Source organism: Giraffa tippelskirchi, chromosome 6, assembly GCF_054371585.1.
Source record: "Giraffa tippelskirchi isolate mGirTip1 chromosome 6, T2T-mGirTip1v1.2.pri, whole genome shotgun sequence".
NCBI lineage: Eukaryota > Metazoa > Chordata > Mammalia > Artiodactyla > Giraffidae > Giraffa > Giraffa tippelskirchi.
In genome coordinates, this window is record NC_137280.1 from 65658070 (window position 1) to 65802248 (window position 144179).

General features: G+C 39.6%; 1 long non-coding RNA gene across 1 annotated transcript; it reads right to left on the reverse strand.

Annotated features, from left to right (window-relative positions):
- Positions 1-11318: 11318 nt before the first annotated feature.
- LOC145511205 (uncharacterized) lies at positions 11319-93982 on the reverse strand. Its single transcript, XR_014057632.1, has 4 exons — positions 93897-93982; positions 90044-90111; positions 14782-14891; positions 11319-11599 (listed from the first exon to the last, which is right to left on the reverse strand). It is a non-coding gene; the product is annotated as an uncharacterized LOC145511205 (long non-coding RNA).
- Positions 93983-144179: the final 50197 nt, after the last annotated feature.

Sequence of the window (144179 nt, forward strand, 5' to 3'; positions counted from 1 at the left end):
ATTAGGGTCTTTTCCAATGAGTCAACTCTTTGCATGAGGTGGCCAAAGTGTTGGAGTTTTAGCTTCAACATCAGTCCTTCCAATGAACACCGAGGATTGATCTCCTTTAGGATGGGTTGATGATTGGATCTCCTTGCAGTCCAAGGGACTCTCAAGAGTCTTCTCCAACACTACAGTTCAAAAGCATCAATTCTTCGGCGCTCAGCTTTCTTCACCGTCCAGCTCTCACATCCATACATGACCACTGGAAAAACCAGAGCCTTGACTAGACGGACTTTTGTTGGCCAAGTAATGTCTTTGCTTTTAAATATGCTATCTAGGTTGGCCATAACCTTCCTTCCAAGGAGTAAGCGTCTTTTAATTTCATGGCTGCAATCACCATCAGCAGTGATTTTGGAGCCCAAAAAAATAAAGTCTGACACTGTTTCCACTGTTTCCCCATCTATTTCCCATGAAGTGATGGGACCAGATGCCGTGATCTTAGTTTCCTGAACGTTGAGCTTTAAGCCAACTTTTTCACTCTCCTCTTTCACTTTCATCAAGAGGATCTTTAGTTCTTCTTCACTTTCTGCCATAAGGGTGGTGTCATCTGCATATCTGAGGTTATTGCTATTTCTGCCGGCAATCTTGATTCCAGCTTGTGTTTCTTCCAGCCCAGCGTTTCTCATGATGTACTCTGCATAGAAGTTAAATAAGCAGGGTGACAATATACAGCCTGGACGTACACCTTTTTCCTATTTGGAACCAGTCTGTTGTTCCATGTCCAGTTCTAACTGTTGCTTCCTGACCTGCATACAGGTTTCTCAAGAGACAGGTCAGATGGTATGGTATTCCCATCTCTTTCAGAATTTTCCACAGTTTGTTGTGATCCACACAGTCAAAGGCTTTGGCATAGTCAATAAAGCAGAAATAGATGTTTTTCTGGAACTCTCTTGCTTTTTCGATGATCCAGCGGATATTGGTAATTTGATCTCTGGTTCTTCTGCCTTTTCTAAAACCAGCTTGAACATCTGGAAGTTCACGGTTCTCGTATTGCTGAAGCCTGGCTTGGAGAATTTTGAGCATTACTTTACTAGCATGTGAGATGAGTGCAATTGTACGGTAGTTTGATCATTCTTTGGCATTGCCTTTCTTTGGGATTGGAATGAAAACTGACCTTTTCCAGTCCTGTGGCCACTGCTGAGTTTTCCAAATTTGCTGGCATATCGAGTGCAGCACTTTCACAGCATCATCTTTCAGTATTTGAAATAGCTCAACTGGAGTTCCATCACCTCCACTAGCTTTGTAGTTCATACTATAAAAAATTATGCAGAGAAAAACTACCAACTGGTATGTGTACTATAGCTTAATATATGCATATCCTATAACCCAGCAATTCTACTCCTAGGTATATCCAAAATAGAAATGTTGCATGTGCAACAAAAGAACAAGAATATTTTTAGAACAGTCCAAAAATGGAAGCCATCCAAATGTCCATCAGTAGATAAATGTTCAAGGTATGACTTAAAACTTAGATCTGACTGTGTTTTTTGTGAAAATTGGAAAACCTCTCCAAAGTGTACTTTTATTAACTATAAAATAGAGGTGATTCTATCCAGAATTGTTGTGAAAATTAACTAAGATCACATATGCAAAAGGATCTAGAATATGGTTAGCACTTGATAAAGTATTAGTATTTTTTGGAACACCAATGACTACCACAGTTACTTAGGATGCACAGGGTCTTTATAACATGTGTGAAATGAATGAATTTATGTAATAATCTGATTTACACATCTGAATGTCTGCCTCTCTACAGCTCATAGAAGTGGATTCTCAGAATTAGAGTTAGAAAGGACATCCCTCTTTGAGGACAATGACTAGCATATCATGAGTATCCAATATTTGTGTATAAGTGGATAGATGTATGCAGAAATCTAACACAACTCACTTATTGAGATTCTGCTGCTGCTGCTGCTAAGTCACTTCAGTCGTGTCTGACTCTGTGCGACCCCATAGACAGCAGCCTACCAGGCTCCCCCGTCCCTGGGATTCTCCAGGCAAGAACACTGGAGTGAAGTGCCATCGCCTTCTCCGTATTGAGATTCTATCCTCTGTTTAAAAATCCCACCCTCTGCCCACAAGAACTCTTCTTAATTATTGAACCTATACTTGGCAAGATAATAATGGAATCTCAGAAAAGTAAAAGAGAGGAAGAATGGTTATGGATCTAATAGCATACAGTGACCCACCTCTGGTCTGGGAACTGCAGCTGGAAGTCTCTTGAGAAAATGACACCCACATGGAATTCTAGTGCTTCAGGTTTCAGCAGGGTTTCAGCAAGGGAGGGAGACCACAAGTATGACCTTCCTGTTGGTATTTGGGAACCTCCACTTCAGGTCCAAACCAGAAACAGGAAGCTCAGTGCTTGCTAAGCAAGAAAAGGGAATCGACTAGAACACATTCCAGCTTGAGGCTGGTGTTGGAATAGTTCTTCCTTTGTCTAGGATATTTCTTTCATTCCTGCTAACGGTCCCAACCTGCTGTAAAGGAAACATTCCTTTCAAAAGTATGTAGCAAAAATGTCTCAAGCACTTCCTAGGTATGTCTGTCTAATGGTAAGATCTAGTCTCATTCTATATAAGCATTGTTTTACATTCGGTCTTAGAGAGATAGGTAAAACACTGAAGATGGAGGGTAAGAAAAACACAAGTTAAAAAGATACAGTTCAAAGTTAAAAGGTTTTGGTGACTTGCAATACAGAAAACGTGGTCTTGGATTTTTTTTTTTTCTTTAGTATCTTTCCCATTTCAGTTAAAGTCACAACAAAACTGTACATGAAAGACAGGGATGAATATTCCAGGCAAAAACGTATGAGCAAAGACATAAGGGGTGAACAAATGAGATATTTTGTAGGAAAGGTAAATTGTACCTTCCTTTGGGGTCCAAGGGCATATTGAAGGGATAGGAACAAGGTTAAACAACAAAAATGTATTAAACACCTACTATGGTCTAAAACATATGCTAAGCTCCTGACTCATGTTACTCACGTTCCGTAGTTAGGGAGTTTAGGCTAATTGCAAAAGATCAAACAGAAGCCATGAAGCTAGAATTCATATTTTTTGTGAGCTTTTTTTTTTTACAAGGGCAGTGTGTTTTGGAGCATGAAAGATAAAGCATTGAGGACACTTCAGGGTAGACAAGGGGATGTTTTAAGTGCAAAGCTAGGCAGCTGATTTAAGTGCTATAGGAAGTTTGAAGCATGATTCCAATATGATGGAGTCTGACCGTGCTGACTATTGTCAGTGGGGTGGGCAGGCTGGGGAGTGAGTTACACACAGGGCCTCAGATCCTGGGAAAGCTGGTTCATTCATTTGCAAAATGCCCAGCCAGTGTATGTGGACTGGCTCTGGTTTTCATTATTAGCAGCAGAAAATTGGAGTGGAGGCCTGGACGGGGTCACCACTGGAATCAGAACCAGAACTGGAATGAACTCTCAGGGCACTTGGATGCTAATTACACGCATGTCACCTCTTGCTACTCCACCTAGGTGCCTAACCTCCTAACCTCAGTATTGCTTTCCTGTGTGAGCTTTGAAATTTTGAAAGCAGATTAATTTATTGTTTTCATCTGGAAGAACTTTCTTATTTAGATACAGATATTTTAAAAATCCTCCTAGCTTTTCTGTTTCATATAATGTGCACACTGTGCATACTTATCTAGAATCTGAAACAAGGCAAATATTTACCATCTTCTCACCACTGGATCTCTATAGCACTTCATCCTACTTTCATGGTCCTTTGGTGCAGACTGATTCTAATGAATACGATACCCTCAAGAGGCAGAAACTGTCCCTTCTACTTCAGAGCCCAGAAAATATCACATCTATCTTAGGTTGCTTCTAACTTCCAGTGTTATGAACATTGAGATCTACATGTTTGTCCCTATATCTGCTTGCATATTTGTGACTTTCTATTTCCATAGAATTTGAAATTCCATTATTGAATATCTTAAATCTTTAAAATATTTATCCAAAGTATTCTCAGTTTCCATTTTTACCCCCATCAACAAATTAACACATTATTGACCAGGGGATTTTTACAGAAACTAACATCTGTGGCTGGCAACTTGTTATGTAAGTGACTATTGAAACACTAGTCAATAAGGTTTGGGTAGAAGCCTGGTGGGCTATAATCCATAGGGTCGTAAATAGTTGGACATGACTTGGTGACTAAACAACAACAACAGACATATCAATACATCTCTGGTCAATAAGTTGTTAAAATACTTTTTTAAGATACTTAAAATATCTTGTTAAAATAACTTTTTAAGATGCTCTTAAAAAGCAAGTTAGAAAGGCATTGCTTTGAAATTTGACTGAGGAAGTTTCAACTGTTCACAAGGTGAATGACTTGCTGTGCCAGAATTTTTCATGTCATCCCCTGACTCCACCCACTGCTCTGGATGGAGCACTAGGGATTACATCTTCCAGGTGTCCTTGTCAACTGGCTTTCAGGTAGATGTGGCTACTGGGTGACACTAGTGGAAAAGTGCAAAGTCAGCAGGGGAGAGAAAGCAGGGGATTTCTCCCCTCTTGCTATATGCTTCTGGCAGTGTTTCTGATGGTAGCTGCATCTCTTCTGAAGTTAGTTCCAAATCCTTTCCAGATAGACCCTCCCTCTTTGGTTCAGGCTCCCACATGGTAGCCCCATCACAGTTTAGCTCATGACAGTTGCATCTTCTGTTCTCTGGTACACTAGCATCTCCCCATGTTCCTTCAATGAACCCTTTGTTGCCAGTGGCCTTCTGCTGTTGTCATTCTTTGGCTGTCTCATCATCTCCAGTTTATCTTAACAACTGCTACCTGTGTATTAAATTGCCTCTGTGAATCTCTATAGTGTGAGCTCTACACTTGTTTGAGCAAGCTCTGGGAGTTGGTGATGGACAGGGAAGCCTGGAGTGCTGCAGTCCATGGGGTCGCAAAGAGTTGGACACAATTGTGCAACTGAACTGAAGGAGAAGCATGATCCTTTACTAGATGTTTTTATAATCTCTAAACACTATAATCTATTCTTGCAGTTGCAGTTCAGTCGCTCAGTCGTGTCCGACTCTTTTGACCCCATGAACCGCAGCACGCCAGGCCTCCCTGTCCATCACTAACTCCCTGAGTCCACCCAAACCCATGTCCATCGAGTCGATGATGCCATCCAGCCATCTCATCCTCCGTCGTCCCCTTCTCCTCCTGCCCTCAATCTCTCCCAGCATCAGGGTCTTTTCCAATGAGTCAACTCTTAGCATGAGGTGGCCAAAGAATCGGAGTTTCAGCTTCAACATCAGTCCTTCCAATGAACACCCAAGACTGATCTCCTTTAGGATGGACTGGTTGGATCTCCTTGCAGTCCAAGGGACTCTCAAGAGTCTTCTCCAACACCACAGTTCAGAAACATCAATTCTTCGGTGCTTAGCTTTCTTTATGGTCCAACTCTCACATCCATACATGACTACTGGAAAAACCATAGCCTTGACTAGACGGCCCTTTGTTGGCAAAGCAATGTCTCTGCTTTTTAATATGCTATCTATGTTGGTCATAACTTTCCTTCCAAAGAGTAAGCATCTTTTAATTTCATGGCTGCATTCACCATCTGCAGTGATTTTGGAGCCCAGAAAAATAAAGTCAGCCACTGTTTCCCCATCTATCTGCCATGAACTGATGGGACGGGGTGCCATGATGTTAGTTTTCTGAATGTTGAGCTTGAAGCCAACTTTTTCACTCTCCTCTTTCACTTTCATCAAGAGGCTCTTTAGTTCTTCTTCACTTTCTGCCATAAGGGTGGTGTCATCTGCATATCTGAGGTTATTGATATTTCTCCTGGCAATCTTGATTCCAGCTTGTGCTTCCTCCAGCCCAGCGTTTCTCATGATGTATTCTGCATAGAAGTTAAATAAGCAGGGTGACAATATACAGCCTGGACGTACACCTTTTTCCTATTTGGAACCAGTCTGTTGTTCCATGTCCAGTTCTAACTGTTGCTTCCAGACCTGCATACAGGTTTCTCAAGAGGCAGGTCAGGTGGTCTGGTATTCCCATCTCTTTCAGGATTTTCCACAGTTTATTGTGAGCCACAGAATCAAAGGCTTTGGCATAGTCAATAAAGCAGAAATAGATGTTTTGTCAATAAAGCAGAAATAGATGTTTTTCTGGAACTCTCTTGCTTTTTTGATGATCCATTGGATGTTGGCAATTTGATCTCTGGTTCCTCTTCCTTTTCTAAAACCACCTTGAACATCTGGAAGTTCACAGTTCACATATTGCTGAAGCCTGGCTTGGAGAATTTTAAGCATTACTTTACTAGCGTGTGAGATGAGTGCAATTGTGTGGTAGTTTGAGCATTCTTTGGCATTGCCTTTCTTTGGGATTGGAATGAAAACTGACCTTTTCCAGTCTTGTGGCCACTGTTGAGTTTTCCACATTTGCTGGCATATTGAGTGCAGCACTTTAACAGCATCATCTTTCAGGATTTGAAATAGCTCAACTGGAATTCCATCACCTCCACTAGCTTTGTTCGTAGTGATGCTTTCTAAGGCCCACTTGACTTCACATTCCAGGATGTCTGGCTCTATGTGAGTGATCACACCATTGTGATTGTCTGGGTTGTGAAGAACTTTTTTGTACAATTCTTCTGTGTATTCTTGCCACCTCTTCATAATATCTTCTGCTTCTGTTAGGTCCCTACCATTCCTGTCCTTTATTGAGCCCATCTTTGCATGAAATGTTCCCTTGGTATCTCTAATTTGCTTGAAAAGATCTCTAGTCTTTCCCATTCTATTGTTTTCCTCTATTTCTTTGGATAAAAGAAATTAAAAATCACACAATATCTACTATGTAAGACTTAGAACTTTCTGAATCGGTGATTAATAATGATTTTATTTAAAAAGCACTACTTGATTGGGTCTGCTAAGGTATTCATTTCACAAAGCCCCGTGATAGCTCAGTTGGTAAGAATCAGCCTGCAATGCAGGAGACCCTGGTTCGATTCCTGGGTCCAGAAGATCCTCTGGAGAAGGGATAGGCTACCCACTCCAGTATTCTTGATCTTCTCTGGTGGCTTAGCTGGTAAAGAATCCACCTGCAATGAGGAAAACCTGGGTTCCATCCCTGGGTTGGGAAGATCCCCTGGAGAAGGGAAAGGCTACCCACTCCAGTATTCTGGCCTGGAGAATTCCATGGACTGTATAGTCCAAGGGGTCTCAAAGAGTCAGACATGACTGAGCAACTTTCACTTCACTTCCCTTTCCTGACTGGAATATTTCTGTTGTCTCATATCAACCTTTCAATTCATTGTCACCAATTTCTATTCCAAGGATCTTGTTAGGCATTCTTTTTTTTTTTTTTTAGCAGTGCCTTCCACTTCATGTAAAATGAACATTCTATAATAGAACTTCAGTGACCTCTACAAGGTTCATGTCTACAAAAAAAAGTATAAATATGGCTTTTTGTGTATCTTCCTCCTTGATCTACATTTAGACTGTAATTTATTGATTCTAGCTTTCAAATGTTTTCATTTGCTCTTTCAGAGCTGTAAAAAGTGAGTACCCTAAAAATCTAATTGACTGAAATGATCAGTTTTACCACAGTTCACTACACTTGCTCAGAAAGCTGCTCTGAGTGGCAATTTGAAAGAGCTGTCCTTTGAAACTGGCATTCTCTAAGTATTCTAAATTACAGTTGGGCCATAAATACAACAGGTTAAAACTAAAGCAGCTGAGAAATTATATAGGTGAAAAATTACAAGGATACAATCTTCCCACTCAGGCATGTAAAGATTTAATCTCCCAGAGTAAAAACCCAGAACACAGTGATGGGGTCAAGATAACAGTGAGAGGATGCTTCAGGACAGAGTTCCCAGGGTGTTTTCAGGGGACCAGGTCTGTGGCTAACAGGGGCAGGTGCTACTCAGGGGAACCCAGCAGCCCTTTCCCCACATTGGGCCAGCTGGGAGCTTATCTGTGGCATCTTGCTTTCAAGGAACGGTTTCCCACTGTCTGCTTAAGAGAACAGAGATGAACCACCAACATGGGAACCTCACTGCATATTGACAGGAGAAAAAAGTCATGAAAGAGAAAGGCTAGGAGGCTTCGTTATATACAAGAGGGATCTATTCTGTTAACATACCTGTAGTAGAAGATACTAAAATATCCATTGTCCAATTAACTGAATAAGCAGTGTTCTTCTTCCTAGTTGGTCTCCGGAATCTCTCTTGATCCTAATTCCCATATGTATGTCCATGACCACTGCCCTTCTTTAAGTCCTATTCAGACAACACTAGAGGCTTGCTTCTCAGCAGATGATGTCTCCAAACCACTGTTGCTTCCTTCTAATGCAGCCTTATTATTGCAATCAGAGTGGTCCCTTTGGAAAAGTAACCTGTCCATTGTCCTCCTACCCATAAAACTCTCCTATGGCCACATACTACCCTCAAGGTCCAGCTTGAGACCCAAAACCTATTATTTAAGTCTTCCATGAAATAGCTTCTGCTGACACCATTACCTAAGCTTTCAACTCTCTGCCGCATATACCTTATACCAGAGTCACAGAATACACATGGACAGCTCTTTCTTAGTCTGTGTCCACATCTGCTTTGGAGAAGTTGAACGAAAGCCTTTAAGAGGAAATAATAGTCATCACATGCATGGCAGTCCCAGGATCTGCAGGCACAGATCCTAAAAGAGATGTGCAGAAGCTATGTTACCTTTTGTGATCCAGGTTGTATATCTCATAGCGTCACTTATGTAGCATTCTATTAGTTGTATTCACAGAGGTCTGTCCAGTTTCAAGGGGAGGGAACACTGATACTACTTCTTGATAAGGGTTAAGGGAGGCGGCATGATTCTGGAAGAGCATCACAGACTAGTAGCATTATTGAAGCCATTTCTGTAAAACCCAATTTGCTACAGAGAAGGAGTACAGATTACTCTTTTAAGAAGCTTGCCTAAGAAAGGGATAGAAAGATAAAAGAACAAAGCAGGATCAAAGTAAATGTTTCTTTGACCTGGACATATAAATGCACCACTGGCAACAGGAGCAGTTTGGAAGCAAACCCAACTGCCTGCTTAAGAGATTGAATTTTTTCCCAAAGTTTGCACTTTTAACCACCTTGCTAAACAGCAAGTGTCCCCAAACTATAACCTGTAGATCAACTACAGACCACTGCCTGTTTTTGTAAGCCTGCAAGCTAAGAACTTTTTTTTTTTTTTAATTTTCACTGGCATGTGTTTGATTTACAATGTAAGTGTCAGGTGTAGAGCAAAGTGAATCATGATACATATATAGTGATATATATATTTGTGTGTGTGTATGTATATATATCAGAGAAGGCAATGGCACCCCACTCCAGTACTCTTGCCTGGAAAATCCCATGAACGGAGGAGCCTGGTAGGCTGCAGTCCATGGGGTTGCTAAGAGTCGGACACGACTGAGCGACTTCACTTTCACTTTTCACTTTCATGCATTGGAGAAGGAAATGGCAACCCACTCCAGTGATCTTGCCTGGAGAATCCCAGGGATGGGGGAGCCTGGTGGGCTGCTGTCTATGGGGTTGCACAGAGTCAGACACAACTGAAGCAACTTAGCAGCAGCATATATATATATATACTTCCTTAGATTCTGTTCCCATGTAGGCTATTACAGAATATGGAGTAGAGTCCGTGCTATATAGTAGGTCCTTGTTGGTTATCTATTCCATGTGTTGAAAAATGTGGTGAGAGTAGACACCCTTGTCTTGTTCCTGATCTTAGAGAGAATGCTTTCAGCTTTTCACTGTTGAGTATGATGTTAGTTATGGGTTTGGCATATATGGCCTTTATTATGTTGAAGTAAATTTCCTCTGTGCCCACTTTCTGAAGAGTTCTATCATGAATCAGTGTTGAATTTTGTCAAAAGCTTTTTCTGTATTTGTTGAGATGATAATATAGTTTTCATTCTTCAGTTTGTTAACGTGGTATATCACACTGATTTGCAGATATTGAAGAATCCTGTATCCCTGGGATAAATCCCACTTAATTATGGTGTGTAATTCATTTAATATATTGTTAGATTTGGTTTGCTAGCACTGTAAGTATTTTTGTCTCTGTTCATCAGTGATATTGGCCTCTAATTTTCATTTTTTATGGTATCCTTGTCTGGCTTTGATATCAAAGTGACAGTGGCCTCATAGAATAAGCATAGAAGTGTTCCTTCCTCTTGGAAGTTTTAGGATAGGTGTTAACTTTTTCTAAGTGTTTGTTAGAATTCAGCAAGTGTTTGTTAGAATTCACCTGTGAAGACATCTGGTCTTGGACTTTTGCTTGGTAGAAGAATTAAATCACTCTAGATTTCAGTACTTGTGATAGGTCTGTTCATATTTTCTATTCTCTATTTCTCTTCAGTCTTGAAGGTTGTTCCTTTCTAAGAATTTATCCATTTCTTCTAGGTTGCCCATTTTGTTGGCATATAATTGTTCATAGTAGTCTCTTATGATCGTTTGTATTTCTGTGTAATTTTTCCTCTTTCATTTTTAATTTTATTGATTTGAGCCCTCTCCCTTTTCATCTTGATTCTAACCAAAGGTTTATCACCTCCTCAAAAGAGCTTTCCACTCTAGTTTCTTCTCCAGAGTATGTGCAAGATAAGCTTGTAAAAGATAAACCCAATCATCCTTCAGTGACTTTATAGTGTTCACCAGAAATCAAAATATCTTAAGTATGGACACACAGACCTTTTAGATATTGCTTGAAAGTCCCCTTTCTAACCTTAAGTCCTTCTCTCCTTCCCCAAGGATAGTCCCAGTAAATGCTCCGTTCCTGACACAAAACAGGGCCCCTTCCTTAGTCTTCTCTTTGTCTAGGATGCTCCATGTTTTTACATGAAACTCCTCCTCCTTTACTTCAAGATTCAGCTCAAATATGAACCTCTGGGAAACCTTCCCCAAGGCTCCCCAGGGAGAGCTTATGGTTCTGTCCACTCTGGTTCCTGTCTCTGTGGCCCTGCTTGGCCATGTGACTCTCCTGGTGTGTGTTCCGTGTCTCTAACTCTCTCTCTTGTTCTCTCTGCCTCTCATGGGAACATAATGCATATATAGTCTTCCTGTGTCCAATTTGCCTTTGCCCTCCTGTTCAATTACACTGGGTCATGTTTCATACCGGCAGCAATTTATTATTCTTTCTGAATCCTCAATCCTGAATATATCTCCTGGAACACAATTTTTGTTGGAAAGAAAAAGGAGAAGGAGAGGAAGGGGGTAAAGAAGAGAATAAATACAGGAAAGCACTGTCTGTAGAAGTGAGTGAAATTGAGTCAGCAATGACCATGGAAATGCTTTTTAATGGCTACAGCACCTGTGCTGAATGGTCAGCACCACTCAGCCAGGGAAATTGATCCGAGAAATGATGATGCCCCAAGAGGCCACCGCAGTGGGTTGAATTGGTGGAGAAGATTTGTCATCTGAAGTCAAATTTCCTGGTTTCCTTCTTAATAGCTGTACAGCTTTGGGAAAATTGGGTATCTGCTGAGTGCTTCCACTTCCTCATCTGCCCTCTGGGATAATACTATATTTACCTTGATTTTTAAATTTTAAAATATCACCTTAAAGATAGATAAATGTGAGAAATATTTGTTTAGATCAGAGCCCAGTACATTGAAAATAATCAAAGCTCAGTTCAGTTCTATGTAAAAACTATAAGCAATGCTAAGATAATCAGACTGAGTCATCTCAAAAGTCTTTTCGCAATTGAGAAAACAGGCCCAGGAAGCGGGAGGAGAATAAGCCCTTCTTAATCAAAATCCAGAAGCAGTGGATTTTGGTGACTTCCCAGAAGTCACTGCAGCTAAAGGAGCAGTGAGGAAGATAGGAAAGGACTAGGGAGAAGAGGACAGGGTTAGTAATTAATAATTGTTACAAAGCAGAAAGCATGTGCCAAGAGCTATTTCATCTGCTCCTCCTAGCATCCACCAGCGAAGGTGACATTATTCCAGCTTTGCAGATGTGGAAATCGAGGAAGTGACCACTTAGTAGAGACAGGAGAACATATTCACTAGTGCTGCCTTAAAGCCTTTTTTAGACAGACTAGCCTGTGAAGACACGAACCCCATACCTGCTATAGAGTGCCAAACACTGGTGGGGAAAAAAATGACCAACAATGCAGTGAGTAATGGGAATACAGCCTCTGAGTTAAGAGAAACATTATTCTAAGTCATTGTTGTAATAATTAAAAGGGAGAGTGGATTGTAAACTACAAGTTGCTTCAAAAAAAAGAACATAAATTGATAGTTGGGCTAGTTGCATAGTCCTGGTTTAGATGTTGAAATGCACTAGCTTTGAATAGCTTCTTTGAAATGCTCAAGGGAGACAACAAAGTGTAAACTGCTTTGAGAAGATTTTCTTTTCTATTTTTTTCTTTTGCATCTCTCAAAACTTTTAAAAAGTAGCTTTAGGGAAACTCAACAGTTGGCTTAGAAACCATTTTTTTAAAGCTCGTTACGCATATACTTTCTGAATATTATTCATAATTATTCTTGTCTCCATCATTTACAAGCCCTTAAAGCATCAGAGTTATCACTCTCCTTCTAAAAGACAGTTACTGGTTTCTCAATCCTCTTAGGAAAGTGTCCTCAAACCTATGCATGTGGAGAATTGCCAGAATACAGCTTTAGGGGGATTTGTAAGTTATACCAGAATAATGTGTATCAGAGGTCCAATACCTGATGCTCTGAGGTGAAGCGGATGTAATAACAATAATAGAAATAAAGTTCACCATCAATGCAATGCACTTGAATCATCCCCAAATTATCTCCTAGCCCCCGGGCTCCATGGAAAAATTATCTTCCACAAAACCGGTCCTGGTGCCAAAAAGGCTGGGGACCACTGATGTATATGGAGTTATCTTTGAGACTAAGATCAAATTATGTTTACTCCATTACTGAATTCCCAAGAGTGTATGTGCAAAGTCATTTCAGCAGTTCTTGGTCCTGACCTCCAGTAATACCTTAAAAGTATAAGTTTTTTTTAAGTTTCTGTTTTTTCTGGAGACTTCAGTTAATGACAGTTTCACATATATCCCTCTATTCCCTGGTGGCTCAGATGGTAAAGAATCTGCCTGCACTTCAGGAGACCCAGGTTCAATCCCTGAGTTGGGAAGATCCCCTGGAGAAGGGAACGGCTACCCACACCAGTATTCTTGCCTGGAGAATTCCATGGACAAAGGAGCCTGGCAGACTACAGTCCACGGGGTCACAAAAAGTTGGACATGACTGAGCGACTAACTCTCTCACACACACACACACACACAAACGTTAAGAGCTAAGGCTACATAGGACAAATTCAGCAGCTGTCTATAAGTAAGGAAGTTACAAGGGATACCAAGATTTGAACCGTTTGAATGGTTTCACACGTAATACTTCTTCAGGTTCTTGTGAGGTCCTGATATGAATCGTGGCAGAGTATCCATATCATACCCTCAGTGGTATTGACAACTCTAGACACAATGGCTCGAAATAAACAAGAAAAACCTTGTTGCACCTAGTGCCTTAGTGCTCACTCCTAGGGCCACTGGTACTAAGGTTAGGGTCTTGAGGGCTAGAACTGGTTGCAAGTTTTTTTTCCTGGAAGGATGAAAATGAGGAGCTTAGAGAAAGTGGACAGTGAATAAAGGGAACCGAACTCAATTGTGTGCAAGGAGGCTGTGGGTTATAATGTTTTGAGAAATCTTTGAGTGGGAAACCGGGGTCTTTGACTGTAGAATATATGGTATGCTCCTGGGTTTCATGGGCTAAACGGCTCAAGTCCAGAATAGGTCTATTTTTTCTCCATTTTTGGTTTCTTCTTTATGTCTTTGAGTCAGTGGAAAACGGCCAAAGTAATCTCTACACTTTTTTTCAAATACTCTTTTTTCTGTTTCACCACTATGATAATCTTCCTATAATATGTAATTATGATAAAGAATTTTCTAGCTAGAAGCTATTGACACAAAGACTTGAGTTTTTCAACCTGTGGGACCACATACCTTAGAGGGCCACTTAGGAACAATAAATACAAGAAGAAAAATATAGCACATGTCAGACAGTGGAATCTAGATATTTGGGAACTAGCCAAATTGTGATAAATATTGTAGCCTATTTTAATCAGTAGTGTAAAAAAAAAAAAAGTTGTTTGAGGAGATATAATAAACCTTCATAAGCTACAAATATATATAGATAACTATGAAATAACAGTTGAATATTTATCCTATCAATCAATATATATTAAAACATCTATTTGCAAATAGAAGCTTTCTACAAAGAGTTAGTAGGATTTATATGAAAAACAATGGTATTTATAATGAAGGTGAAAGTGAAAGAAGCTGAGTTGTGTCCGACTCTTTTCGACCCCATGGACTATACAGTCCATGGAATTCTCCAGGCCAGAATACTTTCCCTTCTCCAGGGGATCTTCCCAACCCACAGATGCAACCCAGGTCTCCTGCATTGCAGGTGGATTCTTTACCAGCTAAGCCACAAGGGAAGCTTTGGGGTTCAAATCCTAGGTCTGCCGCCTACAAGGTGTTTGGTTTGGTGTCAGATAAGCCATCATAACCTCTTAGCCTGTTGATTCTCTTATAGAAGGGTGAAGATTTAAACTGAATATGCACAAACATAATGTGTTTATAATAATCCTGAAACCCAGTGGGCATTCAATTGGAATTAGCTTTTTTACATTCAAATTCTCTCTACTTGGCTTTCCATGGATGTTAAGTATCAATAACAAGTCAACAAAAAGAAAATATACTCACTGGTTGGTTCAGTTGAATGTGGTCCTGAAGTTCTAAGAAGCCATGAAGGTTAAATGTTGTAATCTACAGTTAACATGCAAGGATGTTGTCTATTGATGAAGAGAAAGCCACTGTTTATATAAATGGGGCAGCAGAGAGAATTTATTAATAGAGAGGTTTTCTATAATCTCTGTGCAGTTCTAGAGTTTGAGGAACTAAAACAGAGAACAAATTGAAATTATATTGATTTCCCTCCAAATTCACTCAGATCAAAGAGAAAAACAATAATTTTCTTGAGCAACTCTTATAGCTGGACACAGTCTTCAGACCCAAGAGGCTTAAACTCTCATGAGAGAGACTAATACATAACACCTAAGATGCACAGCTATTGAGAAAGCATACATAGAAGTGGAGGAAGTCGGCTCAAGGAATCATGTATTCTGACCCTGGCCACACAGAAACTTTCAATTTATGAAGGAATATCAACAAATAAGACCCTTGAAAGTCTCACAAGCCATCAGCTGCTGCCTCCTGAATACACTGTCCCCAGGTTTCACGCTGGTGTCCTCTTCCATGGCTACTAAGAAGCATTCTGATTGGAGAGGAAGAAGACCCAACCTCATGTGCATCCTCCTCTCCCCCGTGAAGTGGCTTTGTCACCAGCATAGTGACAGGGACCTCACTACCTCTCCGGCTCTTCACAGTGCTTGGCTTCTTGTGGGCTCTACCTGCTGGTACTTTTTAGGCTCCTGAGCTATCAAAGATGAGAAAGGCCTATATGCAGTCTAACTATGTGCAAGCAAGCGTTTCCCAACCAGCTCCAGTGTGTCTGTGCAAGTATTTACATCTATACATAAACAGATATACTTTGGGGCTTCCCTGGTGGCTCACTGGTAAAGAATCCGCCTGCCAATGCTGGAGAGATGGGTTCAATCCCTGGATTGAGAAGATCCCCTGGAGAAGGAAACAGCAACCCACTCCAGTATTCTTGCCTGGGAAATCCTATGGATAGAGGAGCCTGGCAGGCTACGGTCCATGGTGTCGCAAAAGAGTTAGACACAACTTAATGACTAAACAACATCTATATTTCTATAAGGGATATGTAGCTCAAGTTAAATAAAAATAACTTATAAATTCTATAAAGCCAAGTGACTCTCACTAAATATTTCCAATGATTGTACTGAATTCTTCACTATAGCTAACCTATGACAACTGACAAATGAAAACTACCAACTAATGCTCATTTATGTTAATAAATAGAAAAAAAAAATCCAACAAACTTGGTTGGAACTTTTCTCATTTAAAGACATTGAGTGCTTTCTTTTATGAACTGGATCGTAGTTTTCAAATATTGGGAGAATATGTCTTTACTTTTTGTGCAACTCAGATGAAATGCCTATAGATGTGACATTTTACCTTTAGTTTGTATTATATTTTCTATCACTTTCATAAGGCAATACAATCAACAAAGAGTAAACCAAAAAAACCCAATAAACCAAACTTTGATTAGTGGTATTTGCCGATTTTCATTGCATAAATACTTGCATCTGGCAGATATTAAGCTATAAAATGATCCCACTGAATGGGAAAAGATGTCAGTAGCACAGTTATTTTATAATAGTTCCACCATGGAGGTGCAATAGCTAATAATATCATTATCCTAAAGAGACTAGATCATAAATGATTTTGAGTATTTTATTTTAATGTAACATGTTAAATGTGCAGTCTCTATGGTTTGTCAATGGTGCAGTGTTTCTTTTTAATTTTTTATTGGAGTATAGTTGCTTTACAATGTTGTGTTGGTTTCTGCTATACAGCAAATTGAATCAGCCATACATACACGTATATCTCCTATTTTTGGATTTCCTTCTCATTTACATCACCACAGAGCATTGAGTGGAGTTCCCTGAGCTATGTAGCAGGTTCTCATTAGTTATCTATTTTATAACTATCACAAATGATTCTGTTTAAGACAAGTTCCCAAAATTTCTGAAAATAAAACCATCATCTCTTAAATTCCACATGGGCTCCAATACACAACTGCATATATAAACCCTAGGATTCAAACTGTTCATTTTACAGATGAGAAACTGAGGCCCTAGGAAGAAATAAAAATGGTCCAAATTTCAGTAACTTCACCATTTTAGGTTTAGTGAGCAGAGCTATGGATTTGATTCTCATTACTACTTACTCTGTCTTCCTAAGCAGTTTGATTCTCCAAACCTCAGCAGCCTTTTTGTATTTTATAGAATGATAGTTTCAAAATGTTAATAATTCCAAAATAATAGGAATTAAAAAATTATAGGGGATAAAGTATATTCCAAGTTACATACTTAGCTGATATTTAGAAAGTGCTTCATCATTAAATAGTTATCATTTGTTGTTGTTTAGTCACTAAGTCATGTCCAATTCTTTGCCCACCAGGCTCTTCTGTCCATGGGATTTTCCAGGCAAGAATACTGAAGTGGGTTGCCATTTCCTTCTCCAGTAATAATTATTAGTAATAGAAGGTTACTACACTCAATGAAGGCAACTTGAATCCTAGTTCCACATGACAACCCTTCAGATACCTATAGACAGTTCTCACATTCCACTAAATAAAAATCACTCAACTGCACAACCCAAGTTCTTTCAAAATCTCAATATTCAACTTGTGCTAGGCTTAGCACTTGGTGCTAGTAATACAACTTCTAACTAGAGCAGTTTTCCTCTTTGACCATCTACAATTAAAAGTATCTTGAATGAGGGTTTATTTGGTTTTGCTTTTGGTCCACAACTAAAATTATTAATAGGTTCAGATCTGAGCAGCATTTCAAGAATAACGTTAACAAACAGAGTGTGTCACGAGGAGGTTTTCATGATAATGGTTCTAGAAACCCTCGTACTTCCAGAGAGAACTAAAGGAAGGGGGCCTGTTTGTCCTGGAGGGAGAAGATTTGAAAAGAATTAGATGCAAAATCACATAAAACAGAGCTTATATGACTATTTGACGCTCCCTGTAATCCCAACTTGCCATTTGTGTTCTCATTGGGCTTTTGTGAAAGTATAATGAAATACTGAATGAGAGAATGCACAAGAGTATAAGCCACATATAATATAAGCACTGCTTAAATGAAATTGGACTGTTTGCTATAGGTTCTTGACCGTGAATTTCCTCATTGGTGATAATGGGATGACAGCAACCTCTTCAACAGGTTGTTATAAAAATTACTTATTTAACAGAAACACTTGGCACATGACAAACACTTGATAAATGGTTGTTATCTTTATTCTTGTTCTCCAGCTTTCTAACTTTCTAACTAGCTGACCAATCACTTGAGTCCCTCAAAGAACTGAGGGGAAACAGGGCAAGAGCTGGACAGTATGTTCCAGGGATCTTTGTGCAGCTGAGTAAGTTACATACTGGAAGCTCGGGCTTTATAAAAAGTTTTTGAAAGGAATAAGGGGGATTCATAGAAAAGTATTGTTGGTGAAAGTGACATAAGCTTAAACAGCCTAATGTGATTCCTACTTCTTTAGACCTATAATGAATTTCCAAACAACTCAAAATATTATGGGAAAGACTTATAAAAAGCTAGTGAGAAAGTATATACCAATGTCCATACATGGGTCTGAGATATTTGGGAAGAGTAACAAGGGAATTGCACGTAAAAACTTGAAAAATTACCTCCTAATATCTATCCTCTGACAATGTGTTCACCTAAAAGACTATTTTTGATCCTAATAGGTAGATGAAGGTATGTGCTAATTCTGGCCAAAGTGATTAAGGCAGAATTATTTCCTAGAATTTCTTCCAAGATTCCCTTAAGAGAGTCAACAAGGGTTTTTTTGTTTGCTTGTTTTTCACCTTTTAAGAAGTCTTTCTTTGGCCTACTACTAGGAACTGAAGCCTGGAGTTTCACCAGCAGCATTCTGGGAATAGGAAGTGACTATAGGAATGGAAGGCATGAAGTGGATCCAAACAGGGAGTGTTGCCACTTACCAGATGGTCACCATCCTACACTGAACTGTACGACTTCCTTTTACATGACAGAGAAAGGTACTCTATCCAGTTTCCTACCCCTGTAACAATATCAGACATGTTCAATAGTAAGGGAAAGAACTCAACACTTTCCCTAATGTTTGAGTCCTAGTATATTAAGACAAAGCTAACAAAATCTCTAATAGGCAGGGGTGCCCCAAGCGATATGAGTTCATTAATAACTAACAGTAGGGAATTTGACTTCCAAGCCTGTGAATACTGATCAAGTTTCTTAAGGGTCTGTATAAAAAAATATAACAACTGTCACTACAAATGTTGAAACTGAGATCCAAAGAGGAGAAATGACATTTCCAAGTTCAACTGATACTAACACAGTATCCAGGTTTGGGAGCCTCATTTCTGTGTTCCTCTCATTATATCATGCTGTCCTTAAAAGACGTGAAATACTCACTCACTACAAGTATCTATTTTTGTCTATTTTCCTAAACCATGGAATCACAATGACTGTATTCACTTGAAAACTATGGCAGAAAATGTAAATTTACTTGAGTCAGTCTATTCTTAATGCATTCAGAGATTACAAATGATCTTTTTTTCTTTGAGTATCCTGAAAAGAATCCCAACCTTATTTAGCAAATAGGAACTAGAGAGAAGATGTAGACAGGCCATGGCAGAAACCCCATTTTTTTTATCTTCAAGTTGAACCCCTCATCTCCCCACATTCCTAAACTGAGGGATGAGTCTGTACTTGACAAATGGCTGCCTGGTAGAGAGGCCCCCCCCATCATTACCCAAATCCACTTAGAAGAGGAATGCACCCTCAAGAATGGGGCCCGGTGAAAAGAGCTTAGAGACAGTCTGGGCTGAAGCAGGGTCCTTCTGATTCCATTTATCAGTGGTGTGGTGATGTCTTTTTAAGTGGCTTCCTTCAGTCTTGGCAGGAGCTCAGAGAGCCACCAGCGTAGGAGGAAATGCCACCCACAGCCTCCATGAGGCTCCTCAAGGAGGGGGCACAGCTGGAGCCAGGCCTTGCTGAGACCAGGCTGCGCCAGGGAAGAAGAGAGAAACATGCTGACTCACGCCTTTGGCCACCTCCAAATTATTAGGAATTTCCTGAACCAGGGATTGCACATACACTTATTTTTTTCTGGGTTTTCTAAAAAAGAGAGAAAAAAGAATTCACTACCATGAAAGTGTTAGGGACATCATACACACACATATTTTTCAATAGCCCTACACATCCGCTTTCCAGCCTTCTCTTCTCTACTGTGTTACCTAGGAGGCTGATGTCATATATACTGCATCAGTGGGCTCTGTTGCCATCAAGCGACCAGCTGACTTTGGCCAGCTGGAAACACCAGTAAAGAGATCAGAAGGGCTGGAAAGAAGTTTGGTCAAACTACTTAATACTGCAGTCTTCTTTCTATTAGATCCCCATAGGTTGGTTGAGCCCCTTTTCCAGTAGTCAGGCCCTATCAAGCAATATTAATGGAGCAAATGATCATGGTCCATCTTCTCTATTATCTGTTGAAGTCTTAGTAAGACTGTCAATTGAGGGGCATACGATAGGCACATGATCTAAACTAGGCCAATGAAATTTTTTTTTTTCTCTTGGGAAGCCTGGTGATGATAGAGACGGAGAAAGAGTTGGAACTGACTGATGCCTATGTTTGAGCCTCTTCACCACCACCAAAAAAAAAAGTCCATTGGTTCCTTAGATTCCAAGAGCTACACACTGGTTTTCTATTCTTTTTATTTTTTTTAAGTCCTGGTTATTCAGTGTTTCCTTAAGTTTTTTGATCCATCCACATTCAATCAAAAAGAAAGCTATAACTGAAGAAATTAAAGCTCAGAGCATTGTAGCAACACGTCCAAAGTCACACAGCTAGTAATTAGAAATCATGGGATTCAAATTCAGGTTTGTTTCCAATGTAAAACACTGCTTACAGGAAGGCAAGACCTATGTACACAAAGACATGAAAAAATGAATCTTGCTATTAAAAACTGAGAAAGCTCATGGAAAATGTCTGCCCAGTGCCCAGTTACAGGGAAGTAAACAAAATAAAGAGCAATTTAGAAAGTTTCCATGACCAATAGAATTCTATCTGATACAGTGTATGCCCTCCTGAAGAAAAACTAATTATCGGTATATGAATCTATGGTCATTTTCAGAGGAGAGTTCTTTCTCATATAGGGTTCTTTCTTATATTTTTCACTGCTTGCTCTCTCTTCTGAGAGTAACTGGATAAGGAAGCATGTATTTATATATTACTGACAATGGGATTTTGTAGTATATGGTACCTGATATAGATTGAATGTGTGTTCCCCAAAATTTATGTGAGGGAATTAGGAGGTGGGGCCTTTGGCTCTGCCCTCATAAATGGGATTAGGATCTTACACAAAATGACCCAGAGAATAACTTTGCCCCTTTCACTGTGTGAGTACACAAATGAGAAGGTACTATCTATGAACAAGAAAATGGGCCTTCACAAGACAACAAACTTGCCAGCACACTGATCTTGGACTTTCCAACCGTCAGAACATCAAGAAATAAATTTCTGTTGCCTGTTAAGCTATCCAGTTTATAGTGTTTGTTTTATTATAGTAGCTGAACAGACTAAGGCAATATCTTTTTAATTCTTACAGTTATCCTGTGCAGAAGTCATTTCTGTCCTACTTTTCAGGAAATAAAGGCATCATTGCCCAAAGTCATATCATTGTAAAAGAGAGAGCAGGACCTTGGAGTTTGGACCATGTTTTAAAGAGCACTTGTCAGCAAGGATGCTATCTCACAGGCATCCCTGAGACAACCACAAAAATACTACCCCGATTGAGAACCTTAAAATTACACAGGCCTATGAACATATATCTCTATCCCATTTTTCTTCTTAAAGCTCTACTTCATTCTTTCTTTTTTCCTACGTGCAACAACATCTTTGTTGCTGTCTTTAAGATGTGATAGATGGGTAAATCTAGCAGAAGATTGGATGTAACATCCTAAATAAGGAAAGTGTTAGTTGCTCAGTGGTATTCAACTCTTTGCGACCCCACCAGGCTCATTTATCCATGGAATTCTCCAAGAAAGAGAACTAGAGTGGGTTGCCATGCCCTTCAGGGGATCTTCCTGACCCAGGGATTGAACCCTGGTCTCCAGCATTACAGGTAGATTCTATACCATTTGAGTCACCAGGGAAGCCCCATCTATTAACACCCTCACATAATGTAAAAGCCCAGTCACTAAATATTTGAGTATATAATATATTCCTGACAGTGTCCTAGTCATTGTGAATAAACTGATACATTCTGGCTTTTATTTTTTAAAAAATCACATTTAAGCAAGTGAAAAAGCTTTTTTAAAATGTACTCAGATATGCTATATACAATATCTGTAAGATAACTTTGACTTTAAAAATTAACTGATGGATTTTCAACAAATGGTGCTGGGACAACTGGATGTCCTCATGTAAAGACTAAAGCGGAACCTCACCCTCACACCATACATAGGTCTATTATCCATTAAGTTAATTACTAACTCAAAAAAGCTGAAAATATAAAACTTATAGAAGAAAACACAGGAGGTAATCTTCATGACTTTAGGTGATGGTTTCCTACATACGAGCTTCCCAGGTAGGTCAGACTGTAAAGAATCCACCTGCAATGCAGGAGACCTGGGTTCAATCCCTGGGTTGGGAAGGTCCCCTGGAGAAGAGAATGGCAACCCACTCCAGTATTCTTACATGTATCACCAAAAGCACTAGCAATGAAGAAATATTGACTAATTAGACCTCATCAAAAGTAAAATCTTTTGTGCTTCAAATAATGCATCAAGAAAGTGAAAAGATAACCCACCAAATGGAGGAAAATGCTTGCAAATCATATGCCTGATGAAAGACTTGTATTCAGAATATATAAAGAGCTCTCACATTTTAGGTCATTTTTTAAACTTGTGTTTTCTTCTTTCCCTGAGAGCAATTTTTAAGATGGGTAAAGAATTTGAATAGACATTCCTTCAAAGAAGACATGCATATGACCAGTAAACACACATGAAAAAGGTGGACAACATTAATCATTAGCAATATGTAAACCCTAACCATAATGAAATACCACTTCTTTCCCACCAGCATGGCTATTTAAAAAACAACAAAAAAAGACAACGTGTTGGCAAAGATTTGGAGAAACTGGAACCTTGGTACTCTGCTGGTGAACTGTAAAATTGTGCAGCCACCGAGGACAACAGTTTGGCAGTTCCACTTTTAGGCAGATACTCCAAAATGAAAACATATGTCTACAGGAAAAGAATATTCATAGCAGCATTATTCACATTAAGAGTTTGGGATTGACATGTACACGCTACTCTACTTAAAATGGATAAGCAATAAGGAACTGCTGTAGAGCACTCAACATTATGTAAACAACCTAAATGGGAAAGGAAGTTGAAAAACAATGGATATATGTATATGTATAACTGAATCACTTTGCTGTACACCTGAAACTAACACAACATTGTTAATCAATTATACTCTAATAGAAAATGTAAAGTGAAAAAACAAAAACAAAAACAGGTAGCCAGCATAACCATCAACAGATGAATCTATGAACAAATTAGGGTACGTCCCTACAACAGAATATTATTAAACCATAAAAAAATAAATTACTGGTACAGGTTACAATGTGGATGAAGCTTGAACACATGCTAAGTGAAAGAAATTCTTCACAAAAGACCACATACATATGATGCCATTTATATGCCATGCCCAGAAAAGCCAATTCCATAGAAACAGACAGTGGATTAATGGTTACTAGAGGCTGGGAGAAAAACGAAATAGGGACTGATTACTAATGTGTGTGAGCCTTCTTTCAGGAGTGATGAAGTTTAATTAAGTAGAGTTGATGATTACAACCAGATATATCACATATATATAATCTGAATATACCAAATATATCTGAGTATACCAAAAAGCACTGAAATGTACACTTTAAATGGGTGAATTTTATGGAAGGTAAAATACCTCAATGAAGTTGTTATTTAAAACAAAAACTGGTGGGGCATCCAAGTGCTCAGTCCCCATCATTGCTCCCATTGTATTAAATGATGGATGTGTGTGAACATTTTAGTAATAAAAAGGTTTTCATTATAACTGTGCATGTATATGTGTGTGCGTGTATGTGTGCTTTGAAAACTTGAAGCAAAAAAAAAGGCCTAGAACAAGAGTATAATGGTTCTGGGGTGCTCAGATCACTTGGGTTCAGATTATAACGCCACCACTTTCAAACTATAGAACCTCAGACAATGTTACTAACCTCTCCAAGTTCTGGATTCCTTATTAGTAAGTTGGAAAGAATAGTGGTTATCTTCTGTGTGTGCATGAGCGTATTCAATTAAGCAATGTTTGCAGTAGCTCAATTTATGTTAACAGTTATTATTTTCATGGTTATTATTATTTTTTCAATAGGCTGTGGACTTAATCTGAACCACCATGGAGTGGTGACCAAGACAAAGGGCCTCTCTCCCTTTCTGTTGACGTTCAATAGATGGCTGTCCCCTGCTGCTCATGTTTCTCTCCCTATTTCAACTTCTAGAACTAGCTCCAATCCCCACTATGCACCCCACAAGTCACTGGGGATTGTTTTGCTTTGGGGATGAACCCATGTAGGTGGAGGAGGGCTAGGGGCAGCTGAGCCCCACTACCATCCTCTCTCTCTTCCCACCTCCTCCGGCATCCAGAGATGGAAATCATCAGCAACACCTGGGATGTGCTTTTCCCTCATGTGACTTCCCAGGGGACTTCTGGAACAACCCTTTTGGTACATCTCTGAACTACACGTGATGCATATGATGTTTAATCAAAACAGTTCTGTCCTACTTTGGAAAGAGCAAAGTCAAAGTGATGAGGAGGGAACTGCAGTGGTGAGAAGGCAGAATCATCCTTGAAGCTCTTGGAAGAAAAGAAACAGAATGTAGACAAGCAAGTACCAAATGTGTTCCAGGAATGAACACTCTACCCATCACCAATGCTTCACATCCAGGCCCCTGACTCACCATGCCTGTGGCTCCTCACCCCTCCCACCTTTGGAGCCGGTGACCACCACTCAGACTGAGGGCCCAGACAACTCTACTCTCCCTCTGGTTGGGGGGCTGTAGAGCAGGGGAAGTCAAGGAGCACACCTCCTATCTCAAGTCTAAACTCCAAAAAGTGCAATTGTTAGTCGTTCAGTTGTATTCAAGTCTTTGCAACTCCATGGACTATAACCCATCAGGCTCCTCTGTCCATGGAATTCTCCAGCCAAAAATACTCATAAAAGGGAAACTTTTGTTCCTTGAGCACTTGTCCTGAGACAGGCCTAGAAGAAGTAAGTTACTGGGGAACCTAACTTAATGAAAGGGGATGAAAGGACAAATGTCTGTACAAGGGAGCCCTGTAGCTAGACATGGAGTAAAAAAGCTGCCTGTGAAAATCAGGGGTGGCTTCACAGGGGAAGCAGTTGTGGAGCTGCGAGGAGATTCCCACTGAGATTTAATGCCCCTTTACGGCCTCCCATATGTTATTTTATAGTATTTTATATGAATAAACTAATCTATTTTATATGAATGTGATATGTTGGTCGTTCAATCATGTCTAACTCTTTGCGATCCCATGGACTGTAGCCCACCAGGCTCCTCTGTCCATAGGAGTCTCCATGCAAGAATACTGGAGTGGGTTGCCATTCCATTCTCCAGGGTATCTTCCCAAGCCAGGGATCAAACTTGGGTCTCCCTCATTGCAGGTAGATTCTTTACTGTCTGAGCCACCAAGGAAGCCTATTTTATGTGAATAAGCTAATCTAAACTAGATAGCTTGAACCCACTTCAGCTCATGTCCAAAATCAGTCTTTTTCAACCTCACATAAATATTTATCTCTGTGGGGCTCCCCTGGAGGTATTTGAGAAAGGCTGTAAGAACCTTGGTAGGAATATTACATGACTGAGAGATGGGATTTACACACTGTCTTAGCAAGAGCACAGCCTCTTACCAGATCATTGACCATCAGCATCTATCTGGCTGAATACCTTATCTGCCTCCTGAGAAATCTATATGCAAGTCGAGAAGTAACAGTTAGAACCAGACATAGAATAACAGACTGGTTCCAAATTGGGAAAGGAGTACATCAAGGCTGTAGACTGCTTATTTAACTTATATGCAGAGTACATCAGGCTAGGATGGATGAAGCACAAGGTGGAATCATGATTGCAGGGAGAAATATCAATAACCTCAAATATGCAGATGACACCCCCTTATGGCAGAAAGTGAAGAGGAACTGAAGAGCCTCTTGATGAAAGTGAAAGAGGAGAGTGAAAAAGCTGGCTTAAAACTAAACATTCAGGAAACTAAGATCACGGCATCTGGTCCCATCACTTCATGGCAAATAGATGGGGAAACAGTGAAACAGTGAGAGACTTTATTTTGGGGGGCTCCAAAATCACTGTAGATGGTGACTGCAGCCTTGAAATTAAAAGACACTTGTTTCTTGGAAGAAAAGCTATGACCAGCCTAGACAGCATATTAAAAAGCAGAGACATCACTTTACCAACAAAGGTCTATCTAGTCAAAGCTGTGGTTTTTCCAGTGGTCATGTATGGATGTGAGAGTTGGACCATAAAGAAAGCTGAGTGCCGAAGAATTGATGCTTTTGAACTGTGGTGTTGGAGAAGACTCTTGAGAGTCCCTTGGACTGCAAGGAGATCTAACCAGCCCATCCTAAAGGAAATCAGTCCTCAATATTCATTGGAAGGACTGATGCTAAAGCTGAAGCTCCAATACTTTGGCCACCTGATGTGAAGAACTGACTCATTGGAAAAGACCCTGATGCTGGGAAAATTGAAGGCAGGAGGAGAAGGGGACAACAGAGGATGAGATGGTTGGAGGGCATCACCGACTCGATGAACATGAGTTTGAGCAAACTCCGGGAGTTGGTGATGGACAGGGAAGCCTGTTGTGCTGCAGTCCATGGGGTAACAAAGAGACAGACATGACTGAGCAACTGAACTGATACTATCTGGCAGATGTCATAGGTAAGGCTCATCTTTACACTGGCAAACATGTCCTAAACACCTTCTCTATGTCTCATGCAGGAAATATTGTGTTGAATGTCCCCCACTGGCCCCCTTCCCCTGTCCCCAACACACAAGCAGTCCAGGCAGTAACTTCCAGAGCCACTGCCTTTGTTTGTCACGTGAGGTCCCCTTGGAGCCTGGGGGTGATCCTCACCCCACCTGTTGGCAAATCTCTCAGCATCCATCATGCACATCTGAGAAACCCCCTGCCAGATAAAGAGGGGATTAGGGAATGTATACTGGAGATAACAGCAAGAGGCTCTTTATTGGAAGATCAACCAGTGAAGGTGATGTGATAAAGAATAAATGTCAGACCATTTTTAAAAAGAGAGAAAATGTACAAGTGCCTTTAGAGAGGTTTTCTGCATTGGGAATGTTTATGAGCAAGCATTTGGCAAGCAGTTATTGAAGCTTCGTTTTCCTCCCTCTGTTCTTTGTCAGCAGAGCTATTAGTGCAAATCTAAGAGCTGATATCAGCCTTCCATGCAAAGGCTAGCCCCATGTTAGAGAACCTCAATAAGGAAATAGTGAAGAAACATACCAAGCAGAATGTTAGCCAAAGATGCTGGTGCAATGCTGGGAGTGTAACAATATCAGAGAGTCAGCCCAGCCTCTGGAAATTCAGATCCTCCTTCTACAGCCAAAGAAACCGACTTCAAGCACTCATCATGTGCAAAGCCCATAGATTCACACTTTCATAAAAGAGTCTCCTGTTCAAGGTACATTAACACTTGTGTCTACCTTTATATTGACTAAACGATTTCTCAAAATGAACTGGCTTTTTTCTCTAAGGGTTTCACTGTATGGAATGACAGCCATTTATTGAGCACCAGGAACCTGGCCAGATTCTCTACCTCATTTATTTAATTTAACCTCACAACAAACCTGAATGTAGGTATTATAATAGAAATCTTTGTTACTGATGAGAAAAATCAAGGCTCCAGGGGCCTATGGAAACTGCCCCCAAGCCAGAGAGCTGAGAATTGAAGCCATAATTCAAGTCCATAATTAGAAAAAAAAAAAGAAAAAGAAAATCCCTGATTTTTAGTACAAAACTTGTTCTTCCTTTTAACATGTTCATAATTATATATTATATAAACTGGAAAAAAAGTAAAAAGCTTCTATGGTCACCCTGGACCATAAATGAAGAAGATGTTTTCCAGTATTAGCTTGTATATCTTTTTTCAAATAGCACATTGGATTTTTAGTTAAGAGTATCTTTATGTTACTAATATCTAATAGATTCTTCTTAGTAAAGATAGAAAATATGTTATTTAAGAAAGAAAAAGCATAAAGAAAAGGAAGCAGGCACAGCAATGTTAGCAATACCCTTCCCCCATGTCACGCCCATTTTTACTCTGTAAGTGGAATTTTTGGTGAGCGCATGTAGACTCTCTGAGGCTTTTGGATACATATCAATGAATCACCCCCTGGAAACATTGTGGTAATTTTTCTCCAGTCTTGAGTTTTCTCTCAGTGTTCACTTAATTTTCTATTGGATCACTAGGAAGTATGAACTTTATCTGATTATTGTATTCATTTTTTATCATGTATTTACTCAGTTATTTTTTGATAGGCTCATTTTTCTTATTGACATATTCACAATATTATTTTTTCTAACATATGTTACTGTGTACCATTTACCACTAAGTAGTATGATATGCAAAAAATACTAATTTCAAAATATTTATATTATCAATCTTTTTCTTTACTTTTTCTGCCCAATACCAGTGTCTTAAATAGGTCTACTTTTAGCACTTGTTATATTTTTACAATTTCATGATTTTTGCTTAAACATTTGATTATATATAAAGCTTATTTTGGTGTGTGATAGGAGTCAGAAAGCATATTTTGAAAAGTGAAAGTGCTCGTCGCTCAGTCATGTCCGACTTTTAGTGACCCCATGAACTGTAGCCCACCAGGCTCCTCTGTGCATGGGATTTCCCAGGCAAGAATCCTGGAGTGGGTAGCCATTTCCTTCTCCAGGGGATCTTCCTAACCCAGGGATCAAACTCAAGTCTCCTGCATTGCGGGTGGATTCTTTACCATCTGAGACACCAGAGAAGCCCCATATCTTTAGTAAAATGAAAGACAAACAATATTTAATATTTACATTTGTTACAATTTCCCTTACAAATAAAAAGTAAAAAAACTCCTTTGCTCCAAAGTGTGCCCCAGTTGCTTAGAAATTTGTAGGCACTGTTAATATAAGGTATATAAAGGAAAACAGAATATGTGGATCTTCCTCACAGGAATGTATATACTGTCAGGGAGGTAATAAAAATATGAAAAAGTGTTTTATGGTAATCATGGCAATTGTGAAATATTAATGAAGGCCAGATGGATAGGGCGATTTGGGGGAAGACTGAGAATGAAGTTGAGCTTCAGAGAATAAGTAGAATTTGGCAAGATGGAATGGAGGACAAAGGGCACAAATATTGAGAGGAATTACTGGGCAACATCAAGACATGTAACAACAGCAAGGACACCAAGCTGAACAGTGCTGAGTTAGTTAAACAGGAGATGAAATTAACTAAGGGATATGTTATAGCTGGCAGTGAGCAGTTAATCTGACTTTTTACATTTGTAATCATTTTGCAACAGAATTTGACTGTTCTTTAATAGATTAGATTAAAGCAACCATTGATCTAGAGAAAACCAAGAAGAAAATACAATTTGAACTGGTAGCAACAATTCGCATAATTCATCCCTATGTTCCTTTGCCCATTGCCATTCCATCGGAATTTTAGCCACTAGTTATTTTTTTACTCTTTCATTGAGCAAATAGTTTCTGTGTCTCCATGAGGTACCAAGCACTTTACAAAGTACTAGGGGTTGAAGGAAGCAACCTGATTCCTGCTCCATAAACGCTTACAGCATAGAAGGGGGGAAAACAACACGATTGAAGAGACTGACTGCTGTCACACAGGAGTGTTAACCATGAGAGCACGAGAGAGAGCATAAGCTCATGTGTGCTCAGTCATGTCTGACTCTCTGGGACCCCATGGACTGCAGCCCACCAGGCTTCTCTGTCCATGGGGTTTTCCAAGTAAGAATACTGGAGTGGGTTGCCATTTCCTTCTCTAGGGGATCTTTCTGACCCAGGGATCAAACCTGCATCTCTTGTATCCCTTACATTGGCAGGCAGATTCTTTACCACTAGCACCACCTGGGAAGCCCCGTGAGAGCATGAAGGAGCAAGGAATGCTACCTGGGTTCTTCACAAAAGCTTGACAGTTGGTGGCATTGAGCTGATCTCTGAAGGTTGAATAGCAGTCTATCAATTTGGGAAGGTGTGGTTCCTAGGTGAACCTCAAGGGATTGGAGCCCTTGGTGTGTGTAGGGAAAGATCATCAGAGAAGCTCTTTATATTTATTATTTTATAGCCCTTTTCCTTCTGAGGGTGGGTCTTCACTGAAGGCATTAAGCCTACTTAAATCCCTCTTCTTAATCAACACATGCTGATTGGATGCTCAACCACTGATTGGATGTGAGAAAAACCATCAGTTGGATATCATGTGGGCATCTATGCAATAAGGAACATAAATCATGACATATGACATTCACTGAACACTCATTATGTGCCAGAAGGCGTTCTATCCATTTTTACTTATTTCATCCACACAACCCTTACAACATCTTTTTGCAGCTTTGGGAACTGAGGCCCAGAGCTATCAAAGACATTATCCAAAACTCCTGGACACAAAATAGTGAACTTGAGATTCTAACTTAGGCAGCCAGACTCCAGAGCTGTCCTATTGAATATTAAATACCATCCTAACTTGAGTTTCCTGGAATTAGGAAAAGAAACCACAACTCTGGCCTAGAGTAACGCAACACTGACAGTTCATCTCCCAGGTTAATCCTACAGGTTAACCTGGAAGGGGACACAGAAGAGTGAAAATGATCAGAGAAGAGTAGATAGACTTAGATTTTATGGTGTTTAAGGTAGACACAATATAGTTCACACTGAGTTATAACATCATTATGTCATGTTTTTCTTGGTTAAACAGGCTATGTGTGCATAGTCAGGTAAACAATATATGATCCCATTGATTTGGTTGCTTTTTCTCCTCCACTTACTCCAAAGTAAGAGTGGGATTTTTGCTTTCTTCATACTAAGATGCAGATTAAAATGATCTGGTATTTAGCAAGGCCTCTATAATTTGACTTAAGTAAAAATGCATCTTTCAGTTACAACCTGAGAGACTGTTTAAAGCTTCTTCACATTATCTAGGTAGAAAAGCAGAGCATGTCCAGCAGGTATGGCCATGAGACTAGATTAGCCCTCCCAGCTCCCCCTTCAGCCATCTCCCCCCACCCAGCACTAACAGTTCAATCAAGTGCAGTAGCTGTCTGTGATGCTCAAATCCTTGTCTAGAGAATATCCAGTTTGATCCCTTCTAGATGAAAATAGCATTAGAGTGAACAATCAGAAGTTGAATCAGAACGGTCAGTAGTGGTCTTCCTTTCAGAATGGCCTTAGGATGACTCTCCCAGGCGTAGTAATGAATGACTTAACATCTTCATGATTTCTCATCACCATTTAGAGCTGAATTCTTCAGCAATGGCTTGTGGACCACAGGCAGCCCTATAATGTGTTTTTACTTAACTCACTATTTTAAATGAATGAATGATGAACAAATACTACACTAAAATATTCAGAGATTTCCATAAAAATCTGGTTTTTCAATTTCCTGTGAAATCAGAAGGCCTGGCAACAACAGCCCACTTTTCTGCATGGTACCTGTCAACAACTAGCTATAGTTTACTAGAAGCTACACCACTGAGATGGGACATTCTTCACCCTATGCATGTGGCCTGTTTCACTCAAGGTATCTGTCTGGCCCCAGTCTAGATTTGTTTTTGAACAGTGACTTAGAGCATTGGGAAGAATGAAACCTAATCTTCAGAGACTACTCTCCTACACATCTGTATGGATATTTGCTAAGTGATAACTATGTCAGAGCAAATGACTGAACCATGGCTAAATCAGGCAGCAAGTGTTGAACAAACATCATTTTGTTGAACAAACAAACATTTTCTATTTTGATTGTGTATAGTCTTTTATTTCCAACATAAATCAAAGCCTGTTAGAAGAATTTCTTTATCTATCGATGTGATTAATGCAAGAAATTATATGTGAACTACTTAGCTCCCTGGGGCAAAATTCAACTACTCCTGCAATGTGCAAAGAATACTCATGTTTCCTAATATCAATAATCAGAAAAGAAACCCTTGGGTTAAATGATTAACAAAGAAGATAGTCCCTTAAATAAAGTGTGATGTCTATGTGCAAAATCTATAAAAATTATACCCAGCAACAGGAAAAGCATCCAGATTTAAGGAAGACCTAATGTAATCAAAGGTTTTCCTGAGATACAGAAAAGCAAAAGTATAACCTGTTAAATTAAGAAATGGGTATCATATTTTCAAGCCATTGTTCTTTTAATTAAATATAATAGACTTTCAGGCAAAATTAACATGACATGTTTTTCACATGTTTAGCCACCTGGCAAAATCTTATCTGTCAAAAGCCACATCAAGCAGCTTCTGTGAAGCATTTAAACAAAACTCCATCTCTCCTTTGTAGCTCCCCACGATGATCTCAATCCTCAGTTGTTGTATTTAATTTACTTAAGTATGATTATTAGCTACATGCTAGCTTTTCTTTTAAAATCGTGACCTATTTGGTAACAGAAAAGTAAGCCATCTTCTTTAATACACTTAGTGAAATGTCCAGTCAATGGAAAAATTAATATTGTTGAAAGAATACGTGGATGAATAAATACATGAATGAGTACTAAGTAATCAAGCATTAAGCAAGCTTTGGGAGACAACTGTATAGCTATGAAAATAGCACTGAATATATTTGAAATATTTAGAACTAAACTTCGTGTCTGTCACCTACAGCTTTGAGACACTGAACAGGGAATTTTACAGATGGACAGATACATTTCCTAATCTATTTGCCTAACGGGGCTATTGTGAACAACTAACGACATATTGCCTATAAAATAACTTGAAATCGTTAAGAGTTTATCAAGTATATGGGGCTCCCGGACATGAAGAATTCCATCATTTTCAGAAACCGGTAACAGTCATTTGCATTCTTTTTTTAACACCATCTTTGGCTAAAACTTGCAAATATGGCCAATAACATTTTGTTTTTATACTTATCAGTTGGGGCTCTCTCAACAGAGACTTTCCATGGTGTCCATATTGTTTCCATGGGTGCCACTGTAAAAAACCAAGATGGTGGTGCATTTTCAAGTTAGTCAGAATTTACGTTCGATTTCTGATGGTAGCAGGGGATGGAAACAAAGAATTTTGAAGAAAGTGGAGAGAAAATGATTGCATGTTTCCGATCAAAGAATACAAAACAAATCTAAATTCTTACCATTCATAATGAGAGAGGTGGAAAATAGATGCTGGGGTGAGAATGATTATGCAGAAATTCTATTTACTCTCACAAAACCAGTGACACTGGAGCCTCAGTATTCTCATGTGTAAATTGGGAACGATGATAAATAGGCTTTCAGATGTTGGGGATTAAATGAAATAACCTGTATAGGGCATCTGGTACAGCATCTGGCACATTCCTTTTGGAGCGGAATGTTCAGCCTCCCTAGGTATGCTGACAAGAGAGAGCTAGATTGGCAGTCTATGGTTTGCCTAAGGGAAGATTTAATGTTGCCTTTCATGTGGGACCCAGCCCCGGCAGTCTTTAAGGGAAGTTATTGCATCTGGCCCCAGAAGCTGAGCTGACATATTTGACAGGGCCTGAAGTGCAGCTCTCCCTGGGGTGTTGTAACTGAGACAAGACAGGGCAGGTGGCAGTAATTGGCATCACATCCACTCAGGGATTGGATGTAACATGGATTACCATGGAATTCTCTTTTTTTAAGAGAGGCTCCTAGGAATCTTAGCCAGTTCTAAACCCTTTGATAATTATTTCTATCATCAATTACACAGCTGAAGGTTGAAAGGAAAGGCCGTATTTTCTTGGGAATAAGCAGATTTACCCTATTGTTTCCAAAGAGAACAGTGGTATTAATAGCTAGCAGTTTCCCATCACTATTTTACTACTCAGACTTACACATCAGTGCTTGGACCCAGAGGGTACCACTTCATTTCCTGATACACTTCACCATGTAAATTCTAAGTTCCCTAGACACACCATGTCCTTCCACATTTTCATGCCTTGCTTCTTGTAGATCCTTCAACTTAAAAAAAATCTGTTCCATTTTCCACTTCTATAACATCAAACATCTTTAGGAGGCAGCAAAGACTAAACCCAGATCCTAGGGCATAAGGCTTGTCCTTTCTAATCCTCAGTTATGTGCAAAGTAGGAGCAAAACCCTACCACGTGGGGTCAGAACATATATGTAACAGCCACACAGAATTTGGCAAAAGTAACTCCAATGTGCTTAGGTCTCTGCAAACCAGCCCTGCCCCTCCAACTTGAAATTAATGGCAGCATATTGCTACATATTTCAAAGAGATGATAGATATTAATAGGTGGATAAAGAGACAGACTAATGATAGATTCCAAAAGCAATACTTGAAAATGTAGCATTTGCTGATGGTTTTCTGGGGAATCAAAAGAGATGGTTCCTTTGCTTAGCATCATTCACCTTCAACAGGTACTTTTCAGCTCTGTCATCTCAAAGCTTAATTATATTCTGAGTGAAGAAAGAAGAGGATATCACATTTATAAACAAAAAGATCTAATGAAAAATGACTTTTTAATAGCAATTATTTTTAAAGGTCTGTCTCTATTAGTTAGGATTCTCTAGAAAAAATATATGTGTGTATGTGTGTGTATGGCTTCCCAAGTGGTGCTAGTGGTCAAGAACCTGCCTGCCAATTCAGGAGACTTAAGAGATGCAGGTTCAATCCCTGGGTCAGGAAGACCCCCTGGAAGAGGGCATGGCAACTCACTCCAGTATTCTTTCCTGAAGAATCCCATGGACTGAGGAGCCTGGTGGGCTACAGTCCATGGAGTTGCAAAGAGTTGGACACAACTGAAGTGACTTAGCATGCACACCCATGTGTGTATATAGATTTAGTTTAAGGTACTGCTTCATGAGATTTTAGAAACTAAATCCCATAATCTGCCATCTGAAAGACGAGCGAGGCCAGTGATACAGTTCAAAGACCTGAGAACTGATGGTGTACACTCTAGTCTGGGTCTGAAGCCTTGAGAACTAGGAACACAGAAATAGAAGATTATTTCCAGCATTGTAGCCAGGCAGAGAGTGAATTCAACCCTCTTCCGTCTTTTTGTACTATTCAGGCTCTCTATGAATTAGATAAATAAGTGATAAATGGTTGGATTAATGTGGCCTATCTCTTTGGAGAAGGCCATCTGATAGTCTTAATCCACCAATGCAAATGCTAATCTCTTTAGGAAATACCCTCACAGACAAACTCAGAAATAATGTTCAACTATTATCTGGGTAGCCGAAGTCCCAGTCAAGCTGGTGCATAAAACTAACCATTATAGTCTCCAAAGGCTTATATTGGGAATTTGTGAAGAGTAATGGACTTGGGGTAGGTACCTGTACCTCAATTTTTCATAATGACATTGACACAATTTCTTCTTACTCTGGGTGGCAGATATGAAACTGGGCTTCTTCAAATAATTTCCCCTTCTCACCTGCTGTTTGGAATCATTGATTTAACAAATATTTATTAAGCACCCACTCTCTGTGAGGTAACAGTAAGGAAAAAAAGAAAGATGATAAGAGAGAAGTTAGTCCCTGCTCTCATGTAGATTATACTTTAATGTAGGGAAACATTCACACCAAGTAACATATTACAACCATGAAATAAGTGTTCTTGTGGCTGTAAAAATAATAACAGGAAGATCTATTTTATATTAGCATAGGGGCACAGAAAAAGCCTCTAACAATGATTATGTTTCTTAGAAATTAAGAGCTTATTTTCTAATAGAGCAACATGGGTTCTATTCTTCATTTCTCCTTTCCTCCCTTCCTCTCTCCCCCGCCTTTTTTTTTTCATTTTGGTTATAAAAGATAGAACATGAAAATGACCCATTTAAAAAAAAATCTAGACAACAAGGCTTCACCTATGACTTCCCAACAGCAGAATTCAAAAATAAAGAAATAATAGTCCTAGTGAAATTGGGCTTGGCTCACCCATCCTCAGAGCATAGGGAATGAGTATTCAGACAGACCTGAAAGCTACAATAGATTTGGTTGTTGTCAAGAAGACAGAGAAGCTGAAGAATACATATTTAATAGTCCCAAGTAGATAAGCAAAGCCATTTTCTAAATTAATAATGATAATTGCAGTGATAACGATGATAATAGGCTATGGACCATGTGCCAGTTCCTGTTTGAGGGACATCCTGTACACACTGTCCTTTAATGCTGGTAACAGTCTGTTTTATTCACATAAATGTCCAAATGGCTTTGTCTAAAGAGTCATACAAAAACTCTCAGCTGGCTCTGGTCAGTAAACTCTCAGGGAAGCTAAGAGAGAGGACCCTGCAGGGAGATCTGCAGTGAGTGGGGTTGGTGTCATGGTTCCAGGTGAGGACAGAGGAAGGAGGATTCAGTCATCTCCAGGTGTAAAAGCCAGCAAGATGCCAGAGAGTATTCTTAGTTCCTGCACAAATTTCAATTTATTGTTTAATCTTTCACCCAACAAAAAATATTTTGAATCAAACATATGATATATCAGTAAGTAATTACAATTAGCCTTTATAGCTATAGCCCTATTATATTACCATGGACCAAGATGCTGGGATGCAAAGAGGATTATCCAGCCTATGGTCATCTAATGCTGTACACAGAGGCCCAAGGTTGGGAAAGAGTATCCCATAGGCTATTCTGACCTAAGTCCAGATCTTTTGTTTTCCATATAGGAAAAGTGGAAAAGGGAAGCCATGCAAAGGGAATAACCGGCTCAAGGTCACATAGTATAAGCTAGGGTCAAAGCCACAATCTATACCACACTGTTGGACTCCTTGGCTCAACGGCATTTCAACGGGCTGAGCTACCCTGTGTCAGAGATCAGACTGACACTTGGGCCAGCTGCCCCTTTAAAGGTTGAAACTGAGTTAAATCTTCCAGTGATCACTATTCAGGAAAGATAGTTGGGAAATGGTCCATCACATAACGAAGACAGACAAAAGCATGACTCAGCGCAAATCATCTCTACTTTCCAAAGAGCAAGTCAGAGGCTAGGCTTGTCCCATTAAAGGGGAAACAGCATTTTCTCCATGTGCAAGAAATTGCGATAATTAAATCAGGATCAAGTTGCTTTTCTCCCTCACATGTAAGCTCTCACATCCAGCAACTCTCACCATCACCCACAAAAAGAAAATAAAGCTACTTAGATTTATTTTGTTTCTATGAAGCATGGGCTTGATGAATTGCGCACTTTCTATCCGTTTCTTAACGGTGTTTTACAAAAGACAAAAAGATTACCCCCAGAGTATTGGGACAGTGTCTCAAAAATACAAGCAAACAGTTAAAGTGTCAATGAGCAGAGTACAAAACAAAAGAGTACCCTAGAAGCCATCTGAATAAACTGGGTTTTAATACTACTCTACGAGTAGCCTTGGCCAAGAAACATGGTTGCTCTAAGCTTTGGTTTCTTCCTCCATAAAAAGATGAGCTCTAATGTCTTTGGTGGCTCTACCTTTCTGAAAGTTTCTAATTAAGAATATGTGTAAACTACCACGTGTAAAAAAGATAGCTAGTGGGAAGCTGAGGCATAGCACAGGGAGCTCAGCTCGGTGCTCTGTGATGACTTAAATGGATGGGATGGAAGAGGTGGGAGGGAGGTTCAAGAAGGAGGGGATATATGTACAGGTATAGCTGACTCATGTTGTTGTACAGCAGAAACTAACACAACACTGTAAAGCAGTTATACTCCAATTAAAAAAAAAAATATATATATATATGTGTGTAAAATACATAATGTTATTCCAAGGCACAGGAGTACATGTCATCTCTGGAATGGAAAGTCAGGGTTCATGCAAGAGATGATAGTTGGGTAGTCGAAGGTACCCAACAAGTCCACAGGGTCTTCATAACCCAGTCAAGTGTCAAAGGATCATTGAGGGGAAATTCCACTCTCATCCCCAGGCTGTTTTCCTGTGAATCCCCATCCAATTTAAGCGCATAAAAAGGGCTTTTTTATGTTAATATTTGCATATCCCAACTCTAACATTTCCCACCAAAATAGAATACTTTTGTACCTCCATCAATTCTTCACAAGAGGATGTCTAAAATCCACATATTTATAAATTAAAAGTACAAGGTACAATTTGCATCACTATTAAAGAGGGCAAAAAAGAGGGGAGGGTGTCAGTAGTCTAAACAAAATGTCATGTAAGACATAGAATAAATTATCTGGCAATAAGATTAATGTTCCTAATACTTGGTGAAACTTAAATTCAAGATGGTATGAATTCAAGGAATAAAAATGACTGTATCTATGAAATTTTGAATTTTAAAAAGAGCTATTTTATAGGCTTCATCTAATTTGTAAGCACTTTTTAATTTTTAAATTAACATAGCGTAAAATTAACTTTTTTATGTGAGTACAGATCTGTGCATTTCAACACAAAGTATAGATCTGTGCGGTCACCACCAAGTCACAAGAGCATCAGGCTCATCACTCTTAATAACTCCCTCACGCTACTCACTTACAGTCATCATCTTCCCCCACACATGACCCCTAGCAACCTCCTGATGTGTGTGTCAGTTTACATGGCACCATGTTTGAAACTTCTTTCATTCAACTGTGGGATTCATTCAATGGCTTCTGTTTATCAAAATTTCATTTCTTTTTATTGGTAAGAATTATTTCATCCCACAGAGGTACTACAGTTTGCCTATTCTCCCATGAAGAACATTTGGGTTGTTTACAGTTTGGGGCAATTACAAGCACAGCTGCTATAAACATTCATGTATAAAGTTTTGTGTGAACAAACATGTCTATTAACCCAGGGTTAAATACTTAGGAACAGGCCACACTGTATGCATAGGCTTAATTTTATAATAAATTGTTAAACTATTTTCCAGAGTGCCTGAACTACTCACATGTTTCTGAATGAACACACACATTTTCTGCCACCGGCCCCCACCTGTCTCCTGGTTCAGCCCTACCCTCTTCCACATGTATCCTACCCTATTGCCCAGCCAAACCAAAGGATTTGCATGTCTTAGAGACCACCATGGTCTCTCACTTTTAGGCCTTTGTTCCCTCTACCTGAAATGGCCGACCTTCCTAGAAAACTTCGCATTTTTGAAACAGAGTTGAGGCCAAAATTCTCTTAAGTCTTCCTTGATTTTCATTCAAGCAGGATAATGTTTTCTGCATTATTCTCTAATCATGCTTCTTCGACCAAATCCTGACTGTAAATAAGCAGTAACAGTGAACTGTTTTGATATTCTACCTTCATTCATTCACTTACTCATTCACACCTTCAGCCAATATTTATTGAGGATCTGCTATGCTCCACGCATTGCCTAGATATTCAGGTTAAAGCCCAGTGTGGTGTCTGGCACAAGATCAGGAGAGGTATTCTGGGTGCAGAGCATAAACAACATAGCTAAGGTTACACATGTTTTAAAAATTAAAACCTAGATCTATTGCTCATCCAGCTGCCTCTCAATTAAACATATGTAACCCCAGGGGCAATTGCATTATTCTAAAAGTCTCTTTGCAGGGAAGGAACTGTTTTATTAATCTTTATATCACATGAGCTGACATGTGAGTACTCAGTAAATATTTGCTGGAATGCATTGAGTTGGTAGTGGAAACTGTATTTTACAGTTAGGTTTGCCATTTGATACAAAACCAAGCTTTTTTTTTTTAATATTTTATTAGACAATAAACTTATTGTTTTTATATTGAAAGATTTTTGTCCAACAAAAATTATGTCTCCTCATCAGAGTCAAGGTTTCCTTAAACATAAAATAAAACATATCCTCTCATTTCATATTTCATGTAGTAAGCATATTTCCTCCATGGCAGCTCATTTTCTTTGGCATCTGAGATTTGCTTAAATAATTGACTGTAGTCTGCAACAGCAGTTTGTAATGCCTGCGGTAGTGCCTAGATAATAAGACATTGTGGTAATTTGGTCATTTTGTTCAAATAGCTGGCGGGTTTAATAAATGCCTATTGAAACTGTTATTTAACTAATGTATCATTTATTCATCAAACACTGATTGAGTGCCAGCACCATAGTAGGCGCTGATACTGTAGAGATGAATAACACATTGTCCTGATCATTCTGAATAAGAAAAAGACACTGTGTACTCTAGTCCAGGAAGGATGGGGACAAATGGTTAGTAAAGGAATGCATTCCGCAGAGATTGGAAGATTACCACCTACCTCTATATCTTTGCCTGCTTATTCTTTTGTTTCAAGTTCAACAAATGCAAATCCCTTAGGGTTTCTTATAGATGTACAGTAAAGGGTATTGGACTTAGTCAGCATTTCTCAGATACTCTCTGCATCTAAGCATGATTAATATTCTTTTGAAGCACTCCTAAAATGTAGCTAGACATGAGCAAGAAGGTTTTAAAGCAATCTAAAGTCAAAAATTGCCTTAACTAAGTACTTGGAATATGAAACTTTCACTCTGTCCTATGTGCTGCTGCTGCTACTGCTGCTAAGTCACTTCAGTCGTGTCCCACTCTGTGTGACCCCATAGACGGTAGCCCACCAGGCTGCCCCGTCCCTGGGATTCTCCAGGCAAGAATACTGGAGTGGGTTGCCATTTCCTTCTCCAATGCATGAAAGAGAAAATGAAAGTGAAGTCGCTCAGTCGTGTCCGACTCTTAGCGACCCCATGGACTGCAGCCTACCAGGCTCCTCTGTCCATGGGATTTTTCAGGCAAGAGTACTGGAGTGGGGTGCCATTGCCTTCTCTGGTCCTATGTGCTAGTTACAACTAAATTACTGTCTATAGCATGTTAACATGTATAATAACCACCACCATGTCTTTCCAAATGGAGCCCACAGTTTAAGTGGAAAATAGAAAAGCTTGTAATGATACAATGAGAGTATAAAGAACAGAGTAATTAGCTTTGTTTGAAGGGAAGGAGTCAACAATGACTTCATAAAGGAATAGATACTTAATTGAGTCTCAAAGGATTATTAGGTGTTTATCAGACAGACAAGGGACCAAAAGGGTTTATAGAGGAAAGCAGGGAGTTATGTAGAGCATGATATTTGGAAAAAACTAAGTACTTAATGATGGTTTGATGAGTTGGTAGAACCTATTGCCAGTAGACTATATGGAATCTTGCTCTATTTTTTCTACTGGGGCATTTCAAAACATTGAAGAGTGCCTCACTCACATTAGATGCTAAATAAATACTTGTCAAATGAAAAGCAAGAAAGATTGGCAAGAAGGAGGCCACACACACACACTCTTCCATGTTTATCACATTTTCACAAATGCCAAGGTATGGACACAGCTTAAGTGCATATCAGTGGGTGAATAAGTCAAGACAATGTGCCATATATATACAATGGAATATTATTCAGCCTTAATAAAGAATGAAATCCTGCCATTTCCAATAACATGGATAAATCTGGAGGGTATTATGCTGAATGAAATAAGTCAGGCTACAGCAGTGGGAGAAATGCAGAGAGGTTTGTAAAAGGGTTTAAATGTTTAGTTATAAGATGAATAAGATCTGAAGACCTAAACTATAACATAGTAACTGTAGCCAAAGACACTGTACTGTTTAACTGAAATTTGTTAAGAGAGTATAAGTGTTTTTACCATTAAATAAATAAATATGGGATGTTATGAATATGCTAATTAACTTGGAGGGAATTCTTTCACAGTGCCTACATATAACAAAGTTGTGTTCTACAAACATATTATAATTTTTATCTGTCAATTGTATCTCATTAAATCCAGAGAAAAATCGAGAAATGAATCCTGCTCGCCTGGGGAATGCCAATTCTGTGGCTGCACCCTCTAACTGCCCAGATAGAGAAAAGGAAGTTTCGTGTGCATCTTTGGTGATATTAGCTCCAGATCTCCTACCTTGGCATGGACTAGGAAGGTAGGGGTGCCCTGGAGCCAGCTTGTATTGGGAATTTTGCTAGCCAGAGGCTTTGCTAGCCAGTTGTTAAATACAGCCATCCTTAAAATCAGCCATAATGGGAGTATTTACATGACAAAGATCAACAAAAGCTACAGAGCAGGGTTGCTTTTGTTTTCTGAGAGCCGCTTCATACCACCTGAGTGAAAAATTGATTAGAAGCTGCCTTTTTGTAGAAAATGAAAGTGAAAGTGGCTCAGTTGTGTCCAGCTCTCTGTGACCCCATGGACTATACAGTCCATGAGATTCTCCAGGCCAGAATACCAGAGTGGGTGGCCTTTTCCTTCTCCAGGGGATCTTCCCAACCCAGGGATCGAACCCAGGTCTCTGACGTTACAGGCAGATTCTTTACCACCTGAGCCATAAGGGAAGCCCAAGAATACTGGAGTGGGTAGCCTATCCCTTCTCCAGGGGGTCTTCCCAACCCAGGGATAGAACTGGGGTCTCCTGTATTGCAGGCAGAAGAAAGGCCACCCACTCGAGCATTCTGGCCTGGAGATTTCCATGGACTCTAGAGTCCATGGGGTCGCAAAGAGTTGGACACAACCGAGTGACTTTCACTTTCACTTTCACTTTTGTAGAAAACCTACTGTTTTCCCTTTGAGTACATGCTTTTCTGAGCAACGCATGAAGAGAAGTAGTGAGGAACATGAAGAATTCCCAAAGTTATCTCTTGATTTTATAACTTCACTTGGTTGACCAGTTGAACCACGACAAGTCCACTTTGGAATAGAATAGAATTTTTCCCATAAAAGGAGACGCAAAGGAGATCCCAAAGGTGGACGCCTCCAATCTTCTCTAAGTGTATATGATTAAGTTGTAACACACAGGGTGTGATATTACTGATGAAAATGGTCTAGGACCAATTGACCCATGTCTGTAAAATTGCAGAATGGTGCTATATCAACCAACATTTGTTTTCCAGTACGAATGTAGTTATGTTTTATATTATGAATTGTGGGCCTGCATAATGTTCACTCCTGGAGAAGATGATGAAAGCTTACATATTACATGTCTTCCCAACTCCCACAGCTCCTCTCTTAATCAGATAAGACTTTTTAGCAATTATAAAAAGCTATCCAGTTGTAGCAAGGCTTTGTGGAACTCGTCAATGCTCCCCAGTCTGTCTTACATCTTGTGCATCACCCAGCCCTCCTGGATCCTCTCACATTGCTACAACCCCCTTTTATGCTCAGCCCCATTTCCTCAGTACTTTACGATCATTTTGTTCTGTATGTTTGGCTCCTCCTCAGGTAGAGAGAAAAGAGTAGCCAGCTGTAGAACACAGTTTACTTAGAGGAGTTCTTGCAGGAAAAAATTCCTTTGACTTTGAGAAAGTAAAGGATTCCTATCAAGTTTATATATGACTTTACATATGGCCATGCGTTGAGATTTGGGCATTAGCCTTGCCCATCCAAAGTCAGTTTGCCTTGGGTTTAGATCTGAGTGGACTCTGCCATATCTCACATTTGAGATCCTATCTAAGCTATTCAACCTTTCCTCTCCTCCATGTCCTCACCTGGAATATGGAGATAAAATGCAGCAGAGGCTTGTGAGTGTTGGCTTATGAGTGTACATACACTAAATGGTGTATGTACAGTGCCCAGCATAAAGTAAGAACTTAATAACTGCTCTTTGGCTTATTTTTTAATGCCATAAAACATTAGCTCAAGGGAAATTTATGTCACATATGGTCTGCTCTGTGGATTATAGTGTAGAATGCTATATTATTTATAAGACAAGCATATAAGATAGAGAAGGTCAACAATACAGTTACATAAACACTAATAACAACAAACACTAACAGACTTAACAGCAGTTACCAAGCTCCAGGAACTCTTCTAAGTGCTGTACATATTCTAACTCATTTAATCAACAAAAATAACCCTATGAAGGTTCATTTCCAATTTTTAGATCAAAGGAACGGAGGCCAAGTTTAATTCACCCAAGTTCACCCAGCCAGAAAGCTACAGAGCCAAAATTTAAACTCAGGGAGTTAGAATCTTTGCCCCAAACCACTAAACTATCTAGCCCTTTACAACAAAGAAAACATTTTTATGTACATTGTCTCACTGACTTCACAAAACCCTGGGAAAGAAGCCACCTCAGAAATTCCCTGGCATTCTTCCCTTTGGGCTTCAGCTTGATTTGCTGTTCCTGAATCTTAGTCGTAGCTCTGCCCAGGGCTTTCAACATTCAGCTGTGCTGCCTTGAAGTTGGAGACTGAACTTCCTGGTTGATTTCTATAACTGTAAAACACATGGCCATCCCTGGAACACCATCCTCTGCTGGTCTCCATGTGATTGACAACATACATTTTTTGTTTTTTTTTTTAATTGGAGTATGATTGCTTTACAATGTTGTGATAGTTTCTGCTGTACAATAAAGTGAATCAACCATATGTATACCATAAATTCCCTCCCTCTTGAGCCTCCCTCCCACCACCCCACCCATCCCATCCCTCTAGGTCATCACAGAGCACTAAGCTGAGCTCCCTGTGCTATACAGCAGCTTCTCAGTAGCTATCAGTTATACACATGGCAGTGTATATATAAGTCAATGCTACTCTCTCAATTCATCCCACCCTCTCCTTCCCTGTGTCCACAAGTCCATTCTCTACATCTGTGTCTATTCCTGCCCTGCAAATAGGTTCATCTGTACCATTTTTCTACATTCCATATATATGCATTAATATACGATATTTTTCTCTTTCTGACTTGCTTCGCTATATGACAGACTCTAGGTCCATCCACTTCACTACAAATGGCTCAATTTAGTTCCTTTTTATGGCTAAGTAATATTTCATTGTATATATGTACCACACCTTCTTTGTCTGTTCATCTGTCAATGGACATTTAGGTTGCTTCTATGTCTTGGCTACTGTAAATAGTGACAGTTTGGAGTTTTAATCAAGGCTCTTTGGGTAGCAATTAAAACAAATAAAAAACATTCTGCACAAATTAGCTTAAGCAGAAAAAACTAGGAAATGTAGAATCTAAGAAAAGGAGACAGAGATATTTGATGGAACCCAAAGAAAAGGAAACAGAAAAGATTAAAACCTAGAAGCTGAAATCTCTCAGAGAAACCAAGTCTCAACATCCCTTAGCCCCTCTATGACATCATGCTTCAGCCTGTGTTTTGTTTACATTTCCTTTAATTTTCTTCTTTCTACAAACTGGTTTTCTCTCCTTTCCTGGATGTCAACACAGAATGGTCATCTTAAAACTCCAAAGTTCATATGCTTCTCATATGGGACCAGCAGACTCTAACATCTTGAATTCCCATTTTAAATCCTGAATTGGGAGAATGTGCTTAACCTCTGGGAGGATTGTATGTCCACTCTTGATTCTGTACCTGTATGGAAGTGTTGGGAAAATAGGGTCACACAGTAAAATTCTAGTGGACAAAGCCCATGCCTGTTGAAAGATGGCACTTGTTAGAAAATGACATATCACTTATTGGCTGGGCAGAGACCCCCGGAAAAACATACTATAGAAAGGTCTACTTGATTCAAATCTCCCTTCACTAAGCAATTAGTGACATTCCTCAGTTCTGTCCTTCTCTTTGCCATTAAGGTCCCGATGACTATATTATTCACTGGGATTCTTGCAGATGGCTTTTTATCATAGCAATGAAGAATCTTCTTCAACATAAAATTCTCTATCAGAACACAGCTCAATATGGACAGTGTAACCTAACAGACGCTGTAATAAATGGAGAACATCCTCCAAACTGTGAACTGTTTTTCAAGATGAGAGTTTAAAATGTTCTCCTATTTTAAAATTCAGATTTTTCAAATGCACATTTACTTATCACAGGGTGGAATCTTTGTCACTCTTAGAAAAAGAAACTGCAGATTCTAGCTTCAAGTCAGAACATTTTTTACACTCAGAAAACATTCTCGGGGCGGGGATAAGATGGCGGAGGAATAGGACGGGGAGACCACTCTCTCCTCCACAAATGTATCGAAAGAACATCTAAACGCTGACCAAACTTCACAAAACTACTTCTGAAGGCTGGCTGAGGACTTCAGGCTTCCACAAAAACTGCGCATTATCTTCAAAAGAGGTAGGAGAAATTATAAAAGATAAAAAGAGAGACAAAAGAGTTAGGGACGGAGACCCGTCCCGGGGAGGGAGTCGTAAAAGAGGAGGAATTTCCAAGCACCAGGAAACCCTCTCACCGGCGGGTGTGGGGGAGGATTTTTTATCTCGGAGGGCAACGTAACTGGGAGGAAAAAATAAATAAAATCCACAGATTACGTGCCTAAAGCAACTCCCAGCAAAGAACCCCAGACGCTCGCATCATCCGCCACCAGCAAGTGGGGGCTGAACGGAGAGGAGCGGGCGGCATTGCCTAGGGTAAGGACCGGGCCCGAGTGCCCCGAGGGCAATCTGAGGGAGCTAACGTGAGATAGCAACCTAAACTGTGGGACAGCGAGAGAGAAAGAACTATCCCGCGAAAAGCCCAACTCTAAGGCACTGCCGGCCCGCTCACAGAACAAAGGACTGAGCGATACCAGAGGAGAGCTAGCCGGCTGCGGACCGCCCCATCCCCCGCCGGACACAGCGGGCAGGCGGGGCCCGCCAGAGCCGGAAAGGGGCAAACTCGGCTCCAGAGAGGGCACCCCCTACCAAACTGCAAACAGGCTCCCAGTTTCTAAGCAAAGACTGCCTGAGATCCCGGAGGGTCGACAGCCGCCGGGAGGGTCGCAGCCAGAGACCAGCTCCCCAGAACCGACACAAAGCACACCGGAGCCGGGCGCGCCCGTAAACCGAGGCGGGGACCAGGGAGGTGATAAGCCGCACCGCCCCAACAGGGAAGAGCGCCCTCGCCAAACTCCTGGCCGCCTGGGCAGCTCCGACCGGGAACGGCACAAGCCGCGGGCGATACCGAGTCTGCGCCTTTGTGGAGTAACCGGGAGCCTGAACCTGAGCGGCTTAGACCTGGGAAGTGCACGCAGCTCAGGGCCCGCTCCCCGGCCGAGTAACCTGAAGCCTGAGCAGGGTAGACGGGGAAAGCACACACGCCGTGAGCAGGGGGCGAACCCAGTGCGGCCGAGACACTGCGAGCTTACCACACGCACGCCAGAATTGCAGTGTTCCTTCCTCCCCACAGCACGATTGAACAAGCGAACCTAAAGAGATCACCTCCACCGCTTTGTTGCAGGGCGGAAATTAGATACTGAAGAGATCTCCAAACAGAAGCCAAATAAACAGAGGGAAGCGCTTTGGAAGGGACAGGCCAACAGATTAAGATCCCTGTAGTTAATACCGACTGCATTGAAAAGGACCTATAGATCTTGAAAAGTATAAGCAGGAATAAGGATCTATCTAAAACTGAGCAGATCCCACACTGCTCACAACAGCTCCAGAGAAAGTCCGGGATATATATATTTTTTACTTTTTTTTTTTTTTTTTAATTTTTTTTTTTCTCTCTTCTTTCCTTTTTCTTCAAGTCCTCTATTACACCTTTAACTTTCATTTTCATAACCCACTATTAACTTGCAAAAAAAAAAACCCTATTTTTGAAGCAAACTACATACATATATCTTATACCTTTTGTGTTTTCTTTTTTTAATGTTTTTTTCCTGTTCTACATTTTTTTTACTGTTTCTTTTTTTACTGTTTTACTGTTTTTTTTCTTTTTACACTGTTTCCTTTTTTCTTTTTTTTTATATTGTAAGTTTTATAAGAGTCTAACCTCTACTCTAGATTTTTAATCTTTGTTTTACATATTTGATATCAATTTTGTACATTTAAGAACCCAATCTTTAGGACCCATTTTTACTCAGGAGTGTGATCACTGGCCTGATCACTCTCTCCCCCTATTGATGCTCTTTCTCCTCCCTCAGGGAACTTCTATCTCCCACCCTCCTCCTTCTCTTCTCAACCCAATTCTGTGAATCTCTGAGGGTGTTCTGGGTACCGGAGAACACTTCAGGAACAGGATACTGCCCAGATCTCTCTCTCCCCTCTTAATTCCTCCCTTTCTACTCATGCTCACCTCTGTTACCTTCCTCCCCCCTCTCTATGTATCTCTGTGAATCACTCTGAGGGTTCCAAACTGTGGAAAGCACAGAGGGAAGTGCTTACTGGCTAGATTGCTCTCTCCACATTTGAATTCCCCTCTTCCCCTCCTGGTCACCTCAACCCACCCCCCCCACCTCATCTCTCCATGTAACTCAGTGAACCTTTCTGGGTATCCCTCACTGTGGAGAATCTTTTCACCATTAACCTAAAAGTTTTATTATTGAGGCTGTATGGAAGGAGAAGTCTTGAGGCTACTGCAAGAATAAGACTGAAAGCCAGGGGAAACATTAATTAATAAGAGACCATCCAATAGCCTCCATAAATTCACTGAAACCAAGCTCCACCCAAGAGACAATAAGTTCCAGAGCAAGACATACCACGCAAATTCTCCAGCAACGCAGGAACATAGACCTGAGCATCAATATACAGGCTGCCCAGAGGCACACCAAATCCATAGACATCTCAAAAATTAATACTGGTCACTCCATTACACTCTAGAGAGCAGAAATCCAGCTCCACCCACCAGAACACCGACACAAGCTCCCCCAACCAGGAAGCCTTGACAAGCCACCTGTCCAACCCCAACCGCAGTGAGGAACCTCCACAACAAAGAGGAACTTCATACTACCAGAATACAGAAGGGCCACGCCTAACACAGCAATCTAAACAAGATGAAAAGACAGAGAAATACTCAGCAAGTAAAGGACAATGAGAAATGCGCACAAAGCCAAACAAAAGAGGAGGAGATAGGGAATCTATCTGAAAAAGAATTTAGAATAAGGATAATAAAAATGATCCAAAATCTTGAAAGCAAAATGGAGTTACAGATAAATAGCCTGGAGACAAAGATTGAGAAGATGCAAGAAATGTTTATCAAGGACTTAGAAGAAATAAAAAGGAATCAATATAGAATGAATAATGAAATAAAGGAGATAAAAGACACTCTGGAGGGAACCAACAGTAGAATAACGGAGGCAGAAGATAGGATAAGTGAGGTAGAAGATAGAATGATGGAAATAAACGAAGCAGAGAGGAAAAAAGAAAAAAGAATCAAAAGAAATGAGGAAAACCTCCGGGACCTCTGGGACAATATGAAACGCCCCAACATTCGAATCATAGGAGTCCCAGAAGAAGAAGATAAAAGGAAAGGCCATGAAAAAATACTCGAGGAGATAATAGTTGAGAATTTCCTTAAATTGAGGAAAGAAATAGTCACAGAAGTCCAAGAAACCCAGAGAGTTCCAAACAGGATAAACCCAAGGCGAAACACCCCAAGACACATATTAATCAAATTAACAAAGATCAAACACAAAGAACAAATATTAAAAGCAGCAAGGGAAAAACAACAAATAACACACAAGGGGATCCCCATAAGGATAACAGCTGATCTTTCAATAGAAACCCTTCAGGCTAGAAGGGAATGGCAGGACATACTTAAAGTAATGAAAGAGAATAATCTACAACCCAGATTACTGTACCCAGCAAGGATCTCATTCAGATATGAAGGAGAATTCAAAAGCTTTACAGACAAGCAAGAGCTGAGGGAATTCAGCACCACCAAACCAGCTCTCCAGCAAATGCTAAAGGATCTTCTCTAAACAGGAAACACAGAAAGGATGTTTCAACACGAACTCAAAACAACAAAGTAAATGGCAACGGGATCATACTTATCAATAATTACCTTAAATGTAAATGGGTTGAATGCCCCAACCAAAAGACAAAGGCTTGCTGAATGGATACAAAAACAAGACCCCTATATATGCTGTCTACAAGAGACCCACCTCAAAACTAGAGACACACACAGGCTGAAAGTGAAAGGATGGAAAAACATATTCCATGCAAACGGAGACCAAAAGAAAGCAGGAGTCGCAATACTCATTTCAGATAAAATAGACTTTAAAATAAAGGATGTGAAAAGGGACAAAGAAGGACACTACATAAAGATCAAAGGATCAATTCAAGAAGAAGACGTAACAATCATAAATATATATGCACCCAACATAGGAGCACCACAATATATAAGGCAAATACTAACAAGTATGAAAGGCGAAATTAACAATAACACAATAATAGTGAGAGACTTTAATACTCCACTCACGCATATGGATAGATCAACTAAACAGAAAATTAACAAGGAAACACAAACTTTAAATGATACAATAGACAAATTAGATTTAATTGATATTTACAGGAGTTTCCACCCCAAAACAATCAATTTTACCTTTTTCTCAAGTGCACATGGAACTTTCTCCAGGATAGATCACATCCTGGGCCATAAATCTAGCCTTGGTAAATTCAAAAAAATTGAAATCATCCCAGCCATCTTCTCTGACCACAATGCAGTAAGATTAGACCTCAATTACAGGAAAAAAACTATTAAAAGTTCCAACATATGGAGGCTAAACAACACGCTTCTGAATAACCAACAAATCACAGAAGAAATCAAAAAAGAAATAAAATTATGCATGGAAACGAATGAAAATGAAAACACAACAACCCAAAACCTATGGGACACGGTAAAAGCAATACTAAGGGGAAGGTTTATAGCAATACAGGCGTACCTCAAGAAACAAGAAAAAAATCAAATAAATCAACTAACTCTACACCTAAAGCAACTAGAGAAGGAAGAAATGAAAAACCCCAGGGTCAGTAGAAGGAAAGAAATCTTAAAAATTAGGGCAGAAATAAATGCAAAAGAAACAAAAGAGACCATAGCAAAAATCAACAAAACTAAAAGCTGGTTTTTCGAGAAGATAAACAAAATTGATAAGCCATTAGCCAGACTCATCAAGAAACAAAGGGAGAAGAATCAGATCAACAAAATTAGAAATGAAAATGGAGAGATCACAACAGATTCCACAGAAATACAAAGGATCATAAGAGACTACTACCAACAGCTATATGCCAATAAAATGGACAACTTGGAAGAAATGGACAAATTCTTAGAAAAGTATAACTTTCCAAAACTGAACCATGAAGAAATAGAAGATCTTAACAGACCCATCACAAGCACGGAAATCGAAACTGTAATCAGAAATCTTCCAGCAAACAAAAGCCCAGGACCAGACGGCTTCACAGCGGAATTCTACCAAAAATTTAGAGAAGAGCTAACACCTATCCTACTCAAACTCTTCCAGAAAATTGCAGAAGATGGTAAACTTCCAAACTCATTCTATGAGGCCACCATCACCCTAATTCCAAAACCAGACAAAGATGTCACAAAAAAGGAAAACTACAGGCCAATATCACTGATGAACATAGATGCAAAAATCCTTAATAAAATTCTAGCAAACAGAATCCAACATCATATTAAAAAGATCATACATCATGACCAAGTGGGCTTTATCCCAGGAATGCAAGGTTTTTTTAACATCCGCAAATCAATCAATGTAATACACCACATTAACAAATTGAAAGAAAAAAACCATATGGTTATCTCAATAGATGCAGAAAAAGCCTTTGACAAAATTCAGCATCCATTTATGATTAAAACCCTCCAGAAAGCAGGAATAGAAGGAACATATCTCAACATAATAAAAGCTATATATGACAAACCCACAGCAAACATTATCCTCAATGGTGAAAAATTGAAAGCATTTCCCCTAAAGTCAGGAACAAGGCAAGGATGCCCACTTTCACCACTACTATTCAACATAGTTTTGGAAGTTTTGGCCACAGCAATCAGAGCTGAAAAAGAAATAAAAGGAATACAGATAGGAAAAGAAGAAGTAAAACTCTCACTGTTTGCAGACGACATGATTCTCTACATAGAAAACCCTAAAGACTCTACTAGAAAATTACTAGAGTTGATCAATGAATATAGTAAAGTTGCAGGATATAAAATTAACACACAGAAATCCCTTGCATTCCTATACTCCAATAATGAGAAAACAGAAAGAGAAATTAAGGAAACAATACCATTCACCATTGCATCAAAAAGAATAAAATACTTAGGAATATATCTACCTAAAGAAACAAAAGACTTATATATAGAAAACTATAAAACACTGATGAAAGAAATCAAAGAGGACACAAACAGATGGAGAAATATACCGTGTTCATGGATTGGAAGAATTAATATAGTGAAAATGAGTATACTACCCAAAGCAATCTATAGATTCAATGCAATCCCTATCAAGCTACCAATGGTATTTTTCACAGAACTAGAACAAATCATCTCACAATTTGTATGGAAATATAAGAAACCTCGAATAGCCAAAGCAATCTTGAGGAAGAAGAATGGAACTGGAGGAATCAACCTGCCTGACTTCAGGCTCTACTACAAAGCCACAGTCATCAAGACAGTATGGTACTGGCACAAAGATAGAAATATAGATCAATGGAACAAAATAGAAAGCCCAGAGATAAACCCACGCACCTATGGACACCTTATCTTCGACAAAGGAGGCAAGAATATTCAATGGAGAAAAGACAATCTCTTTAACAAGTGGTGCTGGGAAAACTGGTCAACCACTTGTAAAAGAATGAAACTAGAACATTTCCTAACACCGTACACAAAAATAAACTCAAAATGGATTAAAGATCTAAATGTAAGACCAGAAACAATAAAACTCCTAGAGGAAAACATAGGCAAAACACTCTCCGACATAAATCACAGCAGGATCCTCCATGACCCACCTCCTAGAATATTGGAAATAAAAGCAAAAATAAACAAATGGGACCTAATTAAAATTAAAAGCTTTTGCACAACAAAGGAAACTATAAACAAGGTGAAAAGACAGCCTTCAGAATGGGAGAAAATAATAGCAAATGAAGCAACAGACAAACAATTAATATCAAAAATATACAAGCAACTTCTGCAGCTGAATTCCCGAAAAATAAACGACCCAATCAAAAAATGGGCCAAAGAACTAAACAGACATTTCTCCAAAGAAGACATACAGATGGCTAACAAACACATGAAAAGATGCTCAACATCACTCATTATTAGAGAAATGCAAATCAAAACCACAATGAGGTATCATTTCACACCAGTCAGAATGGCTGCTATCCAAAAGTCTACAAGCAATAAATGCTGGAGAGGGTGTGGAGAAAAGGGAACCCTCTTACACTGTTGGTGGGAATGCAAACTAGTACAGCCACTATGGAGAACAGTGTGGAGATTCCTTAAAAAACTGGGAATAGAACTGCCATATGACCCAGCAATCCCACTGCTGGGCATATACACCGAGGAAACCAGAATTGAAAGAGACGCGTGTACCCCAATGTTCATCGCAGCACTGTTTACAATAGCCAGGACATGGAAGCAACCTAGATGTCCATCAGCAGACGAATGGATAAGGAAGCTGTGGTACATATACACAATGGAATATTACTCAGCCATTAAAAAAAATACATTTGAATCGGTTCTACTGAGATGGATGAAACTGGAGCCCATTATACAGAGTGAAGTGAGCCAGAAAGAAAAACAACAATACAGTATACTAATGCATATATATGGAATTTGAAAGATGGTAACGATAACCCTATATGCGAGACAGAATAAGAGACACAGATGCATGGAACAATTTTATGGACTCTGAGGGAGAAGGTGAGGGTGGGACGTTCTGGGAGAATAGCATTGAAACATGTATATTATCATATGTGAAACAGAACACCATTCCATGTTCGATGCATGAGACAAGGGCTCAGGGCCGGGGCAATGGGATGACCCAGAAGGATGGGATGGGGAGGGAGGTGGGTGGGGGGTCCAGGAGGGGGAACACATGTAAACCCATGGCTGATTCATGTCAATGTATGGCAAAAACTATTGCAATGTTGTGAAGTGATTGGCCCCCAACTAAAATAAATAAATTTATAAAAAAAAAAAAAAAAAAAAGAAAACATTCTCTGCTTGCAGAAATATTACTGAGAGCAGGAGATGACTGTTTCTGCTGCTCAAAGCTGTCTCTTTGCCAGGTGATTTTTAAAATCATTAGTTATATTCCAAAAGTACTTATTTAACACATTTTTTCCTTAAATCACACTAGGGTTTTTTTAATGCTTGAAGAATAATTTAAAGCTGAGTATAAAGCATGGGTTTCTGCTCAGCTCTTTTCTCTGGTAGCAAGTTGGGCTTAATATAACCAGGTATTAGAAATCCCAGATCTTCTCTTCCTTATCTGAGAACTTCAGCAAGTGATTTAATCTCTCAGAGCCTCATTTCCTCATTTTAAAATAAGGATAACCATGCCTAAGGATAAGGAAACATGTAAGATTCTTAGCAGAGACCCTGTACTTATAGCATAAACTCCGTAAATATTTGTTTTCTATTTGTCCAACCATTTCTCTGCCACTGAGCCCATTTTCTTTTATGCTGGTCCATTTAATAAGAGGAGTTAATACTTTGCTAACTTGAGATTTACAGGACATTTTACTAACTGTTTCTATACCGAAACGTATGTCATGTTCCAGGTAACACTGGAGAAAAGAAGGTACAATTACTTCTGGCAAGAAATTGCTCCTATCATGTGTCTGTAACCAAACACAAGATATTACATTGTAATCAGAAAGAGACCTGGGGTTGTATGAGAGGACCTATGTTAAACTGCCATTCTTCCCAACCCAAACTCTACCCTACTGCCCCAAAGACCATCAAGGTATCAACTCATAATCCCTTGTCTATGTGGTCCCCAGAACAAAAATTACTGATGTGTGTTATGGTTCACTTAAATTTCTTTAACCACTAGTGAGTCTTCTCAATTTTTCTTAGGTTCATTTGCTAGTTTTATTTCCCTTTTCTAATTACAACTTCATGTCTCATCTATTATTCTGTTCACTGATAATCTTCCTTTCATTAATTTGTAAGAGACCTCACTTATGACATTGTCTGCCAAATATGTCACAATGTTCCCAGCTAATTGTTTGATTCATCCATGTTCCTTTTTATCAACATGGTGTTTAAAACTTTAGACATTCAAAACCAGATATCTGGTTTCAAAATTTGTTTTTTTTTTAATTTTCTATTCACTTCATCTTTAGGAAAATGTTATAGTTAAATGACTATCACCAATCACTGTAGGATAGCTTAGGGCCACCTCAGGAAGTAGAACTTACTAAGTGAAACACAAATAAACAAATTTGGGTTAATGAGAAGAATTCAACACAAATGATGTCCAGAAGCAGAGAATCTGTCCCAAAGTAAAAATGTAGACTTGATTAACAGGACTTAGTATTCAAAATTCTGAATCTGAGGCCATTTAATAACACTCTGCTCTTTCCAATGAGCTGCCCAAATGAACAGGAACCAGATGTAGAAGGGCAGGGACCCTTCTACAAGGACTGAAACAGATTGTGAAGGCTTAATCAGAGCAGGAATTGATGCCAGAAGACTCATGGCCCTGAGCTGCTAGCCTAGGACACTTCCAATTGCTCTGTCTAGAGAATGGACTAGCTTTGATTCAAGTCCCTTTCTGCTACACAGTGTGCCCAAGGTAAGGGTGCAGTCAAGCAGCCAATGAAAACCCATGCAGCCACACCAGAATCCACTCACCATCAGCAGGAAAGGACCCCATATGTCCTGAGTACCTGCTATGTCACAGGCACCTTATCTTCCTTATCTCATTTAATTTTCACAATAATACTCTGTGATGTGACTCATTATTCCCACTTCACAAATTAGGAAACTGAGGCTCAGAGAGCTGATTTGGTGTACTACATATTAAACAGCTAATAACTGGTGGGGGGAAACAGGAACTCACGTCTGGTTATCAAATATATTTTTCTACTTATTGTATCATAGAACTTCTCCAATACTTTGGCCACTGATGTGAACAGCCAACTCTCCCTTAGAAAAGACCCTGATGCTGGGAAAGACTGAAGGCAGAAGAAGAAGAGGGCGACAGGGGATGAGATGATTGGATGGCATCACCAATGCAATGGACATGAACTTGGGCAAACCTCTGGGACATGATGAGGGACAGGGAAGCCAGGCGTGCTGCAGTTCATGAGGTCATGAAGAGTCAGGCACGACTTGGCTACTGAACAACAAGAAGAACTTCTTGTGGCCAAAGGCTCCTCCAAAAAGCCAAATTATTTTTAGTCAAAATATACTTCTCATTTTCTGGTGACGAGTATCATCTCTCTACTCTAGAATACATGGCTTTCTTTCACTTGGAATATCTGCACATATTTGTAGCCAGAACATCCATCCATCTCTGAGACTGTTGTGGGAAGTCCCAGGACTGCCTAAAATAGGCTACAGTTCTTTGAGCTGAGCTAAAAATAAGAGCCAATCTCCTTGAGGGACTTGCTCTCCCACTGTAAATGCTATTTCATTAGTGGAAAACACTGCATTGCCCTTTCCCTGACCTCCTTTGCAAAGAAGTAAATGTTTCTCTCCACCAAGTCTTCCAAGTCTAAAAGACAGCTAGTGAGGTCATATGGTCCAAACACCTGCATCAGGGCAGTATGGTACATCCTCTTCAGGAGAGGGACACAGTCAAAGGAATAAACATGATTTAATTATAGGAATAGAGATGAAAAATATAATAGAATAACAAAAATAATAGTGAACATTAACTAAATGTCTGTAATGTATTTGACCATAACACAATATCAAGTCTGAAAAAATTTTGTGCTCTCAGCCAAACTTCGGTAGGTTATATTATATTCCTTATATTAAATAAGAAGCTGCAGAGGTGTATAAGGATCCCTAGTGGCTCAGATGATAAAGAATCTGCCTTCAGTGCAGGAGACCCTGGGTCAGGAAGATCTCCTGGAGAATGAAATAGCTACCCACTCCAGTATTCTTGCCTGGAGAATTCCATGGACAGTGGAGCCTGGTGGGTTACAGTCCATGGGGTTGCAAAGAGTTGGACATGACTGAGCAACTAACACTTTGACTTTCTGAGTCCTCCAAGGTCTCACAGCTAACATAAGTAAAGCTAGGATGTGACCCAAGATCTGTCTGATTTCTGCTCCATTGCTATTGTAAGGGACTGGCAAAGGATGGTGAGAAGAATGCAGAACAATAAGGAACAGATCTGGTTTTAAAGCAAAGTATTGAATTCAGTTGATTGATTTGGGGTCGCCAGAATATTTGGAGATGTCTGAGAAGGACTGAGAAACCAGCAGTAAGTACTTGTGGGGAGACAGGAGGAAGAATGACAGGACCCAAGAGGGTGTTCAGAGGGAGATGAGTGGATGGAATCCTAGAGAAAACCTGAATTCCAAAGGTGAGATACAATGGAAACAATTTTAAAAAAAGAAGAAAAAGAGGGAAGTATTCCAGAACAACAACAGTAGCCAATATTTATTGAGCACACACAGGTATAAGCACTCTTAGAGCTTCAACGGAGTAATGTAGTTCTCACAACAACTTAGGAAACAGATACTACTAGTATTTTCCTCTTACAGCTGAGGCAATTGGAACAGTTACACAACTCAGCCAAGGTCTTTCATCTAGGGAGGAAGAGAGCCAGGATTTGTACCAAATCTAGTACCAGAGCACATGTTCATTTTCTTCCCTAAAATATTTTTTTTGAAGCATAACCTATAGAGAAAAAGTTAACAAATCATAAGCATAAAATACAATAAACTTCCTCAAATTGATACATTTATATAACCACCATTTGGTTAAAAAGTAGGTTACTGCCAGCAATTCCAAAAGACCCTTTCTCACACATGTTGAATGACTATGCATTCCACTCCCTGCAATGTAACAATCATATGACTTATAACACCATATATCAGTTTTGAACTTTATATAAATTGAATGGTATAGTTTATATCTTCCATCTCCAGTCTTCTATTCAGAATCCTTTTGTGAAATTCATCCACTTATTGCTTTAGTTATTATGAGTACATTCCATCTCTGTGCAGTTTGATTTTTATGAACATAGCAAAATGCATTCTACCCTACTGATGATGGACATTTACACTGTTTGCATTTTGGATCTAACACAAATAGTTCAGTCACAAACATTTTCAAATCTTTTGGTCCATATGTGAACACATTTCTGTTGCATATATAACTAAGAGTAGGATTGCTAGATGATATGAGATATATGAATATATTCAAATTTACCAGATAATACCAGATTTTTTTAATGCAACTAAGTTATACATTTATATTTGCAAATAATATATCTGATAAATTATGTATATTGTAGAAAACTCTTGCAACTCAAAAATAGACAAACATCACAAACTTTTTAAAGAGTAAAATATATAAATAGATACTTTACTAAAGATGTCATACAAATGGACACTGGCACATGAAAAGATACTGAATATCATTAGTTAATAAGAAATACAAATTAAAACCACTATACAAATACTTCTCTATAGCCACAGAAGAATGGCTATAATCAAAAGAGTGACAATACCAAGTGTTGACAAAGAAGTCAAGAAATTGAAACTCTCATACATTACTGGCAAGAACTTAAAATGGGACAGCCTCTTTGGAAAACAAATTGGCAATTTCTTATAAAGTGAAAGTGAAGTTGCTCAGTCGTGTCCGACTCTTTGCGACCCCATGGACTGTAGCCCACCAGGCTCCTCCATCCATGGAATTTTCTAGGCAAGAGTACTGGAGTGGGTTGCCATTTCCTCCTCCAGGGGATCTTCCCGACCTGGGGATCAAACCCAGGTCTCCTGCAATGTAGGCAGACACTTTACCGTCTGAGCCACCAGGCTTAAAAAGTTAACTTTAAAATTCATTTAATTGTATACTTGAAAAGGGTGAATTTTAGGATATATGATTACAACTCCACTTGCATGTGTGCATGCTCACTCACACTTGTCTGTTTCTTTACAACAATATGGACTATAGCCCACCAGGCTTCCTTATCCTTTACTATCTTCCAGAGTTTGCTCAAACTCATGTTCATTGAGTCCATGACACCATCCAGTCATCTCATCCTCTGTTGTACCCTTCTCCTGCCCTCAATCCTTCCCAGCATCAAGGTCTTCTCCAGTGAGTCAGCTCTTTGCATCAGGTGGCCAAAATATTGGAGTTTCAGCATCAGTCCTTCCAATGAATAGTCAGGGTCGATTTCCTTTAGGATTAACTGGTTTGATCTCTTTGCAGTCCAGGAGATTCTCAAGAGTCTTCTCCAGCACCACAGTTCAAAAGCGTCAATTCTTTGGTGCTCAGCCTTCTTTATGGTCCAACTCTCACATTCATACATGACTACTGCAAAAACCATAGCTTTGACTCTAAGGACCTTTGTCAGCAAAGTGTTGTCTCTGCTTTATAAAACACTGTCCAGGTTTGTCACAGCTTTTCTTCCAAGAAGCAAGCATCTTTTAATTTTGTGGCTGCATTCACCATCCATAGTGATTTTGGAGCCCAAGAAAATAAAATCTACCACTGTTTCCCTATTTGCCATGAAGTGATGGGACTGGATGCCATGATCTTAGTTTTCTGAATGTTGAGTTTCAACCCAGCTTTTTCTCTCTCCTCTTTCACCTTCATCAAGGGGCTCTATAGTTCCTCTTTGCTTTCTACCATTAGGGTGGCGTCATCTGCAAATCTGAGGTTTTGATATTTCTCTCAACAGTCTTGATTCCAGCTTGTGATTCATCCAGCCTGGCATTTTGCCTGATGTATTCTGAATAGAAGTAAAATAAGCAGGGTAAAAATATACAGCCTTGTTGTACTCCTTTTCCAATTTTGGACCAGTCTTCTTGTATCAAATCTCATGATTTGATTTTACAGAGTTCTCTGAGATACAAGAAAATTACACATACAAACACATACTCATGTACACATGTATGCACATGCACGTTTGGGTGGTTTTGTTTTTTGTTTGTTTTATTTTAAACAGGTGAGGAAGAAAGATATATTTAAGAAAAAAAGTTTATAAAGTTAGATTTGTAAAGCTATAAAAAAAAAAGTTTGTAAAGCTCAGAATGGAAACTCCTATTAAATATTCACCCATACTGAAGGAAATGAAATCATGCTCTTCAGGCTAGACAGAGGTGCATTCCTTGGGTGGAAAATTAGAGTAACTTTGTATTATCACTAAGAGTTTTATTTGGCACTTTGTCTCTTTAGCCTACTTATATCATACTTAAATGGTACTTCAAAAAGAAACACATGACTCATCTTACTGCAAACTCATATGTCTTATTGGAAACTAAGATATTATGTTTCTCTTGACCCATATCTCCCACTCCATCATCAAAACTTATACTCAGACACAGATGCAAATACACTTACAAATTCTTACAATGGGAATTCTTAGATACATTAGTTACATATGCAGACATGTTCCTACCCAAATGGCATCTTAACCACACATACACCAGTATTCATTCAGGTACAGAACACACATTGCACAACTCCAGGGAATGTTATTGACATCATAATCCTTTAGTTGTGCAGTACTCAACCTATACCACTAAACATGGCAACCTTGCTCACTCACCCAATCAAAAAGTCACAAATCTATGGTTCCTTTTTCTCTCTAAACCTGCCTTTCACCAAGAATAAAAAGTCGAAATGGAAAGAAAAATAAAAGCAAGGGGAATTTTAAGAAATGAGGTAGTGACCTAGACAAGTGAAATAAGAGAAGAATATCAATAAGATGAATTGCCCACAGCTTGCTGACCAAGACTATCATCAGATGGAGAAAAATGAACATATTTTAGAACTTCTAAATGCACAGTCAACTATGACTGCAGCCAGCAACTATGACTGCTTTTCCAAAAAAATATATATATATATGTATATATATATATATAAATTAGATGAAGACAAAGCTGACTAGAACATGGGTACTCAAATCAAACCATAGATTCATAGTTGTCTAGTTTTACATATTGTCCAAAAAAGCAAATTTCCCTATTCTCACTTCTAATCAAATATGAAAAACCATAGTGAACCATTATATTTCAAATTATAGATTCTTTAAGCCAGTATTTACTTATAGGTTATGAAGGTCACAAATCTTAACCTTATTTGAGGACTGAATTCTAAAAATAATCTATTAGGGTTAAGTCAGAGGATCCCAGAATCACCTGTATTGAATCTCATCACCATTACTTCCTAATCATGTGATATTGGGTAAGTATATTAATAATTTTCACCTTAGTTGCCTTATCTATAACATGAAAAATATATATTTCATGAATTGTGTTAAAGATTAAATGAGTTAACATGTATAAAGTCTTAAAAATTTCCTGAAAGATAGTAAGTGCTCAGTAGACCATGGATTAAAACATCTGTGACTTGATATTTCAGATGTGCTGCTTGAGCTGAGTCTCTCAGCTACACACACACTTGCATTCAAAGACCAGCTTTACCACTTGGGATCTGGGGAAATCTTGTGCAAATAAACATCTCTGAGCTTATGTTTCCTCATTGGTAAATGTCTATAGTGGTGGAGGATTATGGTGGTGATAATGAAGGCAATAGTATAAAGTAAATATTCAAATATCAGCTCCCTGCTTCACCAGGCCATATGTAGAGCACTGCTATTTCTGAAATTTCACTTTGCAAAAGGCCCCTGCACCTGTTACCCCTTGCACACCTCACTAATAGCCATATACATCATCACTGCATCAAGACTGTATTTCATGACACCAGTGTTCTGTTGGTCCCATGCCCCCAAATTTCTTCCTCTCTAGACCATTCATGCAATTCCCCAGATGCAAAACCTAAAAATAATGCATCTTCTCACAAAGGAGATACAACCATTACAAGAAGTAATGTTTATGAAAATGGTTTCACATTTTCTACATACTTTAAATATATATTTTTATTGGAGTATAATTACTTTACAATGTTGTGTTAGTTTCTGCTATACAACAAAGTGAATCAGCTATATGGGTACATATAGATATTTTTAAAAAATAATTTCAAGTCCATCCCAGAAACTTGATTAGTGATTTACACAAATGATATCATGTGTGTTACCTCCATTTTATAGAAAAAGGAATTGAGTCAGAGAAATTAACTAGCTCAAGTTCATGCAGCTGGTAAGAAGCAGAATTTGACTTTGAATCCCAAATGAACTAAGCCCAGAATTTTTTTCTGTAGTCTGCGGCTAATTGATGGGTGTCAAAAAGTAGTAACTTGTGTAATACGTCCAACATATTTGGTGAATGAATGAATATAATAAGCAAATATAATAAGTAAATTATATAATACTTATATAAATAAGTATTATAAGAATATAATAAGTAAATGAATATAATAAATAAATATAATAAGTAAATTAAATAAAGGTACACTAAGCAAAAGTTCAGGAAGCTGGTAATACTACAGTATTACCATATATATACCAAGTATTACTATGGCATAGAGTTTTCATAATCTTACATCCCATAAGTTCTATGAAAGACCAGAAGTTCAATCATGTGTTGGGATTTATTGATCTAAGAACATTTCTGGTCAATACACATATATGAAGAACCTGCCCCAAACCAGGTACCATGCTAGGTAACAGAACTATCATAAGGCTGTGAGCATTTCAGAAACTAGTTTGTCATATCATGTGTTTGGGATTTATTCGCACAGAGAAAACATAGACATTAATCCTGTAATGTAAAGGCAAAACCTGTCTCCTGAGAGAGACATTAAAGAATGATGCCTAGTAAGAAGTAGACAACCTCCCATTCTGGAGCTGTTTTTTGCAGATGTCACTTTTGTATAATCCTTTGGAGAGGAGATGAGTCATGCTCTACAGATCACTAGGCCACCTACAGGCCACCATTCATCCACATTGTTACCGTTCACAATGGCACCAAAAAAAAACTCTTGGAGAAGAGATACAGAAAATATCTTCAGGTTTGAAATAGTATCTCCAAATCAGGGCTGTTTATTTTTCAAAGTAAGGTTGTGACTTGAAACAGTTTCTGAAATGGATCAAAGATTCTTTTTCTTGCTGTTGACCTGGGAGACAGGTGGTGTTCCAGAAATATGTTAAATAAGGGAAGCTGCCTGAAATTAAGGGTGTGCCATTTGGGGCACTATGGGGGTTGACTAGTAGAAAGACTTTAGATATTTGGGGGTGGGGGGTGTCAAGCATACAGCTGTTGCCATTTGTTAAACACACACACACAGAGAAACCAGAACTGAAAAGACGTGTTGTGGGGAGGAGAGAAAAATGCTAAGCTTAAGTTTTTTGTTTTTTTTTCTGTCAGAGGACTCGTCATAGACAATTAGATGTGGCTATGGAGAGAGAAATGGCAACCCGCTCCAGTACTCTTGCCTGGAAAATCCCATGGACAGAGGAGCCTGGTAGGCTACAGTCCATTGGGTCGCAAAGAGTCTGACACGACTGAGCGACTTCACTTTCCTTTCCTTTCCTAAGGGGAATTCATCCCAAGGATTTTCATCACCTTTTATAGATGAAGAACTGGAAACCAGGGGGATGACTAGATTTTTCCCAGTCAGCTCAGAAATCCAAGACAAGAAGGCTGGTCTTCCAGCTTTCTTCCAGTAAGCTACCCCATCACTCAGCTGCCTCCAGCTGCCCCCTCTTCAGTCACTCCTCTCTCCCTTCTCATCCAAAGCCAGAGACGGAGATCATATGTATGTGGAGGGAAGAGAAAGTGTGGGGAAGAGTTCCTAGCTCGAGTTATAATGGTTGTGAGAAAGGTTAATATTAAGGTTGTGAACAAGGTTAAATATTATCCAGGTTTCTTTTTGCCTGCATATACACCTAGAATACATTCCTTGTGAGAAAATTTGTAAAACTCATCAAAACAGAAGAAAAAAAAATGAGTCACTCAAAATTCTACTATTGAGATACTGGTATACTTCCCAATCTTTCATTGCACCTTTCATATAGTTTAATATTGAATAAGCAATTTTGTTTCCTAGGCTTTTTGTTAAGCATTATATCAGACAATTTGCCACATCAAAAATTTTCCCATGCAAAAATTTTAGTGGCAACACAATACTTCATTAGAAATATATACCACAGTTTAGCTGTCTAGTAATGCTGGACCTTAAATTATTTCCAGTTACTAATTTATGTAACAAAATGGTAATGAAAATCTTGATGCTTCAATTTCAGTTTGCATTTCCAGAAGTTTTCTGATGGTTAAATCCTGGATGTAAGATTCTTATGTCAAATAGTATATATGAACATTCTTAAATCTCTTGGTGACTTTCTTGGAAGGGCTTATAAATTTATACTTTTTTCAGAAATGTCATTGAAAAGGAATTGGACTTTCTTCTTTCCATTTCTTCCTACTTTTCCCAAGCTCACCTCTTAGCAGAACAAGTTCTAAAGACACCGAACAGTATAGACAAATCAACTTGATAAAATTGTATAAAATTAAAATTAAACCCTATACATTCATTGTCCTGCCTATGCAGTGAAAATAAGTAGGCAAGTAATAACTTAAAAGAAAAATAGTTTATCTTTTTAGAAATACCCAAATGTTCCAGGTTTTGAGCTTTCTGATGTGGGAATTATTAACCATATTGTTCACTGGTAATGTGGCTCATTCAAAGTGAGATTTTCTGTAAGCATAAAATCTTTTTGACACATCTCCTAGAGTAATGAGAATAAAAGCAAAAATAAACAAGTGCAAACTAATTAAACAAAATCTTTTGCACAGCAAAGGCTACCATAAATAAGATGAAAAGACAACACTCAGAAAGGGACAAAATATTTGCAAAAATAAGCAACTGACAACAGATTAATCTCCAAAATATATAAACATCTCATGCAGTTCAATACCAAATGACAAAGAACCTAGTCACAAAATGGGTGGAAGATCTAAACAGACATCTCTCAAAAAAAAACATACAGATAGCCAACAAACACATGAAAAGATGCTCAACATCACTAATTATTAGAGCAATGCAAATCAAAATTACAATGAGATATCATCTCACACAGGTCAGAATGGCCATCATTACAATATCTACAAACAGTAAATGATGGAGAGGAGGTGGATAAAAGGGAACTCTCTTCACAACCCGCAGTGTTGGTGGGAATATAAACTGATACAACCACTACAGAGAACAGTATGGAGATGCCATAAAAAATTTAAAATAGAACTCCCACAGGACACAGCAAGTACACTACTGGGCATATACCCAGAGAAAACTGTAATTCAAAAAGACACATACACCCCAGTGTTCATTGTAGCAGTATTTACAGTAGCTAGGACATGGAAGCAACCTAGATATCCATCAACAGAAAAATGAATAAAGAATATATGGTACATATACACAATGAAATATTACTCAGCTACAAAAAGGAACACAATTGAGTCATTTGCATGTATGCAGATGGACCTAGTGACTTTTATACAGAGTTAAGTCAGAAAGAGAAAAACAAATACTGTATATTTACACATATATGTGGAATCTGAAAAAAAAAATGGCATAGATGATCTTACAAAGCAGAAATAGAGACACAGATGTAAAGAACAAATGTTTGGACCCCAAGCAGAGAGAGGTGATGGAGTGAATTGGAAGACTGGGATTGACATATATACACTGTTGATACTACGGATAAAATATACAACGGATAAGAACCTATTGTATAGCTCAGAGAACTCTACTCGTGATCTGTGGTGACCTAAAGGGGAAGGAAATCCAAAGAAGAGGGGCTATATGTAAACATATAGCTGATTCACTTTGTTGTATGGTAGAAACTAACATAACATTATAAAACAACTATACTCCAATAAAATTTTCTAAAAATAAAATTCACAATAGATTTTGATGACTCACTGCAAAAAATTAAAAGTCATATTTTATATTGATTACATGTGGAAATGATAATATTCTGAATATATTACAGCAAGTAAAATATAAAATTAACATTAATTCCATCTGTTTTTAACCTCTTTAATGTGGCTACGAAAACATTCAAATTCACACAACTGGCTCTCACCATGTAAATATTAGATGGCATTGCTGTATTAGTTCCCAGATTTACACATGAATATACATGGTTAAGGGCTTCCCTGGTGGTTCAGCGGTAAAGAATCTGCCTGCAATGCAGGAGACACGGGTTAGATCCCTGGGCCAGGAAGATTCTCTGGAGGAGGGCATGGCAACACACTCTAGTACTCTTGACTAGAGAATCCCATGGACAGAGAAACCTGGTGGGCTGCACAGTTCAGTTCAGTTCAGTCGTTCAGTCATGTCCAACTCTTTGCGACCCCATGAACCACACCACGCCAGGCCTCCCTGTCCATCACCAACTCAAACTCCATGTCCACTGAGTCGGTGATGCCATCCAGCCATCTCATCCTCTGTCATCCCCTTCTCCTCCTGCCCTCAATCCTTCCCAGCATCACGGTCTTTTCAAATGAGTCAGTTCTTCACATCAGGTGGCCAAAATATTGGAGTTTCAGCTTCAGCTTCAGTCCTTCCAACGAATATTCAGGACTGATTTCCTTTAGTATGGACTGGTTGGATCTCCTTGCAGTCCAAGGGACTCTCAAGAGTCTTCTCCAACACCACAGTTCAAAAGCATCAATTCTTCGATGTTCAGCTTTCTTCAGAGTCCAACTCTCACATCCGTACATGACTACTGGAAAAACCATTGCTTTGACTAGACAGACCTTTGTTGGCAAAGTAATGTCTCTGCTCTTTAATATGCTGTCTAGGTTGGTCATAACTTTTCTTCCAAGGAGCAAGCGTCTTTTAATTTCATGGCTGCTGTAACCATCTGCACTGATTTTGGAGCCCAAAAATATAAAGCCTCTCACTGTTTCCACTGTTTCCCCATCTATTTGCCATGAAGTGATGGGACCAGATGCCATGAACTTAGTTTTCTGAATGTTGAGTTTTAAGCCAAGTTTTTCACTCTCTTCTTTAACTTTCATCAAGAGGCTCTTTAGTTCTTCTTTGCTTTCTGCCATAAGGGTGGTGTCATCTGCGTATCTGAGGTTATTGATATTTCTCCCAGCAACCTTGATTCTAGCTTGTGCTTCATCCAGCCAAGTGTTTCTCATAATGTACTCTGCATAAAAGTTAAATAAGCGGGGTGACAATACACAGCCTTGACGTACTCCTTTCTCTATTTTGAACCAGTCTGTTGTTCCATGTCCAGTTCTAATTGTTGCTTCCTGACCTGCATACAGTTTTCCCAGGAGGCAGGTAAGATGGTCTGAGATTCCCATCTCTTGAAGAATTTTCCAGTTTGTTGTGATCCACACAGTCAAAGGCTTTGGCATAGTCAATAAAACACAGTGGCTGCCTGGCGCTGGAGCGACTGTGAGGAGGGCAGAGAAGCCCCACTAAGACAGTAGAAGAGGCAAATTTGCATTTAGAATCAAACCCCATACCTACCAGAGACACTCAGAGGGCTCAAACAAACCTTGTGCACACCGAGACCCAGAGACCCCATGGAGACTGAGACAGAACAGTGTTTGAGTGTCTCCTGTGGAGGTACGGGTCAGCAGTGGACTGCTGCAGAGGGCAGACACTCTGGGTGCAGCAGACCGGGGTATGGCATAAGCCCTCTTGGAGGAGATAGCCATTAACCCCACCATAGAGCTGCCAGAACTTACACAGGACTGGGGAAACAGACTCTTGAAGGGCACAAACAGAAACTTGTGTGCACCAGGGTCCAGGAGAAAGGAGCAATGACCCCACAAGAGACTGACTCAGACTTGCCTGTGAGTGTCCAGGAATCTCCGGTGGGGACGTGGGTCAGCAGTGGCCTGCTGCAGGGTTGGGGGCACTGAGTGTAGCAGTGCATGCATGGGACCTTTTGAAGGAGGTCGCCATTATCTTCTTTACCTCCACCATAGTTCAAGTAAGTAAGTGCTAGTCGCTCAGTCGTGCCCAACTCTTTGCAACCCCATGGACTACAGCCCACCAGGCTCTTCTGTTCATGAGATTTTCCAGGCAAGGATACTGGAATGGGTTGCCACTTCCTTCTCCAGGGGATCTTCCTGGCCCAGGGATTGAACCTGGGTTTCCTGCACTGCAGGCAGATTCTTTACTGAGCTACAAGGGAAGCCCCCCACCATAGTTTGGCCCCAGGTAATAACAGGGAGGGTACAGAGCCCCACTCATCAACATAAAATTGGATTAAATACTTACTGAGCATGGCCCTGCCCATCAGGATAAGACCCAGTTTCCTCCTCAGTCAGTCTCTCCCATAAGGGAGATTCCATAAGCTTTTTATCCTTCTCCATCAGAGGGCAGACAAACTGAAAACCACAATTACAGAAAACTAACCAATCTGATCATGGACCACAGCTTGGTCTAACTCACTGAAAATATGAGCCATGCCCTGTAGAGCCACCCAAGACCGAGGGGTCATGGTGGAGAGGTCTGACAAAACGTGGTCCACTGGAGAACGGAATGGCAAACCACTTCAGTATTCTTGCTTTGAGAACCCCATGAACAGTATGAAAAGACAAAAAGATAGGACACTGAAAGATGAACTCCCCAGGTTGGTAGGGCTGCATAGGGTTAAACACAAATAAAGCAACTAAGCAGCAGCAGCATACTTAATTCCATTTCACCTTAATGACTTTTATGAATCCAGAAAATTAGAAATCTGTAACTGATGTTTTCTACTTTATTGTAAACTCCTCATAGGGTTAAGTATAGTCTCTTCTGTCTTTCTTAATTTCCTTCTCTTTCTTGTGCCAGTCTATATTCTCCAAACCAAACTGTTACCATGAGAATTCACCCAGTAAGTCATTTCTCTTCTCTCCATTCATGCACTTAATAAGAAACCATTGATTGCTCACCTGTAAGATAATCACTGTGCTTTTTAGGCCTAGGAGTACAAAGACTACTAAAGACAATATTCTTGTCTTCATGAAGCATACAGTAGAGTAAGAAAGGCAGACCACAAAATAATTACAGTCTAGTGAGATAATTTCCAAAATAGAGTTAGGTTCAGATGCTTTGGAAGGACAAAAAAGAAGGATTCTCTCTCTCCATGTGTGAGATGGGGCAAGAAGAGTGATAAAGGCATGTGTGACCCAGGTGATAGCTGATCTGGTCCTTAAAGTAGAAGCCCACAAGTTGGAGCTTGCCAAAGCAGAGGGAATATCTTGGGATAACCATCAATGTGTGAAGGAGCCCAGCTGAGAATTCACTGCTAAAGGTTGCAGGCAAGGAGGGGGCACTTAGTAATGTTGAGATCGTGTTGTGAAATATGCCATGCTCTATTTTTCAGTCTGTATATCTTGGAGAGAGGGTGGGAAGCTAGCTAAAGTTATTAATTAGGGAATTTATATATTCAGGCATAAGCTTTATTTTTTTTTTTTTTTTTTTTTTTTATAAATTTATTTATTTTACTTGGGGGCTAATTACTTTACAATATTGTAATAGTTTTTGCCATACATTGACAAGAATCAGCCATGGGTTTACATGTGTATAAGCTTTAGAAAGATCATTCTTACAGCACAAACTGAGGGTAGAAATGCAAGAGTTGAGAGAAGTTAAGACCCAGTGTTGATCTCACTGCCTGGAAGGTTTCAAATATGCTTTCTCATTCTCCAAGAGTTCGTGGAAATATCCTTTCCTCTAGGAAAGCTTTCCCCATGGGCCTAATAAGAGCAGGTAAGCCTCTCTTTGTTCTCCATCCACTGCTATTTTCTGCAACTGTTCTCAGCAGGAAGTATCCACGGTAGATTCCTACTCACATTGCCCACCATTCTTTCAGTTCCTCCTGAGTTCAGCGTCTGGCAGGATGCTTGGTTTAATTGTCACTTCCTCTGAGAGAGCTTCTCTGACCACCCTTTCATTTTTATTCTCTATAACTGCACCTCTTTAGTTTCTTCCAAAGCACTTATCACAATTTATAACTTTACATTCATGCCTTTACATTTGTATTGTCTGTTTTCTCCAGTATCCTATGATTCCCATTAGAAAAGCATTCCTGTTAGTCACCAATTCATCCACAGCTTGAACACTTAACAGATAACAAATATGTGTTGGGTGAATGAAGGAATGCACAGAATAAGTGACAAACAAGGGTTGTGTTTTGTTTGTCTTTTTCTGGCTGTGCTATGTGGCTTCTGGAATGTTAGTTCCCCAACCAGGGATCGAACCCCACCCTTGGCAGGGAAAGCATGCAGTCCTAACGTTGGACTGCCAGGGAATTCCCCAATTATGGGTTTTTAATAAATGTTTAAAAATTTATTGAAAGAATGAGTTGATTTATGGATAAGTAAATGAATGACCTACTCCAAGAAATAAATGTGGAGAGACTGGTATAGACATTTTATTCTATTCAGAGCCTGGTACACTAGCTCTCCAGCAATTAATCCCAGAATCTATGCTAAGTAATAATTTCAAGATAGGAGCACATACACTGGTGTTGGTAGAAATCTCCCAGGGATTCATTCTTCAAGGTGTGTTAGAACTAGAGAGTTTAGTCACTGAATACTGAAGGTGGTAATGCACCCTTCTCCCCAAGTCATTCATGGTTTGTTGGAGAAGACAGGTGTGTCTACAACTCGCACTAAACTGTGAAGCAGTGAGCTAAGGTAGCACAGGGTCACAGGGGCTCCCAAACCCAGTGTTGTGATCAGGGAAGGCCAGTTCTGAGCTGATTTCTGAGGAAGGAGTAGCAGCTATTCTGTAGAGCTGACTGGGTGGTGCAGGCAGAGGTGAAAGTGTAGACACCAATGAGGAACAGAACATAGCATCAACAGCTTCCCAGGTCCATTCAAAAGAAAACCCCAGCTTCTTGCCTTCTTCTCCTTTGCTGTTTCTCCTTTCTGGCCAGCTTGTACCCTCTCCTTTTTATTCTGAAAAAGTTACTACTTCCTCTTGTCCTCATTGTTTAGTTTTATTTTGTCCTCATTGTTTCCTGATGTCTCTGCTCTCCCCAGGTAACCCGGGAAAGGGCACAGTTAACTGAGGCAGTCTGTTGTAGAAGATAAAAGAATGAAATTCAGAACTAGGTTGCCTGGGTTGGGATTTTGGTGCTGCCACTTACTAGGCATACAGCTTTGGAAAAGTTTCTTAATCTCTCCAAACCTCAGTTTCTGCTTCTGAAAAATTGGGATAAGAACATCATCTATGTCATTGGGGTATTGGGATAACTGGGTGAGTCAGTGTATAAGAGTGCCTTTCATGTAGTGAGAACCTTACACACGTTAGCTCTCACTGCTGACTAGGAGGCAGAGCACTACAAAGAGAACAGTACAAAGTCAAAGAACAGCATGACATATTCAGGCAAGAAGAAGTCATCTGATGTGACTGACTGGATCACTATGTTGAGTGGTGACAAAAAAGCATGAAAAGAAAAGTGAGTTTGGGTCAGACCATGGAGAGACTTCGGCTGGTTGGTGTCCACAGACTATTAAATACTCAGTCAAACAATAGAGATTGTATTCATCTTCAATTACCCATAATTGTGCTGAATTCTACAGGGAAGATGATAGAATTATTAGACTCCATTCTCATATCATATGGAGGACAAATTTGCCACATGGTCTAGTATAAGCAGCCAAACTAGGAACGAGTATATATAAGAACTGACTTACACACAAACGAAACTAAGACAAGCCCTAGAATGTCATCACAATACTAGTTACAAAAATACGTAATGAAACACCTGAGCCAATCTTTCTCAAGTCCCAGTATCATAGACTATCAAGGACAAAAGGAATATTAGGAGAGAAACATCCAATCCCATTTTTCACTTTATAAAGGATGGAATTAAAATGCAGTGAGAAGCTTGCCCAAGGTCTCAAAATTTCTAATGGCCCAGCTGGGATCAGAATGCAGATGTGTTAATCACTAGAAGATAAAGATTATGCACAGAGAAAAGAATGAAATGAAGCCAAAATCTTTATTGAGCATCATTCTGTGTAGGATCTCTATGCTAGTTGTGATGTCATCATTTCAGCAAAACACTGAACACTTCAAAAGATCACAAAAAATAATAAACGTATCCACATATATGAAAAAAAGTGAAAGCATTAGATATTCAGTCATGTCTAACTCTATTCGATCCCATGGACTGTAACCTGCCAGGCTTCTCTGTCCATGGAATTCTCCAGGCAAGAATACTGGAGTGGGTTGCCATTCCCTTCTCCAGGGGATCTTCCTGACCCAGAGATTGAACCCAAGCCTCCTGCATGGCAGGCAGATTCTTTACCATCTGAGCCACCAGGACTATACTTATTGAGTGATGAATGTCCACCCTTTTCTCTAAATGTTAGGTGTACTATGTTCCAAATGTGTGTCAATAATAGTTACCAAGACTTAAATACCTACCCCTGGACAGAGAGCCCAAAGTCTTTGTAATGTGTTTTGAGACATACTAAAAGGAGCATTCAATTGAGCATCATACCCTGGGATCTTAGGCGGCAAGAGAAGGGAAGATCTCACTCTCTCAGGGTGAGGTGGGGAGGAGAGGAACTAGCTCAGCCCCCAGTCAGCCATAAGAGGCTAAGGAATGCATTTTTCCTCACTGCTCAGACACAGCGGCAGCACAGCAGAGTGCTCACAAACATGGGCTCTAAATAGGGCTGCCAGCTTTAACAGAAACTAAACAGGGACTTCCCTGATGGTCCACTGGTTAACAATCCACCTGCCAAAGCAGGGGACATGGGTTCGATCCGTGGTCCGGGAAGATTCCACAAGCCACAGGGCAACTAAGCCCGTGCACTTCAGCTACTGAAGCCTGGGCACCTGGAGTCCATGCTCCACAATACTAGAAACCACGGCAACAAGAGAGTAGTCCCCACTTATCGCAACTAGAGAAAGCCCATGTGCAGCAACAGAGACCCAGCACCATCAAAAATAAACTAATTAAAAAAAAAGCTTAAACAAAACTAACAACCCACATAGCACATTCAATTAAATTCAAATTTCAGATAAACAACAAGGTTTTTTTCTTTTTTAGCATTTGAGTGCTTCCTGCAATATTTGGGACATATGTTTACTAAAAAAATTTATTGCTTATCTGAAATTCAGAGTCTCATGAATGTCCTGTATGTGAAATGGTGATCTAGTTCTGTAGTTGGACCGCCTGTTGCAAACATTGTTCTGCGGTTTATTGGCTGTGTGACATTAGACAGATTCTTAAAATTTCAGTGCTTCTTTAAAAATATATGTACAGGAAATATTAACAGCATCTACTTCAAAAGTACAAAATGAGAAAATGTTTGCAACATTCTTAGGGCAGTAGTGCCTGAATCATAATATGCACTCAACAAATTACTGCTGTTGATGTTGTTGTTGCAATAATTGGGTGAGATTAGATGATTTCTGAGAAGAGTTAAACCTTGGGTTTCTCCCAATAGTATCTCTGAGATACTCAAACATAATTTATGTTTGAGTATCAAAGGCATAACTTCTATAAATAACATCTGAATGTGACAAATATAGGGCAGAAAGAACTTAGTATGTGACTGAAATATTGCCCTTTTCATTTAAGAATACCTGCAAATAAAAAGGTGGAAAAGCACAAGAAATAGCACTTTCCAATGAAAAGGTCTCACAGTGAAATGTAAGGTGAGTTTAAAACAATTCAAGAAAAGATTTGCTAAATGGCACCTTGGCCTCTTTCCCATGGCTATATACTGAAGAAGTCAAAGCAAGCCCAGTATTTCTGAGCAGAATAATTAGGTCGGCCTCGTTCCCAGAGGATTAATTCAATTCCCACCAGATCATGGCAGCCACCTTTCATTTCCACAAACAGACTCCATCATCACAGTGATTTCAATTAGAGAAGTGATGCTCTATTGACTTATGGGAGACACAAGGAGATGCAGCAGACAGATAACAAACTGGATAACAGCATTAATCTTACGGTCGTGGAATCAGAAAGATTTTTAAACGTATTATCTCTTTCCCATAGGAATAACAGAGAAGATGTTTTACCCTCCTATTGCAGGAGGTTTCATCTTTATTCGAGGTGATGGGTTGATGCATAAATTGAGACTGAAGTTAAACCTCTCTCGCTTCCTGAGAGGTATTAAGTTTCTAACTGGTCTTCGGCTGGAGCTGTGTCCACCAGAAACCACACCTCCAAATAATAGCCCTCAACAAATCTCCAGGTGAAAAGGAAACTCCAGGTGAATTGCCTGGATATTCATAAAGAAGGCAGATAGGTTGACAAAACTACACAGACAAGATAGAAACAGCTCCATGCTGTTTAACAGTTAATACCCCATGACCTCAACAAATGCAATAAAAACACGAATATTTGGAATGTCTGCTCATGTTATGTACTTGAACTTCTAATCATCTCATGCCTCTTTTCCCTTCTTGTTGTTTAAAATCTCCTTGTTTAGCAGTGATTCATCCTTGTTATCATGTCCTGTTTGAGCTGGGTGACCAGGCATGGCCCACCTCTCCCTGAATGATGCATAAATCCATAGGATACTCTATTTAAGATTTTTCTAAGGCATCTTGGCCCAGACCCCAAATACCAGGCTGCATCTTAATGCCTGCCCTGACCTGGGATAACACCATCCAGATTTCAACCTCCTAATTACCTTGGGAAGAAGAAATAGTAAAGGAATTTAAAAAGCTGTCACAAATCTAAGCATCGAGTGAATTTTTAAAAGTTCCAACCCCATCAAAAGAGACAATCAACAGAATGAAAGGGCAACTTATGGAATGGAAGAAAGTATCTGCAAATCACGTATCTGATGAGCAGAGCAGTTATTATCCAGAATATATAAGGAACGCCTACAACCTAAACAAAAACAAATCACATGATTAAACAATGGTGAAGGGCTTAAATAGATATTACTCTGAGGAAGATATACAAATGGTCAACAATAATCACCAATTATTAGGGAAATGAAAATCAAAACCACAATGAGATATCATTTTACACTCAATAAGACAGCTCCTATCATAAAACAGAAAATAACAAATGTTAGCAAGAATGTAGAGAAATTTGAACTCTTGTGTGCTGTTGGTAGGAATATAAAATTATAAAACCACCATTTAAAACAATGTGATGGTTCCAAAAAACTTAAACATTGAATTATCATATGATCTAACAATTCCACTTCTGGGTATATTCCCAAATAATTGAATGCAGCGTCTCAAAGACATATTTGTACACCTATGTTCATAGCACCATTATTTATAGTAGCCAAAAGGTGGAAGCAAATCAAGTGTCCATCAACAAATGAATAGGTAAATATACATGCAACTGAATATTATTTAACCTTAAAAGAGTGGAAATCTTGAAAAATACTCTAACATGTATGAAACTTCAGGATGTTTTACCAAGTGAAATAAGCAGTCACACACAAAAAAAACGAACACTATCGCATTCCACTTATATGAGGTACTTATATATAGTACTCAAATTAATAGAGACAGAAAGTAGAACAGTGGTTGCAAGGGGGAGTGAGGAATGGGGAGTTGTTGAATGGATACAGAGTTTCAGTTTTGTAAGATGAAAAGAGTTTTGGAACTTGGATGCACAAACAATGAGAATGTGCTTCACATGAATGAACTGCATACTGAAAAATGGTTAAGATGATCCATCTCTACAAATGACCCAATATCATTCCTTTGATGGCTGAGTAATATTCCATTGTATATAGGTACCACGTCTTCTTTATCCATTCATCTGTCAGTGGACATTTAGGTTGCTTCCATATCCTGGCTGTTGTAAATAGTGCTTCAGTGAACACTGGAGTCTCTTTATGAATTACAGTCTTCTCAGGGTACATGCCCAGTAATGGGATTGCAGGGTCACACATCATACAGAGTGAGGTAAGTCAGAAAGAGAAAAACAAATATATATTAACACGTGTATGTGGAATCTAGAAAAATGGTACAGATGAATCTGTTTTCAGGGCAGGAATGGAGATGCAAATGTAGAGAACTAATGGACTTGTGGACACAGTGGGGAAAGGGGAGGGTGGGACAAATTGGGAGATTAGGACTGATGCATGCACTGCCATGTGTAAAGTGGATAGCTAGTGAGAAGCTGCTGCACAGCACAGGGAGCTCAGCCTGGTGCTCCGGGATGACTCAGAGGGATGCATAGGTGGTAGGGGTGGGAGGGAGGCTCAAGGGGGAGGGAGTATACACACACACACATACACAATTCACTTTGTTGTATAGCAGAAATTAACACAATATTGTAGAGCAATTATACTCCAATAAAAATGACTAAGAGGGTAACATTTATGTGTATTTTTCCAGAGTTAAACATATTTTGGAAAGGCTCAATCAAACTCATGCACCCTCCACAGAAATGACACCACCACCAAGGGCACAAAACTGGTCTTCAGGGAGAGAAATGAAAAAAGATTCTCATCTTTTTATGTATAAAACATAGATAAGCATAATGGTCATAGACAAATATACAGTGTATCTGTGGTTTTAAAATCCTATGAGGATGATTAGAAGTAAAAATGTCTAACAAGGATCCTTAGGGGGACAATAATGAAAAATACTGAGAAACTCTGCCCTAAGCTATCATCCATGTTCCAGTTACCAATTCCAAATTGCAAGAGATCTCTGCCTACCTCAGACACTTGGCCATGACCACAGTTAGAATCCTCACCTACAACCAATATTTATTGAGCACCAAGTGTCAACCGTAATGCATCAGACCCAGGATTGTGCTGAAAGGAAAACTCATATTAACCAATGAGAAAGCAGTCATGTCAAGCTCTATTAAACCAAACCTTCAATGGTCCCTAAGCACAGTACACAAGTATAAAACCCAAGCACAACTTACCCCAACCTAATTAGACTAATTTCTCTCCAGTCATATTCTATCTTTGGACGTCCTATTACCTGTGACTACAAAGCCCTACCTTCCCATGGCTTATTCTTTAACAAATGAAAAGCAGTCTACCTTTTACAAGCCAGCCTAAACATTATCTTCTCAGGAAAGTCAAGTGAGTCATTCCTTCTTCTGTGGTTCTGAGCCACTGTATAAATGCACACATCCATGGGGTGTTGTACATTTTTTTAAATCACTCTGCTAATTATATGCTTACCTTTCCCATAAATGGGGCCCTTTTAAGGCAGAGAATATGTGTTATGTTCCCTATTTAAAGCACTGAGTATAATACACAGATTTATGACAGATAAATTAGTAAATGAGTGAAAGTATAAGAAGAGAAGGTCATTTTTTTTTAATTTAGAGGACATGAGATTTCATAAAGGGAGCATTTCGATTTGAGTGTAATACTGTCTCAATGTCAAAAACAGGTGATTAAAAATGATTTTGAAATCCCCTCTGGGTCATCAAACTAATACTTAAGGTAAAAAAAATAAAAATAAAAAATTACGGACATATTCAGTGAAGCAGGGAAGAAAATCACTTATTCTCTCTTCCCAGAAGCAACCGTCATTAATATTTTAGACATGTTTTCTTTTAGCCTTGTACTAAGCATTTTTCTCTCTATAATTGAGATAATATAATTTTATAATCTACCTTCCTTACTTAATGCTATATCAAAGTATTTTCATTATCATTAACTAGCATCATAAATATAATTGCTAGTGATTGCATTCTATTCCTTCACATGAATATATATCATGATTTACATAATCATTCTCATAGTACTGGATCTTTAGGTGGTTTCCAGTTTCTTGCTCTCATAAATAATGCACATATTTGTTCATAAATATTTATTACCATTTCTGATTATTTCCTTGGAATGCATTCCTAGAAATAGAAATAGTGGGTCAAATGGTATTAGAATGTGAAGACTTTTGAGAAATAAGGTCCAAATATTTCATAAAATGTTGGTTGCTATTTATGCTTCCACTAGCAATGTGAGAGGTTTATATTTGATAGCATCTTGGCATGCACTAGATAATACCAGCATTATTATTAAATTATCTTTATCTTCTCTTTTCTTTTTTCACTGAAACAAATCTGTTACTAGGTCCAGCTGTTTCTTATTATAAAATGCTACTACATTTTTTTCCCCTTTCAATTTTCAAGTTGCTGTTGTAAACCAGATTCTTAGTTATTTTACACAAACAGATGTACCAAAATCTCTCATGCAAGTGTATCCCACTCATATCCAGGCTGATACAAACTTCAAGGTTAACTTCAACCTAGTCTTCAAAGTCCCTTTGCCTCTATAGTCAATATCATATAAGCTCAAGTTCAATTGTTCTTTGATCCAAATGAATTGTTTGTTTTCTCAGGGCAAGAACCATTCACATAATGATTGTTTCCACCAACATCTGATGAGCATCTCTGATGTATAAGACACTACAGTTAACACCAGAGCTACAAAGAGAAGAAACACAGTCCAGGCATCTGAAGATCAAGAGGAAAAGAGGAAGAGTAAGTGAACAAACAATAAAAACACAGACCAGTGGATGCTTTGGAAGTAAGAATCACAGTGGTAGAAAGGAGTGGAAACTATTATGATCTAGACTTTACAGAAAAAGCAACATCTAGCCACAAATCTTTCCGTTTCAGGCAAGAAATGAGTGAGGCAAAGCCATCTGTTATGAACTTCATATGTGTGTCCACCTTCCTCAATTCTTACCTTGAAATCCTAGCCCTCAATGTGACAGAATCAGGAGGCAGGGCCTTTGAGAGTTAATTAGGGCATGAGGGTGGAGCCCCTATGAACAGGATTAGTGCCCTTAGAAGAAAAGACCTTGCATCTTGGTGCTCTGTCTGCTATGTGAGAACAGAGCAAGAAAGCTGCCATCTGTAAACCAGGCTGAGGGATCTCCCCAAGAACCCAGTCATGCTGTCACCTGATCAGGAGTATTGCAGACTCCAGACTAAGAAACAAATTGTTGTTAATAAAGTCACTCAGTTTACGGTATTCTGTTACAGCAGCCAGAACTACGAAGATACCATTCCACACAGAGGCACAAGCAGGTGTAAAGACACAGAGGTAAGAGAGAGGGAAATGTGAGAAGACAAGCCATAGAGTGAGGAAAAGCGTCTGCACAACATTCACTTTACAAATGATTAAAGGACATTAAGGAAAACCGAATAAAGTATGGTCTTAAATAATAATGTGTATTTTTAAATTTATTTTTATTTTTTGTTTTTTTAATTTTTACAATGTTGTGTTGGTTTTTGCTGTACAATGGCATGAAGAAGCTATACATATACATATATCCCCTCCCTTCTGAGCCTCCTTCCTATGCCCCCATCCCATCTCTCCAGGTCATCACAGCACCGAGCTAAGCTCACTGTGGTATGCTGCAGCTTCCCACTAGCTGTCTATTTCACACATGGTCGTGCATACGTCAGTGCTACTCTTCCAGTTCGTCCCACCTTCCCCTTCCCCCGCATGGTCAAATGTCTCTTCTCTACATCTGTGTCTCTGTTCCTGCCCTGCAACAAGGTTCATCTGTATCTTTTTTCTAAATTCCACATATACACATTAATATATGATATTGTTTTCCTCTTTCTGACTTACTTCACTCTGTATGACAGACTCTAGGTGCATCCAACTCACTAAGATTGACTCAATTTCATTCCCTTTTATGGTTAAGTAATATTCCATTGTGTGTGTGTGTATATACGCATCACAAAAAATGATGTGTCAATCAATACTGCCTTATTAATTGTAATAAAGGTACCACAAAATGTAAGAAGTAATTAAAGACCTAAATGTGAAAAGTATACTTTTAAAACTTTTGTAAGAAAACACAGGATAATTTGTATATGAAACTAGGAGAAGAAAGGATTTCCTGAACAAGACTTAAAAACACATCATACAACCTAGAGGAGTGGGATGGGGTAGGAGGTGGGAGGGAGGTTCAAAAGGGAGGGGACATATGTATACCTATGGCTGATTCATACTGATGTACAGCAGAGACCAACACAATATTGTAAATTAATTCTCTTTCAGTAGAAAATAAAATTAAAAAAATACAAGTCATAAAAGAAAAAGTTGCTAAAATTGCTACATCAAAATTTTAAAATTTTCAGTAAATGTGTATACAAATATGTATTTTTTCAAAGATAAACAGTTTGGTCAGGCTGAAAATGTGCATGTTGATAATCTGGACATTTCACATTTAGGGATGTAACCTACAAAAATTCTCCTACATCAACCAAAGAAGGTACATAATGTATACTCATGTTTGATTCATGTTGATGTATGGCAAAAACCACAATATTGTAAAGTAATTAGCCTCTAACTAAAATAAAGTAATTAATTTCAAAAAAGAGAAACTTGTTCATTGTAGCACCAACTGTACCAACAAAAGAAAAAAAAGAGGAAAAAAGAAAACAAAAGCCATCAACAGAGGAACATATATACTGTGACTTTTTAAATAGAACGCAATAGCTATTACAAAGGGAACCATGGATCTATACGTATTAGCAGAAACAATAAAAGATAAAGGAAAAATACAAATGGTATATACAGTTTGATATCATATATATATATTTAACACATATATATGTATATACATAATACTATTAAATGTTATGTGTAAATACCTGCATGTATAATAAATATTTTTAAAAGCATAAATTAGAAGAATGAACAACTGTGTGACTTCTTGCCTCTGATTAAGGAGGGAAGAAAGAGAAATAGAGCAACTAAAAGTAATTTCAAGTAAATTTATATTCTTCTTTGTCAAAGCCTGAAACATGCATAAAAATGTGAAGATTTGTTAATAACAGAGTGGCAAGTACATGAATGTTTATTATATGATACTATAACTTTCTGCATATTCAAATCTTTTATATTGAAAAAAGTCATTTTAGTAATCCAGTGACAGAGGAAGGTGGCATTGGGGGTAGTGCAATGTTAACCAGGAGAAGCCAGCTGATCAACAATCCTGACTTTAACGCAGAAGTTAAGAGAGAGGAGGCAGTGAAAGGGTGTGTCCTGAATTTCTGGTACAGGAGAGTATGTAGGAGGAGGTGCTACTCACTGAGAGAGAGCTGGAGGCAATGAAAGGAGTTTGATGCGATGAGAATCTTCTCTTGTACTGGTCATCATGTGAGGTATGTTAGAAACACTCAGTAAATGTTTTCTTGACTGATTAAAAAGGAAATACTCAGGAAGCTGTCACAAAGATGTTCTCTTTCAAAGACCACATCCTCCTCCTTCCTGGGTGTTTGGGTACATTAGGTCTATGTACTCATCACAGGCTAAGTCAACTAGGTAGATAAAAACAGGGGCAGCATCCTCGCATAATCTAATACAGATATATAGACAAAGGAATCCGAGTGAATCTTATTCTGAACTTCAACAACACCCTGGAGAACATAGCTACTACATTTCAAGTGGCAGAATATGGTTCCCCTTTAAAAAAATCAATAAGATTCTCTGGAGGAAAGCAGTAAATGACTTCCTTTTTAGAATTTTATCACTAGCTTTCCCATTATACAGGCACAATCTATAAAATCATAACCAAAGATAATAGGGCTGAAAAGAAAGTCAGCAACAGTACAGAACAAAAGCTTTTCTCATACTTGACACATCTGAGACATTCGCCACTTGTTAGAAGTCCCTTCAAATCTAACCCAGCTTTCTAAAGAGCCGTGGTGACCAAAATGACCACTCCCTTGTTTCTCTTTGTCCACTGCAAGGTGCCAAGCAGCAATGAATAGCACAATGTATACCACCTGGGGGCTTCCCAGGTGACTCAGTGGCAAAGAACTCGTCTGCCAATGCAGGACACACGCGAGACATGGGTTCAACCCCTGGGTTGGGAAGATCCACTGGAGGAGGAAATGGCAACCCACTCCAGTATTCTTGCCTGGAAAATCCCATGGACAGAGGAGCCTGGTGGGCTATAATCCACGGGGTCACACAGAGTGGGACACAAAGGAGCATAAGCACACATATCACAGCAGTTTGGAATTTTTTTGTTTTCATGCTCTTTTTAAAACCTTTTATTTTATACTGGAGCATAGTTCATAAACAATGTTGTATTCGTTTCAGGTGTACAGCAAAGTAATTTAGTTATCCATGTACCTATGTATTCTTTTTTGAATTCTTTTCCCATTTGGGTGGCTTCATAATATTGAGCTGAGTTCCCTGTGCTATGCAGTAGGTCCTTACTGGTTATCCATTTATAATGAATCATTAGACTACTTGGGAATAAGAGGTAGTGCTGGATTAGGGGGTGGACCAGCCAAGCAGCTACTTTGGTATCTGTAATCTACAATGGATTTTAAAACAAAGCTGGAGCAAATCAGAAATGTGTCACCCATTGGATTATATCTGTTCACTCAAATCTTATATAACAAGCAAAAGGGAAACTGTCCCCACTGCCTTAGAGGGAGATGACATATCTAAACAGAGATTCAAAATACACCTCAACAGCCTCAGTCTCTGTCCCCTACAAAGTTCGTTGAACATATGTGTAAATTACAGTGTGCAGCTCTGGCCTCACCACTGACCCCTTGACTAGCCAACTGAGCACTACGTGGTATCAGCAAATTATCTACAATCTCCAACCCAAGTGATGCACAACTTCATTGTATTAGCTAAGACCCAACAGGATGAGATGGTTGGATGGCATCACCGACTCAATGGACCTGAGTTTGAGCAAACTCAGGGAGATAGTGAAGGACAGGGGAGCATGGCGTGCTGCAGTTCATGGGGTCACAAAGAGTTGGACATGACTTAGTCACTGAACAAAAATGAAGGGGTATGTCTTTATCAGAGTATCTACAATATAAACTCTTTAAAGAGCTTCCCAGGTGGCTCAGTGGTAAAGAATCTGCCTGCCAAGCAGGAGATGTGGGTTCAATCCCTGGGTCTAGAAGATTCCCTGGAGAAGGAAATCACAACCCACTCTGGTATTCTTGACTGGGAAATCCAATGGACAGAGAAATCTAGCAGGCTACAGTCCACGGGGTCACAAAAGAGTTGGATACAACTTAGCGACTGAACAAAAACTCTTTAAATATGACAACCAGGTGGTCTTGCCCAGGAAATTATAATCCAAAAACATTGCAAATAAGTAAAAATATTTTGCATCTGGATATTTAACTTGTGTTATAACCAGATCCACAGGTGATTCTCAGAGAAGGTGATGGCACCCCACTCCAGTACTCTTGCCTGGAAAATCCCACGGATGGAGGAGCCTGGTAGGCTGCAGTCCATGGGATCATGAAGAGTCGGACATGACTGAATGACTTCACTTTCACTTTTCACTTTCGTGCATTGGAGAAGATTTCCTTCTCCACCCACCCCAGTGTTCTTGCCTGGAGAATCCCAGGGACGGGGGAGCCTGGTGGGCTGCCGTCTATGGGGTCTCAGAGTCGGACACAACTGAAGCGACTTAGCAGCAGCAGCACAGGTGATTCTCATACATTTCAGCTTTCAAGAACCACTGTTCCACATTATACCTAAATAACTCCCCATCTCTCACGAGTCTGAAGTGAGCATCCCACATTTTTGTCCCTATTGCCACTCACAAGCCCCTTATCACACATGCATGGCACTGTGTTGAAATGGTGTGATTAAAAGTCTCCCTTTCATTTCTGGATGTACGATCTTCAAGGCAAAATGGTGCCTTGCACCCTCACCACTATAATCATTGGTATCTAATAGTGCCTGGCACAGAAAGCTTTCCCTAAATATTTAGCAACCCCACAGGATTGTGAGCTTCTCAAGGTCAAGAACCACATATGAGTATTTGTGCATCTTTAAAAGCTACAAGGTTCTGGCATATAATGATTGCTCAATTTATGTTGATCTCCTGATCGCTCTTCTCTACTATCCTAATTATTGTAATCAGATGGTATCTGATCTTTTAAGAATGTTAGGCATTAGCTGAGACTTGCTTTTAGTTTGTATTTTTGTCATCACTATTTCATACAGTTTTGAATATTAATTGTCATGATTTAAAGGAACTGTGTCCATTTGGTTTGCACTGAGCACCTTCTTCATCTACACATTCATTTATTTTTTTAATCATGCATTTATCCAACAACTTTTTGCTGACTTCTTTGCACTGTGTTGGCCCAAGAGTACTCATTCAATATTTGTTTAATTGAACTAATTAGCTGCCTTTGATCAATATTGATGATTTGGGTCCCTGAGATTCACTGGTAAAATAATCACACTGTGAAATAAAAATTATAAAGTCATCAAACATTAGAGCTGCCAGATGCCTTTAGAGATTATTTCCTCTAACCCCCATTTCTAGCAGATGAAGAGGCTGAGCATCAGAGAGGAAGGGGGACATGCTTGACTACATTACAAAATGTTTTATGTAGCTTTTCCTGTAGGGATCTACATTATCTGTCTGATATGCTTGCATTGATCACAAGCCAGGTTGTTGACAGATCCCCACTTAACTTGGGCACAGAATCAAATAATTTAAAATATAACCCCAAAGTCCCCATATAATAGTTAGATGTCTTCTAAAGCTTGCAGCTGACAATGTACTCATATTGCTGATCCTAAGAGAAATCTGGAATGACTGGGATGGACCACCACATATAAATATTCATGATACAAACGCATCAAGCCTTGAACAAGAACATATGTGAATAATTAACAAGGTAGTGATTTGTAGTATCATCATAATAGATAACCTGGCTCCTAATAAGAGGCTAACTGAAGCTGTTTTTCCTTTTACAAGGCAACAGGAAATTCAAGACAGTAAATTTAGTATTTGTTTTCACTTTTGTGATATAGTTTTAAAAGTTGAATCTTCAAGAAACAGTTTTTCTTCTTAAGTAGTTATTATTGCTAAAGTGAAAGTCGCTCAGTTGTGTCCGACTCTTTGCAACCCCATGGACTATATATACAGTCCATGGAATTCTCTAGGCCAGAATACTGGTGTGGGTAGCCTTTCTCTTCTCCAGGGGATCTTCCCAAACCAGGGATCAAACCCAGGTCTCCAGTTGAGTGGGCGGATTCTTTACCAGCTGAGCCACAAAGGAAGCCCCATTACTGCTAAAGCTATATTTAATATGATACATTCTAAACTTTTAGAGAAAGTGACACAAAGGCATAACTATGGAGTTTATCCACTGCTGCTGCTGCTGCTAAGTCACTTCAGTCATGTCCGACTCTGTGTGACCCCACAGACGGCAGCCCACCAGGCACCCCCTTCCCTGGGATTCTCCAGGCAAGAACACTGGAGTGGGCTGCCATTTCCTTCTCCAATGCATGAAAGTGGAAAGTTAAAAGTGAAAGTGAAGCTGTTCAGTCGTGTCCGACTCTGTGCAACCCCGAAGACGGGATTTTCCAGGCAAGAGTACTGGAGTGGGTTGCCATTGCCTTCTCCAATTTATCCACTACTTTCTGCTATTAATATTTTTCTTTTCCTTCTTTCCCACCGTGTATCTAAGGAAAAGTAACATAGACTCTTGCGGCTACTTGATTCAGTATTGAAACATTGGGGTTATTTTCAGTTTACCTCTGTGATTTCACCCGACATCTTCATTTCAGTCTCCCATCTGTAGGCTGTGGTCTGTATCTTCACCATTAGGCAGGAAGCAAGGAGAGACAGCAAAGGCAAGAGAGAGAGACAGATGGACAGAGACTCAGTATTCCTCCCTTGGCTGCTTTTCCTTAAGAACAAAAATTCTCTCCGCCTTTTCCATTTTACAAAGAAGAAATTCTGAGAAACAGTTTCACGTGCATCCTATAAAGGTATGGTCCAATATCTCTATTTCTCTCCATACTTCTCAGAAAAAAAGTCTCCTTTTTTCCTCTTACAAGAAAATCATGACTTTGGAAAGCCTTTTGAAACCGTCAACTTTTAAAGCTTTTAAATACATGTCTACCCTATGACCCTGCAGTTTCATGCCTTTGTATAGATAAATGAATATATTTTTCTGCCAAATGAGAAGGATAAGGATTTCATGGCAGTTTTATTCATAATAGTTAAAACCTAGCACAATCCAAATGCCTGTCTAGAATGGATAAATTGCAGAATACAAATAAAGTGGAATACTATGCGACAAAAAAGACAATGCCTGTTACCAGAAATATCACAGTTGAATCTCACACATACAGCAATGCATGAAAGAAGCTAGATACAAAATAATAAACACTATATAAATTAATTATATGAAATTCACAAACAGGAGAAAGTAAACAGTGATGATGAAAGTCAGAACATTGGTTACCTGATCTCGGGGTGAGAGAGCCATGAGGGATCCCTCTGGGGTGTTGAAAATATTATATATATTACATAATAAATAAATATACACACATATATATATATTTACATATACATGTGAAAATCCATTGATTTGTACACTTAAGATTTGTGTATGTATCTATACCTCAATAAACACTTTGTTGAAATGATAATTGGCCCTTTTCTTCCAGCAGTGGGAAATTTCTGAAATTGTGTATACAGTGGTGTTTCTAGATGGTAGTCACTACCATCCACTTTGGGTTATCCACATTTTTTTCATAGGGGAATTCCTCTTAGGAAAGCGTGTATCCTGACCACAACTAAATATTTTGAAATAAAAATTTAAAAGCAATTTAACAAAACATTTTAACAAAGCATCATTTTCATTATACATGCAAATTCAGGGCAGATGTGTTCAGAAGAATAACCCAAGTCCACCCACCCCTAGAAGAAAATTAAAACTGAATATGAATTTCTGAAACATTGTAATGATTTCCCGCCTTGGCTTCTAGTCAAGTCTGGCAACAGGAATACAGAAATGCCGTGAGAAAGTCCTCTCAGGGTACATATGACTGGAGTTATCAAAGTGCTGGTTGACTGGAGAAATCTGACTCAGTTTTGAAGTCTAGGGGTGCCATTTAGGAGGGAAAGATGAAGCTCATTTTGGGAGTGACCCATTCTATCCTTTTTTTTAAGTGGGGAAATTGCTACATTTTGAAGCAGTATATTTATGTTCAGTCCTTGAACTAGGAATTACTAACAATTTAATTTTGAACAAGTCACTTTATATCTCTAGCTACACAATTTTCTCTTCTGCAGAACAGAACTTTTACCTCTAAAGGGTACCCTGTGAGGTTCTTTAAAGCTGTGTCTCATACATATTACAGGAGAGTTATACCTCATTTAACACCTTTACTATCAGCAGCATTATGAAGTAAGGCTTATAGACATTAAGCAACTTTCCCACCAAGGCAAAGTGCTTTTTGCTTGGGGACCCCACTGAGAGTCCTCACTGTCTGACTTCCAGCTTCTGTGGCATACTTCTTCTAATTTGACTGGTTGGCTTTCTTAGTGTTGTTTCTAGACTAAAATACTTGGGAAGAGGCTTATCAATCACACAAGTTTGTCATGGCAGGCTTTTCCCAAATAAACTGTGTCATCATTTTTTTACAGTCTATCGTGATGAAAGGGCTTCCCTGGTGTCTCAGACAGTAAAGAATCTGCCTGCAATGCGGGAGACCTGGGTTTGATCCCTGGGTTGAGAAGATCCCCTGGAGGAGAGCACGGCAACCCACTCCAGTATTCTTGCCTGGAGAATCCCCATGGACAGAGGAGCCTGGCGGGCTACAGTCCATGGGGTCGCAAAGAATTGGACTCGACTGAATGACTAAGCAGAGCACAGCATCATGATGAAAACTTTGTGACTTTATCTTGTCACAAATCAAATGGAACAAAAAGAGATCTTTTATAATTCACATAACAGTTTGTTTATCTTGCTGCCCTAACTTGTCCCTGTCCCTCCTTGACAGAAGAGAATGTTGGAGGTGGGTTAATGGGCACGATCCCTGACTTCAACCTGACTTACTGCTCTCAGATACCTGTTCACGGTACATCTTGGTGACCAGGCAGTTCACACCTGGTTTCAACCAGCAGCTTACCCCTGATTGTTAATTGGCTCTCTGCTCTTGACATTGGAAACTAATAGAACCACATTCTAGAAACCAGCTTCCAACTCCCAATACCCACTCCCCTTCAGACTCTACTCTCCAGCCATCCTGGCCATTTTTTCACACATAGCCTCCCAGTGTGCTCAAGAGGTGTCAGAAGCCTTCTGTGTATTGAAAACCTTATTTAGAAACAATGCCCAAAGGAACTAGAACATTGCTAGCCTGGCCAGGCTTCCCTCGACTCTACATCAGTCTTTCTCAAAAAAGCTGTAGTTCACTGGCTCCCCAGACAGACCTGGGGCAGTCTAATCAGGTTCCATTATCTCACAGTCTATTTGCAATTGAAAATGCTTCTTCAGAGCATCATAAGGAGAGCATCATACATTCCTGAAGTTGTAAAGACTCCACATGATGGTCACTCAAAGGATATTTGCAACCTCATCTGTCCAAATAAGAACAGAACTCTGTATAAGTCTGCGTATGATGACTAAAGCCATAGTTTATAGAAATGGGTAGATGGTTCAGATGGTACAGAATCTGCCTCCAGTGCGGGAGACCCAGTTTCAATTCCTGGGTGGGGAAGATTCTCTGGAGAAGGGTATTGAGCATGTTTTCAGGTGCTTATTGGCCATTTGTACATCTCCTTTGGATAAATGTCTATTAAGGCCTTTTTTTGGGGGGTGGGGGAGCTTCTGTGGTAACAGATGGTAAAGAATCTGCTCGCAATGCAGAACACCTGGGTTCAATCCCTGGGTCAGGAAGATTCCCTGGAGAAGAAAATGGCAACCCACTCCAATATGCGTGCCTGGGAAAAAACCATGAACAGAGGAGCCTTTCGGGCTACAGTTCATGGGGACAAAGAATGAGCAACTAACACTTTCACTTTCAGCCATGTATAATTTGGATGCATTTTGATATTAACAAAACTGTTTTTTTTTTTTAATAGCATAAGGAGAAATTTCACGTTCTAGTTATTAAAAAGGGAAGGGCTGGGCTACATAATAGGAGCTCCTGCCCACTTAGAAATAGAGAAGAAAAGCTTATGACCTTCTCTTCCCCCATCACTCATGCCTCTGTCCCGGGAAGATTAATGGCCAGGGGAACAATCGGCTCAGCCTCTTTTCTCTGTGACTGCTATCTTATGATAAGGTCACTGGAGCAGGAATTCTTTGCTCTGTGCCAGGTGGACAAAGTAAGTCCAGGAGAAAATACTGGGAGCCCATTTTGTTCTTGAGCCCAAGCCATATATCCCAATGTACATTTGCCAACCACAAGTTTATGAAAATACTTTATGTGCATGGATATTGAACATGAGCTTCCCTGGTGGCTCAGTGGTGGGAAGATATCCTGGAGTAGGAAGTGGCAACCCACTCTAGTATTCTTGTTCAGAATACTGTATTTTCAATATGCACGTGAATTGAAAATATATTCCAGCTATTCAACAAGTTCAGATAATGCTGGAAAACAAAGAAAACCACTCCTACCACTTGACTTAAGAGCTAAAACACTATCCATACAATTGCAGTTCTTTGTATATTCTGTCTTGTTCCCATTTTTCTCCTACACATTTCCCACTGCAGAGAGAACCACCACTGAACTTCGTGTTTATCATTTCCCTGAATGTTTTTTATATTTATACCACTTACAGATTCTTTAACAACACCAACATTTGTTTTGCTCATTTATAAACTTTGTATATGAATAGTATCATATTCACAACTTTTTATAAAAAGTTCCTATTTTTTTAACTTGAGTAAAATATTTTACTCAATAGTATGTTGTCAGGGTTTACCTCATGTTGATAGATGTATTGCTAGCGCATTCATCCTAACTGATTGTAGTATTCCCAAGGATTAATATACTGTATATATGTGGTGATGGATATGTAGGTAGTTTCCCATATTTCATTATTACAGACACACTACTATGAGTATGCTGTGATACGTTTCCTTATAAACACATGGGAGAGCTTCTCTAGGGTACGTATCTCAGAGGAGAATTATTGCCTCCTAAGGTAAGTGCATTTTTACTGTTACTATATATTGCTAAAGCTGATATTTGGATCTCTGATTCTTAGTTACTGCAGATCCCATAGCAGAGTAGAGATGATTAATGATTCCTCCTCCCTCCACCTAAGGTAATCTTTCTTTCTCCTCTTTCTCATAAATACTTAATCATTTTCTAAGACTCTGCTAAGTTGCTCTCTTCTGTGAAAGCTTCCCTGAACCCCACAGGTAGAGTGATCCTTCCCTCATTTGAGTTTTCATGGATGGCACTTTCACATGAGACAGGCCAATTACCAAACCCTATCTATGTAGCTACACAAATTTCACAAAAACTATAATCTCTAGAAGAGCAGGCTCTAAACCACCATACTGTAGGGACATTATGTCCTTTAACTCAGGGGCCCCAAAGTCCAGGATTTAATGCCCGATGATCTGAGGTGGAGCTGATGTAATAAAAACAGAAATAAAATACACAATAAATGTAATATACCTGAATCACCCTGAAATCCACACCCACTGCCAAGTTCATGGAAAAGCTGTCTTCCTCAAAGCTGGTCCCTAGTGACAAAAAGGTTGGGGACCACTGCTTTAACTGATTTATAATCACCCAAAACACCAACAACTAGAAGGACTACCCCATAGTGACATCCTTGGCATTACCCTTGATCCATCATAGCCACTTTTATAGAAGTTGCAAAGGAAACAAATTTTATTAACTCTAACACCTATAAGCACACAGATAACATGGTCCAGACCCTTGCCATCTACTTGACCAGAGAAGGTACATGTGAGAAATTATTATAAGAAAAATCTTTGTGCAGAATGACAAAATTGTGGGGCTTTGAAAGTTGAGAGGGCTTAGAGGTGATATCAGCAAGATCTCCTTTTGATAAATAAGAAATGGTCTTTTGAGGTGATCTTCACCTGAGATAACACAGCCAATTAGTAGCAAAGTCAGAGCTCATAGTAACTCATTTTCTTTAAATCAGCAAATATTTATAGAACACACAACCATACCACCTATCTCTATGTATGTTAATTAGGGTAAACCTGAAGAATTCAGCTTAATTTAAACCATTTTCTTGCAATCTCCTGATGTGGAATCTCATTGAAAAGATCAGCCATTTAAATAGAAATCTTACCAAAGGGGGCATACCTTCTTTCCACATAGACTGGCCCATTAGGGCTGCCCTAAGTTAGTGAGTGGACTGAGGGGAAAGGTCTCAGTTTTGAATGAAGACTTAAGCATTGATTTTCAGATCATGTCCATTATTCATTGAATATTTCTGACTCATCTGTTCTTGATACACAAGATGATTGATTTTCTATTATCCAAGAATGCGTAAAAAAGATACAATCTGTCACAATATTCTACTTCTTACCTTTGTAATTGCCCCCAATAATTAAATAATAAAGTTAGAGTTGAGCACGACATGGAAGCTGTGTTTTTATTACATTACATGAGTCCTGGTTGTTAAATATACCAGTTACAAATTTTACTAAGTGACAGGTATTTTAAATGATTTCATTTAATTCTTATCATGGCTCCATAAGTTGGATATTAATACACTCACTTTTCAGAAATGGCTCAGAAGTCAAGTCACTGACCTAATTACATACAGTATTCAGTGAATAAAAAAATTCTTCTACTCCCACCCACCCCACCAAAAAAAAAACAAAAAACAAAAGCATCTTTGTGTCTCCAAAGGCCATTCTCCTTCTGCTGTGTCATGGTGTCAGATGATACAGGCAAATGGCAAGATGAAATAACGAAATAAGTAGCACAATTTTAACAGGTATAACCTGAAAGGCAGGTCTCATATTAGTGTCAAATCCAAAAGAAAACCTATACACCTCCAAAAAAAAGTCTTGGGAAGAACTATAAGTACTGATTAACATCACTTAAGGCACCAAAGAGAAATTGCATTCATAACACATAATATTTCTTAGAATCTTAATTTTCTTCTAATTTCTCATATAGTCAGCTGCCTACAATCTTTCATCTCTACTCTCAAAAACATTCAAAACTCTCTTTCTAAACTCAAGGAGTTTACTGACTTTTCTCTCTAAATTCCCTTGCTAGCCTACCAGATCAATGGTTTCATGAAAGGAGAAGTTCCTTACTCTTCATAATAATAATAAAGGAGACATTTTTCCCATCCCGTATCCTGTCTACCTGACCCTCATCCCCACAATCAACTTGCTGAGAAGTGTAAGAGATGACAGGAGAGAGAAGGCCATGAAGACTACAGGTTATTATGTTTTATAGTACACATATAGGTTTATAGAATGGGTATCTCCATTTTATTGGAGTAACTGAAGGACTTCAAATAAGAATAGCAATTATATCAGGCCTTAAAACAAGGGCTGTGTTGAAGTATTTATAATACTAGCACATCAACATTATACCTACTCTTATTCAAAATAATACAAAGTTAAAGCCAAATTCAAGTATTCTCCATCATGAAACATTTTCTCCTACCTTTCAAAGGTATTTCCTGAGAAGAGCAGCCGTCCCTAAATGCAAACTCTAGGAAACCTATAATCAGTTTCTCTCTCTCTCTCTAATTGAGCACTTTCTTTCCTTAGATTTTGGAAGAAGCATGAAAATGATTTACTGATTTAGGAACTGGGTGGAGCAGACCACAAAAGGACAAATCAGAAACATCTGGAATGAACTAGCCAAAGGAGAGGGATTGAGAGAGAGAGAGAGAAGTAGGGCTTTCAAATGAAACAAAGTACAGATGATTTGGCCAAATTTAAGCCAAGCCAAACACTCACATTAAACATTGCACTTGGGTCTGGTTCAATAGCGGGAGCCGGCGAGAGGGAGCGTCAGCCAGCATTGCATCAGACGCACATTGTGGATGGAGGAAATGAGTTTAGTCAAGCCAGCTGTGACTTCAAAGGGGCTGCTCTCCCAGAGAACAGTGGGAAAGGGTTCCCTCTTCAGTGAAGACTGTAAAGTTCAGCCAAAGCCAGTCCAAAGGGAATGAACTTACAGGAGGAGAAAATTACATTCAAAGTACGAGAAAGAATACTTTCCTTCTGTGAAGTAGCTTGAGAGAAAATGAAGACACATGGCGAGGAAGAGGGGTGACAAGAAAAGATTCAGACACTCATTTGAGGACTGGAGTCCTATGTGCGGATTGCGAAATGGAGTGGTTTGTGTACGGATAACATTGCTTTTCGGTTCAGACACCTCGTTGTATGAATCATGTTTTCAAATCTCTGGGAGGAGAGGCCAATGGATCCCTCCCCCAAGTGACTCCCAAAGATAGTCTCTTTCCCTCTTTGTACTTCTAGAAAACCACACATTTCTTTCCAATTGTTTATTCAACCCGAGTTTACTGAGAGACAAACAGTGGGCTAGACCCTGGAAATACAAAGACAAACAAGACAGTCCTAGTTCAGGAGTTCACAGTCTCTAGGAAAACTAGACACATAAATAGAGGATTATGGTTTGGAGCAAAAAATCTTATACTAGAGCAATGATTCCCAAAGTGTGATACCTGACCGGCATCGGTATCACCTGGGAAGTAGTTAGAAATGCAAATTTGTGGGGCCCCCACCCAAACATTTCCTTTCCATTTCCTTTCAATCCTAAAGGAAGTCAACCCTGAATATTCGTTGGAAGGACTGATGCTGAAGGTGAAGCTCTAATACTTTGCCCACCTGATGCAAAAAGCTGACTCATTAAAAAAGACCCTGATGCTAGGAAAGATTGAAAACAGGAGGAGAAGGGGATGACAGAGGATGAGATGGTTGGATGGCATCACCGACTCAATGGACATGAGTTTGAGAAAATTCTGGGAGATGGTGAAAGAAGGGAAGCCTGGCGTGCTGCTGTCCATGGGGTCACAAAGAGTTGGACACGACTGAGTGACTCAACAACACCACCCAAACATACTGAATCAGAAAGCCCAGGTTGGTTTGACAAACTCCTGGGTTGATTCAGATAATCTTGAGAGCTTCTGCCACCTGTAGGTCACTTCTCAGTCCCTTCCAGGCTAGATTCTAAACAGACTGCTCTCCTGTATTTCACAAGAATGAGCCCCAGGTATATGTCTTGTCTAAGTAAACTATAAGAACTTTAAGGGCAGGAGTTGATTTTCCTTTTATGAATTCTTTCCTTTCTCCTCCTACTTTCAGAAATCACCCAGTACTTAGAAGATTCGGGCATTGAAATTTAGATATTTAATTTAATAGAAATTTAATTCAGAACTTAGGTGGGGCGAGGGTTTAACATTCACAAGGAGAAATGGGCACACCTATACCTACAAGTTTTCATAACTCTCATTGGTGGGAGGAGAACATAAATGCTATCTCTCCCAAGCACTCACCTGATGCTCGAGGCCTCTTGGTGATACCTCCTTGCCAAGCATTTGTTCTTCTTATGCTTGGGCACCTCCCCTGGTCTCACTATCTCAGGCTGCAGTTTCCTTTCTTTCAGACAGCTCTGGTAGAAGGAGCTAGCTTCTTCTGGGCTGAAATCTATCATCATTTAAATTCCATTTGTTAGTTATAGTCCTACCCCTTGGGAATCCATAGCAAAGATACTTAGATATTAATGTGACATTTTTCAAGTATTTGAAGATAGTAATTATGTAGCATATGACATAGGTTAAACTCACAGTCTCTGGAAGCAGCCTGCCTGCATTTTAATTCTTGTTCTGTTACTTATGAGCTCTGTGACCTTGAGAGAATTATTTACTATCTCTGCTGCTTTGTGTGTGTGTGTGTGTGTGTGTGTGTGTGTGTATAATGGCATTATATAAAAAGACTTTTATAAGGAGTGCATGAATTAATATATGTAAATGTTCCCAGAACACAGTAAAGTGCTTTAAAAGTTTTAGCTATTATTAATCATCATCATTATCATGAGAGCTTGTCAGATACCTGACATAGGCCATCTTTCTAATTCTATAGTCAGGCATTAGGTGAGCCTGTTCATTCCTTTGGGTTCAAACACTATCAATACACTTGTGAAATATCTCTTCATTCTCCTTCTGAGCACATAGCTAAATGTAAGTGGCTCATTGTGGATGCATGGATTGTTCTAGTCACTATAATTTGGATAGAAATGATGAGCACTACTTCTAGACCTAACCCCTAAAATCATCCTGAGAAATCCTCCATTCTCTTAGCCCATCAGCTAGTTAAAGGCACAGGAAGCAGCCAAGGACTCCAAGAAGGTTGTGGGCAGTGGTAGAGCCTCACATTGGAAGAAGTCTATGTCCCTGAGTCAACACTTAGAGGAGAACTGCCTAGGAAAACCACCAGACTGGAGCATCCACACTGGGCTTTGTGTGAGTGAAAATAAACATTGGTTGCATTAAACCTTTGAGATTCTGTAGCCCATCACGACTACTACATTGACTCCCTAATTTATCTCTTGTTCAGCTTTTGCTTCTAAGCTTCAGAACTTTCTATTTTGCTTTCTATTCAGTCTTTCTACATGAACTTTCAAATAGGGTAGTAAGTAAACTCAAGGCTTCTAAGATCACACCATTTGTGTTGAAAAGCCAGTCCTACCAGATACCAAGCTATACAACCATGAGTGAATTGTACGAATGCTTCAAAATTGCATAAGCTTCAGAGCTGTGAAATAAATAAATGTGTCATATATAAAACACTCAGAATAGTCATTGGCCCATAGTAAATGCTATAGTTATTATGACCATCCCACCCTTGTTTTCCATATGGACTATAGATAGTTTCCCTACCATCCAACAGTTGTTAAAACCAGAAACTTGCAATTTAATCCTGAATTTTATTTTCATCATCCCACATGTAACAAATCACCAATAACTGATAAATCAAACTCACTAAATATTTTTCAAATCCACCCACTTCTCTATCCTATTTTGTTTTTCCCTCCTCATCCTAGTCAAGGCCACCAGTACATGTGGCTCTATTATAATTGCATCTTTACTATTCAAATCCATTCTTTTGTCCTTCAAATGCATTCTTCACATGGAATTGTTAACGTTCTTTTTAAGCTCAAATCTGATATGGTCACTCCAAAATTTAAAGTGTATTAATACCTTTCATTAACCTTTGTGAAGTCCAAATTCTTGACCCATCACCTCGACTTCTCATCACAACCCACCAGGTGACTTTCTCGATTTTAGCATGCTGGGCTTTTGTGGTCTTCATAAAGGTGCTGCCGATTATCCCATCATGTTGACTACTACTACTTACACTGAACTTCCTCTCCACCCCCAGCTTATCTAATTCGTTCTGATCATCCTTTACATTTCAGCTCAAATGCTACACTCCTCAAAAAGCCTTCTTAGCAATCTCTGCCCACACTAATGAAAGACATGCCCACATAGCATGCACCACATTTCATTAAACTCAGTGTACTTGCCATTATTCGTACAAGTACATCTTCCCAGCTAGCCAGAAAGCTTTATTAGGGTAGGGACCATGTACATATGGTTCTCTGTCTAGGATAGTGTGGCTTGTATTCAAGAGGGGTTCACTGAATTTTTTTAAGCGTGAGTTTGAGTCTGCTTAGGTGATTTTTTATGTATCCCATGTGAATTTTTATTTACTTGGGTCACGAAAAAGAGCCCTACAAACAACACAAATTAAATTCAGTCAACAAATTTAGAAAACCCAGCATCTGACTTCTTTGAGTTGAAAATCTAGTTGACTTGACTATAAAAGTAAAAACTATAATTATACCAGGGCTTCCCTGGTAGCTCAGTCAGTAAAGAAACTGCCTGCAGTGCAGGAGACTCGGGTTCGATCCCTGGGCTGGGAAGATCTCCTGGAGAAGGAAATGGCAATCCACTCCAGCATTCTTGCCTGGAAAACCCTATGGACAAAGGAGCCTGGTGGGCTACAGTTCTTGGGGTCGCAAGAGTCAGACATGACTTAGTGACTAAACCACCACCAACATATTATATAAAGTAAATGTATGTTATAGTATCATGCACGCATGTTAGAATGATTCTAAGACCTCCACTAGGGTATGGGGCATGGGTATTTGGGATGGGTCAAAAAGTTGAATGTTTCTGGAATCAGTATTATGAGTGCTCTCATAGTCTAAGCATCCAACAAGCTCTCCATCCACAGTTCACAGAGCATATGTGACACCAGACCAGATCAAGAAATACAGATGAGGAGGCTGCAAGCAAATTGGAGTTCAGAATTCAACCAGGTTGGTTTTCTATCAAGAAAAATTTGTGTCACTGTTGGTCCAAAATTTGATGAAGTGCAAGGTTGGTTGGAGAAGGGCCAACAGAAGGATGCCCAATAAACAGTGCCATCCAGAGAAAAATGCACTCTAGGGAAGGAGACGCTGTAAAGTGGACTCAGCATAGTCACTGAGTTGTACCAATGAGGTTTCAGTCTAGCTCCGAACCTACTAACTAACTCTGTTCTTGGTGTACATACGGAATTTCTCTAACATTTTTTTCTCACCTAAAAGTTGACACAATAGGCTCCAAGTGACCAGATTCCGAATGACAATGTTAGCTATCTCTATGGCTCAGAGAAGTTTAGAACTTTTCCTGGAGCAACAAACTAATAACTGATAATAGCTAGCTTTGTGCCTGCTTCATCTCCTGACTCTCAGTCTACGGCTCTTTCCATTAAATCTTAAAGGAATGTCTTCTCCATTACAAAAATAATAGGCGGCTATGGCCAAGAAAGTAACAAGTTAGGCTAAGTTTTACTGAGCACTCATAAGCACCTTGAGTTATACCGGTGATATGTGCCCAATTTAAACCAACAGAAGATGTTCTCGGTTTTAGAGAGGTTTCCAGTTTCCAGAAGAGTTGAAAAAGAAAAGAAAAAGCCAAAAATAAGTGGCCCAAATTCAACATTACTAGTACTTCCTACTGCCCTCAGCCAAAGAGGAAAAAAATGTGATATGAGCCTTTGGCTCTGGCAATAGCTTTCCATTAGTTCCTGAATGGTGTGGGTTTTCTCTAGCTTCTTTGGAGTCACAACCAATGGTTCTGTTGCCTTCCCTGGTTCTAATAAAACTCTGTGTTGGGTTTCGGATTACTTTCATTCCAAGAGGACCCCTTGTCAGTCCTCTGGTGGCCTTTATTGTCCACAGCCGCTAGCAATGAATCTGGGGGCAAAGGCCTCTGGTTACACCCACCACTGGAATCAGTCTCAGCTACACCACACGAGGAACGGATTATAGGGTGGAATTCAGCATTTGTCCCCACAGGAAGAAGGCCATAGCTTTGCAGTTATACCCTGACTACTTCTGATTCTGTAACTCATTGCCTCCTGCACTGGAGACAGCCAACATTTCTTAGCAACTCTGACCTGTACAGAAAGTAAAACAGCTTGCTGCAAAGGAATCAGAATGAGTCTTGGGAATGTTTTCTCCAAGAGAAGAGGTCGAATGAGTTTAAATACAAAGACTTATAAATCCCTCCAAGTATTTTCCCCTCCTTAATGGTTTCAACCAGTGCCTTATTATTATTCGCCCCATGTTTGAATAATGGAACGCTAAGATCACTGTATTCATCAAGGGAAGGAAATGCTATGTATTCTGAAAAGCACGTTGAATAAAGCTCTCTCCCTCTGTGAGGCCATGCTTCACAGAGTTTTCCTGACTGCTAAATGCATGGCCCTGGCTTGAAATTCAAGAATTTGAAGAATTGTAGAACACTCACCACACCAGTGCCATCAGACCACATCACATTCCAGGGCCTTCATTATCCAAGCAAACTATTCCAACCCCAGATTATCACAAATAGTGTCAAGAGTTTCTATCTGTATACATAAATATCAGATTATTGCAAATAGTGTCAAGATTCCATATAAATATGAATTACATATATAATAGATGAATTATATATGTGAATATATAGAAAGAACTAAGAGAGAGAAGGCCTAGGTTCTGGTCCTCAGGTGCTGCTACCCAACAGTAGACTGAGTTTGGAAAAGCTCTGAGCCTGGGTTTCTTCATCTGCTTAATGGGTTAATGAGTCTCTTGTTCACAAGTCAAGGTTCTTTTATCTCCCTAATGAAATAATGAGGGTCCTGGGGCTCAGTGACGCAGGACATGTCCAGCGACTTCTGGGGGAAAGGGGTTTTCTTAGGTCACCTGTACTATCTATCCTGGAATCAAAATAATTCAGAGGATGTATTCACTCTTAAATCCTCAGAATCCCTGCTATCTTCTATGGGAGCTGTGGCAGAGCTGATTGGAAAGCTGGAAGCCCTGCTCTGGGCAGGACACAGCCTCCTCCTATTTCCCATCTAGCGTTATCCTGAAGAAGTTCATTCAAGTGGGACAATCAACCCATTGTGCGCAAGAAGCCCACGTTTCTTGAAAATCTAATTTTCAGGTCCATTCCCCTGGGTGAGTGGTAATATTCACTTAATTCAATGCTTTATGAAAACAGAATTAAAACTCAACTTCACTTTTTCCAAATGCCTTATATGGTTGTACATGCGTAATTCTGAGTGTAAAATGTAAATTACTTGGAACCATCCAAACATCCCCAAAATCACTGGGGAAGCACATGCATCGAATGGATTGTTATGCAGCCATGAAATATTAGTGTAGATTCTTCTGACTATGAGGAAGTGCTCCTGTCATAACTTTAAATAACAAAGCAAGGTTCAAAATTGTATAATCTGCATTACAGGTATTCCCTGCTTTTCAAAAATTAGCTTTCCGCCACTTCACTTTTACTGAAGACCTACTCCAATACCTGCTTTCACAAGAACTAACCACAAGAAATTAGGAGTTTCACTCTTACAAAAAAATGCAAAAAGCAAAAATAATGTTCGGCATTTGCTTTCCCACGAGTTTTGATAGAGGCAGTGGGCACTCTGAACAGTATATCCATCAACAGAAGCCAGTTGGCTTTATCAGGATGGACTCCAGTGTATAAACAGAAAGCAGCTTTCTTCTTTGTTTTGGTTGTCCCTTTAAATCTGTACAGTGGACTTGCAGAGACAAGCCTTTAACTTTTCCAGGTCATCTCCAATTCATACATACCCACACACATACATGTATGTGTGTGCATACATACACACACACACACACATATACTCTCTCAAGTCATCTTCAGGTACAAAAACAATCACGTTTCAATAATTAAACTATTCAGTTCAGTACATAGCATCACCCACTAATACAATATCAGATTTCCCTTTTAGGCCAACGTGGGGTCCTGCTTCATGCCTTGGGGCCCTTGATGAGGCACAGGTACACAGTCAGCCTCCTTCTTTTCCTTTTTCTCCTTCACAAGGCTGCCTCAGGCTGCCCCAAAGTTGAGACAGGCTTGGACAGCATCTGATCATTGTGTGTCCTCTGGGCTGGCAGAGTCCCATACGGATGACTTCTCCTTGAAGAGTTTCCCTAAGTTCATCAGAAATTCCATGGGCATCCACCACCTGCAGCTCCAGTGACCTGCCCTGTCTCTCACTACACCTTTTCTCTCTAGGTCCCAGCCCTTGATTCAGCAGTCCACCTCTCTGCTGCATTACTCAGCCACTTCAAACAGTCCTTTCATGGGGAGCTACTTTCAAAACAGCCCAGATCTATTATATGTAGAGTTATATGTAGAGTTATTGATTTATTTGAGCATCTGAGTGGCTATGCCAGGGTCTATAAGCTGCTTATATCATACACCAATACTACTATCACTGGCACGGACTTTGGGCAAAGTTCTGTGCATATGCTAAGAAGATTTCAAAACATCCCAGACACCATATCTTTTCCTCAAGGTAGTAACCATCTTCCAGGAAAAAAGGTATGTTCACAACTAGCTGCAAAGACTAGCAGGATGAACCATCTGCCTGACCCTGGTTTCCCGAAGTAAATCTGACATCTGTTATCTTCTATCATGATGTTTCTAAACCTTTCTTTGAATGTCTCTCTTTCTCCAACAAGACTGTGACCCCACAGCAGGAAGGGTCTATGCTTTGCTCATCTTTTCCCCTTCAGTTCCAGCCACGGCTTATGATAGGAATACAATAAGTGTGTGGTTATCAAGTGATTGAAATGCTAATTTTTTGAAAGAGTGTGAGGATCAGACAATTTTTTGTAACAGTATAGTGTGAGTGTTAAAACCAAAATCTGTTTCTAGTTGATCTGTTTTAACACAATTCCACTACTGACTCTCAAACTCCAGTTTCAGAGTGAATAATGCCTTCCTTATTTATGAGTGCTAATACATTTTGAGAAAGATAGACATGCTAGAGCATTTGGTGAGCTGTGTAAGTGTTTGGCAAGCATTACTCATTATTTGAGCAATGGGCATAAGAACACTAATAAGAACTGAATTCTCTGATGCTTTTGAGCTGAGTGCTTTCATAAGACCCTCTCTGAAGTTAATCTGACTCATCCAGGTGATTGGTACACAAAAAACATAACAACATATAATACACTACAGTATTCTGTGAACTACTGTAAACACAGCACCTAGAGTATAAAGGGATTTAATAAATGTTTGTAAAAAATTGCATTTGACTTTACAAAAATCACTAAATCTATAGGGGGGTTGTAAGGCTCATTCCATCCATCTACTCATAGCTATGGTTTTTCCAGTATTCATGTATGGATGTGAGAGCTGGACCATAAAGAAAGCTGAGCACCGAAGAATTGATGCTTTTGAACTATGGTGTTGGAAAAGACTCCTGAGAGTTCCTTGGACTGCAAGGAGATCAAACCAGTCCATCCTAAAGGAAATCAGTCCTGAATATTCATTGGAAGAACTGATGCTGAAGCTCTAATACTTTGGCCACCTGATGTGAAGAACTGACTCATTGGAAAAGACCCTGCTGCTGGAAAAGATTGAAGGCAGGAGGAAAAGGGACAACAGAGGATGAGATGGTTGGATGGCATTACCAACTTGATGGGCATGAATTTCAGCAAGCTCCAGGAGTTGGTAATGGACAAGGAAGCCTGGCATGCTGTAGTATATGGGGTCACCAAGAGTCAGACACGACCAAGTGACTGAACTGAACCAAAGGCTCAGTCCATTGTAACAAGCGTAGGAACAGCTGTGACTTCATAAACAAAGTTCCCTGTGAGTAAATTTATTCAGTGTCACAAAGCAAAATAATTGAGTTGTCTGTCTGAGAGATGGTGAGCCCCGCTTTCTGGAATGGTATATGTTTAAGGTGACAACCGTTAAGCCAGGTACAGAATGCAAGTTAGGCTAGATGGTTTTGAGAATCCCTTCCACTTCAGACTGTATGAGTTTGAACATTCAGAAATTCATCATTTATTCACTTAACAAATAAAAAAAAAATTGCTGTCCAAGTCCTGGTCCCCCAAATCCCTAACCATACAGAAGTTATTTATATTGAAGAAAGATAGACAATAAGCACATAAATGAATCAATGTTTACTATGCCAGGTGACAACACCTGCTAATATAAGACCTAGCATTTTCAGTTAGTGTTGAGTTTTAAACTTAATTTAGAATACAAAGCTAAGTAGCAGGAAAGCAAAGAGTTTCAAATTCACGGGCCTCTGAGTCCCAGATGTTTCCTCTTCCTCTAACATTTAATATCATCTGATGCAGATAGATCCCTGGTCAGCTGAGTGAACTAATTAATAGTTGATAAGTTTCATCAGGGAGAAGAGGATTTCTATCACAGGGGTTTGGTATCCTTCATCAAAGCATCCAGGTGATACTACGAATTTTTCCCCTCTGGTTAATCAGGAAGACTAAATCCAGAAGGAGGGTTAAACAAGGTCAGAGAGATGGAAAAACAGTCACAATTTGCATTTGAGAGCACATGATGGAATCTATTTATACCTACCTCCAGGGACATAAGAGAAAAAGACTCCAATATGCACAGATAAGATTTTCAAAGAGCCTAAAAAGCTAAGTGAACCATTCAACCCACTCAGAGAAGATTAGTAATAAGTATCTGCTACTAGACAGTATTGGGTTATTTATCACAAACTTTTACAATTTAGAATAGCAATTTTGACACATTTATATCCAAGACTGGATTAGATTATGTTTAAACAAAGACACAGAATATTTCTAGGCTTAACCTCTCATACAAGTAATTCCTGAAATGACCTCGCATCTATTATTTAACATATTTATCCATGCACAAACAAACCTAAGAGCTAAGCAAAATGAGCCTTCAGATTTCAGGTGGAGGTATGAGAAGAATGTAGATTTTTGATGTCACAAGTCTTCATATATGTTTAACCTCTCCCAGTTGGAAGCCCTCTTAAAGTTTAATAGTCATATAAGAGAGGGCACATAGGTTGCAACGTACCATCCATTGGCTCACTTTTTTTCTTGCACACAAACATGCTAGTCACTGGCAAGTGGTCTGAGGGTTACAAGTACAGGAAAGAGAAGACAAGTTCCAGCAATAATAAAAGCTGGGATGTGGAGAGCACCATTAGAAAGTAATAGACTATTATGGGAGTTCACAGGAGTAATGTACCACATTAATTTTCTTCTCAGAGGATCCCAGTGGGCTTAGTGGCAGCTGTACTCAGCTCAGCTCATGTGAGGAAGGGGTGGAAGAATGGAATTACCATGGTCCACTGTTCCAATGTACCCAAAACTTCCCAAAGCATTGTCCTTGTCAGACACTGAGCACAAACATCTGTCCTTGTAAGGATGTTCCCATGGGGTCAGATGCCAACCCAGAGACACACCCTGTGATGCTGGACATTTAGTACCAAGAAATCAAATGAGCTGGTCATCCTACCTGAAAAGGCAGTTTGCACTTGAGCAGACCTGAAGGCGCTGACAGCTGGTGTCTGCTGAACCTCCTCTGGGTATAAGGTCCTTCCTAGAATGGGCACCTGGAGAGTGCCTCTCCATGGGTACCACTCTTTCCTTTGCTGTAGCTAGTCCACTGTTTTGTAGACAAGGAAGTTCGGCCAGATGAATTTCAGTATCTTGCAAGAGAATTGGAGCTCTGTAAAATCAAAAGAATTGAGCCTGAGAACCTGACCGTGTGGATAATTCTCCTTCCAATTGTCTATTAAAATGGGATTTGTCCCTGAAAAGAGATAAGGGTTTTGTCTCAAGGGATAGCATCCAGGAGAGGTTGGGGGTGTCAGGAATATTTTTCTCTGGCCAGTTTAAGAAAGGGGGCATCCTGGAGAAGAGACCAGTGGCCAAAGCTTTGGAAAGAAGAGCAGCGGCAGTCCTTGGTTTTACAGTGAGAAAGGGGCTGAGCCCTGGACCCTGCCTGGGAGGACTGGTAGCCTGGGGACAGGTTTGATGCAAGAATTTGTACTCCCAAAGGCAGTTTTCCTCCCCCTCTTATTAGGCTCCACTTTATAAGCCAGCAGTGAGATGTGCTGAATTCTACAGAGGTGTTCACAGAAGCTTTCCCCCTTTCCTAGAGGGAAAAAAGATGAATGTTAGGTCTGTTAATGGCAAGGAAAGGAAGTGGTTGAAGTGAATTCTGCAATTCTTGGCCTTTTAAACCTGAAGATGATGAGTTAAAATAATCTGGTGTACAGACCCTGACCACCATTCTAATGAGCCCTGCTAGCTGGCACAGAAAATTAATAATAACAAATTAATTCCAGAGAATTCCATTTTAGGTACTCAATTATTAATGGTATTACAGTGTTATTAATGGTGTCAATTATTAATGGCATGAATAATTAAGAGATCACATCCATGCTACGATGTACAAGGGTTCCAATGTTGAGCAAATTGCCTAGAATAAATAAACCTACCAGGGTTCAGACCTATAACACTCAGCCTTTGACATGTTCCTTGGAAGAACTCAGTACATCTGTCATTGGACTAATTCTATTGATGAGATTTCTGTTACCAGGACTCCTGCCCAAGTTTTATGTTATGACAGTAACAAGAAAAAAGTTATGGGATGGAGTGGGGGGAGGGGCATGTTTCCTTGGAAGTTGAGATCTTTCTGGGAGGACTCTGGCTGAAATTGGTGTCCATGGGAATCTAGGAATGAGATCGGGGAGAGCTCTGTGGATTCAGTAAATCCAGAAGAGCTAATCAAGTAACCTAAGGCTGATCAGTTAGGGTTGAGCTTAATTTTAAAGACAGCAGAAACCCCAAACAGCTGTTACCCACCAAATAATGCAACCACTGTTATGATAAGTAAAAATGAGGGAAAGACTTCAGCATATTTGGGGGGTGGTGGCACAATTTATCCACTGTGTGAATGAGTATCCTGTAGTCTCTCTCTGAGCCTCAGTTTTCTCATTTGTATAATGGGGATAACGTAGGGTTGGCCAAAATGTTTGTTCATATTCATCCGTAAGATGTTATGGAAAAACGCAAGCAAACTTTTTGGCTAACCCAATGTTTACTCTGAAGACTACTTGACAAAATGAATGTATGGTTCAGAATAGAGCCACAACAAATAATTTCTATCTGTGTTGCTGTTGCTGTTTTAGTTATTTATTACAAATATTTTATAATCCAACTTGCCAATTGTATAACTGAAGAACTCAAAGCCTAGGGAATAGATGTGATTTGTCACTAAGTTTGTGTCTAGGTCATTCTCCCTTGCTCTTCCAGATGGATATCTTTTCTATCTTTCTCTGTCTTCCAAGAACCAATTTCCAGGCATGATATTGACAAGGCTCCAGTGCCCAGATGGGTTCCACCAACAGGGTGACCCAGCAAAATGTGGGAAGAAGGAGGAGAATGAGGTCAGGACATTTCTTCTCTTAGCTTCTTCCCTGCGTGGATCCTATCAGCTGCTGGCTCTACAGAAGCTACTAGTGCTCCAAAGGGGCTAACTCAAAGTGACTTTATCGAATTCTGAACCCGCTCCCATCTCTGTACCCTTCCAGGTGACAGATAGTGACATGTTTGCTGCTACTGCCTCTGAATTACTGCACTGTCCCTTTGTGAAAAATGTTTATCAAATTATCCTACTTTGAGTTTTCTGCCAGATAACAATAAGTGACAGAAATGACACTGGAGTGTAAGACTCCTGGTTCTTGGTAGAGAATCTATCTTTCACACTCATTTAACTTTCATTCATATGTTCATTAAATTATTGGCCACTAAGAGCAGAGCCCTGTGCTGGGCACAGACAATACAATAATCAGCAACACATGGCTGTTCGTTCTTCCAAAACACCACTTGCTAGTGCTCCAATGTACGAGTTAGCAAACTGTTTCTGTATAAAACGCCAAATAGTAAATATTTTAGACATTGGACCCTATGCCTTTGTTTCAACTATTCACCTCTTCCATTGTAGAACACTAGCAGTCACTGACAGTATGTCCTTCGATGAGTGTGGCCATGTAACCAATAAAACTCCCTTCATGTCCACTGAAATGTGTACTCCATATAGTTTTCATGTGTGATGAAACATTCTCCCTTTGACTTTTTTCCTGCAAATATTTAAAAATTATTTTTGGCTTGTGGGTCATACAAAACCAGGAAGCAGGCCCGAATTTGGCTTTCAGGCCACAGTTTGCTAACCTCTGTGCTGACACGTGAACTCGGTGCTAAGAGCGCAGTCAAGGAGGCCAAGAGCTGGGAGGAAGAAGCTGAGAAAGGATTCACAGAGGAAGTGACATCTGCACAGAGGATTAACGGATGATTGAGTTGGTTTGGCAGGGAAAAAAGAAAGTACTTTTATGACACAAGTAATGAGCAAAAGTGGGCTTCCCTGGTGGCTCAGACAGTAGAGAACCCGCCTGCAATGCAAGAGACTCCAGACACGAAAACCTCCTGGAGAAGGGAATGGCAGGCAACCCACTCCAGTATTCTTGCCTGGAGAATCCCATGAACAGAGGAGCCTGGGGGACTATAGTCCATGAGGTTGCAACGAATCTGACATGACTGAGCAACTAAGCACAATGAGCAAAAGCAAAGAATCTTAGAAGAGCAAGATGTGGGCAAGAAATGGAGTCTGACCTGCTAGGGCCAGAGAACAGAGGTTTTAGGTGGTAGGAGGGGAGATCCTGGGGTTGGGGGTTGGGGGGCAGGCTGCTCCTGGCCACATCCAGAGTGCCCTGCTGAGAGATTGGACTTCAAAGGTAGAGAAACCAAGTGGTGGGGTTCTGGGCAGCAGCAAGACCCGAGTGCAAAACCCAGCTCTACTCCTCTCCAGCTGAGTGATCACAGACAAATTAAGTAACATGTCTGAGCCTCATTTCTTATTTGCAGAACGGTCCTCATAACAGCTCCAGCTTCATGACGGGAGTAGTGAGGATTAAATGGGGTGATGCACACAGACTGCTCTCAGCAGTGCTGGCTCACAGTAAAGGGCTCAATAAAGGTTTGCTATTATTAGTGTTATCATGATTGGGCTCATTGACTAGCCTGGCTCTTGCAACGCTTTCTCTAGCCCAAATTCAGAATGCTCCTTGCCACTGCTGATGCGGATGGTGGCTGGACAATTGGCAGCCCTAAGGTGAACATAAGGTTTTCCTTTTAGCCCTGTGATAGCATCAGCTCTAATGAGTCTGCAGTGGCAGAAATCCATTTCTCTGAACTCGAACCTCATAGACCTTGGGTCATTGAATGTGTAGCCAAAGCCACAGTTCTCCCAGTTCAGACAATACCCTTCTTAGAGTGTTTGAGGACACAGAGCACCGATTATTACTTACCTAAGAGTTTTCTTTCCTGTTTAGGCTCCAAAGGGAGAGGACGATGTTTGGATAGTTCTCCTTTATAACAATTCCTTCTTGAGTCTCCTGGCTAGCAGCCTTCAGCGAATTTCCATGGTGCTCCATCCATCTGGAGGAGGAGAAGAAAGGCAAAAGCAGATGGACATTAGTCGCTGACATCACGTGAAATAAACAAGTTCTGCATATCCGAAAGATGCCTAAAGTGGTACATTTTGTGATTAATTCAGTGGATCCTTAAAAGACTTCAGATATTATTTAAATACATAGGAAATCATAAATTTAATTAAGAGACACTTAGGAAAACTAAGAAATGATGAGGAAGAAGACTGATTTGTTATTAAGACAAAATAATTTTGGTATTTAGTTACAATTCAGGCACTTAATCATTAAACAGACTTTGGGGGTGCATTTCAAGGTAATAATTTTAACGTCACTTAAAAAAAACTAAATATTCTGTTGTAAATGTAATAAATGTTCATCACACAGTATTTGGGTAAAAAAAGAGAAAACTATAGAAAATTAAATATCAATTAATCAGTAAGTCTAAACCCATAGGTTGTATTGTAACATTAATTATGTAGTTTCTCTGAAATTTCTTTAGTTGGCATGTTGTAAACCTAGATAATGTCAGGGGAGACCAAATAAAGAAGGTGGGAGGTCTCACTTGAAAACATGAAATGGCTGAAGTAAACATGGCAGAATTTGAGCTTAACTGCACGGTCAGAAGAGTGCTGAGCCATCACTCTTCACCACCTCCTAGGGTGGAGAGGCCCAAGTTCAGTGGGAAAAGGACAGACATATAAACAGATAGGCAGGTAGACAGATATTTCAAATGAGTATCAACACTAGCAATAGTGACAGCTGATTATATAAAAGATGGGAACCAGAAAAAAACTGAAATGACATATTCAAGATATTGAATAAAATAATGACTACCCTCGACTTCTATATTTGGTGAAAATATCCTTGAAAAATAAAAGTTAAAAGACATTTTAACAGAAAATATAAAAGTAGTTTCCATGTTCAATTCTACACTCAAGGAATGAAAAAATGGTGACCTTCAGACAGAAGAAAATGATAGGGGCTTGGGGAAACTGGAAGGAATGAGAAGCAACTGAAATAGTAAACAGGTGGGAAAATCTAAATGAACACTGAGTATATAAACAAAGATAAAGCTTATGGAATATAAAATACAGAGAGAATATATTTAGAATTAAAATACATAACAATAATGCTCAAAAATGTGGGACATGGTAAATGGAGTTGAATTCTCTAGGATAATGACAGAAAACACAGTGAAAGAACATATAGCTAATAAAGTAATAAAAGAAAATTAAATAACAAAAATGTTACTCCAAGTGAAGTTGATAGAAATGGAGAAATGGTACATAGAAATAAAAATAGACTATTTAGTTACTTCAAAAGTGAATTAAATATTTCAATTAAAATAACAAAGATTAATAGCATAAATTAAAAATAAATTGACTATATATTTCTTAAAGAGACATATCTTAAGCACAAGTATATAGAATACTTGAAAGTAAAACATTGGAAATATTTACACAATACAAATATTAATGAATTTGATATATACTAATATTTGGCAGCTATTTTAAAGCAAGAAACATCTCTACAGATTCAAAGGTGTGGGTTTTTTTTTTTTATTATAAAAGGATTAACCTATGTGAAAATGTACCAATTCTAAGTTTACATCTATCTAATTACACTGTTTTAATATACATAAATCAAGTACTAACAGAACTAAAAAGAGAAACAAAGTCACAGTCGTTTGGCAGATATTCATGCATTTCTTACTCAAGTTCTAATCAAATAGGCAGATACAAAATCAGCAAGAATGTAGGATATTTGAGTAACATGAAAAACAAACAACCTGACACATAGAAAACAATGTACACGTTAACTACAGACAAAAATAATCAACAGAAAGATGGGAAGAATGAACACAAAACAGACTTTTATTACTGCAGAAGGTGACATACAGGACAGGCTTTAACCCTTTGTCAGAATAAGTCTTGCAACCATTCCTCCTACCACCACTGTCTCCATTGTATTAAACTTTTCTCCCGGTAGAAACTGGACAATTGTAGGCCCGCTCCAACAAGGAGGAAGGCTGAAGCTGTGTACAAACTTCACACCCAGATCTGGACTTGCTTTGTCAGGGTAGTGGCTCGAAATATTCCTGTCCTAATTCACTTCTCTCCTGAGAGTAGAAGTTTCTTCCTGAAAACACACAAGTAGGAAATTTCCCCTAACACTATCTCAACGAGATACTATGATTCAGAGAGTAACATATGTGAGATATAATTCTAACACTGATCCCAGTTTTAATGAAATGCCTGTATTCCTTGCACTTCATTTTTAGAACCAGCTATTATTAACACATGGATCCCAACCCTTTACACAGTGCTTGGCACATCACAGATTTCTAAAAGAATTCATCAAATAAATAAAAATTGGAATAAAATGAGAAAAGGCTCCTGGCAGAGACTAAATGACAGTCTAGGAGTAATAAACTGCACTTTTCAGAGTAACACTTCCTGAGATATGTGGACCCTTGCATTGTACATGTGGTCCTTGGGAAACCTGGAAATCACCTAAATTCAACCAGAGTAACTGTGCACATCTTCAGATCTCAAATGTGACCCCAACAGTTGCTAGTCTATGCTGAATTACAGCTGGACATTCTGAGGGAAGATATGGAGATGGAAACTGGGTCAAGGTCAATAGCACAGTACAAGGAAGAAGCAGCAGCCAACCTCAGGTTTTTGATGTCCTGGAGATGGGGGCTCCCGCATTTGCACTGCCAGGAATTCCCACTTAATCCCCCACATCAATCCTCTAAAATCATTACCTCTTTGAAATGAAATAAAACACTAAGGCCCAGAGAGAATGAGAGAACTGTTCTAATTACTGTTATAACTGAGAATCAGATCCTGATCTTTCTATGCCCCCAAACCTGGGCCCTTTCAACTTTTCTCTACAGGTTCCAAAGCACCTTTTAAAAGATTCTGTGGGTCTAATTGCCTTTGTTCAATAAGCTACTGATACTGACCTCAGTTTCCTTGAGAACTTCCCCACTGGGGAAAAATGTGATGACAAACAGGAACTCCTCACTCCTCATTATAACTATATTCTCTATGTTTCATTCATAAAATAGAATATGGACTAATAATCAGTATCTGATGATATCAGTTAATCACTAGGATTGGAATTGCTTCTTGCAGGAAAGATAGGAAACCCCAAGGTCCAAACCTGGCCCATCCATGGACAATTCTGCCTTCATGAACAGTACATCCAGAATACTGTCTCCTTGATAACATTTTTTAAATTGTTAAACAGCTTACCTAAAGAAGAATGAAACTGGAAGAAACAACCTGCCTGACTTCAGGCTCTACTACAAAGCCACAGTCACCAAGACAGTATGGTACTGGGACAAAGACAGAAATATAGATCAATGGAACAAAATAGAAAGCCCAGAGATCAATCCACGCACCTATGGACACCTTATCTTTGACAAAGGAGGCAAGAATATACAATGGAGAAAAGACAATCTCTTTCACAAGTGGCACTGGGAAAACTGGTCAATCACTTGTGAAAGAATGAAACTAGAACACTTTTTAACACTATACTTTGGATAGCAGCCATTCTGACTGGCGTGAAATGGTACCTCATTGTGGTACCTCATTATACACAAGAATAAACTCAAAATGGATTAAAGATCTAAACGTAAGACCAGAAACTATAAAACTCCTATAGGAAAACATAGGCAAAACACTCTCCAACATAAATCACAGCAGGATCCTCCATGACCCACCTCCCAGAATATTGGAAATAAAAGCAAAAATAAACAAATGGGACCTAATTAAACTTAACAGCTTTTGCACAACAAAGGAAACTATAAGCAAGGTGAAAAGACAGCCTTCAGAATGGGAGAAAATAATAGCAAATGAAGCAACTGACAAAGAATTAATCTCAAAAATATACAAGCAACTTCTGCAGCTCATTTCCAGAAAAATAAACGACCTAATCAAAAAATGGCCCAAAGTACTAAACAGACATTTCTCCAAAGAATACATACAGATGGCTAACAAACACATGAAAAGATGCTCAACATCACTCATTATCAGAGAAATGCAAATTAAAACCACAATGAGGTACCATTTCACACCAGTCAGAATGGCTGCTATCCAAAAGTCTACAAGCAATAAATGCTGGAGAGGGTGTGGAGAAAAGGGAACCCTCTTACACTGTTGGTGGGAATGCAAACTAGTACAACCACTATGGAGAACAGTGTGGAGATTCCTTAAAAAACTGGGAATAGAGCTGCCATATGACCCAGCAATCCCACTGCTGGGCATACACACTGAGGAAACCAGAATTGAAAGAGACGCATGTATCCCAATGTTCATCGCAGCACTGGTTACAATAGCCAGGACATGGAAGCAACCTAGATGTCCATCAGCAGACGAATGGATAAGGAAGCTGTGGTACATATACACAATGGAATATTACTCAGCCATTAAAAAGAATACATTTGAATCAGTTCTATTGAGATGGACGAAACTGGAGCCCATTATACAGAGTGAAGTAAGTCAGAAAGAAAAACACCAATACAGTATACTAATGCATATATATGGAATTTGAAAGATGGTAACGATAACCCTATATGCGAGACAGAAAAAGAGACACAAATGCATAGAACAGTCTTATGGACTCTGTGGGAGAAGGTGAGGGTGGGACATTCTGAGAGAATAGCATTGAAACATGTATATCATCATATGTGAAACAGAACGCCATTCCAGGTTTGATGCACGAGACAAATGCTCAGGGCTGGTGCAATGGGATGACCCAGAGGGATGGGATGGGGAGGGAAAGGAGAGGGCTGTTCAGGATGGGGAACACATGTAAACACATGGCTAATGAAAATGTATGGCAAAAACCACTACAATATTGTAAAGTAATTAGCCCCCAACTAAAATAAATAAATTAATTTAAAAATTAAAAAAATAAAATAAAATCACACACACACACACACACACACACACACACACACACACACACACACACACACACACAAACAGCTTACCTACTAATTGCATAAGAAATAAAAAGGTCAGGGACTTCCGTGATGGCCTAGTGGTTAAGAATCTGCCCTGCAATGCAGGGGACATGGGTTTGATTCCTGGTTCGGGAACTAAGATCGCACATATCATGGGGCAACTAAGCCCATGCACCACAACTCCTGAGCCTGCTATCTAGCACCCAAGAGCCACAACACAAGAAGCCACCACAGTGAGAAGCCCGTATATGACAACTAGAGAAAGTCCATGCGCAGCAATGAAGAGACCGTGTGCTGGACCAAAGACCCAGCACAGTCAAAAATAATAAATAAGAGAAATAAAAAGGTCACCCCAATCTATATGTCCTTTTTTATGTGTTGGAACTCGATGGATTTTGAAACTTGTTAATATGTGCTGCCAACATTTTCTTCATCTTTCATTGGTGGCTCAAAATGTGTGATTTCTTTTTTTAACATAATAAAGAAGTACTTTTACAAATAGAGAAGTATTTTCTCTTTTACTCATGTCTCTCTCTCATCTCCACTCTTACTTCATTTTTATTCTGCTTCATTCTTTCTCACATTCATCTATTGCTCCTCCTTTGTTGACCCTTATCTTTTTATCATGGTGAGTTTTTTTATTGAAGTATAGTTGATATAAAATATACCTTCAGGTGTACAATACTTGTGATTCATAAATTTTAAAGGTTATAATCCATTTACAGTTATTTTAAGATTTGACTATGTTCACTATGTTGTATAATATATTCTTATAGTTTATTTCATACATAATAGTTTGTATTTCTTAGTCCCCCTACCCCTATATCACCCTCACTCCTTTCCTTGGCCAATTATCTTTTCACACCAATGATAACCAGATGCAATTCCCAAAATTCTACCCACTAGAAGTCTTTTTCCTTGCTACTGTCTTTCAAGGCCATTAACGCAATGCTAACCCAGCAAATCCTCCATCAACCTGGTGGCGGGGGGAGGCCTCTGGAGTAAGTATTACCTATCAGAGTATCCCCACATTGGCCACAAATGACTGAGTCTTATGCCTCCGCCTCAATTAGGCACAAGATATAGGCTTCCCAAGGAACAGTGAGATCCCAGGTTAGGCAGTTCTAGGTAGCTGAGGTAGACACTAAAGTTCTGATTGATGAAGGCTGTCACACACTCAGTGCCTCGAATATAGTACTGACCTCAGTGACTTATTGTTTTCTTTTTATAATATTTTGATTGAAGTAGGGTTAACTTACAATATTATATTTGCTTCAGATATACAATATAGCAATTCAACATTTTTATAGATTACACACATCATGCAAACTTATTACAATACCATTGACTATATTGCCTATGCTTACATTATATCCTTGTGATTTCTAACTAGTAGTTTGCAGCTCTTAATCTTTCACCTCTTCTACCCCTTCTTCACGCTATATCCTTTCTGGCAACCACTAGTTTGTTCTCTGTATCTGTGAGTCTGTATCTGTTTTGTTATACTTGTATGTCTGCTTTGTCTTTTTTTTTTTTTAGATTCTATATATAAATGAAAACATACAGTGTATGATGGACAGATAGATACATATAGATCTTTATCCATTCATCAGTCCCTGGACACTTAGGTTGCTTCTGTATCTTGGCTATAATAAATAATTCTTCTATGAACACTGAAGTGAATATATCTTCTCTAATTCATGTTTTCATTTTCTTTGGACAAATACCCAGGGGTGGAATGTGGAATTGCTGGATCACATGTTAGTTCTATTTTTAAAGTTTTGAGGAACTTCCATGCTGTTTTCCACAGTGACTGTACCAATTTACATTCCTACTAACAGTTATATAAGAGTAACTTGTGTCTGTTCCATAGATCAATAAAATCTACAGCCTTCTTGCCAGTACCCTCATGGTCACAAGGTGGCAAGTGTCATATTTACAGTCGAGGCCAGAATGAGAAAGGACATTGCAGTGTGTCTGTCCTTTTTCATCAGAAAAACAAAACCTCTTTAAGAATTATGCAGGAAAATTTCATTTTCCTAGGTCTCCTTGGACAAAACTGAGGTACACTAGGGCTTCCAAGAAGGCTAAAAGAGTGAGAATAAGATTATCATGATCGACTTACACCAATAAAAATTTATTGCTTGGCTGTGGACATAATGCTTCCACTCAAAAAAAATCCATGAGAGTGCTGCTAGCAAAGAGAAGGGAAGAACAGCTGAACAGTACGTAGAATACCAACAATATCTGTCACAAGGAATAAATATTTATAGAATGGAGAATGATTTTTTGGCTACACAAATAATTCCTGCCTTGGGAAGAAGCTTGACTCAATCATTTCTGGGGTCATTTCAATACCAGTCCATGAACTAAAGGGAACATTAAAGACTACCCATAATTAACCAAAAGAAATCTTTTAACTGTGACAAACCATCAAGAGAGCCAGCAAAAGAGGAAAATTCTTTAGCATCATAGCCAGACTCATTCTGTATCCCCAGAGATACCTCCAGGCAGCCACTGACTTTCAGAACAGAGCTCTTGGGGCCACAGTGAGCCAAAGAAGAATAATAAGCACTTTGTCCTCCTTCTGGACCAGGGAAAAAGTGATCAGCTGAAGCCTCCATGAAAAGCCTTCCTCTTACCACCTTTAACGATTCACCCCCGCCTTCCTCCCCACCCTCGACGGAGTCCCCTGCTCAAAATCTGACGTAAATTGTTTCCTTACCGTGGCAAGCTGCCTAAGATTTCTGGGAAGTATGTTTGAACAGGAGTCCTGCCAGGGCTGGAATCAGCAGTGCTTCTGTGTAGCCTGCAATATAAGTTGTAATTAAGGATATTGAGATCCCTAAAGTTGTAGGCCAAGCAAGTGTGTTTTCTGTGTATGTGTGCATGTAATTTTTTTTTTCCTATTTGCTTCTTCAGTAGAATATGAAAACCAAAGGCCATTAGAGACTGTTAGTTTGATGGAGTATGGCGTTCCTCCCAAGGCTGTTTTCTCTTTCCTCTCCATTCATTCACTCACTCATTCTTTCAGTTAAAGAACTTTTCTCTGGTAAAGAGTAGCTAACAGGGAGATAAGGATCTAGAGATTATGGTGAAAGGCAGACTTTAAACCAATACTTTAAATCGTTTCTTGATGACGTCTACTCTTTTACCTCCTTCTGTTTTTCCCATTCTTTACTGTTTCAGGGTTGAAGTAAAATATTGCCTGCTGAGATGGTATAGCTGAAGGAGCATGAGCTATGGAATAAAAAGATGTTGATGAGAATTCCAGCTGAACCACTTATGAGCTGCTGGACCTTCAGAAAGTTACTTAATCCACATGAAGCTTTTTTCCTTCATCTGAGCAGGTGGCCAGTGGTCTATTGACACACTGATATTCCAATTTGCATTCTTCTTGACTTCCTCACTTATACTTTTTAAAATATACTATCTCCAAATTTGTTAGTAATTTTTCATGGAATCATCTCTCTTCTTGGCACACAGTGATACTCATTGTGCCCTGAAGGCTCTAGTTCGCTCGCTATGTGGTCTACTTAGTAAAATGCTCCAATACTTTGGCCACCTGATGCGAAGAACTGACTCATTGGAAAAGATCCTGATGCTGGGAAAGATTGAAGGCAGGAGGAGAAGGGGACAGCAGAGGATAAGATGGTTGGATGGCATCACTGACTCGATGGACATGAGTTTGAGCAAACTCTGGGAGTTGGCAATGGACAGGGAAGTCTGGTGTGCTGCAGTCCATGGGGTCGCAGAGTCCGACACGACTGAACAACTGAATTGAACTGAGTAAAATGCTACTGAGGAATAGCATACAGATATAAAAGTATATAAATCATAAATATACGGCTTCATGGATTATCACAAACTGACAAGCCTATGGAACCAGCATTTATCTCATGAAATTGAACATCTTTAGCACCCTAGAATCCTCTGCATCCTCTTCCACAACCAAAAGCTAACTTCTATCCTTATATCTAATACCAATAAGAGTATTGTAGGGACCCTTTCATTGCATAGGGCTTCTTTCACTAAACTCCATGTTTATAAGATACATTAATGTTGTTAACTATAGTGTTACTCTTCACTGTCATTGCTGTATAATATTCCATTGTGTAACTATACCACAATTTGTTTATTCATCTCTCTGTGGATGAATACTTAGATTACTTCAGTTACAGACTATGATAAATAGTGGTGCTATAAACATTCCTGCACATGATTTTTTTGTCAACAGATGCACACTCTTCTTTAGCATATCTAGGGCTAAAATTACTGGGTCATAGGGTATGAAAATATTTAACTTTAGTTAAGATGGTCAGTTTTCCAAAGTGCCTGCAACAATGCACACCCCCACCAACAATGTGTATAGAATTCCTGTTACTTAATACATTCAGTAACTCTTCTTGCTAGTAACTATTATCATCATTCCCTATCAGTTGCTTCTAAATAATGTACTTATCGTTCAACATGTTTTGATATGTTCCATCTTTTACAGCTGAGTCATTCTGATCAATGTACAGTGATATTGCTTTGCGAAAGTAATTTTCATTTCCCTGATGACCAAGGAAGGTGAGCAGTCTTTCAAAAGTTTATTGGGCATTTGAATATACTCTTTTAATGAAGTTTCTGTTCAAGTTTCTTGCTCGTGTTTTCCAGTTGAATTGTCTACCTTTTACTTATTGACTTGTAGCTCTTTATGTATTTTGTAGAGTCCTCTGGTTAGCATACGTGGTACAAATATTTTCTCTTGCTCAGTGGCTTGCCTTTGGTTTGAGTCATTCATTTCTAGATATTGCTCTGGAAACAGATGAAGTGGAATCATGCCTCTGAAGCTTCTTATCTGTGAGACTTCAGGTGAGTATATAAGCCTGTCTGAACCTCAATTTCCTACCTATAAAATGGGAATAATAACCCTCATCCAACCTAAATCATATTGCTGTTGGGAGGAAGAAATGAAGTACTGCCTATGCAACAGCTTGAGAATTCATACATTACCTAGGTCAAGAATTATAACTATGGTTTATAACTATTATAGATAACTCATATTACTATTATTAGTGGTAAGTTGGCACCAGAAAAAAAATAATCAAATTGTATGCTGGGTGGTAAAATAGCTTAGGAATAAATCGCCTGTGAGGGTGATATCCTTAGTTCATATCCATGGGATAAAGAACTTTTAGTTATACATCCTACACAAAAGAGGAATCTTGTAAGACTGAAACAGTGTTCCCAGATGTGAGCCTCAGCGCCCATACAGGTATTTCAGAACTTGACACTGACATTCTCATTTCCTCTCAGTTCCCTTACTTTCTGCTGAATACATCCAATCAGGCAAAGAGGTCTTCCCCAAGAAGGTAGTGCCACTTCTCAAAAACCTGAGCCTCTAACAAGATGTGTTTTCCATCCATTTTTATCCTTAAACCAAGCGACAGTTGACTTTTGTTGAGAACTTAATGATATAAGGGCTGTGAGAGAATTATGTGCAGTACTAGAAGGTCAAATGCTGACACACTGAAACCATCTTATCCTACCTCCTAATTTTACACCTGGAGAAATGGAAGCTTAGAGAGACAAAGTTACTTACCGAAGGATGTACATGAAGTGAGTGAAGGACAAAAGCCTACAATTTTGCTTTACAGACCATAGGCTGTGGAGGACCGTAAGTGTCTGCTTTGTTCATTGTCATAACATGTGGTGCACCAAGCATGGGGCCTTTCAAACAGCCTTCCTGACACTTTTCAAACACACCAAGCTCATTTTTATCCACAAAGAGAACTCACTACATGGGAAGGGCTTGGTACTTAAAATTTTATAGAATAACATAAATAAGTGACTGATTTTTAGGAGAAAACAGAGCGGAAAAACCTGCACAAATGATTATTTGTGGGCTATTTCCCATGTTCCTCAGAGAATCCTTCCAAAACCACCTAAAGCCTAAGACAGAGGTAGTCTGTGTTCACATAGTAATATGTTCTTAACTGTATAATAGCAGCGTGTATTGCATTACCTCGTGTCATAGACAGCTATTCATGTGTTTAAATCCACCAGACTATGCCTAGTACAGACCCTGATACCTGGTAGGTAATCCATGAATAGTTACTACATGAGTAACTCAACCAAACAACCAATAGGCAACAGTCTATCTCCCTACTACTTTAGCATCTCAACCTACATTCCCAGGGCTGAAATTAGGGATATCGAAATCCCTGAAATTATAGATCTTTTATAGTATGTTGTCTCTAGGGAAGGAATGCACACACACATATATGCACTTTTTTCTATTTCTATGTCTTCTACTTCTACTGTTGACTTCAAGTATGAAGAAAAACAAAAAGTGTAAGAGACTGCTAGTTTGATGACTTATAACAACCATTCTAAGTCTACTTCTTTTCACTGTGTCCTCACAAGGCAGAAGGGCTGTGGGAGCTCTTTGAGGTTTCTTTCATAAGGGTATTAATCCATTCACAGAGGCTCCACCCCCATGACCTAACTCACCTCCTAATACCATTACATTTTTTTATCGACTAAGTCGTGTCTGACTTTTTTGTGACCCGAGGGACTATAGCCCACTGGGTTCCTCTGCCCATGGGATTCCCCAGGCAAGAACACTGGAGTGGGTTGCCATTTCCTTCTCCAGCAGATCTACGTTGAGGGTTAGAATTTCAACATATGACGTTGGCAGAGACCAAAGCCTTCAGGCCATTACACTCGTTCTTGAGCACTTTGGTAAGATCACCCATCGCAATCAGGACCAAGAAGCTCAGCTAAACTGATAGCCCCTCAGAAGTTCTCCCTGTCTGTGCAGATTCAACAGTCCCATTAAGATAAGTGCACTGCAGAGGAGCTGAACTAGTTTCTGCATGACCAATCTTTTAAAATTTAGTCATTTAAAATAAATACAAAAATACATATATAGCTGATTCATTTCATTATATGAGAGAAACTAACACAACATTGTAAAGCAATTGTGTGTGTGTGTGTGTGTGTGTGCGCGCGCACTCAGTTCTGTCCGATGCTTTACAACCCCACAGACTGTAGCCCACCAGGCTCCTCTCTCCATGGAATTTTCCAGGCAAGAATACTGGAGTGGGTTGCCATTTCCACCTCCAGGGGTTCTTTCTGACCCAGGAGTAGAACCCACATCTCTTGTGTCTCCTGCATTGGCAGGTGGATTCTTTACCACTGTGCCACCTGGGAAGCAGATGGGAAGCAATTATACTTCAATAAAAAATAAAACCATTCTTTTTTAAAAATCAATAATAATAACGCATATTTCAGTAACTAGCATCCCTATTTTTCATTCTGATCTTTTAGGGAAAAAAAAGTCAGGCACCATTTTTCCGAGTTTGTTGAAGAAACTAAGGCTCATACAGTTTAGATGCTTTGACTAAGGTCACAGATTTACAGTTTCATGACTGAATGACTAGGTCTTTTGCCACTTTTGCCCTAGATCCCTCTCCTCTTTTTATATCATCAGCACTGTTCATCTACCCTCCACCATCATTTTCTCCAGAGGAGGGGGAAAAAAGCACAAAATTCAGGCAAGTATGGTACCTCTAGGGATTTTTCATGACTCACTAAAATAACTGGACACATCCTCTGGGAAACAGAGTCAGAGAAAAGGATGTGGGAAGATCCTCGCCTTCCTCTGAACTGACAGGGCAGGTCTCTGACTGACATTCTCAGATTCCCACAAGGAGAATAACACTCCTTGTCTCTCAACTGTGTAACTCTGAGCCAGAGGCATCTCTTTATCTTTTCCAAGAAAATGGAAACAACAACAACAACAAAAAAAAACACCAAAAACTGTCTTTACCAAGAAGCACAATTGAAGCAAGACAATGTCCCTTGCAAAGGATGCCCACAGATTCCAGGTCTGGCTGTGGTCAAGTAGACCAGACACGCAGCATTTGGGTCATCACTAGGGTAGACAGCCTTTAATTTCACTTCAAACCATTTTTATCAGCCTCAACTAAAATTTGATATATTGAGACACATATAATATCACAATAAATGTGCATTTTTGTGTTGAGTTGTTCCTAATAACATATATTCCCTAATTGGGTTTTGAGAATACAGAATACTATCAAGTAGAACCATGTCCATTGGTCCCAGGACCGTCTCTGATATAAGAGCACAATTACATCCACAGAGTGTGGAAAATGATGTGTTATCAGTAATACTATTATGCTTCTTGATTAAGGTGAATTTATTAATTTTATAATAATACCAAGAATAATTGAGAGCGCTTTTTGAAACTACAGTAGTACTAGAGAGGAGAATCAGACACAATTTCACTCTTATGAAATAGACACAATTTCACTCTTATGAAATAACTATTAAGTGCTATTAAATATATCAGTTTAAGTACTTCATCTATTCAGTTTTCTTTGACTCATACAAGAGGTATAAAGAAGAAATTGAGAAGCAATTCCTAGCCTCAAAGAGAGACAGCTACGTCCTTAAATAATTATAGACCATATCATGCCATAGCGGTTTTCTGCACTCTGCGGTATGTTAAGAACAAATGTAGGAATGACCAATTCTGCATGGGAGGGTGGGGGGTGGGGCAAAAACCATGAAAACAAATCCAGCAAACATTTGAGTCTGCTGGGATGGTCAGTAAATCAATCAGCCTCAGTCCCTGTAAGATGGTCTTCCAAACCCCAACTCAATGACCAGTGGTTGATTCAGTGACCACACAGACACAGACATATTTAACTGCCAGCCCTCATTGAGTCTGGTTTCACTGAGTGAGTTTCCTTCAGGGCTGTTGCATTCAGTTTTCTTCTTCCATTCCAAAAAACTGAGGTCAGAACACTGGTCCGGAATGTGACGAACTCTAAAGTCTTGCAAAATTTTCCAAGAAGGAAAGGTCATTGATTGTGTGTACAGGGCGAGAGTTCAGTGTTCAGGGAGAGTGTGATACTTAGTCTTTTAACTCTAGATGGGCATTATTTCCTCCAACTCATTGAGTATCACATAGTATTATATAGTGAACCTTTGGTCTCTGACCTCTCAAGACCAGTCAGTTAAGCTTTTCCAATATTCCATGACCCATCAATAAATTGGAGAAGGCAATGGCACCACACTCCAGTACTCTTGCCTGGAAATCCCATGGACGGAGGAGCCTGGTAGGCTGCAGTCCATGGGGTCGCTGAGAGTCAGACACGACTGAGCGACTTCACTTTCACTTTTCACTTTCATGCATTGGAGAAGGAAATGGCAGCCCACTCCAGTGTTCTTGCCTGGAGAATCCCAGGGACAGAGAAGCCTGGTGGGCTGCCATCTATGGGGTCGCACAGAGTCGGACACGACTGAAGTGACTTAGCAGCAGCAGCATCAATAAATAGTACCAAGTCTTGCATTGGGAACTGGGTAATCAAAAATAAATGAGCCATGATCCTTGTCTTCAAATGTTATACAGTTCAGGGAAGAGACAAGAACCAAACAAGGTAACTAAAAGTCTGATTCCAAGGGGTTGATGTGAGCAGAGGAGGGTGACAAGTTGCAGGAGCTGAGAAGGTGGGAGGTCGGAGGTGGAATGAAAACTTCCTAGAAGAAGTAACATCTAAGTTGAGTTCTGAAATGAAATGCAGAGGATATGCAGGTGATAAAGGGGGAAGGAAAGGGGCATTCCAGGAAAGAACTAGTGAAAACAGACGTATGGAGGACAAAAACACGGAGTGCAGTCAGGACCTCAAAAAAGTTCAGAATAGATGGAACATGGCAGAGAGGACAGAAGACTGAGAACAGAGAGGGGTAACTCTAGAGTTATATTTTTCCCAGGTTTCACAGTTCATATTTTGAAGGCAGCAAAAACTTTGAAGGTTTTCAATAGGGTAATGAGTATGTGTGTGTGTGTTGTTGAAGAGTACCCCAAAAGCTACTTCTTGGAAAGTGAGTTACAGAGAGTGAAGACTGAAGTTAGAAGCCAATCAGAAGGCTGTTTTGGCAGTTCAGAAAGGAAATGACAGAGTACTGACATTTTTTTAGAAATGACAGTGTGGTAGAGAAACATTAGTATAATAAAGAATCTCTAACAACTTATGGTGAAGGAGGAGAGTGAAAAAGTTGGCTTAAAGCTCGACGTTCAGAAAACTAAGATCATGGCATCTGGTCCCATCACTCCATGGGAAATAGATGGGGAAACAGTGGAAACAGTGTCAGACTTTACTTTTTTGGGCTCCAGAATCACTGCTGATGGTGACTGCAGCCATGAAATTAAAAGACGCTTACTCCTTGGAAGGAAGGTTATGGCCAACCTAGATAGCATGTTTAAAAGCAGAGACATTACTTTGCCAACAACAGTCCGTCTAGTCAAGGCTATGGTTTTTCCAGTGGTCATGTATGGATGTGAGAGTTGGACGGTGAAGAAAGCTGAGCGCCGAAGAATTGATGCTTTTGAACTGTGGTGTTGGAGAAGACTCTTGAGAGTCCCTTGGACTGCAAGGAGATCCAGTCAATCCATCCTAAAAGAGATCAATCCTGGGTGTTCATTGGAAGGCCTGATGTTGAAGCTGAAGCTCCAATACTTTGGCCACCTCATGCGAAGGGTTGACTCATTGGAAAAGACCCTCATGCTGGGTAGGATTGGGGGCGGGAGGAGAAGGGGACGACAGAGGATGAGATGGTTGGATGGCATCACCGACTCGATGAACATGGGCTTGGGTAGACTCCGGGAGTTGGTGATGGACAGAGAGGCCTGGCGTGCTGCAATTCATGGGGTCGCAGAGAGTCGGACACGACTGAGCGACTGAACTGAACTGAACTGAACTGAACAACTTATAAAGAAGAATTGGTAGTTAAATAGATGTTGGAGATAAAGGAAAGGGAGGAATCAAAGCTGACATCTAGGTTTGAAGCTTGGAAATTGGATAGATAACAGTTCTATTTATTAAGAACAGTAATACTTTGTTTTCAATGGGTTTTGTTTTTTCATATTTTCAGTCCCCATACCAAATAAGTGATAATTTGCTGCTTTCTAGAACCAGAGCTCTGGAACTAAGTTATCTTTTCACCTGATATGAAGTCATATAACTTAATAGAGTTTCCTTAAATATGTACAAGGGAGGAAGTCAGACACAGAAGGTCACACTGTATGATTCCCCTTCTATATGAAATATTCAGAATAGGTAAGTCCATAAAAACAGGACACAGCTTGGAGGTTGCCAGGGGCTTGGGAGAGGGGAGGGTGGGGAAGAACTGCTTGATGGCTTTAGAGGTTTTATTTGGGAGTGATGAAAACATTTTGCAACTAGACAGTTGTGGTGGTTGCACAACAATGTAAATATACTGAGTACTGATGAATTGTTCACTTTAAAATGGTTAATTTTATGTTAAATGAATTCATCTCAATACATTTAAAAATGCACACTCCTTATCCCTTTCTGGAGATCCTCGCTTCCTCTACACAAATGTAATATCGGTCCTGACAAAATCAATGTTACAATCAGAAAAACAGGAGAACTTTCGGAATAAAGTAAACAGCACGGTCCTTTGGAGCCTTTAGTGGAATCTCTTTGACACTTTGATGATTCCATGGGGGGAGGGACAGCCGTGGATGTGTTGATGTGCCTGTCTGTCTGGAAGTCTTATCTTCTTTCTCTTACAGTAAACAGTTTCCCCCCAGCTTTCAGGCCATTCAGCAAGCACTAAAGCAATCGTGGGACCACCTCACAGCCTCCCCTCCCAGAGTAACCTGTCGTGGCGGCTCTCCAAGGACAAGCCACGTTTATGGGGTATCCATTTCAAAGATTGGCTAATTGCTCCACAGGCTGAAAAAAGTGCACTCTCAAATCATAAAAGGGAAACACTCTGGCTTTTCCCAGGCCACAAAGCATGACCAAGTTGATTAGGACTCATAATTCACACTCCCAATACCTGAGCTTGATCCTTGGAGAAACAGCTGCCCTATAAAAAGCCCAGACAGAGCACGTATATCAGGCTGTTCAAGCTGCCCCAGTCACAGCTTTGCATCCGCAATAAATGGCTTCTGCCATGTCTGGACTGGGGCTGCGCTGGAAATGAAACAATAAGAGTGGAAAACCGCCCTTATTTATTGAGTTCACCTACCCTTAACTGCAAATCAAACCCCTGCTGATGAAGCTCACAGAATCCAAAGAGCTAAAGATGGAAATGCTTCAGTGGACCAGTGATGCTCTCCCGGGACTCAACCTGGACTTTGCCCCACAGCACACACATCAATGTCCACGTTGCCAGCACTTGGAATGATGACACACTCAGTGTTCTCTGGTGACATACCCCACCAAAGCTGATAGGTCTCACCAATTAGAGTTCTAGAGCCTTGAAAGGATCAACTTGTTAGTGGAATGAATGGAAAGCAAGCATCAGGATAGAAGTTATACAAAGACACATTTTATGACCGTCCGTGTCAAGGTGAGAGGTGCAGTGTGAAGGAACATGTTTTATAGCACAAAGAAGAGCCACATTCTATGGCAAAATCAGGTGGGTGAATGATGTTCAGGGGAAGATAAAGCCCATCTTGGGTTCTGTATGCTAAGACGGGTCTTTTTCTTGCTGACAAGGTCTCTCAGGTTACACTGAATATCACAAGTTTTGGGATTGCTTCAAAGTGGCTTTGAACCATAGCTCCACTGCTTCATCCATGTATCCACTGATTCATTCATTCACTCACTGGACAGTTATTTCCAAGTGGCTCTTTTGTGCTTGTGTATAAAGCAGTGGACAAGCTACGGTCTTCTTCTCAAGCTTATTACCCAAGAGTTATGAACAAGAGAGCTAGGATCACAAGAAGGTTGAGACATGCTCTGATGAGAGGTGACACAAGGTGGGACCTCAAAAGGGAGAAAACTGACCCAGAGGGATGGACTGGAATTCCTGGAGGAAGTGACATCTAAACTGAGGCTCCAAGTTCAAGTAAATAAGCAAATTGAGATATTGTGCGTGTGTATGGAGAAGTAAAATGGAGATTAGCAAGAGTGGATTAAAAGACTCAGAATGTAGAGTATTGGGGGAAATCAGAGAAAAATAAAATGAACCTAAAGAGTCTTTGTAGGAAGAAAAAAAGACAAAGACTTAAGATTTTTACATAGAGAGGTGACGCAGGAAGAGAAATTTTAGGAAAATGCTACTAATCAGATAACTTTGGACCAGTGACTTCATCCCTCTGAGCCTCAGTTTTTAGCGTGCATAATACTACCTAACTTGCTGTACAAATTAAATAAGAATACATATAAAATGCTAAGTGCTTGAAACCTAGTAACTAATTTCTCAGCTGTAACCACAAGAAAATATCCATTAGCAAATTTGATGTAACTTTCTACCTTCTCTTCCTGCACAAGTTCAAACATTTTATGAAACATTTCCTGTAAACTCAGGTACAAATTGGTTAATTCAATATTTCAGCTCTGGTAAAAGTTTAAGTTCATTTATTCAATCAATTATGCAACATATATTTAATTTAGTGAGCATCTTTTCTGTGCTGGTCACGAGCTTGTGACTGGGGATGCTGGTGATGAAAATACTGATTGGATGGTGATTCAGTTAGAAAAAGAAGTGGTTGCTTACATCAAATACTCAGCAAATTACTGTGGTTCAGTGTGGTTTGGAGTTTATGCCAGAGACTATCAGCTGCCAACAGCATCTATTCCCTTCTTTTCTTTATGAAAAGAATTCTCATTTTAGGTTCTGGTAATGTTCTATTTAATCAGTTGGATGTTGCTTACAGAAATGTGTTTAGTTTGAGAAAATTCATCAGGGTATATATTTATCATAAAACTGTATATAATTATAAAATATATTATATACACAATCAAAGAAAATTAAATTTTTAAAATCTTCATTTTTGTCTGGGCCTATTATTGTTGCAATGCATGAGACACAGGATACGTAGGTTTGATCCCTGGATTGGGAAAATCCCCTTGAGTAGGAAATGGCAACCCACTCCAGTATGCTTGCTTGGAAAATCCCACGGACTAAGGAGTCTGGTGGGCTGCCATCCATGGGGTGGAAAAGAGTCGGAGACAACTGAGCACACACAAATTGTTGTTCCAGCTAAAAAGATATGCTCTAGGATGCCTGTATAGTTAGGAATATGACATGGCTGAGTTCTAGCCAGTGAAGTACAAACACAGATGCTGGGCGGTACTGCCAGAAAAATTTTCTAATTTATTTATTTTTAATTGGAGGATAATTGTTTACAATGTTGTGTTGGTTTCTGCCATACATCATCATGAAGCAGCCATAGATAGATATATCTATGTCCCCTCCCTCTTGAACCTCTCTCCTACCTCCCACCCCATCTCACCCCTAAAGGTTGTCACAGAGCACCAGTATGAGCTCCCTGAGTCAAACAGCAAATCCCCACTGCCTGTTTATTTTACATATGGTAGTATACACGTTCCAGTGCTACTCTCTCAATTTGTCCCACCCTCTCCTTCCTCCGCTGTGTCCACAAGCCAGTAAGTCTTTCACAGGGCCATACACATGTTCCTCCTCAATTTTCTCCTCAACCCTAGGCCTGGGAACACAAGATGTAGAGGCCATTCTGTAGTCAAGAGAACAAGAGCCACATCCTAGGGATATTTGAGGGGTTAGATAGAAGAAGCTTTGACTCAGTTTGACAACTTTTTACAACTGCTAAAACAGTACTGACTTCTAAATTGAGTTTACATGGGAAAGTAGGGGAGTGGTCTTGTTTTAAAACATTCTATTTTGGATTTTTCTGTTAATTCAGCTGAAGTTAACTTTCACTAATACAAAGTTCAAGGTAGAATTCTATTCAGTCCTTGTTTTCACACCAGGAACACTCAAATGATTATACATACATACATATATATATATATATATATATACATATACACATACATATATACATGTGATTTTATGTGTGTCTGTTTATATTTTTTGCTGTTGTTTTAGTCACTAAGTCATGTCTGACTCTTTGAGACCTCATGGACTGCAGCCTGCCAGGCTCTTCTGTCCAAGGGACTTCTCTGGAAGAATACCGGAGAAGGTTGCCATTTCCTTCTCCAGGGGATCTTCCCAACCCAGGAATCAAACTCATGCCCCCTGCATTGGCAAGTGGATTCTTTACCACCGAGCCACCCAGAAAGCCCATGTGTGTGCAAGGATATATACATATATGTGTGTGTGTGCTGTATGTATATGTGTGTGTGTATATATATATGTATGTATGTATGTGTGTTTTGTACAGAAGAACTGTAAAAAAAAAAAATCTTCATGACCCAGATAACCACAATGGTGTGATCACTCACCTAGAGCCAGACATCCTAGAATGAACAGTCAAGTGGGCCTCAGGAAGCAACACTGCAAACAAAGCTAGCGGAGGTGATGGAATTCCAGTTGAGCTATTTCAAATCCTAAAACATGATACTGCGAAAGTGCTGCACTCAATATGCCAGCAAATCTGGAAAACTCAGCAGTGGCCACAGGACTGGAAAAGGTCAGTTTTCATTCCAATCCCAAAGAAAGGCAATGCCAGAGAATGTTCAAACTACCGCACAAATGTACTCATCTCACACACTAACAAAGTAATGCTCAAAACTCTCCAAGCCAGGCTTCAACAATATGTGAACCGTGAACTTCCAGATGTTCAAGCTGGCTTTAGAAAAGGCAGAGGAACCAGAGATCAAATTGCCAACATCCTTTGGATCATAGAAAAAGCAAGAGAGTTCCAGAAAAACATCTACTTCTACTTTATTGATTATGCCAAAGTCTTTGACTGTGTGGATCACAACAAACTGTGAAAATTCTTTAAGAGATGAGAATACCAGACAACCTTACCTGCCTCCTGAGAAATCTGTATGCAGGTCAGTAAGCAAAAGTTAGAACTGGACATGGAACAACAGACTGGTTCCAAACAGGAAAAGGAGTACGTCAAGGCTGTATATTGTCACCCTGCTTATTTAACTTATATGCAGAGTACATCATGCGAAATGCCGGGCTGGATGAAGCATAAGTTGGAATCAAGATTGCTGGAAGAAATATCAATAACCTCAGATATGCAGATGACACCACCGTTATGGCAGAAAGTGAAGAAGAACTAAAGAGCTTCTAGATGAAAGTGAAAGAGGAAAGTGAAAAAGTTGGTTTAAAAGTACACATTCAGAAAACCAGGGTCATGGTATCTGATCCCATCACTTCATGGAAAATGGATGGGGAAACAATGGAAACAGTGAGAGACTTTATCTTGGGGAGCATGAAAATGCAGATGGTGACTGCAGCCATGAAATTAAAAGACGCTTGCTCCTTGGAAGAAAAGCTATGACTAATCTAAAAGCATATTAAAAAGCAGAGACATTACTGTGCCAGCAAAGGTCCGTCCAGTCAAGGCTATGGTTTTTCCAGTGGTCATGTATGAATATGAGAGTTGGACTATAAAGAAAGCTGAGTGCTGAAGAATTGATGCTTTTGAACTCTGGTATTGGAGAAGACTCTTGAGAGTCCCCTGGACTTCAAGGAGACCCAATTAGTCCATCCTAAAGGAAATCAGTCCTCAATATTCATTGGAGAGACTGATGCTGAAGCTGAAACTTCCTTACTTTGGCCACCTGATGCAAAGAACTGACTCATTTAAAAAGACCCTGATGCTGGGAAAGATTGAAGGTGGGAGGAGAAGGGAATGACAGAGGATGAGATGATTAGATGGCATCACTGACTCGGTGGACATGAGTTTGAGTAAGCTCTGGGAGTTGGTGATGGACAGGGAAGCTTGCCATGCTGCAGTCCATGGGGTCACAAAGAGTCGGACACAACTGAGCGACTGAACTGAACTGATGTATATTAGTCGCTCAGTCATGTCTGACGCTTTGCAACCCCATGGAATATAGCCTTCCTGGTTCCTCTGTCCATGGGGTTCTTTAGGCAAGAATATTGGAGGGTCAAATTACCAATGGCATTGTTCACAGAAGTAGAACAAAAAATTTCACAGTTCACGTGGAAACACAAAAGACCCCGAATAGCCAAAGCAGTCTTGAGAAGGAAGAATGGAACTGGAGCAATCAACCTTCCTGACTTCAGATTATACTACAAAGCCACAGTCATCAAGACAGTATGGTACTGGCACAAAAACAGAAATATAGACAAATGGAACAAGATAGAAAGACCAGAAATAAACCCATGCACCTATGGGTATCTTATCTTTGACAAAGGAGGCAAGACTATACAATGGGGCAAAGACAGCCTCTTCAATAAATGTTGCTGGGCAAACTAGACAGCTACATGTAAAAGAATGAAATTAGAACACTAACACCATACACAAAGATAAACTCAAAATTGATTAAAGACATAAATGTAAGACCAGAAACTATAAAACTCTTAGAGGAAAACATAGGCAGAACACTCGATGATGTAAATCAAAGCTATATCCTCTATGACCCGCCTCCTAGAGTAATGGAAATAAAAACAAAAGTAAACAAGTGGGACCTGATTAAACTTAAAAGCTTTGCACAGCAAAGGAAACTATAAGCAAGGTGAAAAGACAACCCTCAGAATAGGAGAAAATAATAACAAATGAAACAACTGACAAAGGATTAATTTCCAAAATATACAAACAGCTCATACAACTCAACACCAGAAAAACAAACACCCCAAACAAAGAGTGGGAAAAAGATCTAAACAGAAATTTCTCCAAAGAAGATATACAGATGACTAACAAACACATGGAAAGATGCTCAACATTGCTCATTATTCAATCAGTTCAGTCGCTCAGTTGTGTCCGACTCTTTGCGAACCCATGAATCGCAGCACACCAGGCCTCCCTGTCCATGACCAACTCCCAGAGTTTACCCAAACCCATGTCCATCGGGTCGGTGATGCCATCCAACCATCTCATCCTCTGTCGTACCCTTCTCCTCCTGCCCCCAATCCTTCCCAGCATCAGGATCTTTCCCAATGAGTCAACTCTTTGCATCAGGTGGCCAAAGTATTGGAGTTTCAGTTTCAACATCAGTCCTTTATTGCATAGGGACCTGGAATGTTAGGTCCATGAATCAAGGCAAATTGGAAGTGGTCAAACAGGAGATGGCAAGAGTGAACGTTGACATTCTAGGAATCAGCGAACTAAGATGGACTGGAATGGGTGAATTTAACTCAGATGACCATTATATCTACTACTGTGGGCAGGAATCCCTTAGAAGAAATGGAGTAGCCAGCATGGTCAACAAGAGAGTCTGAAATGCAGTACTTGGATGCAATCTCAAAAACAACAGAATGATCTCTATTCATTTCCAAGGCAAATCATTCAATATCACGGTAATCCAAGTCTATGCCCCAACCAGTAACGCTGAAGAAGCTGAACTTGAATGGTTCTATGAAGACCTACAGGACCTTTTAGAACTAACACCCAAAAAAGATGTCCTTTTCATTGTAGGGGACTGAAACGCAAAAGTAGGAAGTCAGGAAACACCTGGCATAACAGGCAAATTTGGCCTTGGAGTACAGAATGAAGCAGGGCAAAGGCTAATACAGTTTTGCCAAGAGAACGCACTGGTCATAGCAAATACCCTCTTCAAACAACACAAGAGAAGACTCTACACGTGGACATCACTAGATGGTCAACACCGAAATCAGATTGATTATATTCTTTGCAGCCAAAGATGGAGAAGCTCTATACAGTCAGCAAAAAACAAGACCAGGAGCAGACTGTGGCTCAGATCATGAACTCCTTATTGCCAAATTCAGACTTAAATTGAAGTAGGGAAAACCACTAGACCATTCAGGTATGACCTAAATCAAATCCCTTATGATTATACAGTGGAAGTGACAAATAGATTTAAGGGACTAGATCTGATAGACAGAGTGCCTGATGAACTATGGACAGAGGTTCATGACGTTGTACAGGAGACAGGGATCAAGACCATCCCCATGGAAAAGAAATGCAAAATGGCTGTCTGAGGAGGCCTTACAGATAGCTGGGAAAAGAAGAGAAGCAAAAAGCAAAGGAGAAAAGGAAAGACATTCCCATCTGATTTCAGAGTTCCAAAGAAGAGCAAGGAGAGATAAGAAAGCCTTCCTCAGCAGTCGATGCAAAGAAATAGAGGAAAACAACAGAATGGGAAAGACTAGAGATCTCTTCAAGAAAATTAGGGATACCAAGGAAACATTTCATGCCAAGATGGGCTCGATAAAGGACAGAAATGGTATGGACCTAACAGAACCAGAAGGTATTAAGAAGAGGTGGCAAGAATACACAGAAGAACTGTACAAAAAAGATCTTCATGACCCAGATAATCACCATGGTTAGATCACTCACCTAGAGCCAGACATCCTGGAATGTGAAGTCAAGTGGGCCTTAGAAAGCATCACTACAAACAAAGCTAGTGGAGGTGATGGAATTCCAGTTGAGCTATTTCAAATCCTGAAAGATGATGCTGTGAAAGTACTGCACTCAATATGCCAGCAAATTTGGAAAACTCAGCAGTGGCCACAGGACTGGAAAAGGTCCGTTTTCATTCCAATCCCAAAGGAAGGCAACGCCAAAGAATTTTCAAACTGTCGCACAATTGCACTCATCTCACACACGAGCAAAATAATGCTCAAAATTCTCTAAGCCAGGCTTCAGCAATACGTGAACTGTGAACTTCCAGATGTTCAAGCTGGTTTTAGAAAAGGAAGAGGAACCAGAGGTCAAATTACCAACATCCGCCGGATCATTGAAAAAGCAAGAGAGCTCCAGAAAAACATCTATTTCTGCTTTATTGACTATACCAAAGCCTTTGACTGTGTGGATCACAATGAGCTGTGGAAAATTCTGAAAGAGATGGGAATACCAGACCATCTGACCTGTGTCTTGAGAAACCTGTATGCAAGTCAGGAAGCAACAGTTAGAACTGGACATGAGACAACAGACTGGTTCCAAATAGGAAAAGGAGTACGTCAAGGCTGTATATTGTCACCCTACTTATTTAACTTATATGCAGAGTACATCATGAGAAATGCTGGGATGGAAAAAACACAAGCTGGAATCAAGATTTCCGGGAGAAATATCAATAACCTCAGATATGCAGATGATACCACCCTTATGGCAGAAAGCAAAGAAGAGCTAAAGAGCCTCTTGATGAAAGTGAAAGAGGAGAATGAAAAAGTTGGCTTAAAGCTCAACGTTCAGAAAACTAAGATCATGGCATCTGGTCCCATCACTTCATGGGAAATAGATGGGGAACAGTGGAAACAGTGTCAGACTTTATTTTGGGGGGCTCCAAAATCACTGCAGATGGTGATTGCAGCCATGAAATTAAAAGACGCTTACTCCTTGGAAGGAAGGTTATGACCAACCTAGATAGCATATTTAAAAGCAGAGACATTACTTTGCCAACAAAGGTCCGTCTAGTCAAGGCTATGGTTTTTCCAGTGGTCATGTATGGATGTGAGAGTTGGACAGTGAAGAAAGCTGAGCGCTGAAGAACTGATGCTCGTTATTAGAGAAATGCAAATGAAAACTACAATGAGATATCTCTTCACACCAGTCAGAGTGGCCATCATCAAAAAGTCTACAAACAATAAATGCTGGAGAGGGTGTAGAGAAAAGGGAACTCTCTTGCACTGTCAATGGGAATGTGAATTGATACAGCCACTATGGAAGACAGTATGGAAATTCCTTAAAAAACTAGGAATAAAATGACTATATGACCGAGCAATCCCACTTCTAGGCATATATCCTGAGGAAACCAAAATTGAAAAAAACACATGTATCCCATTGTTCAATGCAGCACTATTTACAATAGCTAGAACATGGAAGCAACCTAGATGTCCACTGACAGATGAATGGATAAAGAATTTGTGGTACATATACACAATGGAATATTACTCGGCCATAAAAAGGAAGAACTCTGAGTCAGTTCTAATGAGGTGGATGAACCTAGAGCCTGTTATACAGAGTGAAGTCAGTCGTAAAGAGAAACATAAGTATCATATTCTAATGCATATATATGGAATCTAGAAAAATAGTACTGAAGAATTTATTTACAGGGCAGCAATGGAAAAACAAATATAGAGAATAGACTTATGGACATGGCGAGAGGGAAGGAGATGGTGAGATGTATGGAAAGAGTGACATGGAAACTTACATTACCATATGTAAAATAGATAGCCAACAGGAATCTGCTGTATGGCTCAGAAAACTGAAACAGGGGCTCTGCATCAACCAAGAGGGGTGGGATGGGGAGGGCGATGGGAGCGAGTTTCCAAAGGGAGGGGATATATGTATGCCTATGGCTGATTTATGTTGAGGTTTTGACAGAAAACAACAAAATTCTCTAAAACAATTATCCTTCAATTAAAAAATAAAATTACTTTAAAAAAAAGAATACTGGAGTGGGTTGCCATGCCCTCCTCCAGGGGATCTTCTCAACCCAGGGATCAAACCTGGGTCTCCTGCATTGGTAGGCAGATTCTTTACTGTCTGAACCACCTGGGAAGCCCATATGTGTATGTATGTGTGTGTGTGTGTGTGTGTGTTTACATATACATGTATAAAAGTTCCCCTGGAAGAGGGCACGACAACCCACTCCAGTATGCTTGCCTGGAGAATCCTATGGACAGAGGAGTCTGGCGGGCTGCTCTGGGGTTTCAAAGAGTTGGACATGACTGAAGCAACTGAGCACACCTGCAGACATACACATACACACACAGACACACACACACACATATATATATATACACACAGACACACACACACACATATACACACACATAAATATATGTGTGATATACAGTGGAGAAAAGACAATCTCTTTCACAAGTGGTGCTGGGAAAACTGGTCATCCACTTGTAAAAGAATGAAACTAGAACACTTTCTAACACCATACACAAAAATAAACTCAAAATGGATTAAAGATCTAAACATAAGACCAGAAACTATAAAACTCCTAGAGGAAAACATAGGCAAAACACTCTCCAACATAAATCACAGCAGGAACCTCTATGACCCACCTCCAAGAATATTGGAAATAAAAGCAAAAATAAATAAATGGGACCTAATTAAAATTAAAAGCTTTTGCACAACAAAGGAAACTTTAAGCAAGATGAAAAGACAGCCTTCAGAATGGGAGAAAATAACAGCAAACGAAGCAATGGACAAACAATTAATCTCAAAAATATACAAGCAACTCCTGCAGCTCAATTCCAGCAAAATAAACCACCCAATCAAAAAGTGGGCCAGAAAACTAAACAGACACTTCTCCAAAGAAGACATACAGATGGCTAACAAACACATGAAAGGATGCTCAACATCACTCATTATCAGAGAAATGCAAATCAAAACCACAATGAGGTACCATTTCACGCCCATCAGAATGGCTGTTATCCAAAAGACTACAAGCAATAAATGCTGGAGAGAGTGTGGAGAAAAGGGAACCTTCTTACACTGTTGGTGGGAATGCAAACTAGTACAGCCATTATGGAGAACAGTGTGGAGATTCCTCAAGAAACTTGAAACAGAACTGCCATACGACCCAGCAATCCCATTGCTGGGCATACACACCGAGGAAACCAGAATTGAAAGAGACACGTGTACCCCAATGTTCATCGTAGTGCTGTTTGTAATAGCCAGGACATGGAAGCAGCCTAGATGCCCATCAGCAGATAAACGGATCAGAAAGCTGTGGTACATATACACAATGGACTATTACTCAGCCATTAAAAAGAATACATTCGAATCAGTTCTATTGAGGTGGATGAAATTGGAGCCTATTATACAGAGTGAAGTAAGCCAGAAAAAAAAAACAACACCAATACAGTATACTAACACATTATATATGGAATTTAGTCAATCGGTAAAGATAACCCTGTATGCGAGACATCAAAAGAGACACAGATAAATAGGACTCTATGGGAGAGGGCGAGGGCGGGATGATATAGGAGAGTAGCATTGAAGCATGTAAATTATCATATGTGAAACGAATCTCCAGTCCAGGTTCAACGCACGATACAGGGTGCCCGGGGCTGGAGCACCGGGATGACTCAGAGGGATGGGATGGGATTGGGAGGGAGGTGGAAGGAGGGTTCTGGAAGGGGAAAACATGTACACCCATGGTGGATTCATCTCAATGTATGACAAAACAAATACAATATTATAAAGTTAAAAAATAGAAAATAAACTAATTTAAAAAAAAGAAAATAAATAGTTTATAACATCCTGCTAAAATTACAGGATCAAAAGAAAATAGAAAAATAGAAAACAAATCTGTATCCTCCAAACCCGTGATGAATTATTTTCTCAAATCATTGAATACAGGCATAGACCAGCTATAGACCTGCTCAAATATTTCATGATAGGAACTTTCTTTTATCCTGAGATTACCACTGTATATTACCAGAGCCAGGTTTTTTTTAAATATTAGAAGAAATGAATTCACTACCAATCAGAGACTATCATTTAGAAGAGAGTCTCACAAATATTTTATTCTAGTGTTGCCAAATGAATTTTGTTTAATTATGCACACCTTAGAACATTTTTGATATACAATATTTTTCATATGATTAATTAATTGCAAAACATGTCACTTCTGGCATATTATAAATATTGACATTTTAAAAATATTCCATCACTTAGATGTTTTTAATGAAATATAAATACCATAACAATTTTACACCCATCAGTTCAGTTCATTTCAGTCGCTCAGTCATGTCCGACTCTTTGCGAACCCATGAATCGCAGCACACCAGGCCTCCCTGTCCATCATCAACACCCGGAGTTTACCCAAACCCATGTCCATCGGGTCGGTGATGCCATCCAACCATCTCATCCTCTGTCGTCCCCTTCTCCTCCTGCCCCCAATCCTTCCCAGCATTAGGATCTTTTCCAATGAGTCAACTCTTCACATGAGGTGGCCAAAGTATTGGAGTTTCAGCTTCAACGTCAGTCCTTCCAATGAACACTCAGGACTGATCTCCTTTAGGATGGACTGGTTGGATCTTCTTACACTCCAAGGGACTCTCAAGAGTCTTCTCCAACACCACAGTTCAACAGCATCAATTCTTCGGTGCTCAGCTTTCTTCACCATCCAACTCTCACATCCGTACATGACTACTGGAAAAACCATAGCCTTGACTAGACAGACCTTTGTTGGTAAAGTAATGTCTCTGCTTTTAAATATGCTATCTAGGTTGGTCATAACCTTCCTTCCAAGGAGTAAGCATCTTTTAATTTCATGGCTGCAATCACCATCAGCATTGATTTTGGAGCCCCCCAAAATAAAGTCTTTACACCCATAATTACCCATTAAAAAAGGTTGAAAATTTTGTTATAACTTTTTCTCCTGAAATAGTATTTTCATCCCATTTCTCTGATAGAATGTTATAATAAACATATATTTTATGCTAAAAAAATAATAAATAAATATATGTGTGTATATATATATGCATACACACATACACACACACATATATATACACACATAAACATATGTGTGTATATATATATATGCATACACAGGCATACACACACACACATATATACACACACATAAATAAGTGTGTGTATATATATGCATACATATGCACACACACACAATATACATATACACACAGGTATATGTGTATGTCTGTGTGTGTGTATATACAGATATACATATATACATATATATGTGTATATACACACACATATACATACACACACATGCATATATACACACATATAAACAAACAAACAAGAAACCAAGGAGTTACCAAATGTGCAAGAAAAATTATAGAACAGTATAAGTCTTAAATTAAGACATAGTCTTAAAGACTTAAATTAAAGGTCTGGCTTCACTTTCTACTATTTAATTGCAACTCTACATTCTCGTATGTAATATGGAGATTTTTTTAAAATCTACTGTGTTTTCTCCATTGTTTAAGTTCTTTCCTGGTGGCAACTCAGCCTAAATCTAGTAAACTTAAAAAGGGAATGTATTGGAATGTTGTCAAAGATGTCACAAAGTAAATTGATAGGCTTGTATCCAGCCTTAGGAATGAGGCAAAAATCAGAATGAAAATCAGTATAGGGTCAAGGTAACAATAGCATCCTACCAACTCAGCAGAGTGCACACCTGAAATGAAAGATCCGGACCATTCCCCACCCCCTACTCCCACTGTGAGTCACCTGATACAACATGCAAACTTGAGGGAGAAAGACTCTAATCAACTAAGTGTAGATTACAAATCCATTGGCTTCTTTGAAATAGTGAGAGAAAGAATCTCAAGGGAAGAGAACACATCACCTCCAGGGGCCTCCAGTCCTCTATTAGAAGGGCAGTGGACATTGATTAATAGTCCCACTGAGATTGTACAAAGCGGGGGCTACTTAGGTCCCTCAAATTAATGGATGCTGGACAGTCATAAATCAACAAATGTCCACTCTTACCACCTCACAAGGTTGTTGAGAGTGGAGTAAATCAGAGACAAAAGCTCTTAAAACAAATCCACTATACAAATTATTACTGTTGTTATTATTAATAATATGAGAATTTGTGAAAAAAACAAAATACCTTTAAAATCATGGTCATTTCAAATTTTGAAGATTTCCCTCCTTTACTAAAGAAATTATTCATTAGTATTGGGCCCAAAATTAATGTCTCTCAAATTAACAGCAGAGAATATGTGTAGATAATGTTGACATTGACTGTTAAGTGAAAAACAAGTGCCCTTTTTACATAGGTTTGGAAGATCACATTTCATTTTAGGTGGGCTTCAAAGCAGAGTGTGGAGGATGGGGAAGTGTGAATTTCTAGACAAAAGTCATCATCTAGAACGGAAATCTTAGCAGTGGTCTTTGAGTGCATGAATGGCTTCAGAGCTGTTAAATCCTGAAGTTGCATTTAAATATTTTGTTTGCTGCACATAGAAGTGTGTGTGTGTACATGCTCAGGCGCTAAGTTGTGTCCAACTCTTTGTGACCCCATGGACTGCAGCCCACAAGGCTCCCCTGTCCACGGGATTTTCCAGGCAAGAATACTGGAGTGGGTTGCCATTTCCTTCTCTGGGGGATCTTCCCAACCCAGGGGTTGAACTTGCATCTCCTGTGTCTCCTGCATTAACAGGAGGATTCTTTACCACTGCATCACCTGGGAAACCAAGAAGTGTGTGTATATTTATATTTCTCCAGGATATAGCCAATACTTTTTATCAATTATTGGAAGGTACATGACCCTAAAAACACTAAGAATCATGATTTTTAATGCTACATGTGATTCTGATCCATGGAAACATAAACATCTGAATTCAAATTCCGGGTAACAGCTCTAGGTTCAAAACTGTGTCAATCAATGGAGTAATTCATAAAGCATTCCCCATTCTTCAATAACTTAAAGTCTCAGCAAGGGATAAGAGTAGGTATATTGACTAAAATAGTGTAGGCTGCAAATAGCAGAAAATTAAACTGAGCTTAATCTACATAATATGAAAATAGTTCATGAAGCTTATAGGAATAGAAATCTAGAGATAAGGTAGGTTTCAGAGTTGGCATAATACAATGGCTTTGGTTTCATTTCTTTATAATTCTCTTGGCTTGGCCTCCCCTGAGGGCAGGTTTCAGACTAACATCTCTCTTGGTTATAGAGTAGCTGAAGATATACCAAATGGAGTAAGCAAAAATACTATCTATGCACGTACAATTCATACAATCCATTCACAGTTCAGGTTTTTTCCCTTTAGAGTGCTCTGTACTATTCAAGAAATATTTACTAGACAACAAAGTGATTGGATAAAAGCATGAAACATTTAAATAATAACACATGGCAAGCAGAATTAAATGAGCATTTTAGACACCACAAACAATAGATCAAAGAAAAAAATGGTACATTAAAAAGCTACTAAAATTCAAAAAAAGTTCCTAAAGCATAGCATACTTCAATAGAGGGAGACAGAAATAGTATTCCCAGCATAGAGTTAGTGCTTTGTTTAAAACAAATAAATTCAAAAAGAAAAACAAAAAGATACTAGATTTTTGAGGAACTTTCCATCCGTTCCAACTGGTTTCATATTTTAAGCTGCAATATTTTGAAGTTATTAGGACACTGGAATTTTCCATGGAACCTGTGTCCTTCAGAATCTTGTTAACTCATGCAATAATGACCATGACCTAAAGTAGTTAGATTAATATATATGAAGATGACGTTGAGGCTTACTTCTTTTACACAATAAAGACTCATTTTTTTAATCCTCTACTACTGTTTTTATAGCTCATTTACATATTCATTGATAACTTTCCATACATCAAGCCCTGTGCTTGGTACTTGATTTTTTTTACCTTTCACAATAAGGTTCAAATTATTATTTTGACTTTCACAATGCAGGGAAATTGGAAGCCCACTGAGGGTAGGTGACTTGGCTAAAATGACCAATTAGTAAGTGTCAAAGCTGGAATTATAATATAGGTCTTACAAGCTCACTTTAAGTATTTATATTCTGTTTAAAAGACCAAACTCCGGGAGCTGGTGATGGACAGGAAGGCCTGGCATGCTGAGTTTCATGGGGTCGCAAAGAGTCGGACACGGCTGAGCAACTGAACTGAACTGAACTTTTAAAAATACCATCAGTAGTGCTTCCTGGGTGGCTCAGTAGTAAAGAATCCACCTGCCAATGCAGGAGGCACAAGTTCAGTCCCTGATCCAGAAAGATCCCACCTGCTGTGGAACAACTAAGCCCCTGTGCCACAACTACGAAGACTATGCTCTGGAGCCCAGGAGCCACAACTACTGAAGCTTGCACACCCTAGAGCTGGGGCTCCACAAGAGGAGCCACTGCAATGAGAAGCCCACATACCACAACCAGAGAAAAGCCCAGGCAGCAATGAAGACCCAGCACAGCCAAAAATAAACAAAATTATTTTAAAACAAAAGTGTTAATATGTATTTGCACCACTTAAGAGGTTTTCTGTTTATTTCTTTGTTTGCTCTTCAAGACTGTGTCAAAGATTCAGAGATTATATGACCACCCAAAGAGAGCTGACACAGTTCAAATAGGTCTAGTATCTTTTTGTGAAAGTCAAAGTGTCAGTCCCTCAGTCAGGTCCCGCTCTTTATGACCCCATGGACTGTAGCCCTGCCAGTCTCCTCTGTCCATGGGATTCTACTAAACCATTAATAGTAGAATTTTTATCATCATGAAAGAAATATCCCAGCACACATAGATAAATATTAATATTTCTCCCTACCCAGTCTCTTTAAGAGGACATGTGATTCATGCTTATATGTTCTAAGGACCCCGGCCAGATTTAGAGTGTGGTCCAGATTTAAGATCTTAATTCCTGCCATAGCTCTTGGGCCTCTTGACCCTCCTATTAATTTACCAAGCCTGAGTCATAATTCTAGATGGTCTTAGAGGGGATCTTTGACTCAGAAGAGCCTCACAAAAGCTTTTATGGGAAATTAGACACTAATGTCAGGGTTTCACACAATTGAGATATCTTGTGGTGTTGGAGAAGACTCTTGAGAGTCCCTTGGACTACAAGGAGATCAAATCAGTTAATCCTAAAGGAAATCAGTCCTAATATTCATTGGAAGGATGGATGCTGAAGCTGAAACTCCAATATTTTGGCCACCTGATGTAAAAATCTGACTCATTGGGAAAGACCCTGATGCTGGGAAGGATTAAAGGCAAGAGAAGGGGACGACAGAGGATAGGATAGTTGGATGGCATCACTGACTCAATGGACATGAGTTTGAGCAATCTCCAGGAGTTGATGATGGTCAGGGAAGCCTGGAATGCTGCAGTCCATGGGGTTACAGAGTCAGACACGACTGAGCAACTGAACTGAACTGAACTGACAGTATCCCAGATCAACCCCACCAAAATGTTGCTTCCCCGCTTCCTCCTACTGCTGCTGTTTAGTCACTAAGTTGTGTCCGACTCTTTGTGGCCCCATGGACTGTAGCCCACCAATTTCCACTGTCCATGGGATTTCCCAGGCAAGAATACTGGTGTGGGTAGCCATCTCCTTCTCCAGGGGATCTTCCCAACCCAGAGACCGAACCTGGGTCTCCTGCATGGCAGGCGGATTCTTACCACCGAGTCACCTGAGACGGTCCTGAAATTAAAAGATATATTTTTCACTGAGGTGTGGCAGTTTTCATATCTCCATTTCTCTTTGAGAAACACAGTCAGGAAACCAGACCAGAGTGTAGGGTTATAGCTTATTTTGGGGGGCTCATAAAATTTCAGTGCTAGAAGTGATCTGAGAGACATTCTGGCTCAATATTATACTGTTAAGAACACTGAGACCCTTAGACAAAAAAAAAAAACAAACAATTTGGCCAAAGCCAGATAAGGAGCTGATAGCAGACTGATATTAAGATCTAAGGTTCCTAACTCCTAATTCAATGCTCTTTCCAATATATAAGCCTCTATGCACTGACCCAGTCATTTTCAATACACAATTATGGACAATCTGCTTCCATTTTACAAATCAAAGCAGTAATCAGTGTGAGGTGTGATTTGTCAAGTGTGGTGAAAACTGACCCCAGGTCCCACTTCCTGAAGTCTGCAGTTTGCCTACTTCTTCAACATTAATTCTGAGACTATTGATTTTTTTTATTCAACAAACTTTTACTTAGAAACTGTGACACTGTGAACTGTTTATTGCTGATGACCAGTTTTGCTCATCCTGGTCACCTCTGACAACATGAAGGGGAGTATGGTAGGGGAAGGAGAGATCTACAGAATTAGGGAAATACAATTTGGTAGAAACAACCATGTAAGAGATGAGATTTGGACTATGAAGGAAGGAATGACTCACTCTTCCAGGGGGAGATAAGGAGAAGGCTTCATGATGGACATGAAATTGTAATATTGGACTCTAAAGACTGAGAAGCACTTTGTTAACTGTATAAAGTAAAGGGTATTTTAGACAGAGGAAAGAGCAAAATCATATTTGGATTGGCCACAAAGCTCATTCGGGTTTTTCCATAAAATGTTATGAGGAAACCCAAATGAATTTTCTTGCCAACCCTATAACAGTGTGGGATCACCCGTTACAGAGTTCATACAGTTCTTAAAAGGGAGTTGGGAGATATATCCAGGTGGAATCCTCATGCTAATTCAGGAAATGCAAGAGACACTGGTTCTATCCCTGAGTCAGGAAGATCCCCTGAAGGAGGAAATGGCATCCCACCTCAGTATTTTTGCCTGAAAAATTCCATGGACAGAAGAGCCTGGCAGGGTCTCTTTGCGACTGTCCATGGCATCACAAAGAGTTGGACACAACTGAACACATACACACACACAACTAAAATGCTAGACTAGAACCAGGGAGTTAGGGGTCTTGAATGCCATGATGAAGTGTAAGGAAGTTCAGCTTGCAGAAGTTAGGAAGCCAGTAGAAGCAGAGTAGCATCAGGTTATATGTGTGTTTTGGGAAGATCCCTGTGCTAATACTGCAGAAGATAGCTCAGAGGTACCAAGAGCAGAGGCAGGAAGACCATTTCAAATACTTCAGTATTCCTGATGACAGATGATGAAAGTCTCAATGATTAAAGTAAGCTTGGAGGAAAATTACACTTTTGGAGAATTCACAAGGTAGGACTCAGTGATACACTGGATACTGGTTATGACAGAGCAGCAATAGCTGAAGGTGATGGAGACTCTAACTTAGGTGACTGTCATGTGGTCATGAAACTATATATGCTAGAACAAATGTTTAACTATTTAGGTTCACTGGGACTTCTAAGTATCTGACAGAAACTCAAGCCTCTACCCAGAAAAGTCACATATGGACATATACGATTATTCATGCAATTGCAGATGCTTTATGAGCTCCCTGAAACCTGTGAATGAATAGGACTTCAGATTACAAACCCCTGTTTTAGAAGAATTCAATGCACAAGCACTGGTGAGGTTTGGGTTGTCAATTATTAATGTCCTAGAATTAATCTGTCAGCTTCTGACACTGGAAGTTGGATTACTTGTACTCCAATGTATCAACTGGGGGTACGGTTAAAAGCACTAGCCATGTGGTAGCCATGGGGCAGGAAGTGTGATCACAGAGTGGGAACAAAGCACAGAGTGGGGATCAGAGAAATGATCGTCACCACCCCTCAGATTTCTCTGAGTTATTGTGAGTCATGATCCTGAATGAATCAAGCATATCCCATGTTCTTACCATCCCTCCACATCTGAGACTCTATTTAGTACTCACAATAGCCCTGTGACGTCAAGAGATCCATGTCAGAAGATGAAATGATCAAAGTTCAGAGACATGGAGTGACTTTCTTTCTCAAGATCACATACAGTTAGCAGCAGAGATAGGGCCTCATCTGTTTCCTTCCTTCTCAGGGCTGTTTTCTTTGAAGGCATGTTGCCTGAGACACCAAGATGAAAGATGCCTGGATACTGATCCAGTTTGGTTTTTTTTTTCCGCTTCACACTGATGATGCTGTTCAGAGCACTGATAGCCAGGACACTGCTGAGGTCACAGCATTCAACAGTGGGGAAGCCATGGGTTGGAGCCATGAAGGCCATTGTCTTCAGCTTAAGGCAGACTTTGGTTCAAATGCCAACTGTGCCACTGATATCTCTGTGAGACTGGTCAAGCTCTGTAATCTCACTGGTGTTCAGTTTCCTTGTTTTTAAAATAGTGTTAGCAACATGCGTCTCCAAATTTACCAGGCTCAAGTGAGCATGAGAAGTGAAAACGACCTCTCTACGCACTGGATCCTCTTCTGAAGGCTTTCAGCAGGCACCGCAATTTCCCTGGGATCATAAATCCTATCTGTAGGCTCCTGACACCAATCCCCTTCTCTCAGATCACTCACTGGGGGCAACCAGCCTTCCAGAACAGTCCACTGGCTGCCCTGCCTGGAACACACATCTCTCTTGTGTACATCACCAAAACAATATGTGCCAAGAATATCTGAGACCTTAATACTTAAAGGGCGAGATGCTTAATAAGCATCTATTTTTAAACATACATGCTCAGAAATAAAGGACAGTAAGATTGTAAATGTGGAACATTCCTAACGGAGAGCTGTTACAGGGTCTGTGTCATGGAACATTCCAACTGTGTTGA